This window comes from Topomyia yanbarensis, chromosome 3 (assembly GCF_030247195.1).
Source record: "Topomyia yanbarensis strain Yona2022 chromosome 3, ASM3024719v1, whole genome shotgun sequence".
Classification (NCBI taxonomy): domain Eukaryota; kingdom Metazoa; phylum Arthropoda; class Insecta; order Diptera; family Culicidae; genus Topomyia; species Topomyia yanbarensis.
Genome location: NC_080672.1, coordinates 181,420,083 through 181,564,261, shown reverse-complemented (window position 1 = coordinate 181,564,261; position 144,179 = coordinate 181,420,083). Strand labels below are relative to the sequence as shown.

Below are 144,179 nucleotides of genomic sequence, written 5' to 3'. Positions count from 1 at the left end.
AATCAGATCGCAAAACGAAAATGAACAACCGATTTTTGCTGGAGAACGAATCAGTATTGACAAGAAACAAGCAACGATGCACACACAGGCAATAGTAATTGAGTTCAACAAGATGACGACACGAATGAACTCATGATGAATAAAGTTCATGTTTGACAATTCTCGGTGGTTTGTTTACTTTGTCAGTTGCGTGAGTGAGAGTGCAACTCGGGTAACTCACATGTAAACAAACCACCAAGAATTGTCAAAAAAAGTTCATCCAGCTCATTTTGTGGGGTTATGTCGGTTGGTGTAAAACCTAATACCAAATACAAATTAAATACGCCAAGGTCCCATACAAAAGGCTAATCATTTTTTGGCTCTCCGAAAACTAGATTTAATGAACCCTATGCATGGATTTTGCTTGGTAACTAACAAACACTGAAAAGTAATATGAAACGGCAACACATTTTGATAAATCCGATCAGAGCATGCGGTTCTTAGGTTTATTTTTTTTTTGTTGACATTTGTTTATGTTTCTGTGAGAATTTGTGATTCGATATAGTTTCGTATATGCTGAAAAAATTTGTGTCGTGGCTGGAACCTCAAATCAATCCTGCCAGGCCATCAATTCTCTAAGATCGTTCCGGAAATAGCTGCCCTTGGGTTGATAACATATTTGTATTTGGTAATACGTCCGCACACTCACTGGTGTTCATTCGGTATTCGATGAACCGCATCAATTTTCTGCTGTAGAGGTGATACAAAGCTTTCTTTCTTGCGCGTGTGAGAATCTGTCGAAGAGAGCGAAATGAGTGTTCATTGATACGATAGAAACCATCCTTGCCTGCAATCTCGACCCTTTTTTAGTGACCCGCGCCATTTTAGAAAATTCGATACCACATAAGTAAGCGTCTCTTCCACAGACTATATTCAACCTGGTACCAAATACAAATTTGTATTTGCTGGTACTTTCAACGCATAGACTAATCCATAGACTTTTCTACGGCTCATGCCATGTCTAAAATCAAAAGCTCTAGCAGATGATTGTACATATCACTAATACACATAAGGAATGTTCAATAGTGCATATGATTTTTCCGTTTGTTACATCACCGATAGCAGAAGTGGAACGTGATGACGTCACACTGTGTTGTGATTAATTTTTTGCCTACTGATTGTTAACTATTGGAAGAAACAAGTGTGCTTAAAAGACAATTAGCAAAATGCCGTCGTGTTCGGTACAATCGTATACAATATGTCCGTACGCGATCAGGAAAAATGGATTATAAATAGGACTATATGCAGCACCACATGAGGGAACGCACCGGAAGAAAAGGTTTCAGTTCTGTGACACCCGAGATCCCTCCGGTACATACCACGTGTGTTCGCAGAATTTCAAGCCAGCTGACCTTGAATTTAGGTATCAATCTGTGATACCTAAATTCAAGGATATCCGTATGAGAACATGAATGGAGTTCTTCTGAGTTACGTGCATGAGCAGCCGACCCAGCTCACCAAACACGATGCACGTTATCTAAATTACTTTATTTGTATAAGTTAACAACATATCCCAAAGCTGAGAGTTTTTCTGATAAAATATTGAATAGAAAAAGTATTCAGAAGATACAATTCAATCGATTCAGGAACATGACGTTCATCCAAAATATTGTAGTTTTGGAAGATGAGCATTCCAAATTCTCACATGAAGGCGGTAACTATTGTACGCAAGAATATTGTAAGCATTTGAGATATCATGACTCTGCTATTTTCATTGAACATGTTTATGTCATCGTGAAAATTCTTGTTAACGAACAAAGTAAAATATGCATAATTGGCAAAGAACCTAATACAGAATGCGTAACTAAAAATGTATTCAAATATACTGCCACTGGGAAACAGGTTTGCGCGAGGTTAAAAATCCTAAAAAATGTTTACTAGTTACAATTAAAGATGCTAATGTCACTTCGTTTTACATTGCATTTCCAAAAACGCATTTGCATACGGACTAGATTTGAAGTATGTATATGTTTACTACGATAAACCAAACTCATAACAAGTTTTTAATAAATTAGCAATAATTCGATAGCAATATTTTAAGTAAACATGTCTGTTCGTTTCTGTGTGCTTAAATAAATGTGTTTTCTTGGCAATCTAGTATTACTTGTTTGGAATAATTATATCATATTTACGCTTATACTTCCTCGCTGATCAACATATAGTTTTCCATGTATATATAGAATTCTACAGATCATGATTAGAACAATAGTGAAGTATTATTTTCTCCACAAGCTGCGCATTACAATTGTGATATACTTATTATATTTAGATATTTTCTGTATAAATTATATAAAAAACAAGACAACACTAAAAGTATAGAGGTGTGTTTAAAATAATATAGCCAATAGAATATTTCATATTATGAGATGGTCACAGCAAATACAAACCAAATTCTTATTCTACATCCTTAATGAGACCATGCTTTGGGTGATTTATGGTATAGCACATGTATGATTTTCTGAAGGGACCTTATTATGGTGTATTCACGGTGCATCATGGGGTTCAATGTTTTTTGTGGACCACACTATGGTCCTTTTATGGTCGTACATGGGGCCTTGGACCATGAACATTTGCTCGGGAAGGCCCTTAAAATTGGGAAGATCAAGGTTGGCTGGTCGGTATTTCCACTGACTGTCGCTTATAGTGTCAAGAGTTCGGCGACCTGGCGAGAGACTGCAGTGGACCTGACAGGAGCAAATTATGCAGAAGGTGCAGGGAATAAGACTGCCGGCATGCTCCAAAATGTCTGATCTGTGTAACCTAAGAAAGTAACAACCACGTTACAGGAGGCCCATGATATCCGGCCTTTAAACAGGCGACTGCGATGACTAATATCAATGGAGTCTTCTTCTGCAGCTGCTACGCACCTCCGCGGTGGACGACCAATCGATTCACAGAAATGCTTGATAAGTTGACAGAAGAGCTCATCGACCGGAGACCAGTCGTTTAGCCAGTGATTTCAACGCTTGGGTAGTAGAATGGGGCAGCCGCTTCACCAACTCAAGGGAGAGTTGTCTACTCGATGCCTATGTTGCAAACGATGGTATAACCAGCACCTACCGGCGCGAAGGTCGACATTCAATTATTGACGTTACCTTTTGCAGCCCCGGGCTGATTGGAAGATTAAAATGGAAGGGTGTGCGAGTGGTACACCCACAGCGACCACCAAGCGATCCGGTACACTATCGGAAGCAATAGGCAGTCTGAAGCGCACGCGACCCAATCAAAGGAGCGGATGTTCGACAGGAGAGTCGTCGTCGAAGCGTTGAGGGGTGAGTGCAATCTTTGACTTTGACTTCACCGCAGATGAAGCGACAACGTCAAGAGAAGGTAAACCAAGATACAGTCACCGCCCAGGCTTCTAGTGGAATTCGGCGATTACTGACCTACGTGCATGTTGCCACCGAACCAGGAGGAAAATGCAGAGAACCCATAACGTCGCTGAAAGAGATGCTCGAAGACCAGAGCCGCCCTTAACAAGGAAATCAAGCTCAGTAAGAAATCCTGCCTAGAGGAGCTTTACCATAACGCCATGATGCGTATAGTGTTGCCATCTTGGAGATAAGAGGACTCAGTATGACTTCGAAGAAGAAGGTCGGGTAACCAACAAGGAGTTGATAGTGGTGGCAAAATCCTTGAGAGCCAAGAAGGCCCCGGGATAAGATGGTTTCCCCAACGTGGCTCTGAAAACAGCAATCCTAACGAACCCGGATATGTTTAGGACCGCATTGCAGAAGTGCATCGACGATGGTGGCTTCCTTGACAGCTGGAAGCGACAGAAGCTGGTGCTGTTGCCGAAGCCAGACAAGGCCCCTGGAGATCCTTCAGCATACAGGCCGATATGCCTGTTGGATACAGTCGGCAAGGTACTTGAAAGAGTTCCCAAGTACCTCTGAGGAACTGAAGATTGTTGATTTTGCGGATGACGTGGTGCTCCTAGTGATCGGCAAATCACTAGAGGAAGTAGAAGTACTCGCAGCGGAGGTTTTTTTTCGGTTGTACGACTTTCCCCCGAAAACCATTCCCCAGAAACTAAAACACCGAAGTTTTTTCCCCAGAAAGAACCATTCTCCAGAAAACCATTCCGTCGAAAGTACCAATCACCAGAAAACCATTTCCCAGAAAGTATTTTTGCCCAGAAAACCGTTACCCAGAATGAACAAATACCCAGAAGTTCATACCCCAGAAAAAACCATTTCCCAGAAATTGAGGTATTTTAACTGAAGATGACTTATTTGTTAGTATTAATATTCAGGTTTGGTTTTGTAATATAAGAGCTATTGATAAAATGGTATCTTTTAATGTTGTACCATCTTCCTGGTCGGCAATTAGAACTTCTTTCAATTTTTTGTCTCTCCTGCCTGTTTTTTTCAGCGACGCCGGTTTATCATACCTTGCATATATCGCATATATTCTGCCGACGTGAACTGCTCTTCCTCTTTGAATGCTTTCACAACCGCATAAAGTTTAAGGTCACTGGTACCTCTTAAGAGTGCATTTAATTGGTTTTGATACCCTTCTATTGCGTTTGAGGTTCTGGGTATGTCATTGAGGGTGCTGTATCGCATGGTCCATAATTCAGGGGTAAATCTGGCCTGTGCCTGTGCGCAGTGTTTTCCAACCCTTTGCTTTCCCAAAACGTATTTTTTATGTAATCGAAGTACGGAGACATTTCTTCCGGAGCTGAAGCACGGACAATACCCAAGCCTTCAGGCACATATGGAGGTTTAAAAAAGGTTTGTCTGAAAGAGATCTGCATTTGCACGCTTTTCAAATAAATTCCAGATAATCCCAATTTTTGGATCCGTTTCCACCAATGTTTCGTTTGGTGGAAAAAGCAATCATATCGCAAAGAATTGGGAACAATCCTTGCTATAGCGTTTATCTCAGCGGTTTCAAAACCTGTCAATACAATCGACGGATTAATTATAATATTGTTGTTGGCTGCTATGGTTTTTATCAGTTCTAGAGCTTTTTTGTAGTTAAATCACCGACGAACCGACATGACAGAGGCATTCGAAAAGTGTCCCATACAAAATAACGATTGTTTTGAAATGAAGCGATCACTACTGCGACAGATCGCTCCGCCATGTTTGAATCTGGGCAGTTATCGACGAAGACTACCACGCGCAGCGATGCCAGATTTACAGACATGTCTGTATTTTACAGACTTTTGATGTCTCCTACAGACGTAGCCAGAGATCTACAGACTTTTAAAAGGGTAATAGTGTTTAGTAATATTTCACTGGAATTTCGAATACGTGATTCCTCCACAATAGAATTCTACTTTCAATCTATTTTTAAAGCAAAATTTTAGTGTAACTAGGATTTACACAACCATCTACAGACTTTTACAGACATTTTAGTTATTCTTCTACAGACATTTCAAAAAAACATGTGGCATCGCTGACCACGCGAACCATTATACAGATGCCGCTTGTGTAACAACGTATTTTAATTTAAACAATTAGGACAATATCTGACGCATTTTTTGTTCCATGTGGCACGTCGGTGCTATAACTACGAATCACCCGAGTTCACTAACATGTGTCCTGGTAATAACAGACGTGTCCATCTTTACCGTGACAACCGACCCTCATTAACAGAAGACATAGATTAAGCCCGTACAATATTAAGCCTGTTCTAATGACCCTGCCACTTCTAGTTTTCCGATCTGTTTACTTCACATCCTTGCTCTCACTTGAGTACTATGGCTCTAATTTTCATAACTTTCCCTACCCAGTAATCTCTAGCTAATTGAATGTCGTTAAAATGTAAAAAAGAAAATGTGACTAACATAGTTAAAATAAAAAAGGAAAAAAGATTAATTTAAATAATTAGGACAATATCTGACGCATTTTTTGTTCCATGTGGCACGTCGGTTTGTCGGTGGTTAAATTCTGATTTATCTGGAAGGAGCACGTGTACTAAGGGCAGGAACGTTCGTTCAATGCTCAATGTTCCGATTGACCCGTGGATGGCAATTTATGTAGCAGATGAATCAATAAGGGCATGACCTGTGATCAACACGTATGCTCGGTTTATTTAAACATAGGAGTTGACTCCTTCTTTTAAACATGAGCAACTCTTTGAATATGTATGCCAAATAGCCGTCGGAATGAAACTTGTTATCCACTCGTCTGACCGGTTTTCTCAAACATAAGGGTTGATTCATTCTTTTCAGCACACTATGGAATAGCTGGACCAAAAAGTTGGCTAAAATAGGAAAAACATATTCGAACTATCATATTAAAGATTTTTTATAACATTCTTCGATGTTTGTTGCATCATGTACCATCGAAATTTCAAGGGGGCCCTCTACTCTCAAGGCCTAAAATTGAGGTGTTTTTTAGGAATAATTTGCGAGAGATCTACTGAATGCATCTCGTTTTTTGACATTAAAAATGTCTTACTCCACTATCTGGGGCTAGGTGTCATTCTAAAATCTAAACTATCTCCCATGTAACGAAACTATGTAAGGTTTGCACGCTTATAACTCCGATATTACTAGATGGATTTTAATCATTCATACACCAACCTATTCAGAAACACCTAACTTAAATATTGGTAATAATTTAATATCTCCCCAATTAAAGTAGACTTTTAAAAGTTGGTAAAATTAAAAAGTTCACGAAAAACGGGAAAATTACCATTCGTGAGGCAGATTTCTCAGACACAGCCGTCATTAGAGGGTAGGTCAGTGGCTCAATCACACACGAAAAGTCATAAATAGAAGCAACGCATGTCCGTTTAAATCAGTTGTTGCTCTTATCCCATACGAGCAACATCTTCTCCGGGCGATGCAATAAGCGCTATCGATTTTCGGCAACGTTGGCATTTGCACACACTCGCACCTAAGTGACTAAACCATATACGGTTAGTTTATAAATAGAGGTGACGCGTACCCGTTTGAGTCAGTTTTTATTCTTATGTTATGAACAGGTAAGATCATAGCTGCAGCGTCTGGGCACTACACTAAGCGGTAGACGCTATGCATTTTCGGCAGCGGTGGCCGTGTGCGGATTTTTCGGTTACCAGCACGGTGTCACAGAATGATTTGCAAAGTGGGCGGGTGGGGTGATTTGGATTTAATTCAATACGGTGTGTGCTGCTTAAGAGTGTTGCGTTTGAAAAAAATATATTTATTTTTATGTGTGCGTTGTAACTTGTTAATCCATGTTTACGGCGCTTTGTGGCTGCGTAGGGTAAAGAGCCTATTGGTTTTCATATTTCGGTTATATGTTTTTTATGAGTAAGGCATCTGACAACGTGCTTCTGTAGTTATTGCACTGTTCAGCAGCGTAGTATTTTATATAGGAGAGTACACTCAGGTTTTTTTACGCGGATTTTGAAATTTACGCGGTTTTCATTAACGCGTTTTTTTAAATTTACGCGGTTTTCATTTACACGGCCTGTATCCCCTGCGTGAAAAATCTGAGTGTAATTGCATCGGAAATAATCACATTCCCAGCAGAACTTTTTGTTTTCTAATTTCAAACACTTTTGTTTCGTACTGTACACAACGGAAAATTTTAAAACAGAACTTACCGTCCCAGCAGCAGCTTAAGCGGGTGTTCTTTTTCGATTCAAATTCAAGCCATGTCTTAAGCGTTACTGGACTTAAAATTGTTTTCCCAGTTTATCCAGTTTATCCAGTTTAAAGTATACAACAAATAGAACAGTTGGGTATACTAATTTAAATTTTAAAATAAATCTGTTTTAAATTATGAAACAAACCGCTGTACTGAAGATATAATTATGTCAGTCCTATTACCACATAAAACACCTATATAACTCAAAACGCTGCAGAATTAGTTTAATAATACAATGTTTACACTACAGAGTTATAACACGTTTTAATAATTAGCAACAAGAAAAATGTCACCATGATAGCATAACACCCGTTTTAACTTGTAGTGCGAACGTTGTATAACAATGTAATTTATCAAATAATTTCATTTGTTCAACCACTAATCGATCAAGAAATACTTAACCTTAAGATTGTTTACTTAAGTTCATTAGTACATTATTGAAAATTTAAATGGAAAATGAAATTTCATATTTCATGGAGAATCTGTATATTTCCGTTGGCGGGCGTGGGCTTCCTCATCACAGCTCTCAATATGGAACTTTTCTTTTGAATATATTTTCTGGACAGACCAGCATATTTTTATTAGATGGATCAGCCAAATAATGCCAATCACCTAGTGAGATACTTGATTAATTAACAGATTACCGTTAAAAGACCTTCAATAAATTATGTTTTGATGGGGAGGGTATATAGCAAATTGTAACATGAAAACAGGCGAGTGAACAAGAACGTGAGTCGATATGTGTGATAGATAAAATTCATTTGCACGCTCTTGAAAAAAGCTACATTTTTAATGTCACCGTGGTCGTGTCCTGTACACAACCCTTTAATTTTTTATTTTGAAGATTAAGCCTTTCAATTTAACTTTAAACGACGAAAACAAACATCTCTGCGACCTTGAAACGTCATTTGTGACATTGATGTTTAAATTACATGGGAGTAAAGTTTCGGCTAATGGGGTTTTCGTCTTCAAAAGTGAAATTCTAAAGCTATTACCAAAAAAGGTTTCATTTCTTCTAAAAACTGACCGTATGCAACAGTTTTTATTAAATTGAAACTATGCAATCAATGAAGTAGTATTAAGCTTAAAAACGTTGTTATTGATCTATGCTAAGTACTCTGTTGTTGAAAATATCGAGTTATTAAGGGGTTACATTACTAGAATTTTCAAAAAATCGAAAAAAAATTTAATGGCTGAAAATGTGCTTAAATAGTTTTGAAAATGATATGTCGCCGAAGCGCCTCTTATGTATACCCCGAGCGTACTGAAAACTTTAAACACGATTTTTTTCGAAACCATATTTTAGCTGGTCGGAAATGTAAGTCAAACAACTCTTTTTGGATCGTTTTGAAATTTGCACAGTGTATTCAGAATGTGTATCTGCAGCGACGTGCGTAGGATTTTATATTTTTATCACATAGTTTTTTTAAATTTGCGTCGATTTTAATGACTTTTACAACGCTTTTTCATTAACAAGTGCACCATTTCACAAAATCCTACGTCGCTTGCCATTGTACCAAGAAATCGAAGAAAAAATTTTTGTTTTTAGCTCTAGGCAGCCAAAGCTTTGTGCTCAATCATTAACCGTCAATGGCACGTAAAGCGATAGAGATTAGAGATGTCCTATTAGGTATTTAACCTAATGGAGCTCTTTTTATGTTTCTAGATCTTCAGGTAATATTACATGTGTTTGCAACTCAAATGTATTATAGAGTTCTGGGATATTTCCGCGGCGCGATGCCGCAAATATCGAAAATCGACGATTGTTGAATATTTAACAAACAATAGGGTGGGTGCTCCAATAGGGATCTTTAATTTGGAAAAATTGTGCCAGTTTTTTATATGTATTGGTAGCGGGTGTCCTTACGAGTACACTCATATCATTCTTAAACCTTAATTATTCTTTTATGATTTTTAAATTTAAAAAAAAAAACAAATTGAATTCAACCAGCAAACTGACAGTTGTCCTACTCAATGACGTATCTGCAAATATCTCGTTCGCCTCGTTGTTAACCGGGACAGAACCCCACACAGCATGATCTGGTACTTTGTCAATCCGCTAGCAACCTGCCATCCCAAGCTTCATCTGCAAACTATGGTAGATCTGATAAGGCAACCTATAGGGTCGTGCAAGTCGCATGGGTTTGGATGTGTTATTGTCCTAAAAGGAAACAAACTAAAAAATGTTTTTTTAAATAGTTTCGGGCCAAAAAATTGAAAAAGGACTGAGATATTATCTCACGGTACTAATCTGCATCAGAATATGCCTTAACCCGCACACACCTAAAGATCCCTATAGCCGCGGTGTACTACTAGTTGCAGTAGTAAGCTAAACGCTTGATTAAAATGCCAACCGCCGTTAATTATTTTTTGCTTTGTAGTTCGCACTAAACTCGCAAGGTAACACAAGTTTTATCATAGAAATTTGCTAAAAAAACAACTGAAATAATGAGTTTTCCTTGATTTTTGAGCTCCTTTGCAGCTATAGCACCGACGAACCGACGTGCCACATGGAACAAAAATGCGTCAGATATTGTCCTAATTGTTTAAATTAAAATACGTTGTTACACAAGCGGCATCTGTATAATGGTTCGCGTGGTCAGCGATGCCACATGTTTTTTTGAAATGCCTGTAGAAGAATAACTAAAATGTCTGTAAAAGTCTGTAGATGGTTGTGTAAATCCTAGTTGCACTAAAATTTTACTTTAAAAATAGATTGAAAGTAGAACTCTATTGTGGAGGAATCACTCGTATTCGAAAACAGTTATTCTAGTGAAACTAAACACTATTACCCTTTTGAAAGTCTGTAGATCTCTGGCTACGTCTGTAGGAGCCATCAAAAGTCTGTAAAATACAGACATGTCTGTAAATCTGGCATCGCTGCGCGTGGTAGTCTCCCTGTCAAAAAAAAAAATGCGGACGAGCATGCCCTGTCAAAAAAAATGCGGACGAACATGGTCCGGCGATTTATACAGTTTGACGTTTAACTTAACTCGCCTGTGCTAATTACCCCTAGGAACAAATGCAATTTGCGAATGTGATTTAAATGCAATTTCAACACTTAGACAAATTTTCTGGCGGCTGAAAATGACTTGGTTGTTTTTGCGTTTTTCAAACATGGCGGTTCATGTTTAGCTTAAGCTTAAAATAGTTTTTTTAAACGATTTTTGTGTTCTCGCTTGTATTTTGTTTGTCTAGTGCACTTCATTTAGCCTACAAATGTGGGAAATTGTGGAATAGTGTGTAAATATAGTGGAACAAGATATCTGACCTAAACTCTTAATAAAAGTCAGATTGAGGTAAGTTTTGGTGTGCAATGTCAGTTTCAGATTCTTCCTATAGTTTGGTGGTGATTACCTAGTGTAGTGATAAGTTTATGTGAGTAGCTAATGAATCCGAAAATAAGTAATATTTGTAATTTTCATATTAGGCAATTAAGGGCGAATAAATGGCGCGTTCACTGGGCGATTCGGGGGCGATTTAAGGGCGGGTAGAGCGGCTAAAAAATGACGGCGGCAAATCGCCCAAATGTTGCATTTGAAAAAGCCCCCTAATTGCCAGCAATTTGCTGGCAAATAGACCTTTCTCGTCCGACCTAACCCCCTTTTTTTCTTATTTTTATTCAAAAGACTACACATTTTTAAGAATATTTCCGCTGAAATGAGATTTTATAGAGCTATCGTGATTTTTTAATGATTTTTTTAAATTTGAAAAATGCAAGAATGTTGAGTATTTTTTTCACCTTTGCAAGAATGGTGGGACTCAAAATATGTGTTTGGGCAGCACTGTTGTATATTTTTACTTGGCTTCCTGGCAACGCGGCAAATGAAGTGGTGAGTCGCGGTACAAAGTTCATTGGTTATGTAAACAAACTAAAGTGAACCTCTCGGTGGAGAACGTTGCATGGTAATGTTTAACCTCACTTTTTTGACAGTTCAAAGAGATTGTTAACATGATCTTGGAATTTTTGTTGATTCGATCATAGTATGAGAAACTTGGTTTGGTTCGCTGCCAAATGTTAACACTTTCCCAACAAGGTCGCTCAGCTGTATTTTTTAATTGATGTCGGCATCATACATTGTTCCGTTAAATTTAACATTTTTACTTTTCTTGTACAATTTCTAGCCAAACATTTGAAAAAGGCCTACTGCCAAATGCAAACAAATCGAATTTTGATGTTCTCTATTATACTCCTGGGACAGAATCTGTGGATAGATGTTTTCTTTTTCTTTTTTCTGTTCATTTTATCTCTTGTCTTGCATAGCCACTCTTTCTTCCTCACATATTTTAAATGGACTGGCTACATTTGACAGTCCCCCCTGACTGCATTTGACGGTTCCCTTTGGCTGCATTTGACAGCTCCCCCTGGCTACAATTGACATTAGGTTTTTTCGTATCCACACGTTCTGTCCCAGTTAAAAACTATCTATCTGGCCATGTACATAAACATACGCAACAATGGATTATGAAGAATTTTGATAATGATTTTATAACAAATTATAAAAGAGCCCGGCTGATATAAAAGTCCTAACTAGCAATACGCGTATTATAAAATGATTATAAAGGATTATTGTAACTGATTCCAAAAGGATTATAAGGGCAGTTAAATACGTACTCAATGAATTAAGGGGTGTGGCTGATGTAAACAATATGCGCAATCAAACTAAATAAAACAGTATTCAATTTTTAAATAGAATGATAATGAATTCGACCAAAACTTCTTTTGCCTTTATCTCATTTTCAAATATTTGGGTAGAATTTAGATTATGTTATCGTTGATGCGATCAATTTCGTTTGGTTTGTTTTGTTCACAATGTTAGTCGCAGAGCATTTTGGTGATCTATGGCAATTGATGACCTTTACACCCCATACTAGGTCCGCTCCTGTTGCAGCTGTTTCGTCCTGTCCGGCACCGAGTCAACCGATGGCCCAACCTGCGCCGCACTCGTCTGTCGCTATGTCAATGGCAGGGACTTGGATTAAAGGCTACAATGTCAGCTACGGCTGGTGGTGTTGCTGCAATCGGTTTGCCTTCGGCCACGTTGGACATTCGGCTAACGGGAATATTCAGCGATTCCGATTCGAAGGAAGCAGCGCCAGTAGCAGACTGCTTCGGTTCAGCAATTCGCTCCGGTATCGGACGAAGCTAACACTCCGACAGGACGAAGGTTTCAACGAGGGGCTCAGGCATAAGTAGCAGAGTCCTTGCACTTCCTGCTTGTCGAGTGAACAATTCCGACGAAACCACTGTCGCTCTCGCCAAGTTTGATCACCGTAATAAGTGCGACGTCAGCGGTATAGTGCCAGGATTAGTCGAGAACAGTGCCAGGACTGACTTGCCAAGAGCTACAAGATTAAATAGCAATGCGTTTTTAAAGTGACCATAGTATAACGTAGAGGCTTTAGCCAGATGGTTTATTCAGCAGAATAAGATAGCAAAATCATCCAAAACATAAGACATGGCTGCCGAAGTGAATCCACACACATCATCACCTACAGAGGCAAGCAATATTGGAACGCAGCGAAATTCCTCACAATGAATTGATCTCGTTAGGTGAAATTCCAGGAAGTACAATTTTCATAGCACAATTTAGTCGATCGAAATTGTAGTCCTCAGTCGAGAGAGAGACTGATAGAGTAGCAGCAGCTAGGAATTTTCTTTCGAAAGCTAGCAGCGGTTTCGCGTATCCTGCGCTAAGTAGAGATCGTTAAGACAGATCTCCGAAACATGTCAAGTGCTATCAGATGAGAAAAAACATCGCATCTATGGCCAGTACGACAAGGACGGTCTGCTGACCAACGGTTCCGTCCGGTTCCACCATAACACACGGCACCGGCGACACATATATATTCACAACATACTAATTACTTATCCTTCCGAAAAAATGAATAAATTGACTATGCAATTTATCATTCGCTGCCTAGTTATTTCCCGCCAATTTGAACAAGACAGCAGTTGCAGATAGCTTTATTGCGGTGCAAAAATGATGGCAACTCGGGATATAATATAAATTTACATATAATTTCTCCTCCCTGATATTCTTCCAGAATGTATAATGCTCTTCATTCTTATCACTCCTATCAAATCCTTCTTACTCCTTATCGTCAGTGCCGAGCACTGTTTTGCATTTGCCGACTAAATCAACGGCAATGCGATAATCGTCAATCGACGAAACTTTTGCTTTAATGGAACTTGAACACGAATAATAAATAATTGTTCCATTCGAAAGCGATAACCTTGTTTTCCTCATGTTTGCTGCCAGAGGTGGGTAAGAAAACCAACCGGTACGTACATACACTGGTATTGTTCTCAAAATCTCAACAAGTGTAAACGAGTGATGCACATCGTATTCGGTTTGGATTTCGTTCACACGGTAAACGAAAGAAAAACCTCCACCGACTCTCAGTTTATAAAACCAAACCGAGCCACTCAGCACCGTTTACATGTGTATACGAATTTCAACTTGTGTTGATGTATTCTCAGCAGCGGTTTCGGTTTGGCTTTAGAAGCCTGGTTTTTTCTGTACACGGTGCTTCGATTGAAAGAAGAAGCAGTAAATTCGTCTACAGTGCTGCCGAATAGACAACTGAATTGAGTTCAATTAGTTGTTGAGAGTCAATGGGGTAATATCGAAATGGCTGGTTCAACAATTGTTTAAATTGAAATTAAAGAAGACAATGAAATCAGCGATGTCAATAAAATAACAAAAACAATAAAATCAATTAAATTATGAAATCAATAAAATTAATTAAATCAATTAAACATGACTTGAATCACTTGAAACTTCACATTAACACTCAATGCATTCAAAGTGGCCTGCATTTATATCGCCAATAGTCGTATCAATGAGATCTAATCCACGACTGGTTGCGCTGGTTAGGCGATTCTCGAATAATCTCGAGCACACACTCGCATTTTGTATACATATATCCTTATTATTACTGCTACGGCGCATCATATTGATGCATCTATCCTTGCACAGAGGCAATTGCGTGTATGTGTGTGTTATTTACATATGGTAAGCAACTCAGACGCAAGTGGGGGGAAACTCACGATTAGGTTCTTATTTACTGAGTGCTGGTAATGCGTATTTCTGTTATTTTTGCTGTTACTGTACATCGTTTTGAAACATCTAGAAGGTTTGGTCACGAACCTTCGAGTTTAGAGAAAACTACCACTAAATTATTCAATTACAAAAAAACTTAATTCATTGTGAATAGCAACCAACTAACGAATAGCAAAAATACTTTCATTTTATAGACCGCCATTAAAAACTAAGTTTCTTTAAGGAATAAATATTTCCGGCGATACCAGTCGATGTGTGTATGTAAATCTACTGCAGAACAATTAAATTTTAAAAAATGTTGCGCAATAATTTGAATAAAAAAAATTTGTTCGCATTGTGTCCAATCACGAAGTTGTCTGTCTCATTACAACAAAACATGTAAACGACCATTAATGTGGATATTACCAAAATATAACCATGCTAGTTGTTAAATCATCATGAATAGGCCGCCATTTTGAATTTCTAATTTACGACGCAATTCAAGTTTCGTTTCCTTGGAAATATATGCCTTTTTAAATATGCATGCTTTTAAATGCTAAATCGTCGTGACAATAACACCATATTGGGATGCAAAATGCCGACGAATAACAATTTTTAATCTCTACACAACTTTTCGATATCAAAAATGCCCTTATTTCATGATATTTTTACCATTAAAATGTTATTGAATACCAGTAGTATTGAATATAGCTCGCCATTTCAGATTTTAAATGACGGCAGGCATCAATTTGCGATCTTTTGACATATTTCTTATATTTAAAATGTCCATGTCACGTGATTCTAGATGACAGAATATCTTGAATATACCGTCATCTTAAATTTTGATCTGCTATCATAGGTATAAAAATAGCGGAGGCTATTAAATTTCCTTTTACTTTCGATTCTTGGGCAGTTTCCCATACCAAACATACCCATATTAGAAACTTCATGAAAATGTCGCAATATTGAGTTAAGGAACGCCATTCATGACCACGAACATAATTTATTTGAACAGAAATATGTCTGAAGACATTTTTTCAATTACCGAAAAGATACCTTATATTATAAAGAAATTTGTTTAGAATTCTTAATAAAAATACTAGCAACACTAGCACAACCGATAAACATCAACCCGAATACACAACCGCAACACAACCGAAGTTTGGTTTCGTTATTCTCGTGTTTCCTTCCCATACTCGTGCACCGGTAAAGGAAAATCAAAACCAAACCGCGGTGCTGTGTAAACGAAACTCAGTTTGGTTTTCGTGTCTCGTATAAACACAACCAGCGATAAGACCGCACACAATGTAAAGGAAACATAAACACTTGTGAATATTTGGTTTACCGTACCGGTACTCAACCGGTATTTTTCCACCTCTGGTTTGCAGCTATCATACGCTGGTAGGCATTCTGACCAATGGAAACGTTTTGCCTTTCTCATTTAAAGAAAGGCTATGCAATCACTGTAAAAGTCGACTTTTTAACCGAGGGCCGAGTGTCATACACCATTCGATTCAGTTCGTCGAGATCGGCAAATGTCTGTGTGTGTATGTGTGTGTGTGTGTGTGTATGTGTGTGTGTCATTTAAACTCACACAATTTTCTCAGAGATGGCTGAACCGATTTTCGCAAACTTAGTTCCATCTGAAAGGTATAACGCTCCCATAAGCTGCTATTGAATTTTTAGTTGATCCGACTTCCGGTTCCGGAGATACGTGTTGAAGAGTGCAGTCACACAGCAAATTCCCATATAAACTGGTACCACCATGATGTTCAAATGATGTAAAACATATTAAAATTGATGTAACATTACTCTAGTTTGCGGGCCTGGATCACTAATGATCAATCAAAGCAGCTTTGACCACATTGGCCACATATGACGGTTCACGACGCCCCCGGGGAACCCGCCAACTTCCTAAGCTAATATCACACCCATTCCCCAACGCATTCTCTACCGATTTTTACAAACTTGATTTCAGATGAAAGATACAGTCATACCATTGACTGCTGCTTCATTCGGTTCTGACTCGTGCTTCCGGAGTTACAGGGGTGTTAGTAAGGATACATTGGAATTTCCCATATAAATCGGTACAATCGTAATACCTCAGAGGCTAAAAACTATTGAAATGGTCACCAAATTACTTCTAATCGCAGATCTAGATCACTGATTGCCAATCAAACATTCTTTGAATATATTGTCCACTATCGACGATTCCGGAGTTCCGGAATTCCGGGCATATTCCACAATTAAAGTCACATCGGTTCTTCGGTGATGACTGAACCGATTTTCTCAAACCAAGTCACAAATGGAAGGCAAAATATGCAGTTGTGTATTGCGTCGCCGACCACCCCCCCCCCCCCCCCGCCTTGCCCATACAACTCACTCCTTCATCACTCCCCTCCCCTTGGACCACCTTCACGCCGGCATTTCCTTCATCCACCCCGTATACCGAAATAAGATGAAGGATTTCTGACGCATCCTCCACTCCCCCTCTACTAACCCCACATTCCCTCCACTTTCAAACCCATTCCACCAACATTTCAAAATATAATCACATGAAGATAACATTGAACTCATGCTGATTAAGCTAATTAAATATTATTCTTTTGCCTTTCTCATATAGAAAGGTTATGCAATTACTCCAAAAACCGACTTTCTAACCGAGGCCTGGAGGGCCGAGTCTCTACTAACATTCGACTCAGTTCGCCGAGATCGCAAAATATCTGTGTGTATGTATGTGTGTATGTGTGTGTGTATGTATGTGTGTATGTATGTATGTGTGTGTATGTGCGGATTTGCTAACAAAATGTCCACATCGGTTTCTCGGAGATGGCTGAACCGATTTTTACAAACTAAGATTCAAATGAAAGGAATGATATTCCCATAGGTTGCTATTGAATTTCATTTTCAACCGACATCTTGTTCCGGATCACGAGTTGAAGAGTATGGTTACAAAACAAAATTTGTTGATTTGTTCACATCGGTTTCTCGGAATTTTCTGAACCGATTGTGACAAACTTGATTTTAAATGAAAGGTCCATCAGCTGCTGTTGAATTTTGTGTGGATCCGAGTTCTGGTTCCTGAATTACAGGGTGATACGTACGATCACGCAGCAAATCCCGATTCTAACGAATTCTGCGATGAATGTAAAAAGGTGAATTTTTTTTTCCAAAATGTGAACACAACTGTTGAATTTGTAGATCTAGGTCACTAACAGTCATTCAAAGTCTTTTTGGCCACACTGGCCACCATCGACGGATCCGGAAGCATCCAAATTCAGAATAACGGTTATATTGGTTTCTCGAAAATGGCTAGACCGATTTGATCAGCTTAGTCTCAAATGAAAGGTGTCGCGTCCCCGGAAACTGATATTAAATTCCATCTCCATCCGACTTCCGGCTTCGGAGTTACGGGTTGTGGAGTGCGATCACATAGAAAACTCCGATTCAAACCGATATCGCGATGAATGCAAAAAGGTGCTCTTATATAAACTTACCAAGTGTAAGACATTTCCATAATGTTATATTGTACGAACCAGGTATTAAATCATAGTTTGGAGAACTGAGAAAGGCACAATTGCACTTCTAGGTGGATTAAAACAGGTTTTTCGGTATGGGCATTGAACGATCATTTCAACAACTTATCATCGACCGAATTCGTTACCTATAAAGTTCAGGTAAACTTCACCACCTAAAAATGAGTAATAAATCGGATCATCTTGTTAGGACTTAACCCACGAGCAAACAAACAAATGTGTACAAATCCTTATCCATCATCCAGAAAGCAATCGTTTTATAGCCCAATGCTTGATCTTACGATTCAGCATATGCCACCGGGTTTTGCATCCAGCGCCGATTGGTCAATGTATGAACCAGGGGTGACATTACGCATCTCGAAACGAAAGGTTTATTGTATTCAAGCTTGTGTGAAAAGGTCGATTCGAATTGGTTGCATAATGTGGCACCAGGTTCCCATTGTTCCAATCCTCATCCCTCTTGAGTTGATAGTCTTTCAAAGAGTATCGAAAGTATTCAAGTAATGTAAATTATAAAAGTCCATGTAAACAAGTCTTAGGTAAACAAGCACACTGAACGGTCAGAAAAGTGAGGTTATACATTTTCATGCAATGCTCTACACGCTCATTTAAAACTACTCAAAATTTGAGTTGCTAATACTCAGTTTCAAAAACTGGGGCGATCTGTCAAAATATGAGTTTCGATTTGAGTTGAACTAACTCCACTCTTGAGTAACAACTAAATTTTCAATCTGTTGGGTGAAAAAAAACTTTGTTAAAGTTCATATGGCGGGACGCCAACTACGCAATTTAAAAAAAACCGATCTAGCAGTGCAAGAATCGGGGAGGACACAATCAGAATCTGAAAGGTAAGTTTCGACAAGTTTGTTGATGTTTTGAAATAACATTCCTTCAATTTTTTGGTTGCTCCTGCCCGTAGAAGCGGTTCCGGTTCACAGCGAGAAAAGATCTCGAAATAGATTTTTGGGCATCGCCATAACACCATAAGATTCAGGTTAGTGAAGTTTTAAACAATGATAAGTTTATTTGTTAATGTTATTAGATATACTAAATGGTTATTTTCCGTATTTGGCCTTTGAGTAAAAAGTACTCAAATTTGACATCTTTATCACGAATTCAAAACTTAGTAAAATAGAAGAACTCATCTTTTGACTACGTGCACTTTTTATGAAATTGAGTGGCTGGCTACTCACTTTTGAGTTATTTTTAATGAGCGTGTATGTTTTTGACAGGTATATGAATGAATCATTTCAGCATCAGTGATGCCAGGTCTATTTAAACAATAGCCTGCAGTGAAAATATAAAAGTCTGCAGATTGCTACAAAAATCTTCAATAAATTTGACATAGAAATGAAGTATGTATATATTTTAAATGATCAAAAATGTTGAAGGCTTGTGTATAAATTGGCTGGCATAGGCTTTGTTTTGCTAAATATTTGTAATCTGCAAAACATCTGCAGTGAAAATGCAAAATCTGCAGATTTACTAATATATATGCAGATCTGGCCTCCTTTTTGTATTCCCCACAGAAAATTCATCCAAAATTTGGATGAATTTTCTGTGGGGAATACTAAAAGGAGGCCATTTAATGGTGTAGAAATACGGGGAAACAAGGCAAGATAGGTATTCAGAATATGGGGTTAAGTGAGCAGCTTGCACTATTTTTGATTTTTTCAATAGTTAGAGGTACCAAATCATCGCGGCAATCGGCAATAACGAATTGGGGATAAAAAAGGAAGCATCCTATCATATAAAATTTTTTGACGAGAAAGGTCTATTAGCGCATCCGAGTTGGCAAATAGCTCCCCGTTAGCCAGCAACTTGCCCTTTTTGACTGGGTGGTCAGGCGATTTAAAAAGTTTGACGTTTGACTCAACTCGCCTGTGCTAATTGCCCCTACACGCTCATTCATAAAAACTCAAATTTGAGTGGTCAGCCACTCAACTTCATAAAAAGTGCACGTAGTCAAAAAATGAGTTTGCTTCGTTTACTCAGTTTTGAGTTTGGGATGAAAATGTCAACTTTGAGTAGATTTTACTCAAAAAGCAGATGCAAAAAATAATCTATTCGTATTTTTAATATAGCAACAAAAAATCTCACCGGCACTTCGAATATCATTTACCTGAACCTCCAGGCGCTAACGATGTCTGGAAATATAATCCGAGAATGTTTCTCCTCCTATTTCATGTAAATCAGCGCCTCGTTGTAATGGCACAAAACAGGAAAGGGTAATTGATTTGAATAGAAGCAAAACTCAGATAAACTTACCTTTTAATTTTGTGAATGATCCGAATCAACTCTACAACTGCTATGTCCGCGACTTGGTCTTTTATCCAAGTTTTAATTAACGTCGAAGTTCATTAACTTTTTCTTGTCTATAAGGCCATTACAAATCTTTTTTAAAAATTATGTCCAAGTACAAATTTTTTTTCTGAAGGGGGGGGGGGGGCAAACAAAAAATAAATATTTATTTTAATAAACACAATTTTTTTTTTCTTTTTACATTTTCTTTCGATTGAACAATCGTGGACGTTTCCACAGGGTGATTTCGTATAGCGGGGTTGAGCTATTTGTTTTACTAGAAAAATTCAAGCAAACATTACTGAATCAATCAAAAGTTCACATAGGAAAGGGATGCTAAAGTTTTCGTTTTAAATAATTTTCCGAACAGTGCAATTTCTAAATTCCCAAAAAAAGCTTGAAAGTTCTCTAGAACTTAATGTAAACATTTAAGAGTTCATTAAGGTATTAACTTTTGGTTGCTTGAATAGTTTTCATTCCGTTGTGGTGACACATGGACCGACTGTACACACAAGGCATGAAAATCGGTCAAAGGTGAACCTGCTTGATAACAATGTACAGAAACAGGATTGCAACATTTCACTTATGGACTTTTGGAAAACATTCTGGATATCTGAAAATGTCTGTATGTTTTATAGTATGGTTAAAAAAGCTTCAAAACTGCATTGGCCCTAGGTGGGACTCACTTTTGTGCCTAACCACTACTAACAGTCCTCACTTTTCTTCTTTTGAAAAAGTGAGGTTCTCGTGGAACAAAAGCACGAGACTGCATCGAAGCGTTATATCGTGGGGAGGCTGATTCAGTCTCAAGACAAAATGATACATTAGAGCGGTTTAGCTCCGAACACATATCCGGCTAATCGCAGTGATGAACTTCCGTTAGCCATTTGGCTCCCGTTTCTGTGAACCATTTAGTTCCTGTTTTCGCGAGCCATCTCAATTCCTCGTCGGAAGTTCTCCCGATACCGATGCCTGTTGCGCGAGTCATTTAGCTCCCAGTTTTGTCGCAATCTACTCGCATAGTCAATAAATCCTTCTCAAAGGGTCAACCAGTACTTGGCGAGGACGGTTCGGCGATACCGGATAGAGCGTAGCTTCTGGTTCGCTGCTTCCGGTTCGTTGAAAACTCGACGACCCACCGCTGGTGCTTCACTCGACCTACTCGATCTTGTCCCTGACGGTGAAACTAGTCTGCTCACATGCTTCGGTCCAGCGATTTCCGCTGGTTCGTGGTGCTCAGTACACTGGCGCCTCAAGCAAAGCTGTGGTTGCTCTCACAGCCTTCCCCTTAACATAATCGTCGTGACTTTAAAAGTTCAAGTCGATGATATATTTTCCGACCGCGCTGTCTTTCGGCTGCTAGTCATCACCAACTCTGTTTTATGATGGGCAATCGTCTCCGTGTCGAGTGTCTCCTCTTCTAGCGATTGTCCGATTACTTGGAACACCTCATCATCCGTGAAGCCGAAAATCGTTATATCTCTGGGAAGGTTCAGCTTCAATACTCCATCGTACACTGCGTTCCACAGCGTCGAGTCTAGGAACGTCAGTTGTATCTCTGCTGTCTCCACAGCTCCCACAACCGTTTGGATGGATTTCACTGTAGACCTGCCTATAAGGAAGCCGAATTACATGAGATGCCGTTCTCACGGTCCGCGTACTTCGTTAGCTTGTTCAGGATTACTCCTTCTCTCTAACATTACCAAGGGATATATTGACTACGCTGAAAGATCTCCATGTTGTCCCGGCATCGGAAGCAACATCAGCTTTTGTCGCTTCCAATTATCGGATCGTTTTGAACATATCCGGGCTCTCATGTATCGCTTCACTTTTATGGCTTTCGCCATCTCGATAAGCTGTTTGTTGGTAAATCGATCTTCATCTTTGTGATCATCCTCCTCACTGTACGGCGAAAATAGATTCGTGTTGTGGGGAAAACCTTTCGATGGTGACCTCCATCTTTTCCGGGCACCTTTCAGGTGGTGCAGCTGAGCCTTTTATCTTTGTTATGCCAACTTTGTAGGTCTCTCCTAAGGAAATTCGCGTTGGCTTTGTGGTAAGGCTTTCTTGTACAGCTTGACTGCTTTGTTGAGAGCGATTCTTGCAGCTCACTTCCCTTGAGCTTTCTGACTTCTGTTTTAATTTTAAATATATTTGACACGGCTCAATGCGTTAGCACAACTGAGCCGTGGAGCGCACCTTGGGGGTCATTTGGTCCGTCTTCTCTCGCGTTTTCGTTTACGTTCATGTCATCATCGGTACTGCATTCATCTTGCTCATCGTCGGATGTTCTTATTTGTTGTTTGTGCTTACGGGTCGCTATTGTAAATTCTTCTTCATCGGTATTAGATTCCTTATTGGTGGTGTTGGTTGTTGGTTTGGAAACATTTGCTGTAATCGTTGTTACTTCGATGTTGGTAATGGCAGTTGGTTTAGTGGTACTGGGGCCGATCGTTGTTGAGCTGGTGTTTGTGAATGTCCGGTCTGCAGTCGTTGGTTTACGAACTGGTTGTGGTTTAACATACGATGATTGTATACCGGCTTTGGTCGTATCAGGTGGAATTTCTTTAGCAGTCTCTGCGCAAGGTTTCCCGTGGTGTAGCGGATGATCACAATATTGACAGGTAGGAATCTGTCCTGGGTGCGTGACTAGTGTTCGTTGAGAATATTCAACACCATGAGGTGATTTGCATGTGAAAGTCAAGTAAGAGGGAATAGGTTTTGTCGGACGCATTCTCACCACACGAACTCCGTTGCGGAGTCTTGGGAAGAAGTTCCTCCAACTATCTTCCTTAACACTATTCACCTCTCCGTTTTCTTAACAGGATTTGTGTGATAGCGAAGGAACTAGTACATGGTGCCAGGTCATGTCAACATTTATATACGTTGGGATACTGTATAAATGTCATTACATTCGATGACGTGTTTCATGTTGTTCTGGGAAGCGAATTATTCTGCTTGACTAATATTTTTTAACATATTCAGTACCGCATGACGTAAATGGTGGAATTGCACCGCAAAAGTACCGCAAGCTACGTTGAACTTCAAGTTCACCTTCAACATTTGCTCCCCTTCATGAATTGATAGTCAACAGCAACACAGTTTGCCCGCATCGTGATATACTTTTGCTTGACATTGTCACTCATTGTTTGTTCACGTATCACACACTAGGCAGAAGGAATCAATTTTTGCCAAGCGTCGCGCGGGTAAATTTGATTACTTGCCCTGCTATTGCAGCGGAGCGATTTCTAGCTTCTGAACTGAGCGAGGTGAGAAACCGAAGTGATCTCCGACTTCTTCTCCAAGCTCGGAGGCAACTTATACGTAGATCGATAATCGTCGTATTGCACCCGGCGACAGTTTCTCAGTTTCCCATCCCTTGATATGGTCGCATTACACGCCTTTGTTGGTAGTGCCGTGAACTCGTTCGCATTTAGGTTGAAGAGGATACCCTCAAATTCAAGTTCTTCGACGGACACGTTCCTGTGAAAAATCGCTGTTTTCCATCTTCACTCGTTTATTTATCTCCTACATATTCATATTCATGTGTAGTTCATAGTCCTGTTATCAATTCTGTACCAAATCGCTTGGTGGTCGCTGTGGATATATCCTCGCACACTTTTCAGTCCATCTTTCCGGTTACTCCAAGGCTACAAAAATTGACATCGATAATGGATTCCCGGTTCTTCCTGCGGTAAGTGCCGATGATACCATTATTTGTAAGATCTATATTTAGCTTTGCTAGAGCATTCTTGATCGCTGATGGCCAGACAAAGTTTTTTTGATTCCAGCGTCTATCTCGAAAATTTCGCATGTTTCTGGTTCTTGGAATATTTCAGAATTAATGTCTCTTCGGCTTCTTGGAAAACGGCTTATTCAATTTTCACAAGCGTAGCCTTAAATGGAAGGTTTGGTAGCAGATTCATAAGAATCGCACATATGGCTGCGGAAATACGGTATGAATACTAAGATCCCATATGAAATCTTTAAATGTCAAAAACCTTTCGGTAAAGCTCATGTATATTGAATATTGAATCACATATAAATCTCCAGGAGTCTGATTTGAATTCAGATTGTTTTCTTATCGAAATTATTTTCGAATGCAACGATCGATTATGTCTCTATCGACTGTTGCGTTTAAAATGGAATCGATTCAGAAGTCGGTCTGTATTAGCCTTTCCATGAGATGTTTGTTTGATAATACACAGATGGGTCCTTCCTTCCGCGACCAGCAAACGTTTCACTTGACGTTGGACTGGATCGATGATCTCATTTAAACTTCACATTTACCCGAGAATGGTCAAAATAAAAATTATCATGGGATGGTAATTTTTAAAACTACCATAATAGTTTTCAGTTACGTAAAGCAAAATCTGGAAGCAAACAATGTTCTATAAAACGTGACAATTTTTTGAATTTTGGTTATTTTAAAAAAATTATTTGCCCCCTGATTTTTTTCAGCGATTTTGAAGGGGGGGGGGGGATCTGACAAAATTTTTAAAAAATATTTGTAATGGCCTAAGTGCTTTTTTCACTCGAAATTTCAAAAATTGAATGGTTACTCACTAGTTGAGTTAATTTTACTCAAATAAAAACTCATTTTTTGACATATTGCTCCCATTTTTTAAATTGAGTGTTGTGTACTCAAATTTTGAGTAGTTTTGAATGAGCGTGTAGGAACAAATGCAATTTGCGAATGCGATTTAAAGGCAATTTCAATACTTAGACAAATTTTCTGGCGGCTGAAATGGACTTGGTTGTTTTTTGCGTTTTTCAAACATGCACGCAGAAAAATGTATTGTAGATATAACAATATTCTGGTTCAAACTCAATAATAATTATTATTATCTCAGGGCTAAACATATTCAATAATTGATTTAATTCAGATTATTGTTATTTTTACAATAAATTCTGGTTTTGACGTTTCTAGATTTAAACCACATTGTCGATTGAATCAACAATAAAATTGTTGAAACAATTGACATTGTGTTATTGATCGAATGATGTAAGCACGATTAGTTCAACAATATTCTGATTTTGAAGCAACAAATAATGTGGTAAACAATTCCTATTTAAATGTTTATCTATTTTCAATAAATGTTTTATTATATTTTTTATTGAATTTTTATTTATAATAAATTGTGCTTACAGGTTCATTTGTCAGACAAGTTTCATCATTTCCGATTTGTTCTGAAAGATAGAAAGATAATATGACTCAATATATTTAAATTATTTTAATATTTGCACTTACCCAGAGAGTATCCTTTACTTCAGTATATAATTGTAGCACTACCCCGGAACTGTCCTGTATGTTGCAACTGGGTTGGGAAGTCTGTGAAAGCAGAAATTTATCATTTAGTAAAGAAATAATTATGAAACCGCGGTTTTGCTTTGGTTTTCTTACTTACATGTATGAATAAAAATACCTACGGTGCGCAGAATACACACAAAAATATACAATACACGTTGATTTGCTACTATGCAAGACCAAGATAAAACAAAATTTGGTTGAAGTAAAAATAATATTGTTAGTTCAACAATAAAACAATGTATACTTAACAATAAATGAGTTTTGAATTAATAATAGAGTGAAGATTTAAATCAAAAATGAATATTGTTGGTTTAAGCATTTGAAATTTCGCTGCGTGTGGCTGTTCATGTTTGGCTAAAGTTTAAAATTGTTTTTTTTAAACACTTGGCGTGTTCCCGCTTGTATTTTGTTTGTTTAGTGCACTTAATTTAGCCAACGAATGTGGGAAATTGTGGAATCTTGTGTAAGTATAGTGGAACAAGATCTCTGATGGGGGTGGGCGTAGCGTAGTTGGTAAATCGAATGCCTTGTACGCAGCGCACTTGGGTTCGAGTCCCGACCCCGCACATAGGGTTAGAAATTTTTCATAAGAGAATTTTCTAACCCGAAGAGGCGAATGACCTTAAGGTTAAAACCTCTACAATCGAAATAAAAAAAAGAATCTCTGATCTAAAGTCTAAATGAAAGTCAGATTGTGGTAAGTTTTGGTGTGCAATACGAATTTCACAATCGATTCTTCCTATAGTCTGGTGGTGATTACCTAGTGTACCGATAAATTTATGTGAGTAGATAGTGAATCCGAAAATAATTATTATTTTTTAATTTTCATATCAGGCAATTAAGGGCGATTAAATGGCGCGTTCTCTGGGCGATTTGGGGGCGATTTAAGGGCGGGTAGAGCGGCAAAAAAGTTACGGCGGCAAATCGCCCAAATGTTGCATTTAAAATAGCCCCCTAATTGCCAGCAAATTGCTGGCAAATTGTAGGGCAATTAGCGCATCTGAGTTGGCAAATAGCCCCCCGCTAGCCAGCAACTTGCCTTTTTTGACTGGGCTTCGTCGATAACACAACAGTTCGCAAAAACCAAGGTGTATCGACGTTGTAGCAGCTATGCTAGAACGAAAAAACTTTCTTAACATGTTAAAGATCGTTTTTGCAGTTTTTTGTTATCCTATGTATGTACTATCTAACAAAACTATCCGTTACAAGCAAAAAAGTAACAGAATACATGCATTTTTCATGAGTTCTAAATATTATTTTGATGCATACTACAATTACATACGCAGCTGAGGAAATTGCACACCTTCTGTAATATCAACATACTTATCGAGAAAACTGCCCAGATTCAAACATGGCGGAGCGATCTGTCGCAGTTTTACAGTAGTGATCGCTTCATTTCAAAACAATCGTTATTTTGTATGGGACACTTTTCGAATGCCTCTGTCATGTCGATTCGGTGGCTATAGTCGGCCAAATGTACCTAGAATTGCATGCTCCAAAAGTAATCAATGGGGTTTGCATCTATAGCAACCGGAATTAGCAATTGCGCCACTGTTGCCTCATGCGGAGCAAGCGGTTTTAAATGCAAAAATTAGCTCCAAACCAATTATAATATTTTTTCTATCGAAAGGGAATCGAAAGCTTTCATTTTACATATAATCATCACCCTTTCCATCTTTTTTAATGCGTTTAAATTTAAGCACAATGCGTAAATATTAAAAAAATGCTGTGAATTTTGGTACTTCCTGCGGAACAGTTTTCTGGGTTATGGTTCTTTCTGGGTGAAACTTTTCTGGGCTTTGGTACTTTCTGGGAATCAGTTTTCTGGGAATTAGTGCTTTCTGGAATATGTGTTTCTGGGGAAAAAGCTTCGGTATTTTTTCTTCTGGGGAATGGTTTTCGGGGGAAAGTTATACAATCGTTTTTTTTCTCGTTTCCCTCAAATTTCCAACCTTTAACTGAAATGTCATTTTATATAACACGGTTTTTTGCGCGCCATTTTTGAATTTACGCGGCTTCCATTTACGCTGATTTTTGAATTTACGCGGATTTTTTGAATTTGAGCATCCATCCACAAGTCTAAGCTCTATAAATCACTGAATTTCCTGTTTCAGGCAATTTTATCAAAAGTAATCATGTCCGCCTTGGCGCTTCTCGACGTGGAAACAGTTGGACATCTACTCTTGGAACTCTCGTGTGTATGGCTTTGCGCGACTCAAAAAAGATGGGTGGGTAATGTCTAGGACATAACCGGAGTGTCGTGACTACTCGTTTGATTTGTAATTCAAATCGAATGATACTCAATGAAACATGTGGGAATGTTTCAAGTTATTCTTTTAATAATTATGGTGGTTCTGAAAAGAACCTTTGTTGTTGGCGTCTGCGTTGATAGGGGATGCGCTGGTTTCTAAGCTCGTTGAGACATTCATTCATGAAATGAACAAATTTCATATTTTCTTGCTTTGAAATATCAATGTAAAAATCTCTCGAAACGACCATCGGAATCTTTTTCCTAACGTACAGAAATGAACACGCTTAGCGAAAAACTAGGGTAATGTCCGGGACATAACCACGATGATCATATTCTTAAAATTCTGCTTGTATCTCTTTCAAATGGCTAAATTTTACGCATTAAGTTCGATTCACCGGGCTCAGCGAAATTTTCCTGGGGATCCCGTTCGTTAGTATATCCAGCAAAACAATTTTATTACCGAGTTCTCCGCATTGAATACAGGTCAATAATTTCATATAATGATTTCAACAAGCAGACAATGTACATGTATGACAGGTGGGAGTGTTCTGAAGTGTTTTAGTGGAGGTAACAACATAAAATCATGTATTGGACATTTTACAATGATTCTCCTTAACCCTGCAAAACTACGGGGTTGGCAGCAGAGGGTTAAGTTGTTTGGAAGAAATGACAGTTAATATATGATAACTAAAAATATAAAATTGTTCTATAAATTGCAAAGTTATTGCCGCGTTGACCTGAAAATTTGTCATTTCATTCATATAGAAACAATCATTGAAATTATGTCCCCTGTTATATGACACCCCTGTTATATCATATACATTACCAACCCATCTTTTTCCATTTTTCATTCGTCCTAATAAGGACGGTTTGTAGATAACTATGTTGATACAAGACGAGAATCTTTTGAAACAATTCAAACCTTGCCGACGATTGTTTTTACTGCGTACACACATATGATCATTCCCTATTCCTATTTATAAACTTTTGATGCAGATGAAAGGCCCTCCTTTTGTGCGATAAATGAAAATATTTTCATTATTCGTTTTGGTGTAGCTTTCACTTAGCGGTAGAGTTGCCACATTCACTGATTTTCTTGGAAGGATTTGCAAAAACCTTCGGATTTGTAGATTAGAAAAACATTTTCTTATGATTCACTGGTAAAAGTACAGAATTAACAAGCGCAAACTTAATACTAGTTAACAAAAGAAACTTTCTAATTAAATTCTTTTTCCATTTTGCATTCGTCCTAATAAGGACAGCCCAAGTAACAATTGAAGTTTTATAGCATGCTACAAGTGCAATCTATGTTTTATGAGTGGCTATAAAACTACCGTAAAACCTAAATTGTTACTAGGGAGCCTATGTTGATACAAGACGAGAATATTGAAACAATTCAAACCTTGCCGACGATTTTTTTTACTGCGTAAACACATATGATCTTTCCCCTTTCGCAGCTTACACCGAATGAGCACGCTTTGCATCAAGGCGTTCCTATTTATTGACTTTTCAATGCAGATGGAAGGCCATCCTTTTGTGCGATAAATGAAAATATTTTCATCATTCGTTTTGGTGTAGCTTTCGCTTAGTGGCAGAGTTGCCACATTCACTGATTTTCTTGGAAGGATTTGCAAAATCCTTCGGGTTTGTAGATTAGAAAAACATTTTATTATGATTCACTGGTAAAAGTACAGAATAACCAAGCGCAAACTTAATACTAGTTAATAAAAGAAACTTTCTAATTAAATTCTTTTTCTATTTTGCATTCGTCCTAATAAGGACAGTTTGTAGATAACTATGTTGATACGAGACGAGAATCTTTCGAAGCAATTTAAACGTTGCCGACGATTGTTTTTACTGCGTACATACATATGATCTTTCGCAGCTGACACCGAATGAGCATGCTTTGCATCAAGGCGTTCCTATTTATTGACTTTTCAATGCAGATGGAAGGCCATCCTTTTGTGCGATAAATGAAAATATTTTCATCATTCGTTTTGGTGTAGCTTTCGCTTAGTGGCAGAGTTATTCACTGATTTTCTTGGAAGGATTAATTATACAAATTAATAAAAGGAACTTCCTAATAAAATTCTTTTTCCATTATATGTTCATCCTAAGGACGATTTGCATACAGCTATGACACAAATGCATCTACAATTAACAGCGCTAACGGAAAATAAACACCACTAATCCTTTACAAGTATTTTGTTAGTCCTGAAAAGGACTGTTGGCAAGATTAGAGACGCGTGAATTTATTTATCTTCTTCGGGCAGCTTTCGTGGCTGGTTTGGCGGCCTTCTTTGGCTTGTTCCCTGCAGCCTTCGATGTTTTGATGGCGTTTTTAGTGGCAGTTACTACCGCCTTTTCAGTGACTGCGTTTCTTAGCCTTTGGCTTTTTGGCCTTCTCACCGCCATCACCTCCACCAATGTTTTTCTTCTCTCCGGTGGTAGCCGATTTGATTGGTCGTCCGATGCAGCTTCTCACGACCACGCACGTCTGTTATGCACTGCGTCTTACACACGTCTTGCTTTGAGAAAAGTTGCGACACCCCTATTTATAGGTTTTAACATTAATGTTGATTCTCATTTAAAGTAGTTTTTGAACTATTTAAACAAATTTTATATAGCAAACAACGTATCGGTAGCAAGCGTTGAACGTTTTCCTTCCGATTTATGAAACAAGATTGGCAATCCATTTAGTAGAAGGAAAGTTATTAAGGTTCAAAATATACGTAACGCTTTCGCTAATATGCACTACTATCGCTTTCTCGCTCGTTCTCGTGGCGTGCATGAGCCTTTCCTTTCCGTCCGGCTTCTAATGGCTTAACCAAAACTATTGCGCATTTTGCACCTAACACGACTCCTGCGTTGAAAATATTTGCACAGTGCATTCCCCTCACAACACATACACATATGCGTTCCGTTTTCTCGTACCCTATCTGACAGTTCTTTTTGTTTTGTGTTTGCAATTTGCTGCTGCTAGATTAGGTACATATTTTTCAAAATTTCATAACAAGAGACTAAAATATGTGATATTATGTTTTTACAGAACCGTTTTCAGTCTCGGCAAATACGGATTAAAACAACAATGAATACGGACGATTCACTACCCCCGGATTCGGATCCGGAAATTGAAGAGTGTTTAAATCGAATCAACTATTCTCGGGAGGATCTTTTGGTTGACGATGACTCTCTTGGTGCTGTATTGTCAACTGAAATGATTGAATACAGTTTAAGCTTGTCCGACACCGGGATGGATATCAGCAAAGCAGAAAACGTTGATCATCAACAAAGTGAAAGCAGATTTTCTCAGAACAAATTGCCAGAAGGATTGCTTGGTTGCTGGTTGCTGATTGCGGTACGGGATTTTAAGGGTCATAGTTCCGGCAAGGAAGTTGGTAAATGGGGAGTCTCCGGAAATACTGCCGAGCAATTCACTCATAGTTGTTGGCTGCTGGCGAAAAATTTTTTGAAACGAGAAGTGATTTTTACGTGCGATGAAAGAGGAGTGGCAATGCCTGTTTGGAGCTCCAAGCCGATTCCGGAAGAGGGCGATTTTATCCGTTTTGCGTTGTTTAATGATAAAACCAACCATAGATGTTACACGGTAGATAAAGTCACCCCTACACTTTTACAGAATTGGAGAAACAAAGAAATCCATCTATTACTGCATGTTTATTCACTTTCTGTCAACAACAAGAGCGTTTTCAAGACAGTGCGCGAAGTTTTGTTGGAGCCGGAGGAACGTGACAAGGCTGGGGCTGCTTCGAACCAATCAGTTGCGGTTCTTGCGCAAAAATTGCGAGATATCCATGGTGATAAATGGGAAGCAAAGGACATTGCGTGGATGATGTGGGCTAATGCCATTTATACTTCAGAGTTTCACTGCCAAGAAAGGTTGCTACACGATGCTCCCCCCGCACATTTGGTGAAATTATTTTCGGTTAAAGAACAGCCTCGTTTGAAAGCAATTCGTCGAGGTTTTGCTGTTGCCCATAGTGTAAATGCTGGGTATCATGACGATGTAGAATCACTTCGTGAAGCCTTTGAGGACATGCAACTAACTGCTCAAAACATGATTGTCAAAATGCAATCAGTGAAACGGCACCTAGAGGCCCTTGAGCAACGAGACCGAATCGGCGACACGTTCATTTCAGCAGCGGAAGAAGCAAGTGGAGGAAACAGACTTTGGAGCATTTTTAGCCAGTCGCGTAGAGGAGATGGATGATGTCGATCATCAATGATGATTTTGCTCATAACAAAAAAACAATTTTCCTTTTAAAATGTTTCTTTTTAATTACCAATGTTCTATTTAATAAGAAAACATGTATAATTTTTAAAAAACGATGTTTATATTTAAAAAAATAAACTTTTTACTTTCGCTTCTCTGAATTGTCTTCAAACCCAAGGCCAGTGAGATTTTCTTCTAGGGCAATTGTTGGGTCAAATCTTCCACCTCTTACATAACCGCATTTGCGAAACAGATTGTTCATTGGGTGATTAGAAAACGTATCCAACGCCTTTGCAACCACTAATTGAATGTCCTTCTCGCGAGTCTCTTGGTAGATTTTTTTCAAGTGCCTTTTGGTTAATCCGAATACGATCTCTATTGGATTGAAGAAAGGACAGTATGCAGGTAGAAAAATTACATAAATACCCAATGCGCGCAAATAGGAAATTATTGCAGAATCACAATGAATGCGAGCTCCATCAAGAATCCATACGGAGCAATAACCCGGGTAACATTGTACATTATCTGAATTGAGAGCAAACAGTCTGCAACAAGCGAAAAATTTTGTCCTATTAAACGTCCCTTCGGTACAGAAAACCTCCTGCATGCCTTCCTGGCTTATGAAGCATAGCAATGAAGCTCTTGGTCGTCTTACAAATTCGCCTCTACATATCAACCGTTTCCCCCGCACAGCGTATCCTCTTGTGCGTAGCATAGATCTGGAATCGAAGCTTACCTCATCCAAAAAAACTAAGTTATGGTAATCTCACTTGATTTGATGCAATTCCTCACAAAACCTTACGATATCTTCCGTTCTGATCTGTATAGCTCTTCGTTCCAGCGCTTTCCAGGTTAATCCTTCGTTGTGCAGTATACGACAAATCGAGGACGCCGAAATTGTGATGTTAAATTGGCGAGCAAACAGTTCTTTTGATTCATCTAAGTATAACGTTGGTTTAGCAAGAAATAATTCCACCAACCACTCTCGTTTATCTGCTCCAAATTTTTTTACATCCCGATAATATTCTTTCCTCGAAAAATACCCGTTTCTTTGGTAAGTTTGGATCCAGTTAGTTATTGTTGACTTGTGTTTCCGGTACATGATGGCAAGTTTCGCTTTTGAAAGTCCTAAAAAATAGTAGCCGTACAGCACATAATAAACAGTGTTAACCGATGCGCGCCGCTTAGAGACTTCTGAAAGTATATCAGCCATTCTATGGATATCTTTTTTAAATATTCACTTAAATCTTTATTGAAATTTGCAACGCTCGTCGATAAAAAATGACACGACATACTTATGTTGTTGTCAAAATGCTGCATGAGTATTAGTGAGCGCGGAAAACTAGCTGTCAAAAATTTCACGCGCTAGGGTCTTAAAATTCATAGGATGGGCAATAATATGCCGGCTTTCCCCCACCAACTGCTCTCGTCAAGCAACCCAATACGAAAAAATCATAGGAACAAATAGGGACGTTGCGATATTTTCGATACTAGTACGGAATCGATACTTCTGTTTCCGATGCTCGATTTTTTGGTATCGATACTTCAATCACGATACTTTACTGATATCGATACAATCTTCACGATATCGAAAAGAATCGAATGAACCAGTAGTTGGAAGTATTCGATTCGGAATTATGAACGATTTTGGAATTATTTCCGAGTGGAATGTGATAACCTATTCAGGCTAAACCATTGCGGAATCGGTTGTTACATTTGAGTTGCTACAATAACTGGAGCACCAATCGCATTTGATGAAAACATCGATTCCGAACATTGCCCATTATTTGACAGTCCATGAGACTTTCTGATCAGCCAAATTATTTATTGTTTATCTTTTCTGACATTCGACGTCTGACATAATCGTCGACTGGATCCAACATCAAACGAATCAGATCAATAAAATATATTTGTCGAATGGGTTTTTCTGTTCCCAGGAGCAGAGCAAAACGTTAACTGACAAAACCCACTACTGAATTTCCAAACAACGGTCTGCAGATAACCTAATTCAGGGAATTAAGCTACTGTAAAAGCACAGACTAACAGACATAACACTCGAAAACAATGCTTCGCCCGCTTTAACGGTCATTTTAAATATATTTGTAGTTGGGACTGTGCCCACATTTGAAATTACGGCGCCACTGACCTATGAACAAGCAGATGGGGGATAGACCACTAGTGAAAAATTGTTCCCAAACCTGAGTAGTAACCCATCAGCAAATGAGTGTTTGGGACTGTGCATAAAAGGTGGAGCTAGTGTTCTGGGAAAATTGCCGGATCGATGTTTTTATGGGAATTCACTCATAGTGTTATGTCTGTTAGTCTGTGGTAAAAGTGCGGAATCGAATGGCGATACTTTCAAGTATCGATACTACGACTACGATTATATCGAAAGTATCAGTACTTGCATTCGATAGCAGTATCGATTCTAAGTATCGATGTATTTTATTATCGAAACGTCCCTAGGAACAAACATGTAGTGGACCTACATATAAACTTTTCATTATTTTATTGTTCGGTTGCTCTCTCTAAGAAATAAAACAGATCACGTGTCTACAAAGTTCAAGTAATTTTTGTCCTTAGCCGCATTTTCAACAACATTTACGTGATTGTGCAAATTGTATTTTTCTTTAAGGTTTTCGTATTTTCTCAAAAAATAATTGTTGTTGTAGCTTTCCATAACTTTGGTAACTATCTGGAACCATGATTTTTCAGTAAGAGTTTCTGGATTCTCGACGGCGTCATGTGTTGGCGTCAAAAATACCCACCGACGTAATTTCTGCACACTTGCTAGTACATATATGTCGTCTGTAAAAAAAACTTTTGAATATTCAAATAGTATTTAAAGAACTACCGTTGTACCATTGTCTAGTTTTGGAAAATGTATAATATTAACTCGTTGGCTTTCACATATGTTATTATATATATGGATTCTCGAGCCTTTAAATAGATGTTTGTAGTACATTTCATGTAAGTCTATCTCTTGTGTTGTAATTTTTTTTCGGTCACATTTGTTTTTTACGAAGAGCAATTTTGGGGTCAAATTGTTTTTATGATCCAGTTGAATCATCATCTCTGCACAGAGGATCAGCCTAAACAGAGAGCATAAGTTCAAGATATTAATAAAAGAATTAATCTGCTTTGTTAAGCAATTACCTTATGAAGTTAATGTTAAAATATTCTTCTTGCAGTACCATCACTATGTGACAGACGTTCAACAACATAATGATTTTTCGAATGTCTTCCAATTCGCTGACGACGAAATCTTTCTGCCCACGATTCGATAACACAGGCGCACTGTCGAGTAATATAACTCTGTCTTTAGTTATATGCATCCTAATTTCTGGTAATATACAATGGAAAACTGTAATTCTTGTATCACTTTTTATTTAAGAGAACTTTTTCTAAATTAAATATTACCATCTTCAAATCCGTTCGAATCTTTTTGAGTAAATATACTATTCACAGAGAACACCTCTAAACCATTGGATGATAGGGCCATGTCCTTTCTGCAAGCACCTGCGGCCAATAGGTTCAAAATAGTAGACTTTCCTGCACCTTGCATACCGATAGTACCAATAACAATAAAATCTGAGTTCGCTTCTTGTAAATAGTCTAACGCATGAACATTCAATGTATTGTTGGTTGATATTAGATTGATCGATTTGATCATGTTATCGGCAGTTGTCTGTAGACTTGCATGTGAGTGCTTAGGTTTAAGTTGATCCCTTTGTTGCTGTGGGTCCTGTTTGGAATGACTTGCTTTGGTTGCGATGGTAACAGACGTTTCGGTATTCGAAGAATTGTCATCCTTTTGCTTAACCTTCAGAAGAATCCTCGGTTGAGAGTTGCAATTCTCATTTAATGTCTTAAATTGCATATCGCTTACTTTTGGCGTCGTAGTTCTCTGTAACTAATCATGAAAATATATATATTATTTATAACAGATCCTGTATATCAATCCGAACAAACTTTTTTTTTACTTTTCCTGGATTCCATTGTTTTGTACACTCGTAACCTAAAAGATTTACATGACTCGATGAGCAGCTTAAAAGTGTTATGGGGTTTTTTTTTTTTTTCATTGAATTTGTCTTTCTGACAGGCTAAGACCATAGTTGATCCATCTCGCCATCGTCATGTTTTGGTTTCTCGTGATGAGTTTTTTGGTAGTTTCTGATTATATGTAGATGTTGTTTTCTTTTAGGAATTTTGTTATTTGTTTCAATTCTTCTTCACAGTTTTCACTTAGTATTTTTTCAAGTGGTTGCATATACTCCAGCGCTGGGTATTCGACTCTGCTTTGGTTGTATCGCGGGCAGTCGTATAGTAGGTGTTTGAGGTCTTCAGTTGTCTCACACCATTCACAGTTGTCGTCTTCTTCCCACCCCCACTTTGCTCTTGTGGCTTTTGTTAAGCAATGACCCGTTCGTATTCTATTTAGGATTTTAACATCGTCTGAGCTAAGTGATAGGTTTTTGCACCAGATTCTCTTGTTAGGCCGTTCCAGTATTTGGTAATGCCACTTTCCTTTTTCATCGGAGAGCGTCCTGTATTTCCTTGTCCAATCTTCCCATGTTGTGTTGTTGCTAAGGATGAGGGCATCGCTCATGGTGATCCCGTTGAAAAAGGATTGTGATTCACCGGCTTTGGTGACCGCTTCCTGGTCGGCTTTCTCGTTTCCGTGGATACCCTTATGACTCGGAATCCATTGGATTTTTATGGAGTTCCCCCTCGTTCCGTAGAATTCCTTGTAGATTTCTGCCATTATGTAGTTTTCTTCGAAGGTCTTTTCGTTGAGCAGCATCTCACAAGCGCTCCTAGAGTCAGTGAGGATCACTGCCTTTTTGTATCCTTTGTTTTTGACTAACTCTACCGCTTTGAGGATGCCTAGAAGTTCAGCATTCGTGATGGAGAAGTTGATATTAATCCCTTCGCTGGTGACTGATCCATCGGTTTCGTCGTAGACTGCAAAGGCAGCACCCTTGGTTGTTTTGGATGCATCGGTGAACACTTTGTTGTGTTGCTTGTAAGTTGTCTGCATCGCTTCCTGGAAAAGTGACTGCCAGAGTGTTGCACTTGCTTCATCCTTTTTTGGTTGATCCTTTGTAAGGGTAGTTTTTACAATGTTGTCAAACTCTACTCTCACAAAGTAGCGCATCCGCTTGAGAAACGGCAATTCCCGATCGGAGGGGTGGATTTGATAGAGCAATTCTATGTTTTTGTCAACCGTTTCCGTGATGTGAGACTCATTGCCCATTTCTCTGCTCAAGGTTGCGCTGATGAATGTCATCAGAGGCGTCCTGTACCATGTAGTTCTAATTAGTTCCCTTTTAGTGAGTGCTTCGATTCGTTGCTCCATAGGTAGCTGTCCTGCTTCGGCCAGCATCACGTGAACAGGGGTGCTGCTGAGGAAATTCATTGCCTTGCGTATGTATACATTCTGTACGATTTGCAGTTTTTTGAGATTGGTAGCTGCTGCGTTGCCGTACACCGACGCTCCATACTCCAGTCGACTGCGGACCAGTGCGTTCCCTATTTTGATCAGGGTTTCTGGGTTGGCGCCACTGGACTTCCTGGACAGCATTTTCATCAGCCCTAAATTTTTACCCGCTTTTTCTACCACCGAGTCGATATGCTTTCTATGCGCTAAGAGTCGGTCCAAAACGTATCCAAGATAGGGGTGTGTGTTGACCAGCTCTATTTTTTCTCCCCGTACTTTTATCTTAATGTGATCGGTGTTTTTTCTAGTAAAAGGAATTACGGCTGACTTGTGCGGACTCACTTCCAGATTCAGAGCTGCCAGTTTGTCGAGAATTCGGTGTAGGAATAAGTTGCAGTGTTCCGCAGCCTCTTCGACCGTATCTGCCATCACGATGATTGCAAAGTCATCTGCAAATTGTACCAGTTCTCCGTTTTCCGTGGACAGTTCGTGTAGGGATGCTGTGTAAAGGTTGAACAATAGTGGAGATAGAGGGCATCCCTGTGGGAGTCCCTCAGAGACCTCCACCTCGATTGTGCTAGACTCCGTTTTTAGTAGCATTTTGCGGCTCCTCAGGTATTCGAATAGCCATGAGACTAGTTTTTCGGGTATGCCTGCTTCTGCCAAGGTCTTAAGTAGGGTTGTAGTGTTTACCGAGTCGTACGCTTTGCTCACGTCCAGAAAGATCACGAAAACCTCTTTTTTCGCGTTCTTTGCTTCGTGGATCGAGTTGACTACGTAGTTAATGCATGTAGATGCCGATACGTGCTTTCTAAACCCGAAGGAGAGTGCAGGTAGTAGCTGTTTGATGGTCGCTATTTCTGTTAATCGGTTTTTGACTACTGAGTTAATGATCTTGATTTCGATGTTCATTAGGGCTATCGGTCGCATGTTATGTAGCTGGTTCGTTTCTCTAGCTTTCTTGGGGATCGGCCTAACCTCCGTGACTCGCCATGACTCTGGTATCTCTTCCGATACGAACACTCTGCTCAGCATTTCGCAAATTTTGGCTTGCATCTCTGGGTTTAGTTGTTTGAGCACTATATACGACAGACCATTGGGACCCGGTGCGGAATGGATTTTTCTTTGGCTCAGAACGTGAAGGATCTCCTCGTTTTTGAGGGCCATCTCGTACCCCTCGAGCGCCTTGTCGGTAGTCACCAGCGGTAGCTGTATTGAGTGGAATTTGTTGCTGAAATAAAGATCCATAAACTGTGTGCCCTCTGCTTCCGTGAGGTCGATCAACTTTTTGTGTTTTCCAGTGAGCGCTGTGTCTACTCCTTTGACTAGATTCCAAAGCTGCCTGGCCGGTGTAGACTCGTCGATTTTTTCGGTCAGTTCCCTTACGTAGCCGCGTTTTGTCTTCCTCACCTCCTTTTTGAATAGGGCTCTCTCTTTTTGGAGTAGGATGAAGTTTGTTCTAGATCTGTTTCTGTTGTATGCTCGGAGTGCTTCTCTTTTAGAGGCATAGAGTTTGTCAATTTCTTCCGTCCACCAAGGCTTGAGAAAATTGATCTTTTTATTCTTAAGAGTGTAGGAGGAGTTTTTTACCGCATCTTTGATTACTGATACCATTTCTTCTGGACAGTAGATGAATTGTGGTCTGATGCTGTTCAATTTTTCTACCAGCTTGCGTTTGTTGATCTTGGTGAAAGTCCTTCCGTTTTTTGGGATTTCATTGGTGATTTCGAGTCGAATAGTCATATGTATACTGCCGAACTCTTCCTCTTGCACCGACCAATTGGACTTTCTCGCCAAACCCGTTGTTGTAAGCGTAAGATCAATTGCTGAATTCTTTCCGCCCGGGGCGTTGATCATTGTTGGGGTGCCGTCATTAAGCAGAATCAAGTCGGATTGGTCGATCAAGCTGCGTAGCAGTTTCCCACGGTTGCATGCGTGGTATTCCGGGCTCCACGAAGGATGGTGGGCATTAAAATCGGCTCCTATGACCACCTCTCCTTTCAGACCTTTCACGAACGCGAAGAACTTTTCTAGATCCTCCTTACATACGTTTACCTGTCGTCTGATCGGCTGTAGGTAAGCCGATATGAGGTAAATCGGTTCGAAGCCCTTCGTTATTTTGATCCCGACCACTTCCATAGCCTCGAATTTCGGAAGGGAAAGCAGCTCATATCCTATTTCCTCGCGTATCAGAATACCTACGCCGCCATATCCTTCCGGACGTCTACTGGAGATTAGTGTGTGTGCTCTAAAGTTGAAGGGTTCTTTGACTTTTAGCCAGATCTCTTGTAGGAGTGCAACTTGTACCTTGTTCGAGGTCATGCATGTGTAAAGCTCTTCTCTTTTTTCGGTTTGTCGGATGCTTTGTATGTTGTGTTGAATAATGTTTAAGGTTTTAGGATCCATTGACTAGTTTGGGTGAATTATTCTGGAGTTCAATGTCGTATTTTCCCTCTATTATTTTTTGTAAGTCCATGCTGACCTCGATTAGTAGTTGATCCGTCTCAATCTCTGTTCTTGCTTGTTGAATTTTTTGGCTCAATTTCCTCTGGATGTCACTTATTGGCTTTATCCAGTAGTTGCCCTGGCAGAGAAGCATTAAGTCCTGTCGTAGCTGTGCGAGGAGTTTTTCAATTTCCGTGACTCTGTGGGGATTGCCTCTTGCTACTACACTATAGCTTTCCCTGGTCCCGACCTGGGGTGAGAGGGCGTTGCGATCACACGAGGTGTTTTTAGGTTTAGTATGGTTTGCGTCCCGGAACCCGGTTCGTTTCGGCACAGTACCAGTGTATAACGGCTGGGTTGGTGGAAGATAAGCCATTTCCGGAAAATCGGATTCCAGTACCGCAAAACGGTTTTGGGTATTGGAGTACCTCTTTTCTGCTTCGGCATATGGGACCTTGCTGATCTGCATCTCCTTCACGATTTTCTTCCTCCTCTCTCTTTCCTGACACGAATTGCTGTTTGAGGCGTGATCTTGTTTGCAGTTTACACAGAAGGGGGGGGCTACGCATTTGACATTCGGGTCGTGCTCTTTTCCGCATACTCCGCATTTCGCTTTTCCGGCGCACTTTGAATTTTTGTGTCCAAACTTCCAACAAAGCGAACATTGTTTCACAGGGAATATGTACAATTCTGTTCGGAAGTTGACACCGTAGATGTTTACCGACCTTGGAACCTCCCTTCCCTGAACGGTTACTTTTACGTTGCGAGTTGGAATTAGTTGTCCTTGTTCGTTCTTCCTCTGCATCCTCTCCACTTTTGTCACTGGATACTCTGTGGTGGTTTCGCTTGACAGCTCTTCCTCGGTAATGTCCAACGGTACACCCGGGACGAAGCAGATGGTCTGGTTCTGACCCTGTGGGATGAACAGCTTCAGGTTTTTACAAGCAAGATTGATTGTTAGTTGGGTGGGGTTTATTTTTCTATCTAGTTCCAACTTGTAGCGAAATTTGCCAATTTTGGTGATCTCCCTGCAACACTTGAAACCTGATTCTACCAAGAACTTTCCTACCGCGGCGGGGTGGTTTGGTATGGTTTCATCATACTTCAGCGGCTCCAGATAGAGAACATCTACAAGTGGCGCAGGTTTTGATTTCGCTTGCGCAACAGATGAGGTTTGCGATTTTTGGTTTGGCCTGGTGTTTTCTCGAATTGTGGGCTTTGCCACGGATGTTTTCCTGCTTTGCGAGCGTGTTGCCATTTCTGCCTCTTTTTTAGGTTTTGGCTTTAGAAGTTAAGCTAAGTGTCATATGCACAAAATTTCACTTTTTCTAGTTTTTGTCACTATTAAATCACTTCTTACGTGGTACCGGCCGCCATCTTGGTCGGGGCGAATTCGTCATGAAAAACACGAGTTCCAACACGAGAATGCTGACGTTTTACTTCGATTCGGTAAACCAGATTCGCTTTTCTGCGACGCGTAGAACAAAACTGAGTTCAAAACAAAATTGCATTTTTTTGCCTTTTGTTATGGAACGCAACAGCCACTTCGCTTTGGTTCAAAAACGTGGTGATGTTTTGATTGTATATCATCTGTCCGTTATGGGGTTTACGATTGATTGACACCGGTGTAGCGGAGTACACTGAGGGTGCAGATAAGCTCAGAAACGGAATTCCGTTTTCTTGCATCCCTTTTCCGGCTGCCCTTTTTTCTATTTTTATCTCTCTCTAAAACGGAATGAAAACTATTCCGTTTCGTGATCAGGGTTGTGTTAAACTCGAAGAAAATCTTCCGTTCCACAAATATTTGACATTTCGTTCCACAGCTTCCACATAGAGCTGTCAACATTGTTTTGACTGTTGTTACTCTGAATATAAACATTTCTCGACAAACATATGATTAAGGCCTAAAAGCCAACTGTCAAAATCCACTTTGAATGGAAATTCCGAACAAACCGTTACTAGCCGAACACAGTTCAATCAGTTCCTTGTCTAAGGCTTGTTCTTCTTCGCTGTACAAATAGTACCAATTACGTGAAATGCCACATCGTGTCGCGGGGATTGCTGTCTAAAAACTCTAGTCGTTTCAGAATTAAGCTAATGTATACTTTACTAAAACACATATTTATTAATCCCTGCCAGTACTCATCGTTCCAGAACCGCCGGCAACCTCTAGGGGAACATTTTGAAATTAAATGCGCTGTAATGGAGCTACATTGAAACCAGCATGTCTTTTATTTCCACAATTTTCCGTATCATAGCAAATACGCCGTCAGTTCTGTATTAGCTGTTAGCTTTAAGAAAACGTTTGACAACATTGACTAAGCCGAAATCATTCTCAACAATAGGTACCATAGGACATTGCAAGGTGACGTCATATGAGTAAAAATGCTCGAAAAAATGACAGTTCAGCGAGCTTGTTTACATGGTGTTAGAATTCGAACCGAGTTTCTTGTACTGGGTTAAACCAAAAATTTTCTAAGTCCATATAAACAAGCTCTCTGAGCTGTCAGAAAAGTGAGGTGAGGTTATACATTTTCATGCAATGCTCAATACTGGCTTAGACACCGACATGATTTGGCATGGCATGACACAAGTCGTGAAATGTCCGCAACGATTTGACCAGTAATGATCACATATATGTGCTCCAGTCAATAGCATTTATCTTGATACGTGTGAACTATTTACCGCCAGTTTCAAAACTGTATCCACGAATGGACAAATTGTTCGGGGCATTTTCAAATACTTGCTAGTATTCTCGCGCCCTTGAATTTCACAGCACAGTGAGCCATTTTCTTCCTTCTGCAAAATATATTGAACTGGCAGCAATGGGAAATTCCTTACTATAGCTGCAGTAGTAAAGGTATATCAGGCACCATTCGTACCGAAAGTGAGACACAGATTACCTACTAAATGTAAAATTCCTTAGTTTGTAAGTGCGAAGTAAACATCTGAAATGATCATATTAGTGAGAAAAAAGCACACATTTTTCGGTTTCACAATCATACCTTTCATTTCCCCTCCAATACATCCATCTGGATCCGATATTTGATGCCTTTACCGAAAGAAACAAACCTGCTGACCGACGAATGTGAATTGAAAAAGTGAAACTAAAAAAAAATATGCAACATAAGAACAATCCATCTTCTCCAACAAAACGTTTTCAAACAATTTTACAAGTTGTAAAATTTAGATGTTTGAAAAAATATCTGACAGTTGACGCGACGTCAACAAGAAAATAACAAGTGTTGCTGGTTTCAGGCATTTTCTAATGAAATGTCATATTTGACAGTACCAGTTACCGGAGTCACTGAGGGGTAGTCATATTTGCGATACAGTTTTGGAATGCCAGTGTCTAGTCGTGTCGTTGGTTCAATACAGTTTATGAAAGAGAAAACTTTTCTCTTTCGGTTACTATAAACATCTGTGATTGGCGCGTAACGGTTTGTCCGGAATTTCCATTCAAAGTGGATTTTGACAGTTGGCTTTAAGGCCGTAATCATATGTTTGTCGAGATTTGATATTATATTATTGCTATTAGATAAATTTCAAATAGTTACAAACAAAAAGTTAATGTTAAATCTTTTTTGTACCACTGTAATTAAAATGACGACGAAAATAAGTTGTTTTGAAAACGAGTGCGTAGTGTTCCAGTTATGACCTAGTTCTTGTGGTGGTCAAGTTTCATTGCATTATAGACTGCTTTTATGTGTATCAAAATTTATTCATTGGCTACCATTGTGAATAACTTGCAACGGACAAGTTCATCTGAAACCTTTTTATTAGATATTAAAACTCTAATCATTGGCTTATTGTGTCGCAGTTTTCCCAATTGTAGATAGTAAAATTAAAGTCGTTCCTAGCAAACAATCGTGCATTCTGTTGGTTAATTTGATCTGCATAGTACCAGTGAGTAGTTGAGGGATATAACAATATAAACATTCGCGATATTCTAATCTGCATCTGTTTCTCATGCTGAAATATCGATATATCGTTTTGCATCACCTGCTAGTAAATATTTCATTTTGCCTCATGTGCTTTAGTAAAATCATTGTTTTGCCTCACCTACTAAAGAAGAAAATTGATGTTGTTTATTTCTGTTTACAGTTTGTGACCAACGTGTATTTGTTCCTGCTGTCCAACAATTCGCTCGTTCAAAGGCAACAAACGGAGGATAGCGAATCGCTACCGGAACCAACGCAAATTCTGCTGATCGATCGTGTCAATTGTGCTTTACAACGAATACTCCGGGCTGATCGTGGTCCGGCACAAGATGCTATACCGGATCTACGCTTGCACGGGAAATTGTAACATACCGAAACCGAATGAGGGGGAAGATGCATCAAACGGTGCGGGTAAGTTCGATGGTGAATAAATATGAAAAATCATTACTGACTTCCGTTCATTGCAGTATCGTCCCCACTGGGCTACCGACCAACGTGTAATTGTTCCTGCTGTCTGAAAAGTCGACCGGACTCGCTCGATCAAGTACCAAACGGGATACTGAGTCGCTATCGGAAGCGACACCAATTCCGCTGAAATCTATCGTTTGTGTGTTACCACGAACCGCTATACTCCGCGCTGATCGTGCTCCGGAACGAAATGCTACACCGGTTCTACGCTTGCATGGGAATTTTAATCGTACCGAAACGGTAAGAGTCAATGTCCATCTGCTTCCAGTGTGCGGCAATGAGATTTCAGTTCGCCGGATACACCACGGCCGCAGCTGCTTGTAGCAGGTGAATTTGCTCAACACCATATTACGTTTAAAAGCGACCCAGACCGCCCGAAATGTCACCTGATTTGCTCTCTGAACGCGTTGCTCATCCAGAGTTGCTTATTTTGGCTATTCGCAACTAACCTACACTGGATACAGGTCGTTCCTGCATCCGCCACCCGTGGACGCGCTCGATGGCTCTCAGCTGAGTTTGTGTATGTATGTGAGTATCAAATAATGTCACTTTTCTCAGAGATGGTTGGACCGATTTAAACAATGTTATACTCAAATGGAAGGTGCAACATAGCCATAGGCTGCTATTGAATTTTATTTGGATCTGGTTCTGGAGTTATGAGTTGGAAAGTGCGATCGCACATGAAATTATCTAAACCTTTGTGCTTTTTGCATATAAAGAAATACTATGCAATCACTCCACAAATCAACTTTTCAACTGAGACTCGGGGCCGAATGTCATAATCCATTCGATTCAGTTCGTCGAGATCGGTCAATGTCTGTGTGTGCATGTGTGCACATCTAGGGGGAAGTGGCCCAATTCGGACCGCTGGCCAATTCGGACCCAGCTGTTTCTCAGCTATGGTAATATTATGAAAAGCGTATATATCATTGTCATGGCTGTCATGTAGCTCTGTTTTATATCACAAAATTTTGCGGTTCTCAGTTTTCGTATGCGTGCGCTGGGGGCGAATGTTGTTTTGGAGCGCTTTTTTGAAAAATGTGTAAGCCAAAAAACACAATTTTCGTTAGCAACAACAATATATCAAGTCAAATGCATTATCGTGATTATGGATCTACTGGATAATATCTTTTATTTAATATCTTGTTTTGGGCGAGACTATCAACTGTTTTCGTTTAATTGGTGTGTGAATAATAGAATATGGGATGAGCTTGTCAAATTCCACAAAAAATCCGCATTGCCGTCGACGGGGGTACGAATCGATGGGTTGACTTTCTTAAGAAAAAAAATATTGGCACAGAAGAACAGTTCGGTGACGGGGGATTTCGATTCCTGCACCGATTAATCCATGACTTAAGGAAAGCGGTTGAATTGCAAGGTAAGAACATCACAAATTAAAAAAAAAATTCACTCGTTACTGATGTCTATTTAAAGATAATCAAAACACCCAAATGCTACAGATTTTACAAAATCTCTCAAAGCGATTTAGAGCACCAGTTACGATAGCGAAATAAGTCGAATTCTGGTGTTGTGTGAAAGTTCTGGCTGGTTGTACCAAATCATGGCCAACATTAATACTTTGTTCCTGGCCCGTGACATTCTACCGAATGCATTTGTATTCTTGCGATCCAGTAACTCTCAGTTGGCTGCTACCGGCGGGAACCCACTTAATTCAAATTTCCCCTCGGTTGGTACACGAACGTATCTGGTGTTCGCTTGTTCCTATTGGACAACGGGCCGTATGTAGCACTAGTGGATTGCACTGGAACCTCGACAACCGGGCTTTTTGGTAAGCACTTCGAACACTTACTCTAGCCAGGAAGTTCAAATTCAATCAGAGAGTGCCGTACTTTGGTTAATGGGAACGACCCCGAAGGATATGTGATAAGAGTATTGCCTGCAACAGAAAATACGCGTTCTTGTCAACGGGCTTTTAGGTGCCTAATAAAATTCCCTCATCTCTCTGTATGTTGCTTTATTAGATATAATACAAATATATTGATATAGAATGACAATATTTTATTTTCTTAAAGTAAAAGTGTCAATTTCTAGCTTTTTAGTAATACTGTTCAGAGAAATCGACCTCCGACAATTAATTGGCGATCGTCTTCACATCTAGACATGTAAAATGATTTAATTTTCGCGGGAAACCGGCACAGCATTATTGGTTCGTTTATTTGCTCCGTCATTTTTCGTTCCGGACACTCCGGAATATCATCGCCAAACTCATAAAAAGTTCCATCATTCTTGGTGACGTTGTTCTCCTTTAGCCAGTCAATAGCATCGACATAGTTCGGTGGCATAAAATTCGGGTTAAGATGACCCCACGGAGATTTCAATACTCGATCGACAACATCTACTATCAAATCTTCCAGCCGATCAAGTAGCTCTTTGAAAGTAATAAAGGGACATTCACCCTCAATATAGCTGTATTCTGCTAAATCACGGCGAGCAAGACTCTGTTCTGCACGGTAACTTTGAGAAATGCAATAGTCGCCCAATGCCGGCAAACAGGTTTCCATATATTTTTGTGAGCTTTACGTCAGGAATGCTTCCGCCCTAAAATGTATTTATTGTTTGAGCAAATACTTCTAATGCGAACATTTTTTATTTACCTAAAATAGTCCAGTTTGAACAGAGTCGACCCTCCTTCAACTTGTGTTTGCACCAGCGTCGGCGGCGTTACCTCCGTGTAACCACGTATTATTTTCGCCTCTAATCATAATGTGTCTGTTATCGAGCTAGACAGGATAAGCATCCTCGTTCAAAATAGAATCTGCCCCACCGGCCGGAGCTAATCCAATTAGCTACCAATAATCAACGTGCAGCTCATGTCCACCGGGAGCGGACTTACCTTCTGGAACCTCTAACACAAGGTATCGCTGAGAACGCTTTTCAAGAATTTTCTTGAGCTGAGATTTGGCTACTAGTTCGTAGGGTGATTCCGATTTTGCATCCTTAGCGTTTACATAAATTCTTGGGAAAGGTTCCTTGCCGGCGTGCTTCATGGCTTGTAGGATTGTTTTGAAGGGTTTTTCCGCTGTTCCATCACCGAACTCGTCATCGCCACGCTTTTCCAAGGTGTAGAGATCGTCTGGAGGTGGTGAGAAAAATTGGATCAATATTCAATTATTATTATCCATCACCGTTGGTTGAATTTCAGTGGCCGTTTACTTTCTGGCAAGTGTAATGGATAAGAGTACTTACTGGCAACGTTTGTTGAGTGCCGAACAGGGGATTGATTTCCGTTTCATCCTTGTTACTACGAGTAGGTTATGCTTCTTTTACCATCTCAGCATAGATATCAGTTTCGGCTGCCAACGTCGGATGGTAATCTAACGAGAAGAGATTATATTAAATTCAAAAAAAATTTTATCTTAAAGAAAGAAACCACCCAACTTACCACTAAGAATTGAAACTTTTCATAGTTAGCGTCATACTGTTGAACTTCGCTGTCCAAGCATTCCTGACATTCTTCCGGGTGTTGCATGTGCATCTACGCCCCCCGGAACGAACGGTCGGGGTGAAACGGATAGTAGATTCTTCGTATACCACTAACCGTATCGTGGGGGATAAAACATTCCTTCTTCATAGCCTCCAACAGTTCTTAGTGCATCTGGTGTAGGATAAATCGATTCCAATTTTGAATTAGACTGATCAGATTGATGTTAGCAATGTTGCTTCGGTCCGAAGAAAATATTAACCCCAGGGCAGCTGCTTCCGGAAAGAGAATTCCTTACAACAGCAGTGCGTAATGGGTCGCAGTGACAGCTGCTATCTAAACCAAGACTATTGAAAACTATAGGTAGGATTATTCAAGATTACCTAAAACTAGTCGAGATTATTTTGGGAATAAAAAAGTTCACTAATTTATTTTAGTCCAACGTTTAGAGTGATTTCCCCCTAGGGGTGTGGATGTTTTTTTATAACCGTTGGCTGAATTTTCGTGAAAAAGTATGTGTCGCCACGCGATGGGAGTACAATGTACGATTATTTCAAGTCAATTTGAATAGCTTTCAATAATTATTTTCTTTGATATTTCACAGGTGCCATTAGGAGCCTTGAGGACAACCATAACAACTGGGTGACTAAACAGAACAGCGGGACATTATGATTTAGAGCAACACACCACCGTTCTATGAATCGTTGGGGTTTGCACCATGCGATGTAGAATAATATAGTCAATGAGACAAAATAACTAATCGAATGATTCACTGCGTATAGTTTTTCTCATGTTCCCAATCTTCTATTGGCAGACAGCCTCTTTAAATAATCGGTGCCACGTCGTAACATTATTTAGTGGATTCTTGGTGGAAATGTGGTGCTTCCTGCCGATGTTGGTGACTCGAAGGCAAACCGAATAAAAAGGCTCCAGATTGAAACAGTTAAACATATAGGGTAGATGATTTAATTTTTCTCAAACTATTAGGGTGCTACACTATGTTCCGATGAATATACTGGAAGAGGTAGAGATTTTGTAGGGATACCAATTTTTTATCCCATAATTTGAACAGCAGACGATGTGTTCGGTTAGGTACAATAAATAGATAGGCTACGATGATATAAAGAGATGTAACCCTCTCAGTGGGAGGCACGATTCTCGAGAGTCTAAGATAGAATATTTATGCAATTTCACCCGATCGAAGTGAATTATAACTCTTACAGAAACATGGACAAATATATTGCGAATGAATAAATTATGTTTCTAAAGTAAATTGCTTTATGTATCGAAAGAAAATATCCAGTTAATTTATAAAAGTTTGCCCTCTTGCTTTGGAACAATTCAGCAGTTTAAAACTCTCTTAAAATTAGACGTGCACACTCTGGGAGCCAAAAGCGATATACGAAGAATAAACTGAATCGTAATGACATTCTATAGAGAAAAGAAAGGAATTTGGCTTTCTTTCATTCATAATCTTTAGTAAAAACAGCGTGTGGTGATATTTCATTCGTTTGTCTATTCCTTATATAGTTTTAGTCGAATAGTTATCAGCCAGCTCTAAATCGCATTATGGCACGTTGAAATCTCGTATCGAGGGTATCCATTTCCACGTGTAGCCTTCAAAACTGCATGATCGTTGGTCCAAATAGCAGCTGTGTATCAAAGATGCTAACACGTTTCACTCGTTGTAATTTCGTAATTTGTATTGCCATACAAAAGAGCCTTCAACTGAAAGAGTACAGAAAAGAAACAAATATCAAACTGAATTTATTGAAAAACCCCGGGGCGGTGGATTGCTCTCGAGTTGCACTTTCTAGCAGAAGAGCAGGCCACTGGACGTGTTTCATTCCCACTTCTGCTAGAAAGTGAAACACCAAGGCAATCCACCGCCTCGGTGTTTTTCAATGAAAAACGACATGAATGAGTTTACAAATGAAAAAGTATTATATCTTCAGTACAATGAAATCACTATCAGTGGGAACCTTGTTTAAGCTTCCGGGGTGAAGTCTTCTCACTACATGATCTTCTTATTGGCTCCTTAAAACACTACACAAGATCTTCCTACACTAGTTTCTAATCTGATTTGGATTAATCGAATTACACATCATAATTACACATCATAATACCAATACACAAAGGTGATTTATTGTTCGCAATAGAATAGAATTTATCATCAGGCATTATTTCAACCGTACATCGCTCATCAACAATTTGTCATTTTTGTTGACATGGTGTTAAAAAATATCCAGTCTCGCTAGCTTACTATTCGGAAAAACAACAACAAAACTCCACAAGCACTTCCGGAACTTTTTTATGCTCCGATTGTAGTGAAAAACTTTTGCTAATATATATTTTTAATTGCAGAAAGATTTAAAATGTGATTGAAATTTTCGTTTGCTGCTTTTAATACTATATGTAAACAAAGTTTTTTATCTCTTTCTGACTGGTAACGCAACGTATGATGACACACGAAAGAAAAATTGATAGGAGAAAAAGAGATGATCGATTTGTTTTGCTCTGGTTTAGACATATGCACAAGGTTGAACATAAGTTCCACTGCGATCCACAACGTCAAAACGGAACGGAATCGGAACGGAATTTCAGCTTATCTGGGCCCTGAAACTGCACCGTTTTTGCACTTTCTAGCAGAAGTCCAGAAAACTGGGTATGTTCCATAGAGCACTCTAGTTAGAGTGTGGCCAAGAGGCCACGACGTATCCAAACGAACATGGAATTTGACGTATACACAATAGAAATAAGTCAAATTTCATGTTCGTTTGGATACGTCTTGGCCACACTCTAACTAGAGTGCTCTAAGGGCATGTTCAGGAGCGTTTTATTTTGTATAGGAGTTTCAAAGTGGAACTAGAACTGAAACATTCACATCCCCAGCAGAGCGTTTTGTTTTATAAATTCGAATAATTTTGTTTTAAAATTTAAAACTGTTATACGACGCCGTTCCATTTGTTGTTGATTTTAAAATACGTTTAGAACTGTGTTTTAAATACATGCAAAGTTTTCAGCACAGACACTTAGACCCGATAGACTGGGGAAAAATAAATTTGAATGCAGTAACGCTGAAAGCACGGCGTGACATGAATTTTAAACTGAATAGAACATCCGCTAAAACTGCTGCTGGGGACAGCAAGTTCTAGTTTTAAAATTTTCAGTTTTATATAATAGAACTGTCAAAATTTTGAATCTAAAACTGAAATACTCCTGAACATGCTCTAATGTTCCATTGACACTTCTGCTAGAAAGTGCAAAACCAAAGAGAATAGGGAAAGAGACGAATAGTGTGAAGCCAAAAATTCCTTATTGAGCAGACCCATTCGCGATCTAAAGCTGGATGTAGACCGCAAGATGGCATGAAAGTGCAATGATGATGTTTTTATTTTCAACTGTCAAAACACATTAAAAATTAAATTATGAAATTCATAAATTCAATCAAAACTATAATCAAATGTGATTTCATCTAATGAAAAGAAAAATTGATGAAGAAAATATGTTTCCTGCGTTTGAAAAATATCTTGAAGGTAAATTTCTTGATACACCACTAAGAATTCGATCTTTCGGTTTCAGTTTATGCTAAAATGAAATTTAGAGATTGAAATCTCAATAAAAACACGATAGTGGGCGAAAATCACCGGATTAAAGAGTGCAGGTATTGAAAGTCGAGGTTATCCATTGATAAATCCAATTTCTAAGTAAACATTTCCCGTATCTAAAACAACCGACATAACCTCAACAATACAAAAATAATTCCGGATCTCAATAATTCGCAATAAAATATCGAGTTCGACTGAATGTTTTGGTGCCAAACTAAAGAACGAGTTTTTTCTTATCACCCGTAATTAATTTTTTTGTGGAACTATGTATTGTTTATCTTAAAACAATTAAAATAGTACAACCGTCCTACATCATCAATGCAAGAAAATATTTTTATCATCATTTGACTGGTACCAATAATGAAATCTAGTTGGCGCGTCGACCGGATAAGTTTCACGTTTGAGAGCCAATCGTGCAATGTAAATAAAAGCAGACCCTGTTCACTTCGACGATGTCCGATCTTCAGCTCAGCAACGCCATCGAACGAGCTCACATAGAACTAACCATCTACTCATTTCACACACACCACCACACAGTAACAAGAAGCGCGCGCGTACGCGACGGCAGCCATTTTTATCTGTTGGTTGCATCAAAGCAAATGGTTGTGCATTTTCACCGTTTTTTTTTTTCGTTTCGATGTTTTAAATGTGAAAAGGCAAGCAGTGTTAGCTATTGTAGCGAGGAAATCTTTTCATAACATTTACCAAGCGTAAACGTGTATTAAAGTGTATATATTGTAGATAAAATATTAGTGAATAAGGTATACAAAATAAACATTAACTTTGTGTCGAATATGAGTCGACGGTGTGTGGTTTCCGGATGCTGCAGTGCCACGAATGGTGCTTCGAGTAAATCATTCTTCAGGGCATCCGGAAAACAACGGTAAAGTTTAGATGTTCAAATTTGTACATTTAATAAAGCATCTCTTGCAGGAACTTTTCTGCATGTCTAGCAATAGCTATGTTTGCGCTGATCATTTTACTGACAAGGATTTTGTGAATAGTAATAACCATTCGCAAGGGTAAGAAAAACCATTATTATAAGGCAATATAATACAAATTTATCAACAGTTTAGTGCCATTTGCTGTACCATCTCTACGCGCATTTTCGACAAATGATGACACTACAAGACCAGAGTCTACACAGTGGGGCATTTTCGACGGATGCAGTAATTAAGTTTCAAAACCTGTCGAAATTATTTGATATTAATGTTTGATGTTTTTGTAAGGTCGTAATAGCTCGGTCGAACCACAGCACGTAAGCTTGAACGAAAGCGATTTAACTGGAGAGGTAGTCATCGAGGAACAAACAGAAGCAGTACCGTTAGTGAACAAAAAACGGAAACTAAACGTTCCAATTGATGCTATACGTCACGACCATGATTACTTGTATGATAGCGAACGATACATAGCAATGGCCCTAAAGTTCACCGAACTGGAGGAAGAAAACACTAGATTGAAGCGGGAAATGCGCAAGACAAAACAAAATTTGTCGAAGAAAAAATCCGTGATCCGCTTACTACGAGAGAAACTCCAAAAACTGAAAGAAAGCGCAATCCCATTGAATCCCCTAAATGATTCATTGTTGCTTGAGCTTCAGAGAAATAAAAATCGAAAATGCAAAGGAGCCCGTTATTCTGACGACACAAAAAATATGTCTCTGGTACTGCACTACTGTTCTCCAAAAGCTTATAGGCAAATGAGAAAGTTTTTCAGTCTTCCATCAATTAGTACATTAAAAAGATGGCTGGCAAAGATTGAAATTAAGGATGGATTCTCTACGAACATAATGAAACTCCTAAAGATTAAAGCTTCAGCCTTGGAAGAAAGTGAAAGACTTGTAACGATATTTTTGGACGAAATGTCCATAACAGAAAACGTAACCTATATTGCGAATGCCAGACCAGATTATTTTGTTGGATTCCCCACACAGCTTCCAGGACAGTTAGAGACCAACATCGAAAGTCGGGCCAAATCATCTTTGACACTAATGATTAAAACAATAAAATCAGGATTCAAGCAGGCTATTGGATATTTTTTGTTTTGCAATTTAGATGCTAAACAAGTCAAACTGATCGTTGATGAAGCAATAAAAGAAGTTAAAGGGACTGGTTTCATTCCAAAGGCTATTGTTTGCGATCAAAACTCGACTAATCGCTCCTTGTACAGTAATGAGTATAACATCACAGAGGAAAAACCATTCTTCGAAGTAGATAATGAGAAGATCTACTGTCTATACGATGCTCCACATCTGCACAAATCTGTAAGGAATAATTTGTTGCGACATAACGCGGTGTTTGAAGGGAAGTTTTGTTCATTCGACCACATAGTGGAATTGTATTGGCAGGACGCTCAAACTCTTCCGCGAACTGTTCCTGGTCTCAAATACAAACATATAAAACTAGCCCAATTCGCCGAGATGAACGTGGGGTTAGCGGCTCAAACATTAAGCCATTCTGTTGCATCAGGTTTGCGAGCATACGTGGAAACTAAAAAGCTTCACCAGGATTGCCTTAATACTGCTGCATTTGTCGAAAAGTTTGATAGCTTATTTGATATTGCTAATTCTTCAACATTCAACGAAACAAAGGTCCATATAAAAAGTATATATACATGAACAATTTAATATTATTTGTTACACATTGCAGGAACTCAAACGACCTGTTCAACACAATAGCAAGCATATATATTATTTGAATGGTATGAAGGATTCTTTACGAAATATGTACTTCATCGACAAAAAATGCAAATCAATAAAATGTGTAAGTATTTATCATTGCTGTCTTTCAGAGTAGGTTCGACTTGATAAGTACAGCGAACCTATTCATTAACCAAAAAGCAAATTGAATCGTGATTTCAGAAAACGTATCATACAAAAATAAACAAACTGATATTATCACTCCCCCGCATTCTAAGCCTCATACTAACAAACTTGCCTTTCATTATTCGGTAATGCTGTTGAGCAATATACGTTTGAAATAACGAACGAGTAACTGACACATCAACAGTGCATACAGTTTTGTTAGTTTTGGTACTGCTCACGTTATTTTAAATTAACCGCTTTTTGTAACTATATTATAGAAGTATACGCTAATCCTTTTACTAAAATGCTCAATATCGGTAATGTTTCTATAAGGGAAACAAGAATGTTCAGTTCCTTAATCCTGAACAATATATCTATCTAGCCTACCGTAGATCAAAGCTGAATACTTGTCACAATGCGAGCGCAAATGAGATACTTGCTAAAACCGACTAATTTGAAAATGTCGAAAGTACAAGTGCTTTGAATAACGTAACTTTTGTCTCTAACAGACTACTTAAAATTGACGAGTCTACAAATGTTAGTTCTCATCGGGATACGGCCTGTGCTGAGCAGTTCAGTCATAGAATTGATTTACAAATGATAGAATTAGGCACTAGAATCGGTGAAACTAACACGAAAGTGCAGCAAGCATACCAAAACTAAAATGACATAACTGAAAAGGATACTAATAGTATCGTGACGTTATTTTTTCTTTTAAGTACCGCGAATGTTCGTTCCATTTAATAAAAAGTCACCTTTAGTGAGGTATTTTGGCTTAATAATTAATAGTCGGTATGGTTTTTAAATAACATTCAAATCGAAACTTCGAGAATGTCATTGCCTTCTAAGTTTGTAGCAAATGCGAGATTCGCTGTATTCAAAAATTATGCATGTAAATTCACTTCAAAGTCAACGAGTAAACATAAAACTCTTTTAAAAGTTAAACCACAGCCATACAAAACCGAACAAATATAAAAAAGGTGATGGGTACTTACAATCTACTGATAAATCCATTCGTTACCTCTCTTTTTTAGTTCCAAGTGTATTTGTTTTAATTTATTAGTCACAGTAACTAACTTTGTGGCTTTCCACTTGGATTCGATTTTGTTTTTTTCTCTAACGATCGAGAAGAAAACAAAACCAATATAAAATATCAAAATGTCTTATCCAGTTGTGTTGGTATTGACCCATGTTGACATTCGATTTGGAGGAAAACAAATAATTTACTCGGCGAATTAACAAACAAACACCCAACTTCTAGATATAAGGGGAAGGCGGTAGTGTAAACATGCCAGATATTAGTGTGTGTATTTTAAATGTTAGATATCCCAATGTCACTTTATAGCAAACGACGATCTAAACCCTGTAGGAAAAACTCGTTCTTCGTTAGACCAACAAGACCGTGCGTTAGACCAATAAGACCTGGGTTGTTAGTCTAACAAATGTTCAACCTCTTTTAGTGAACGCAAATGCATAATATTTATAGCATACACCCAGTTAAACACATCCCGGAACCGGTTCGGAATCTTGAATCAATTCAGTATGGATTCTAGCACAAATGCAACAACCGATTCCGACCCAAATGGTTTAGAAATCGGTTGTTGCATTTGAGCTGGAATCCATACTGACTCCATGCAGGATTCCGAATGGTTTGATCAAGCTAGACGAAACGACAGTATGGTCACTATATTCATAGTTTGGCGGAAACTAGTGCCGATTTCGTTTTGGATTCGAACAAAGACTATTAAATGCTAAATTATCGTAGAATGTTTGACTACCAAACAAAACATATCATTGTAGTACTTACTTTTTAATTTGCGTTTCTATGTTATTTACTACAAATAAATTTGTTTCAGGAAAGTGAATTTAAACCATTGGTGAAGCAATCGCGAAAACCTTATTGCATAGAAGGATAGCTTCTTTATATCGCCGGAACTACTATACTGTGGAAAGAACTGCAAGAATCCTTCGGTTACTCATTTCTCCGGACAAGGAATTTGTCTCAAGACTGCTTGGAACACTTCTTCTCCTTAGTACGATGGAAACACGTAAACAACAACCATCCAGATGCATTGCAGTTCATGTCAGCTTACAAATCGATTGTAATCAACCAATTGATTTTACCAAAAAATATTGGAAACGTCGAAGCTGACTTGAGCAAATTCATCGTGAATAGCGAAGAAATCCAACAAATAGGCTTCGTACAAAAACAACACATACGAGGAAAATATGAACCGGAGAAGGATGTCGAACCAATGAATATATATGATCCCAACCAGCTTTCTAGCATTCATTGGACTACAGGATGGGCATGTAGTACGGTTAAACACCAGGAATGCCTGATTCGCATGACTGCAAACCCAGAAGAAATTTCGGACGAAGTAACCATTCTGTCTGACCTTAAACGGTACAATTCATCAAGCCGGATCATGACGCCTGGGGAAAAAAATATTTAAATTTTTCCAGGGTGTATGTAGAGTATTTGACAATCACTTCGAATCCCTTCTAAAACTTGGTCCTGTGGGAGTTAAAGCTGAGCTGGTGGACATCATAGAAGATCGATTTGGATTCCCCACAATAGAGCGAGCAGAGTCAAATAATATATACGATGAAGACGATTTCATACTTGATGAAAGCGAAAAAAGAGTAATGGAAGTAATGTGTGTTAGTTGTGCGTTAAAAATTATTAATAAATATTTAAACATGTTGATAGGATGTAGGTTAGCTAACATGAATTGTTCGTTTAAAATAAAAAATGATAACAAAAAAACAAAGAATAAAGCTAAGAAGCTCAACATAGCTAGAACATCACAATTGATGAGTAGATACTAACAACTGAGAACTCTAAATAAAATGATACACTTTCAATCTTTTTCCATGAATTTGTTTTCAATATATGTATACATATATAATCATAGAAAATTGTGTGTTTTATTCAAATTCAAATATTCGAACAAATCGTTGACACTACATTCCGATCCGGAACTTGACCTACTTTAACAGATGTCGTAGATGATTCTTAATGTTCTCAACAATAGACCTTTCTCGTCAAAAAATTTTGTATGCAGAACAGCTTCCGTTTTCATCGCTGGATCAATTCTGAATACTGTCACGTTAATTTGGTGTCTCTAACTATTGAAAAAATCAAAAATTCTTCGAGCTGCCCATTTTACTCCGTATTCCCCTGTCCTATTTTACCTCGATTCTCCATACTTTTTCACCATTTGGATGAACTTCGAGTGGGGAATATGAAATAAAGTTACGGCGGGTAGCCTATAACATAGTTCCAGTAGCCTACCGCTAGCCGGCATCTGTTTTAATCTGGCTATTCGCCGTTTCGTTTACTGGGTATGAACTCCAAGAGTTCATTCCAATTTGTCAAAAACATTGTTTTGACGTAGATGAACCCCAAAACAGTGTTGCAGAATATACCGATTTATCGATATTTAAACCGATTTTTAATTTCAATACCAATAAGGCTGGATGTTGTTGGCTCGAATCAAAACTTGTCGAAAGTAAACAAAGTTCATTTCATATCGTCAACCTGGCGCCCAGGTGGTGAAATCAAGGGAGTGCTGGAGCGTTGCCAGAAAAATTTTATTTCCAGATCAAATTGTACTAAACTTCCCAGTTTAACTCAGCCGGAATGCTGGCTGGTTCTAATTCGTATTCCGGCTCCGGTGACACAACCGATTCAAGTTAGTATGTTTAAGGGGTACCATTTCGATGCGGCTTAGCCGCATAACCGAGGCCTAGAGGGCGAGGTGGCCACCGACCCGCCGTCGGAAGCAAGCGAACCTGTGATCCTTTCGTTTGCCCGGCTTACTCAAACATAGGGGCTATCCCTAGTTTAAGTCCGACTGAGCGGTAGCGAAGTCGGACAGCACGCGCAAAAGCGATGTGGCGTAGCCACATTGGGTGGTGGACACAAAATAAAATTGGCAACGCTAGCAAAATGTAAACACAAATGAACACTCCGGATGAACCTATCGTCAATTGACATTTCGACGAGTTTTGATTCGAGCCAAAAAATCACGATTTTCATATAATAAGATATAATAAGATCAATATTATTACGTATGGGCCTTTTTAGAAAATGTCTTCACCTTTCCACATCAAATCATCCGGAAATTGATTTAGCAATCTGCCAGGTTACCAAATACAAATATGTTAATACGGAATGCTCTGACGATTTTTTGAGGACACATTTTATAACCCAGGTACACCCATAAAGGTACACTGTCAGAGTGACAGCATACTTTGATGAAATTGTACTAAAACTGGCTGCACTGATAGATTTGTTTTTGATTGTTTAGCGGCCCTTACACGTTCAATATTTTTGTCAATACTAGAGAGTATTGACAAAAGCATTGTACGTGTAATGGAAGTATTGACGTATTGACGATGTGCATTTCAAATGGGATTGACGTATTGAAGCAATATCGTCAATACTGTGTATTGACAAAAATATTGAACGTGTAAGGGCCGCTTTTGACACTTCTAAATATTTTAGCAGAGATGCCAGATTTGCAGACAAGTCTGCAAATTCGCAGACTTTTAATTTAAGCTGCAAATTTTTTCGATGACGCAGATATTTGCAGATTTTCTAGTTTGATTGCAGATATTAGCAGATTTTTTAGTTTTGTTGCAGACATTTGCAGATTTTTGAATATAAAGGCTTTTGGTTACACTAGCTTTCCTGACATTTTTTGTTCTTTCCAGACTTAAAATTATTATTGCAGACATTTGAAAAAAGTACCTGGCATCTCTGTATTTTAGTTTTCTGCAGAAAAAATCTCAGAAAACTAACGACTGATTTTTGTCGACGTCGGGCACCAGTTACAGTTACAGTTTGAAATTATATCTCACCTCGGATGAACGCGCCCGTTATGTGTTACCCCGCAACAGCTGACTTAACTGATTGTTCATATCCTCGAATTTATCCTGCTCGCTGTCGTTCATGTTTTTATTACTTTCCCCTAGTTCTACACAATCATTAGCCATTGGATCGGTTCGTGATTTTAGGGAATAGTAAACGTTATGAAAAAATCCATTGTATAATATAATTATAGTGTATAGTTCATGAATCCGAAGTGGTTCAAAAGGATGTCGCTGTACAGATTCAGAGCGGCCGCTTCCAGCTCAGCAAAAGTGAAAGCCACGACGGTTAAATTCGTAGTGTGTCCGCTGATAGCGCTCGGGGACAGAAAAATCTCATAGGTCAGAGTCGCTTCCGACTTCGTTACCGTCAACATTAAACACAACAGCAAAATACTTGGAAAGGACTTTCTCGTTCGGTAAGTTTTTACCATAAGCTTCCCCCTGCAACATTCTTTTTCATGTCTAGATGTCCTTGTTGATTTACAGAACAAACATAATGGAAGCGTATTCTACACGCACATATTCACTCGGGCCAACCGTGTGACTCATTTGGAAAAAGGACTCATCGTCGGTTTCATGGCAGCGAAGTGAGCAGATAAAAAAGGCATCGTTTTTTCCACATGATCGTTCTGAGCAAAATTCAGCGATTTGCAAGGCATAAACCACCGATGAGACAGTACCCGTTCGGATTCAGGACGTTTTCCCATACATTGTACCCGGTCGAAGCGATGGCAAGCGATGCAGATAACATCATTGTTCCATGGGATTTAAATTTTCTTTTTCAATAAAAATAGGTTAGCGATCTGAGTATGACCAAGGACAAGGAATCAGAACCGGCGACTGACAGTCCAGAGAAAGAGAATGCGGAAAACCTTCTAGTCCATAGCTCCTGAAGAAAAACGAGCTGAAGCGAATATGGAGAAACAGCTTCCTCCACGGAAAATGCAGAGGCATGCAAGTAAGTCGAAATATTTAGTGTCAGCTTTAAAATTACCCGATTAATCTTTTAGCGCGGCGGATGCAAGTTTGCTAATTGAAATTATTCGCAAAGATCTAGTAGAATTAAAACTGGAGGTGCTGCGAAACGATCCTTTTTCGACGCTATACTCGGTTAAAACTATCGACGCTTTGCACCTGATGCCGGAACTGCCCACCCCGAGAGCAGATGAGCGCTGGGGAATGTTTTCAGCCACCTGGAAGAGGAAGTTCAGCGCGGAAGAAATGTTACCAGACTTCGCCGATCTGGTATCTGGACTTCTTTGATGATCTCATAGAGATTGGGTGTGCAGATGGGCGGTTAGAGTTCTGGGAGGGAACGACTGGTAACTTTAAGGTAAATTGTATGGAGTTACTTGTTTTTTATTACAACTATTGACGGACGTTTCATTGCAGGGTATATATGAAGCCGAAAACATGGGGTAACTAACATAAAGCTAGCCGGTGACAAAGTGTTAGTCGCACGGTTGAGTGGACGAATCGATTCTCTGAGACTAGAAACGTACACGCAAAGTTGTCAGATCGATTTTGGTTTACGTCTGCATATGGGCGAAGTAAGTCCTATGTTTCAAGTAATTTTTTAAGCTCACGTAGGGTTCAGAACAGACAGATTTTATTTGTTATTTTAAAATACTGTATATTCTAAGTGATTTAATTTTCAGTCTGCAATAAGTATGTCATCAAGTGCCTTAATTCTTATTCTTTTTTAGCCCACGTACGCACCGATTCGGCAGGAAGCATTAGTTTATTTCGGCAAACCGTCCACAGCATTGCCAGCTCAACATAACGCATCCGAGGAGGAGCTTCGATGTATTCTGGAGTTTCACCAGCAGGGTTACCGGTGACATATTTGGAAGTGGCGGGCGGTACAGTCATGACTGGCAGCCAGGGTCACACTGTTAAAGTGTTCCGACTCGATAGGCACCTATTGCAGTTCACCCTAAACGGCCATTGCGGTCCTATCACATGTATTTTCATAGACCAGTGGTAGGCCGAGATGGGCGCATCTGGTCGCCAGGATGGTGTGTGTGGGGCTTGAACTAGAACAGCTCCTACATGGTTACGAGAGTGTTCAGCAGGCCGTTGGTAAGGGAGTGGATAATTTTTATAGTGTCGATTGTTGATAACAGGGCCATTTAATGGCTCCGCAATTAAATATAGAAAGTTACTAAATACATTTTGATAATAAACAAGACTTCTATTTACATTGCTTTCAATCAGATAATTTATATTAGAACTTGCTTTTCCTCTATTTTCCCATTACCGCTTCCAGTGACCGCGTAGATGCTTTCGGTCACGGTAGAATCCTTAATTTTTCCTTTTCGCCTGCTACCATTCCTTGACCTTTCATGCAGCTTCTTGTGTCCCATCAAATGACTACGTTCAACGAATCTTTTTCCACACTATTCACAGCCATGGGGTCGTTCGCCAACATGCCTGCGATTATGCTGGGTCAAATGTGCTCTTCGAAGAAACTCCTGCCCGCAGAGGTCACATTTGTACGGGCGTTCGTTTGTATGGATTTGCGTGAGAATATTTTTTAAACCCGCCACCAGACTTCACATCTGAATTCTCGATCTTTGCTGTGGATAAGTTTGTGCTGCGTAAGTTCTTTAGATTAGAAACTTTAGAAACTTTCTACCACAGATGTCGCAACTAAATATTTGATCCGCAAGATTCATATCGATGTGAACACGCTGGTGACGTTTCAAACTTCTGCTTTCTACGTAGCCTTTGCCACAGATATCACACTTATACGGACGCTCGCCAGTATGCATGCGCATGTGGCGAGTGAGTTCAGCACTAGTTATGAATTCTTTGCCACAAATATCGCACTTGTGCGATCTCTCACCTGCATGGATAAGTCTGTGTCGCGTGAGACTACTGTTTTCGGTAAACTTCCTACTGCAGATATCGCAAATGTAAGCCTGATCTTTATGGGTAAGCCGGTGCTGATCCAATTGCTCAGAAGTGAAAAATTCTCTGCCACATATCCGACAACGGTGCCGTCGTTCGCCGGTGTGTATCCGTTTGTGCCGGCTTAGATTTATACCCTTGGTGTATGCTTTACCGCAAATATCACAAGAGTACGGTCACGTGCCGGCATGTACGCGCTTGTGAACTGCCAGCTGTCTCTTCTTGGGGAATGATTGGTCACACATTCCGCACTCATAGGCTTTATCGATGGTTCTTTGCAGTATGGTGGCATGTGTGAAATTGTGACCTGGACTTGTTGACTGTGTTGTCTGTCTAGAATGAAAATAGGGAAAATTGCATTCGATATTAATATTTTTTTAAAGCATTCTTATATATTAAAATCTCCGAAAAACGGGTTATGATCCTCAAAAAATCTAACTTATTTTCGAAGCATATGAATTCAATGAAGCGGAATAAGCATATCATAACAACTTACCGTTCACCTATCCCCACCTTACCGTCCTATTACATGTATTTTCATAGACCTGTGGCAGGCCAAGATGGGCGCATCTAGTTGCCATTGCTAGGATGGTGTGCTATGTGTGTGGGACACATTTAGGTTCACTAGTCGTATGGGACGACAATACTGGAGATGTAGCTCGGGAAGTCAGGCTTGACTGATCCAATTCACAACTAAGTCCGAAGATTATACTACCTGCCAGTGGTTCGGTAATTTGTGACTACGGAAATCAAATGTGAATCGTTCGTAATATCCATTACATGATCAAATGCGCTGATGGGTTACGCTTTGGATTCGGCTGTATCCCATCGTCATTGAAGCTAGATCATAGAATCATGTTAATTTGACAGACTGCAAGTGTTATTAGTAGCGCAAACAGCTAGCAGCCCAGCTAGTATTGTTCTTTCTGCTTGCAACCAACCTGGTTATATTGATGTCAATGCTAAATTCGCTGTTACAGCTGTATGATCGCTATACTGTCCCATTTGTTATGGGATTCGCTATTAACATGGGACACTTATGCTTAGAGCACCAGATTCTAAAAGCGACAAATTTTGGCCAATCACTGAAGACAAAATCACGCGTAACAATTAATAATAAATTAAATTATTGCTGAGTAATTTTTGTTGTACATGAATAAAACATATCTATTTTCTCGTTACCTATGGCTAAATAACCATTAGAAAGGTTATGAGTTTATGCTGTCGCATTTTATAATCATTTATACTACTTTCAAGCGATCGATTTTCAAGATACGACTCGCACTTTAACCACCCCTTCACCGCGCCATCAAAATAGAAATAAGTCATACTCCTAATGAACTAATATTTATTAAAACATTTACTAAATAAAAATATAGACCTGATAGTTCGTTTGCAAAAAAACACCGAAGCACAGTGAATTGGTGTTAAAACTCTATCTTTGATCTTAGTGCTGCAGGATTTTGCCAACATTTATACTATTTTCATTCGAAAAAAGTATCACGTGTACACTATGTATATGGACTTCTAAATTTGGTAATTGTTACGAATCACACTCGGCCTGGCCTTGGGTACAAGATAATAATTACTTGATCTCCCACGAGCATGGTCCTGCCGGAGTGTTTGCCTTACCCGATACCGGGGCAGCCTGTCTTCTTGTGAATCGGAACCGCTGAACATTCCGATGAGGGTATGTCCAACGGTATTACCGACGGAGCCGATTGCTACACTACCAGCAGTAGCTGCGATTTGAGCAATTAATCCAGCTGTCTGGTGGGGAGCTACCATTGGTGCAGCGACAGCCGAGTGTGACGCAGGCAGGACCATCGGCTAACTCCTATGAAGCGATGTATATAATTTCAAGGACATTTGCAACGCAATTACGAGAGATCATCAAAATGTTTCGTGGCTAACGTTGTAATTCAGCAAAAAAAAAACAAAAGTTAAATTGATCGCAACAAATAAAATCGCTTTCTTCAACGAATCGTGGACAAGAAAAATCTAAATGCCAAATTTAACGGAACATTGCCTAATGACGTCAAATAAAAATGAAAGCCTAGCGAGCTTGTTAATACAAGATATTCGCATTTAAAAGCGAACCAAATCAAGTTTCTCATTCTGTGGTCGAATACAAAAAATTCCAAGTCTATGTAAACAAGCTCTCCGAACTGTCAAAAAAGTGAGGTTAAACATTTTCATTCAATGTTCATACAGCGAGAGGTTCATTTTAGTTTGTTTACATTGCTAATGAATTTTGTACTGCGATTCACCACTTCATTTACCGCGTTGCCAAGAACTTAAGTGAAAATATTCAAAGCAGTGCTGCCCAAACGCACATTTTAAGTCCCACCATTCTTGCTGAGGTGAAAAAAATATTCAACATTCTTGCATATTTCAAATTTTAAAAAATCATTAAAAAATCATGATAGCTCCTAAAAATCTCATTTTTACGGAAATGTTCTTATAAATGTGTAATCTTTCGATTAAAAATAAGAAAAACAGGTGTTAGGTCGGACGAGAAAGGTCTATTGCAGGGTTAGTATTGCCATCTTACAGACACTATGAATGTTTTTGATAGTCTCAAATATACGATCGCTTTGTAAATCGTAAGTCTCACCCTCTTCACCACCGGGCAATTCTTTATATTTATGATATAATCTAAAGGTTTTGTATTTGAGACTAACCTATTACTGCATATCAAAAATATTACTCATTGTTAGAAAATATGCTACTCCGGCCAGAAAGCATTCTCAGTGCAACTATAATCGTAGCACCTGTTGTGAAATTGTTTTGTAAGTCAAACATTGGCGACTATGTTGGTTCAAACAATGCGAAAATTCCACAAGACTTTATTTCACTAGAGTACCGTTGCTGCAAACATATTCGTTATTACTATTCCAACAACTTGGATTGAAAGCGGTAGGTTATGTATTATATTTCATCGCGTTTTATATTCCCGACTACCTAAAAATCCTTTCTTAGTTTAGGTAACAAATTTTGGTTTTGTACTCTGCTGTTTACCCACGATTACTGCCACAATGCTACATTTTTATTACCCGAAAACTATTCATAATAGTTTTAAACTATTCATAATGAGTTTGAATTTGTTTCCCCTAGTGGTAGCAAGAGGCGAATGGGGCTATATTTCTGAATATAGCTGAAATTGAAAATAAGTAAGCTGAAACGTAAACAGTAGGAAGTGTTTTAATATAATCACCGAAAAACATCAATCTAAAAACGATAGCATTTACCAATGGTGACCGAAAACGGAAAACATTCATTATATTTATTTCAATGCGATTCGTTTAAATCGAAATCTCATCACCGGTTTTATCCACGTCACGATTCTGTCATATGTGTGCAGGCACCCGTTGACAAGTGTATATATGCAAAGATGGCAAAGTATATATGTGTGTGCGGGTTGCTGGTTGAATGAAAACTCAGAAGATGGTGCTAGGATCACTAAAATGATGTTGCCGGCCATTTGTTCGCGGAATTTGACAGAGGGATATCTTGTACTTTGTCATCTTTGATATTATGCAAAGAGTTGAGGGATAAATGTTAAAGCGACCGAATTATTAACAGAAGAGAAAGTAAACAAAGAGTTACAAATTGTAGATATGTCGTTTTGAATAAAAGGTCTAGAGATGTGTCGAGCCTACAGACACTTTATGAGCGGCCCTTACACGTTCAATATTTTTGCCAATACCAGTATTGACGATATTGTTACAATATTTCAGTCCCGTTTGAAATCCACATCGTCAATACCAAAGAGAATAGGAAAAGAGACGAATAGTGTGAAGACAAAAATACCTTATTGAGCAGACCAATCGTGCAATGTAAATAAACATTACTCATGCCTGAGTTGGAGAAGATAAGTATTGTAAATCTATCAAAAAAAAATTTGAATTTTCGTCAGAATTTAGTGCAATCGTGATTGTAAGGTGCATTCTAGAGTCTATGTATGAGTAAAAACAATTTTTAGAATTATTTCATCTCTTTGTTTCGAAATGCACATCGTTTGATATACAAATTCAACGATCGACAAAAGGTTTGTTTTCAAAATATAATAGGAGTCATTTAAAGTGCTGCCTTTGGAAACGGTTGCCAAATTCTAGTGTTGAAATCATCGTAAAGGGAGTGTTGCCGTTTTGACTGATTTTCACTCTGCGTCTCTTTCACTATTCTCGAGTACTTTTTCAAATGGACGTAACATTGAGAGCCTCTCTTTGTTTACTTTCTCTTTCGTTTATTACGACGTCATTACAACACATTGTACTAATTTTCCAGTACATATCGAAAGCCGACGGTTTTTACTACAATATTATGCAAAGAGTACACTCAAAATAATCCACATGTTAATGTTATGTGAAAAATCAGATAAGTTCCAAAAAATGCTTTTTCTTTTCAGTTTACCTGACAAAGATATTAATCATCGGACTATCAATGAATATGAAATGAAGCGCATGTCACTTTCATTGCAATTGTCCCATCTCACTTACGTGAAAATCACGTACTCATTTGAATTCATTTTGACAGCCATACTTCGTGTTCATTCTGTGATGTATGAAAGGCAAGATGGCGTTTGTTGAAAATAAATTTCAAACGCTGCTGATAGATTTGAGTATTACACAACATATATTAGGACTATTAGGCGTTAAGTTGCTTGACTTGAATGGCGTGCTGCTGCAGTGTATAAACTGAGAGCTTTTTGTGAATATTTGGCAATTAAAAATCAATCCATTATCAAGCCAAGGTGTGAATTTAGAAGATAGTGATATAAGTGTGATGCCGGATCACTGAAATTACCGTAAAACCGCACTAAGCGGTCTAAATATATGAATAAAATCTATAATACCTAGTGGTGTATGTATGTACAAATAGTCTGTATGGCAGTGGTAGTGAAGAAAAAAAATTCAAAACGTGCTAATACCACATGCTTGGTGTGTGTGGTTTGCGGAGCGTTGAAGCGGAGTGAGGAGAGAACCCAGGCTGCTGAGATCAAAATTCAAACGGGTGATTTCAATCTGATTTATTATTATATCGTTTTGTTCTTTTCAGCATACTGTGTTTGAGTATCGTATTTCTCACTTTCCCGTGTGGGTATTGAGAGACATGACTGTAATTGATCATATGTGTGAATACCGTTGCATTGACCTTTTAAATAGGGTTAGCCATTTACGCAGGTGAACGTAAGGGTACTCCGGTGGACTATGCGTGTAAGTAGGTTTATAGTGGTCTTTTCTTGAACTGCGAAGGAGGCCCATCTCTCGGTTCATTAGGTATGATGCGAATCATGTGGGATTGTTGTTGGAGGGGTTTTACGGCCTGTTTGACGAGTGCTCCTGAGGAAATTGCTGTGGTCTTTTCATACAAAGTTGCATTATGTCTCAACATAGTGTGTTGGTGCGACGATTATTTTTCCGATAGCGATTTACAGATGTGACCATGGATATTTTAGTGGCTGTTTTACGTGATTTCAGGGGTAAATTTTCATTAGGTCTAGGTTGGCGTTGAGAGATTCTCTTTGTTTGCATTCTTCTCTGTTCATGGATTGGCCGTTTCAACATTTACCTCTTTACTACTTGCAAAAACCGTAGTCTTTCGATATGTTAAGGGAAATTTGTGGAAAGTATTTGAGTAGCGTAGTAGCAGAGACTAATTGAGACGGTGGACTCACGAGTTTTCCGTGGCTCAAGAGGTACTAACTCAGGTAGTACTAGACGGTCCCTCGAAATGTCAAACAGAAAACGCGTTGATCATCGAGGATGCTTTGCTTTTCTTTGCTACGTGTTTTTATTTTTCCTGCTGGGTTATCTGTTGTTTACGAAGCAGTGAAAAAAATAATTGTACAGCTGCTTTTAATGGAACTAACAGAGCTTTTTATGAATCTAACGGTTTTCAATTACGAGTCGCTCACCCCACAAACGATTTTTAGTAAACTTTCCTAGAACCATCCCTAAGTAAAGGTTGATGAGCTCTGAGCAATTTTTGTTTTCCAAAATATTTTAAAGCAATATGCAAAACACGCAAAGGTTTCATAGTTTTCAAACAACAGTGGCTTGACATTACACCCGGGAGAGAAAACAATACAGTGGCTGAAACATTACAAGAAATAAGATCCAAAAACGAAGTTTATGGTGCATCTTTCGTGCACCGAAATGCCTCGGACGCTATGGTACACATAGTTTCAGCAATTTAAATGCATACAAACTGCGATTTGTCATGAAATCCCCGAACGATTACAAGTTGGTCTGTGGTTGAAAGGGCAGAAAGTGTCGTTGCGTAGATGAAAAACGGAGACATTTTTGCATGTAAACAAGAAATGCATGCAGCGACGATCCTAGCAACGGTCAATAAATAATACCTGCTACCAACTTTACAAGCCCGATACAAAGGGGATCACTTTGGTTTGTTAAGGTTGGCAAAACTGAAGGGACCGTGATACTTCTACTACTTCTTAAGATCTAGTACACAGTGTACCACGGAATTTCGATTGTTTCTTCGTCAGTTGGTAGTCTCTATTAGTCTCTGGTAATAGGGATCTTTAATTTGGAAAAATTGTGCCAATTTTTCATTTGTATTGGTAGCGGGTGTCCTTACGAGTACACTTATATCATTCTTAAACCTTAATTATTCTTTTATGATTTTTAAATTTAAAAAAACCAAATTAAACTCAACCAGCAAACTGACAGTTGTCCTACTAAATGATGTATCTGCAAATATCTCGTTCGCCCCATTGTTAACCGGGACAGCACCCCACACAGCATGATCTGGTACTTTGTCAATCCGCTAGCATCCTGCCATCCCAAGTTTCATCTGCAAACTATGGTAGATCTGATAAGGCAACCTATAGGGTCGTGCAAGTCGCATGGGTTTGGATGTGTTATTGTCCTAAAAGGAAACAAACTAAAAAATGTTTTTTTCAATAGTTTCGGGCCAAAAAATTGAAAAAGGACTGAGATATTAACTCACGGTACTAATCTGCATCAGAATATGCCTTAACCCGCACACCCCTAAAGATCCCTATTGTGATCGGCGGAGGACAGTTCGGCTTGGTAAGCCGAAGTCGTGTGCGTAAATATCTCTACGTGTGCCGTTTGTCTTGCAGCTGTTTGGTCGAATCGGATGGCGTAGCACTACATAATTTAACTGCCTCTGAAGTTTATGCAGTAGTTTGGCATTTTGATCATGTGCCGCGAGGAGTTTATAATAAATTATATATCATATCACTACATGCTTTACATGTACTGCAGTCGTCACATTCATTATATGCATTATGATTATTACAATCAATATATTATATCCGATGCAGAATATTACTAATAATCCCGTTTAATTTATAGTGGTAACAAACATACAATAGAGCAGAATGAATATGCACATTATGCTATTTATAATATTTTATTATATACCTAATATAACTGTAGATATTTTACGTTCCTTATATTTATTACATTTATTTGATTAACTGTACCGAAAAATTTTAATGTAAACATTTTACATTTTTGTGCCTCATGAATTTGCATATTATATTCAGTATATTTGTTTATTAATTTAGTTCAATGCCTTATTCTCATTATTGCCGTTATATACAACACTTTTTTAAATTGTCTTAAAAGTATCCAAATTTATCAAATACTTATTAAAATTATTTTTAATACTTATATTATTTTCGTTACATTTATTATATTTATTATATTACATATGCTTTTATATACAAATAGTACTGGGTAGGGAGGGATGTACGATAACCTAACAGTTCAGAAAACAATTCGGAACTACTGTAAGGATCACCTGAAGAAAAATCTCTAAATTAAATTTAGATATTTTTGTTTTATTTCGGATCATTTATCTAGATATACCTAAAACGTGTGTCATCAATATTTATATAATATGAGAATCATTTCAAAAAATATGCTGCAACCATAGTACTTTAAATTAAATATACGCAGAAATGTCCACATATAATTGCTACATTATTTTAACGCATTATAAAGGTGTATCCGTGTACATTCAATACAATGGAGATTGAATATCATATTTATTATGTTTATAGGCCAATTTCATAGATGTTTCATAAATTTATTGTAGGCATTATATTTATTACTCATTTTCAGTTTTATACGTTTGCTTATTGTATGTGTTATATCCATTAAACTCATACTGTATGTTACTGCACTTTATTTTCGTACCACAATCAGTATATTTTCAGGTATACATATTATAAACACTACGCCGATAATGGATGTTAACATTTTATGAAAGAGAAAAGTTTTCTCTGTCGTCTACTGCTATGACTTATAATATGTGATTAATGGTTTGTCCGGAATTTCCCTTCAAAGTGAATTTTGACAGTATGCTTATTGGCCCTTTTCAAAAAACACGCGTGATCTTTCGTTGGTCGGATTCGTTTGATGTTGTATTGAACTGACGATGGTTGTCGGTCGTCCCGTCCACCCGATTAACGTATAGTTGCTATATTCATAGTTTGGCGGACACAAAAGCCGAAAAACTGGCAGTTCTTGCTTTAGAAAGAAAACACAATAAGCCAATTATTGATCAATATATTGAGACATCTTGAAAATATTGGTTCCATTGAGCTCTTGTCACCCGGTCGCATGAATTCTTAAGGGGACCCTATACGAGACAAGGATATTGTCAATAAAAATATTGACAAAACTGCTTCAATAAGCGGACCCTACACGTGACAGAATATTTTCAATAAAAATATTGACAAGACTGCTTCAATACGTCAATCCCATTTAAATTCTACAGAATCAATATTTTCAAAATGTCATTACACGATCAATATATTGATCAATAATTGGTTTATTGTCCATATTTCTGCTCGTGTAGGGTCCACTATACGTCAATCCCCGAGGGGCCAGCACTAGCAGGTTTGAGTGCGTCGTATTGAAAATAGCTGCGTATTTTAAATGTAATTAAAGTAATTAATGAAAGTAATTAAAACTACTTCTGTTGTATTTATTATAATACTTAATGTAACTAATGTCTTTGTAAAAGTACTTAAAGTAATTAAAGGACATAAAAGCGAAATTTAAAATATTTAAAGTAGGAAAGAAAACTTTCCGGTAATAGGGATCTTTAATTTGGAAAAATTGTTTCAGTTTTTCATATGTATTGATAGCGGGTGTCCTTACGAGTACACTCACATTGTTTTTAAACCTCGATTAGTCTTTTCTGAATTTTAATTTAAAAAAAAACAAATAAAATTCTGCTAACAAACTGACAGTTGTCCTACTAAATGACGATCTGCGAACATGTTCGTTTGCCTTATTGTTAACCGGGACAGCACACCACACAGCATGGTCTGGTACTTTTGCAATCCGCTAGCAGCTTGCAATCCCAAGTTTAATTTGCAAACTATAGTAGATCTTATGGGGCAACCTAAAAAGTCGTACTAGTCTCATGGGTTTGAATATGTTATTGTCCTTTGTTTCCTAATTAAAAAATGCTTTTTTCAATAGTTTCGGTCCTAGAAATAAGAAAAGGATTGAGATATTAACTCACAGTAATAACCTGAATCAGGAAATGCCGTAACCCGCATACCGCTAAAGATCCCTATTAAATTACAGTCAATTTGTCCTGTACTTTTTAAATATTGGCGGTACTTAATGTACTTTATGGTACTTAACGGTATTTAAAGTAACTAATTAAGCACGAATTTTAGCACTGCGTCGTATTGAAGATTTAGTGCTTGCCCCTCGTCAATCCCATTTGATTTCTACATGATTAATATTTTCGAGATGCCCCTACACGGGACAAGAATATTGTCAATAAAAATATTGTCAAGACTGCTTCAATACGTCAATCCCATTTGATTTCTACATGATCAATATTTCCAAGATACCCTTACACGATGAATATATTGATCAATAATCGATTTATTGACAATATTTCTACACGTGTAGGGTCTGCTTTACACCATCAATATAATGATCAATGATCGATTTATTGACAATATTTCTGCTCGCGTAGGGTCCGCTTAATGCAGTACAGTTTGTTGGTTGGAAACAATCACATTTGATTTTACCCTATTTGTTTACTATTTTCAAACACGGGCTCTGCACGAGACAGCAATTTTGTAGCGGACCCTACACGAGCAGAAATATTGACAATAAACCAATAATTGATCAATATATTGATCGTGTGAGGGCATTTTGAAAATATTGAATCTGTAGAATTTTAATGGGATTGACATATTGAAGCAGTCTTGACAATATTTTATTGACAATATTCTTGTCTCGTGTAGGGTCCGCTTGTCAATAAATATTTTGACAAGACTGCTTCAATTCATCAATCTCATTTAAATTCTACAGAATCAATATTTTCAAGATGACCTTACACCATCAATATATTGTTCAATATAGATTTATTGTCAATATTTCATGAGCAGAGATATTGACAATAAAACAATTATTGATCAATATATTGATGGTGTGAGGGGATCTTGAAAATATTGATGCCATAGAATTTAAATGAAATTGATGTATTGAAGTAGTCCGTAAATATTTTTATTGGCAATATTCTTGTCTCGTGTAGGGTCCGCTTTACATATTCCATATATTGATCAATATTTCGTTCATTATCAATATTTCTACCACTGGAAGCTCTTGCAATACAAATTTTCGGTACGACGATACCTATTTCTATTTTGTTATTATTATTGTAATCTGAGTTTATTTTCTTTTCAGGTACTCAGAATTACAAAAAATGGTGTTATCGTGCAGGTGGACTATACATATGTTACAATTCCTATCAAAATATGTATGAAATTTTAATATTTACTTATTGTTGTAATAAAGTTTGGTATAATATATTCATGACTTTTTCTCTTTATTTACGTGTATTTCAAAAATTATTTTCCAATATTTTACAATTAATAAACTTATTGAAACACAATGCAGTTTTTTATAACAGACCACAGACAGACAACAGGACACACGCTACATTGCGTGTCCTCAAATAATCACCATGAGCTTGGTTCGAAAATCCATAGTGGTTATTTGGGGACACAATGTGGGGTGTGTCCTATTACCTCATCTGTGATCTGCATAATACAATATTCAACAATCTTTCATATCACACAAAAGGTGGAATTCAATGCTAAATCACATGATTTTTACATATGTTTTAATGCAATTCAAAAGCACACCACGTAACTACTATTAAAAAACTTTATAAAAGATACGGGAGAAATCACGTAAGTATTACGTGAAAATCCGGTGGAACGATAATTCATTTTTTTTTAAATAAAAGTTTCCAACGCATCATATAGGTTCTATTGAGTTACTTAATAAAAAATACGTGAAAAGTCACTTAAGTATTACGTGAAATACGGGTGAGTGTTCATGAGTTCATTCTGTGTTATCTATGGTCCACCTAAGTGTTAAGTGAAAAGTGCGATGGAAAAAAATCACATATGTTTTCACATAGCATTAACGTGTGGATTATTTTGAGTGTAGAGTAGTAAATGTTGAAATGGCCGAGTAATGAACAGAAGAGAAAGACCTCAAAGAGAATCTCATTGTTACTTACGTCCATTTGAAAAAGTACTCGAGTATTCTCTTTGGTCAATACAATTTTTTTCCATTACGCGTACAATACTTTTGTCAATATTCTCTAGTATTGACAAAAATATTGAACGTGTAAGGGCCGCTTCGTCCGACAAACAACTTTCGTTAGTCCGATGCGTTTGATGTCGGATCGAATTAACGATATTGTCGGACGTCGCACCCCTCGGAGTAACATCAGATTAAGTAAACAAGAAATTATCAGCTGATCAGAAACGTCTCATTGAGGTCTTGTCGCCCGGTCTCACGAACACTACTGCAGCTTCCTGGTTGAAAACAATCCCATTTGATTTTGCCGTCTTTGTTTATTATTTTCCACCAGCTAGTGATGTAGTGTTTGTGTCATGTTACGTGTACGTACATGAGCCGTAGAAAAGTCTATGGATTGCCTAATTTTGGTTCGATTCCGTCGCATGCTAATCTTCGGTGAAAAGTACAATAATTTATAAAATAAATGATAAACTAAGTCCACTATGCCTCTAGTTGTCATTACCGGATTTCCTGCTAGTGGAAAATCCTTTCGTGCTGCGCAGATTCAAAAATTCTTCGAAAAACGTGGTATAACTGTTCATTTAGTGTCGGAATGGAATTGCATTCAACTTGCCGGTTATAGCAAAAATGAACACTTCCGTGACTCGCAAAAGGAGAAACTTGTTCGTTGCAACGTAAAATCAGAAGCTATTAGACTACTGACCAAAGATGATTTGGTGATTGTAGACGGAACAAATTACATAAAGGGGTTTCGATACGAGATCTATTGCGCTAGTAAAGCCTCTCGAACAACTCAGTGTACAATATATTGTGCTATCACCCAAGGCCAGGCCTGGGACTTTAACCAGACAGAAAACAAAGGAGGGGAAAGTTATCAGCGGGATGTTTTTGATGCTCTCTGTCTCAGATACGAGGAGCCTCAGGCGAACAATCGCTGGGACAGTCCACTCTTTACTATTTTCCCGGAAGAGGAATTGGATGAAGACAGTATTTTTAACGCATTGTTCAAACAAAAGGCATTAATTCCGAACTTGTCAACACAGAATGTAGGTATTTCTAAACATGTTTTCTGAAGCAAATCAATAATAGTCTGCTACTAGACCTTTTCACTTGAATTTTCAAAAACTAACTATACTGCCCATAATCGCAAGTCAGTCCCATGTTCTATGGGATTCCTTATCTACATGGGACTGACTTGCGATTATGGGCAGTATAATTGTAATCGTAATTTATTAATAAATCGCACGGTAACCTGTTGGTTTTGCCATTACTCAGGTCAAGCATAGATTTTATGATTCTCGCTCTTGAAATTTATTGGCTTTCGGTTTAAAAAAATACATTTCTTTTTAGAAAAGGTCTGTAGGATTAATTTGATTGTTTCTCAGTTCTTTCAATATGAATGATATCTTATATATTTCTCTGCATAGCCTCCCCTCAGTTCAACAAATTTTTTGTTCGAAATGGACAAGATAACGCAGGATATTATTGACGGAGTGCTGTCGGCACAGAAACTAGGGTTGATTGGTTCGGTAAAAGTAAACAACGCATCGCCAGTAGACGTTCCATCAGATATGAATGCTTCACAACTGAACCGTCTCCGAAGACAATTCCTCAGCTATATGAAACTACATACTACAAGCAACACGACGCTCGAAAATATTCCTTCAATGTTTGTACAATTCGTAAATTCAAATTGTCGACAATACTAATAAAAGAGTATAACAAAGGCAGATATTTTGACAGTACGCTGCTAATTTCTGTGCACGCTACTCGCTTTCTGGTTTCTTGCAAACCAAGTATATGCTTTTATACTCACTTTGGTGCATGGAACTAGGATTTTGCGCATATTTGGTAGGTAGGTCGGTCCTATTTTTCTGAAATAATCAGCTGGAATCAAAGTGATTTCAATTAATATCGCATCCTTACCAGAATATTGAATCCACATGATCGTACAATAATGATTAAATCCTCATAGGTTGGTTCAATACTATTCTCGTGTGGTACGTCACTGAAATGGTATAGGAGTGGCCCTAAATTAATCCAAATTCCACCAGGCTTGAGAATGCCATAGATAAGTTCCACAAACTCAATTATATTGTTCGCACAGTCGATGAAAAAACATGTCGCGATGCAATCCCAGTAATTCATATCCCTGTAAACCTGTAGAATAAACTACATATAAAATCGTTTTAATTGATTTTTCCCAAAAACATGCCTGTAAGAAATCACCAGCGACCATGTTCATGGTGCCTTTTGGTGGAAATTTCGTTGGGCTCACGTCTGGAAATGTGATAGGCTCGATTTGATTGTTTCTACAGAGATTATTTACATACTGATGCACCCAAGGATAAAACGTGCACTGATTCTCGATCACGCATCTGAAAGTAGGTATGGGTTAAATAATGAAGACCGCCTTAGGGATGATCCATAAATGACGTAGCATTTTTTGAGTGATTTTTAACACCCCCTCCCCCATCGTAGCATTTCGTCACAAACCTCTAAACACCCCCCTGGTAATTACGTAGCTTGACGGTAACTCTGCCCCCCCCCCCCCCATTTCCCCGTACATTTTTTAAAAATTCTATTCTATTCCCCTTTGAAAAAGCTACGTAGCATGACATGACCCCCTACCCCCCTGTCGTCACACATCATCACAAAATACAAAACTCCCCCCTCCCCCATATAATGCTACGTCATTTATGGATGATCCCTTAGCAAGGTAGATGATACCTGTTCAGAACGAAATTGGAAGCAATCAGCATAAATAGAGAGAACTCGTTTCCCTCGCAGTAGTACCCACGGTAGGCGATTTCATAAATAAGTCTGCCGAGCCCAGCACCAGGCACCAAAATTTTTATATCCTCAGCGTTACTATTGATATTAGGTAGCACATTTAGTAACAAGCATGTTTAAAAATTTCCATACCCATACCATTTTTGAGGGTTGAAAAAACTAGTTATTTCATCAATTATCGGTGTGTAGCACTGATCCCTTTCAGATTGTCCTTCGATACTCCAATCACGAAATATCTGTTTGAGCGTCACTTGTACCTATTTAATGAGATAAAGAGAATATTAGTTTCATTACATTACTCTGCATTTAAGCAGCAGGTCTTCTTAGATTTCTTCCCTAACAAAATGTATTGCTCTCACTAAAGCACACGGAATATCGAAATTTTTCAAATCAAAATGTTCTGAAAATTAAGTAAATAAATAAATTTTGAATACTTAAAATTTGAAACGATGGTAATAATTTTTTATTTTAATTTGGAAACAAGGAATATCGAAAAATATTTATCCTTCAAAATTCAGAAATTACAGAATGCAGAGTCAAAGATGAGTTTGAAAATTTCAAGAATAATGTTTTGAAAACTTGTGCATCCAATGCACTTTATATATTTCAATAACCAAAATCTGTAAAGTTTAAATTTTTTAGTTAGTTTAGGTGAAAAAATGGGGAGTTTGCGTTGCTTATCTATCCTTCCGGCCACCATATCGTATAGTAGATACACTTAATATGTGTATCTACAAATGCGATATGAACCTAGTGCAGAAAGTGCACTAATTACCTGACAATATTCTTTCATTTGATTGTCTACTCAGGAAATCATTTTCCGTACCCAAATATCACATGTGACGCCAGTGATAAATGGAGAAAACCACGAGGATGGTGGAAGAGCAGTGGGTTCAAGGCCAAGTGCTTCCTGGTTGGCACCAAAACGGTAAGCAAAGGGAAAGTAAGGGTTATGTTCGGGGTCTGGAAGAAGAGCATTTAGCATTTATTTTAATTTTTTTGTCTTTTCATTTGTTTCTCTTGCTACAAAATATGCAACTCGATGCAAGAGAACGTGATGGCCAAGGAAACGGGAAGCCAATAGCCCAAACAGATCAGGAACAGGAAGGAGGACTACGAACAAGGAAACAAATAACAGATGAGAAATCGTTTACTTATTTATTATAACTACGATACTAATCACAATTATTTTGCTTTTCTTGGTTCGTTTCAGCAAACCAAAATCTCTCTACTATCTCTTCATTTTCTGCCTCCGACTATCCTCTATGTAATGTATCTGAAACTTTTGGGACTGGTTACCAGCCGGCGCCTGCTTGTGGAAGAAACTGCTGTGCTATACGGACTAGCACATACCAGTTAGGTTTTGTAGGTCCTCATCTTGGCAGAGTCTAGATGGGTGGATGAACGTCTGCCAGGGTGTGGGCTGAGAAATGACAATGACAATTTAGTTAGTCTAGTATTTTCGATTCAGGCTAACGTATTGAGACGTATTTGTGTATTTTTTCACGAAATGACATGTATTTTGTGTATTGATGAGTATTGGTTATTTCTTTCAAAATTCTTACGTATTAGCGCATTAAAAACGTATTTGTGTATTGTTCACGAAATGCAATGTATTATGCGTATTGGTGAATTATTTCATAATTCTTACGGATTAGTGTACTAAAACGTACAGTTGTATGCACGCATTGTATTTTTGTTGAATAATCAATTGAAACCGAATGTTACTGAATTTTGACGTTTAAATGTTATTGTAGAATTCAAGTAGAATAATTTCATAAACGCAAATAATAAAATTAGTACAAATGGAATTACTACACTGAGGAAACTAAACATACGATATTCATAATATCTTTCGTATGAACGATTATTATGCGACCTAAAATTTATTTCATACGTCACGTATGATTTCCATAAGTTTGCTTACGGAATGTATACGCATTAGATATGAATTTCATACGATGCGATAATGAAAGTCTTGTGTGAAAAAAAAATCATACGCTTGCTGTATGAATCAAGCTTTTGACATCTTTCAAATCAGAACAAAATGGCGTTTGAACAGAAGCTGCTCGCTGATCTTCCAGTGCCGGTAGAAGCTTTATCTGTATTTAGAGGTAATTAAATGTGAAATAATATTTAAAAATTCAGCTCATATATTTGTATACAGAGTGTGGTTTAGATACTGTTGCTCTAATTACTTGGTCACGAGAGAAAATTTGCCAGGCGTTGTCTCGTGCCGATATTAATTGGAAATTCGACGTCATATGGACATAGATATCAGAGTGGCGTGAGCGAAACGTAAATTAAACAAATTATTATGTTTAATTCATCTAATTGTTGAGTTGAATGTTTTCCACAGAATCTTTCAAATGTAATAGTGCTTACTGGAGCGCATTCGATTGTGGACGAGGACGTCGATGCGAACACCAACGAGATCGACGCTAAAGAAGCGACTAACAATTCTACTGACAGCAATACTCAAGCAAATTCCAGTCTTGGCGTGGAAACTGGGAAAGTTGCTGAAAACGTATCTGACAACTCTGACACAAGCGAAATCGAACAAGTGATTCATTCCGAAGGTGAATGCTGTGGTGATAACAAGACCAGAACTGCAATCCAAAATAACGAACCGGATGCATCTGAGTCTGAAGAGGAGTTAACCGAAGAAGGCCATATTACCGATAGCCACAGTGAAGGACAGGTCAGGGAAGCAACGATCAACGACTTGGAAGAAGCAAGAGTGTTATCGCCGGAAGATTTGAAGAGTCATCTTAAACAGTCAGTTTTTGGGAAGAAGCTACTCCAGAAAGCAGATGATTTGGAGTTGTCAGCAGAAGGGCAAAAGTTTGTCACGGACGTTGTAGCGAAATACCACCTGTCGAGAAAGCGGAAGACAACAACGGAGCAATTGTCAGAGTATGCGTCAGCAATTATTAAGTTATTTAAAAAAGAACAAAAGGTATTCAATGTGCCAATATCACTTAGCTCATACTAACATTTTATTCATTTTGATAGGATACGTATTATATTCCGAAAAAAGGAAATCCGGGCGGCAAGCTATACAGTCGAATTAACTATATAAGGCAGAGCGATCGGAAAAAACAAAGTGGAAGAGAGTCGCCAATCAACATCCTCTGACATTTCGGAGATAATCAGTCCAGAAATTGTCAAAGCAGTTTCCTGGTTGCAGCTGAATCGACTTCCATGGGCTAGTGTTCTGTCCAACTGGGAAATCAGTTTCCCTGACAGAAAAGATTTCCTGAAAGACCAAAGGAAATTGTCAAAGCTGTTGAAGAAATATCCACATCTCGGAGACGAATTTGGGTATCAGCTGGTAAGTTTTAAGAGTTTCATGATCCCAAGAGAAACTTAATGTTTATATTTCAGCTTGACATCGATTACCAGTTGCTAGGATTTGGCGATCCTTCCGAAAGACAGACAAAGTGGGAACAGTTGCTGGAGCCGCTCGCCACGTACATTACATAACACGGAAAAGACGTGTCGGTTACAGAATTATTGCCTGTAATCAGAGATGGTTTGCTCATCAGTGTTCGTTGAGAGAAAAGAGCTATCACACGCTACACACGTATTTTCATTGAGAGTGCGAGTGCGCGCCGGTAGGTCTCTTACACACAATGCCATCGCACGATCTCGGGCATCTCACACAGCTCGCTTCAGAACTGTGCACAGGCAAAATAAAATGATAAAATCAGTTCTCACACAACTGAAATAGACAAAGAAATGTGTACGCAGCTCGCACAGCTCTGCGTAGTTTACAGTTGTATGCGCAGAGCTATGCACAGTGTTATGAGTGAGCAGAATTGAAATAAAGCACGTTTAAAGAGGCAACATTATTTGATATATTATATGACACGTAGAGATCTATATTGGTAATTGGCATCCACATCAAAGATTTTCTTCTTTAACAAAATAGTCAACTTCGTATTCATTGTTTGAATATCATGTTCAATGTTGATATTTTTGAAATTCAACTTCTGAGAACAAAAAAGCAACACATTTTTTTTAATGGCCCGCCTCTTACCCCCACACCAAAAAGCTCACAAACGGAGCCCCCTGGTAGTGGACACATCAGTTCTCAGCGTACAAAAAAAAAGGTCAGCACAACAAAACAAAGTTACGAATCGCGGAAACGCTGAGAACAAAAAAAAACAATACGAGACCGACAAAACACAAAATTTGACAAGAAGCTACGGCGAGTACCTAGCGGAAAAGAATCCTTTTAAGGGTCCCATCGTAGCTTTGCAGGAAGCTCATAATAATTTAAATTTATTTATTACTTATTGCTAGAAAAAATGCATTTATCAATTGTTTTTATTTAAAAAAATGTTAACCAATTATAGCTAAAGGAATAAGCTCGATTGGTGGTGAACGAAGTTTATATTAAAAATTCTCCTATTTTATTTTTTAAAATTAGTTTCAATTTTGCTTGGAAACGAGTGCGACATGTTATTTGCTTTAAATCAGTAGGAAGCTAGTTGAATAACTTAGGTCCGATGAAAGAAATGCGTCTTTGACCAAGGTTCGTGGATACTCTGGAGTATAATAAATGATTGGCTTGTCTGGTGCTGTGAGTTCGAATTCCTGTCGTAAATTCTAGATTATTATGAGCAATAGTATTATGCAAAGCATTGTGGATGTACATTATTGTTTGGTAGTTAGTCAACCCAAGCAAAAGTAAAATGTTATGGGCATTATTATTGTATAACAAAATAGTAGGGTACATAAATGGTTTTTTATAAATAATTTTAAGACATCTGTTTTGAAGCGTTTGTAGCTTTTTCAGATTCGAAATACTGGCACGGCCCCACACAGATACAAGGTAGTTCAGCAATGAGTGGATGTGCGCATAATAAAATTTTAGAAGTACATGCTGGGGAACAAAAGAGCATACTTTACGCATAGCCCCACATAACGATGCAACTTTTCTCTCTATAGATGTTATATGCTCAATCCAGGAGAGTGTGGGGTCTAAGTGAAGTCCTAAATATTTGAAGCAGTTAGTTTCCTGAATTACAGACTGTCCCATTCTTGGGTCTGGATGCACGCCTATAGCTCTTCTAGATGAACGAAACAGCATATATTTAGTTTTTGATAGGTTCAAGGAAAGAAGGTTTTCGTTGAAATAGGTCGTTAGTGTTTTTAAATCCGATTCAATGTCGCGTACAATATCCAGGCAGTTGTTGTTCGGGTAGAACAACGCGGTGTCATCCGCGAAAAGACGAGGAGTCCCTTTTAACCCGAGTCTACCTAGGTCATTGATATACAATAAAAATAACAGTGGCCCAATATTACTGCCTTGGGGCACTCCTATTTCTATTGGTCTATAAGAGCTACACGAGTCTCCAATAGATACGAATTGGTTCCTATGCGACAGATAGCTACGAATAATATGATTTGATAATCCTCTGATACCATAGCATTCTAACTTCTTAAGCAGGATTGAGTGATCCAGAGTATCGAATGCTTTTTTTTAGGTCCAGAAAAAGGGCACCAACAATTCTTTTGCTATCAATTTGACTAATGATGGAGTCAATTAGTTCGGTCATTGCAATTAAAGTGCTGCAGCCCTGTCTGAACCCATACTGGTAGTTGTAAATTATGTTGTGTTTGTTCAAAAACTCGAGTAGTCGAGTGATGAGCAATTTCTCAAGAATTTTATTGAAAACGCACAATGTTGAAATTGGTCTATAGTTGGAAGGTTGGTTTGGATCACCAGCTTTGAAAATTGGAATTACTCGGGCTATTTTTAAACAGTCTGGGTACCTGCCGGTTTGAATTATTAAATTAAAAGCTTTGGTTAGGATATTTGCAAAAGTGGTACAGTTACTCTTAAGAACACTAGCGGGGATCTTATCAGGACCACAACTGTTATTTTTTTCGAGGTCTTTAATCAAAAGGATCACTTCGTTTATGGTTGCAGGACGCAAGAAGATTGTTTCTTGGACGTGTTGTATATTTGTAATAGGATTTGAGTTGGGACTCGTGGGAATATTGTCAGACAAATTTTTGCCAATACTAGAGAAATATTCGTTGAAAACATTACATACTTCTTTAGTCTCAGTGACTCTGATATCATTGGAAATTAGGCTGATGGGAACATCCGACTTTGAACGACCAAAAATGGTATTAATATTTTTCCAAAGTTTTGAATGAGTTGTGTTGGATAGAAGGTTTTCAAAGTAGGCCTTTTTGCACCGCTTTTTCATTACATTAACTTTTTTAGTTATGTGTTGCAGAAGAGCTTTGAGGTTTTCATCATTGGGGTTATTTTTTACTCGTTTCAGATAATTACTTTTGTTTTTAATCAGTGTCCACAAATCGAAATTGATCCAGGGGCAAAAAACGCCTTTGCATTTAAAAGTTTTGGAGACCGTTCTAGTGTTTTCCGCAAGTAAAGAATTGTAGGTTGTGATGATATTTGTAAGACATACATCTACATCATCAATCAACTCGATGTTTTCTATGAAATTTTGGAAGTCGTTATTGAGTTTTTCATGATTGATTATTGATTTAGTAAAATTAACGGGTTCTCTTTTTACTGCAAGTTTATATGAAGATATAATTTGAACGTGATCACTAACTATGGTGTAAACCGTGTCGTTTCGTAAGCGAGCAGCATCCTCCAGTCTACAAACAACGTGATCAAGAATATTTGAACTATCTGGGCGGGTCGGAAATGTGTTCGTACATATGAAATCATACGATTCCAGGAGAGTTTTATAACGTGAGACGACATTGTTATTCGATAGGTTAACCGGTATATTGAGATCTCCTACAATGAAACAGGGGCGCGAATTTGAAGCGGAAGCAAGAACACTTTCAAGCTTGGTAAGGAATTGACCAATATCGTAAGATGGAGTGCGATAAAAACAATGCACATCGAAATAATGTTGCATTATGCAGAGTTCGATGTGAGCATGATGAAAGCCGTTAACAACAGTGTTCAGCACTACTCTATGAGAAATATTCTTCCTGACGTAGATAGCTACTCCACCGTTCGATTGTTCTCTACAGGAAAAAAATCCCATTATAGCCCCTAATTTTAAAGATATCTTCATTGCCCGACTTGATCCACGTTTCCCCGATAACAAGCACATCAATTAATTTATTGCAACGATCCAATGTTTGCAAGATTTGATCAAATTTACAAAGCTCATTCATACCCCTTATATTCCATTGCAAAATATTTAGCGATTTACTATTATTCATTGAAACACTCGCATTATAACTGTCTATATCATCGTGAAAGAAATTTTCTATATAAGCCATTGAAATGAAATGTAAATTATATGTAAAAGAGCAAAATGTTATAAAAGCAAGAAGCACTATTCCCTCGGGATATTGTTTGTTCGTTTTCTTTTGGGTGATGGAGAAATATTCGCAGGTAGCGAGTCTGCAGCGTCAGAAGAACCATTTGAGTATAGGCTAGTTATGCGGTTTAGATCATTCCGGTTATTTTGCTAAATCTTAATGAAAAATTAATCAGCACTTTCCCCTAACAATGATAACTGCTTTGCGTTTACATCACACAAATTACAACATGCAACTTTAACAAGTTTTCCACTTCCGTTATCAATCTGCTTTCTCGAAACAGAAGTTCTCGACCACACTTTCTGGCAGGAGCGGATCTAGAAAAAAATTTCGAGGGGGGGGGGGGGTCCGAAATTTTGATTTTTGAATGAACATTGTACAATACGTTATGTGTAACAACCTCATTTAATGAAAACCAGTTTTGGTGGTCAAATTTGGTTTGCAATGATTTTAAGTTTGAAACTAATATAAAATCGAAACTCATATTCAAAATTTCTCACCAAGTTGAAAATTTTCGGAGGGGGTCCGGGCCCCCACACCCCCCCCCCCCCCCTCTGGATTCGCCACTGTTTTCTGCTAACATGCTCTTCGCCATTTTCACATCAGACAAAACGCACGCATTTACCTGATTGCTGCTGTTTACTCGATGAGATCAGTTTGCATTGAAAACAGAAGAGTTCAGCTGACTGTGCGCAGAAAACTGTGCACAGAGAAGTTTCCATGAGCACGCAGAGCATGCTGCTGTGCTTTCGCATATTTACGAAAGATAAGCTATAGAGAACATCTCACAGTACAGCAGCACTCATAGAAGATTTTCTACCGCTCACACAATATTGCCCTCGCGCAGTATTATCCGGTTTGTAAATGAGTGGGCTTCGCAGTGGTAGAAGTGAGAAACAGAGCTGCGCGCACAATTTATGGAAGATGTGCGAGAGTGCGCATATATGATGTGCGCCATGCCATCTCTGCCTGTAATAACCAACGCTGAACACTCGCTGGGTTAGTATGGAAATTCATAAGACATTTTATTATTTTAGTTTATTTCCCCATTCATATTTCAGATTCGCGGTTGCTTGCAATCCTCAGAGGATTAAACACAGTATTGATCCCTGTGAAAGCTGCTAATGGGTTCAAGCCAACCATAGCTACAGTAGAGTGACACATTTTATATGTTTAAGACGAAAGAAGAAGCATTAAAGGAATTGGATAAGCTAAACAGTGATGAGCAAGACGGAATTGCCCCCTTAAAGTTGATAGCGTTAGCAGAGAATAACGTATTTGCATTCAGGGAGTGCATTGTTGCCTTTGGAAGAAATCATTATGTGCTACCGAGCGTCGTGAGACGATTGGACGTGTTTGTTAAAATCTCCTTAGTACTCGGGTTGCCAACATCGAAAATTTCTAAACTGATTTGGGAATTTGTACTGAAATTTGTATATGGAACTGAAAAAACCAGCTCGTACGCATCGGTGAGAAAATTGATCAAATTTATTGAACCATGAACGTAGCATGCTGCACAGCAGACTGCCTAGCGCAATTCTCATCGGTGGATACATTTTTAGTACACCTTGATGAACACAAACCACCATCATACTTTCAATACCGCTGTCCGTTTCCTGGATGTCCTCAGCTTTTCGTCAAGACATACCCGTTCAAGCGTCATTTCAAACAACATCGTTTTCCGTCAAGCAAAGGTCAAAGATTGCTGCTTTCAGAAGATTCACCCTGTACCAGTAGGTCAATCGATTCAAATGAATCTTGTCTTTTACCTGAAAAAATTCAAAGAGTAGATGATAATAATATTAATGTTTTCCAAAATGTTAGAGTAAATTGCCAAGAAATCAAAGAATCAGCTGTATCATTCACTCTTAACTTACACAAAAAGACAAATTTTTCTAGACAAGATGTTCACGAAATACAAGAAGCAACTCAAGAAATGTGCACAAAGTTTGCTGACTATATTCAATCATTGAACGTTAAATCGGATAATCCTGATACAGTCTTTTATTTGGAAACTTGCTTAAATTCTATGAAATCATCGTTTCAATTCATAAACAGCGATTATAAGTTTTTTAAATTATTGAACGATCGAGGTATATTTGAATTACCGACAGTAATCGAACTAAACGATGATGAATGCAAAAACGTTGATGACCCTGAGAAAGAAAGTCGCAAGCCTTACCTAGTATTAAACCCAATCAAATTTCAAATCAAAAAGTTTTTCGAAACACCAGATTTATTAGACAGAACCATTGAATGAATAAAATCATTAGAGCAGTCACCTCCAATAACTCATTACGTAAATAGTAGAGTATGGAAAGCAATAAAGGAAAAATATTCTAGTAAGCAAGACAATAGTTATCTTATCCCACTCTGGATATACGCTGACGAATTTGAAATAAACGATGCACAAGGGCCTCACAACAAAGTTGATTCGGTGTGTGGAATATATTACACATTTCCCATACTACCACAAGAACATGCATCTAAGTTGTGTAACATTTTTGTTGCTGGGATTATACGGAAGATAGCCATTCAAAGCTCAGGAGTTGATAAATTAATAGAAAAGATAATAATCCCGTTCAGTAGTCTTGAAGAAGAAGGAATAGTAATGCAATTGAAAGGAGTTGAAGTTAATATTAGATTCATCCTTTGTTTGTTTCAAGGGGATAATTTGGGGGTTCACTCGCTGCTTTCTTTGTCAAGCAGTTTCAACGCAACATACTACTGTAGATTTTGCCGTAAACCTAAGTGTGAATTGCAAAAGGATTGCATAGAATACACTAATAGCTTGCGAACAATCAATAACTACAACGAAGATGTTGAAATTAGTAAACATTCTGAAACAGGAATAACTGGACGATCAAAATTCAATGATTTGCCTTCGTTTCATGTAATCAAGAATACGAGCGTAGATGCAATGCATGATTTATTTAATGGAGGTGTCTGTAAATATGGATTGACTTGTGCCTTGAATTATTTTATTTATAAAAAAAAATATTTTACAATAGTTGACTTAAACATGCGGAAACATTTTGTAGGTCAATCGTCTGTTGATCCTGGATTGCGACGTATACCAGACTTCAGCGAGTCTTACAACAAAAAGACCAAGTCTAAGACTGTTACAATGAGGACAACATCTGACGAAATGCGTGCACTTTGTCATAACTTTCCATTCATTGTAGGACAATTCATCCCTACTGATGATGCAGTTTGGGAATTTTGTAAAATTTTAATCACAATGGTTGATAAGATACTTTCCAAAGCATTTACTAGCAATGACATAAACGAGCTAAGAGAAATTATAAAATCGCACCATCGTTTGTACATGAAGCTATTCGATGAGCATTTGAAACCAAAACATCACTTTCTGGTTCACTATCCAAAAGTCATAGAGGACAGTGGTCCTGTTGTTAATATGATGTGTTTCAGAAATGAATCGAAACATCAGGGTTTCAAAGAGTATTCCCACATAATTACTTCTCGGGTAAACATTGGCTACACATTATGTGTTAAAGCGTGTTTACAGTTTTCGTATGATTTAGATAACAAATCATTCTTGAAATGCGAATTGAATGGTACTTTCAAATCATATACATTTATAACTAGGCCATATATACAAAACCTTGATACAACACATCCGTTCGAAGTAAATGAACTTATCAATTTTTCTGCATCTTGTACTTACAAAGGCACGCTATTCAAGACAGGTCAATTTATAACTAAACTGATAGAATCAGACAATCAATTATTAGAAATTGAAGAATTCATAGAGCGCAATGGAGAATTTTTTGTGATTGCTAGAAAATGGATAACCGGCGCTTACGACCAGCATTTTTTGGCGACTCAACGAACGAATTCAATGATCATTGTTAGTATTGATACAATTAACGGCCCACCATTCTTTGTTCATCATATCAACAAAAATTATTATTTTAGACCTAAGCAAAATTTCAATGCGCCTCTATAGATTTAATTAGCTTTTAAGTTTAGAAATAAATATGTATATTATATCCCACTGTTTCACTTTATTTAAAAGAATATAAAAAACAACACTCATCAAATGAGAGTTGTTTTATATAATAATTGTAATAAATATTATAAATAATATAAAACAAGTCATAGAGGACATAGCTATTCATATTGAATTTCATAACAGATCCGAATAAATATTATATTGCACTGCTTCGTTATTCATACGATTGTAATATGATATTCATGCTGAAAATCATTTTTCATACGATGCGTTTATGAAATTCATAAGGATATATTGCAAAAATCATATATCCAAAGTAGATGCCGTCATTATGCAGTCGTATGAAATCCGTATTAAATTCGCTTGGTTAAATTTCATAAGCATTTATTATGATTTTCGAAAGATTTATTTCTTCAGTGTAGTGATTTTTCAAGATTAACGAACAATTAAGCATTATGCCAAATTTTATTATTTAGAGAATTAGAATTTCTAATTAGGCTTACCCAATGATAATTTTTGAGCAACGCGGTATTATATTTAATCACTGCAGTATTATCTAAATTTATTTCAAAAATTGAGATGCATCTCAGTAAAATTGAGATGCTCCTAAGTAAAATCAGCCAAAATTAGGTAATACTTTCATGGAAATATTTAAGAGATGGCACTGCTTCAGTGGTGGCTATGGGGAATTTAAATGTATGGGAAAGATATTAAAACTTGGGATTTTGGAGAAACTATAATATTGTGGCTGTAAAATGAATACACATTTGATGCAGAAAAAATATGGGAACAGTTTGTAGAAGTTTATTTAGATACTTACTTGAAAATTTTCATATAAAAACTAAAAAAACTGTTCGCGCCCTTACATTTTATTCATTGGTTTCCACCAAGAAAAGTTGAAACTCTTTCTCTCACAACTCTCTGTTTCACTCGTTTTGACAGCAGATTCCCTGCTCATCGCAATCGGAATGTTTTCTTTTAGAATGTAAGCGCGAATGTAACAACCGATTCGAAAACCGATTAATTCAGGATGGGTTGTTGCCTTCGGTTGGAATTCCATCATAAATCAGCCCATATTCCAAATCTCATTCCGAATGTAATTTACTGGGATGAGGATATTTTATGGTACGGACATCTATGCGTCGTCATAAAGAAGCTCTAGTTTCATGAATATTGCCGCAAGATGTTTAAAATATGGAAAATCGCACCCTATCATATAACGTAAGCAGAAACGACATAAACTACTCAATTGAGTAGTTTATGTCGTTTCTGCTTACGTTATATGATAGGGTGCGATTTTCCATATTTTAAACATCTTGCGGCAATATTCATGAAACTTGAGCTTCTTTATGACGACGCATAGATGTCCGTACCATAAAATATCCTCATCCCAGTAGATTACATTCGGAATGAGATTTGGAATATGGGCTGATTTATGATGGGATTCCAACCGAAGGCAACAACCCATCCTGAATGAATCGGTTGTTACATTCGCGCTTACATTCTAAAAGAAAACATTCCGATTGCGATGAGCAGGGAATCTGCTGTCAAAACGAGTGAAACAGAGAGTTGTGAGAGAAAGAGTTTCAACTTTTCTTGGTGGAAACCAATGAGTAGAATGTATGGGCGCGAACAGTTTTTTTAGTTTTTATATGAAAATTTTCAAGTAAGTATCTAAATAAACTTCTACAAACTGTTCCCATATTTTTTCTGCATCAAATGTGTATTCATTTTACAGCCACAATATTATAGTTTCTCCAAAATCCCAAGTTTTAATATCTTTCCCATACATTTAAATTCCCCATAGCCACCACTGAAGCATTGCCATCTCTTAAATATTTCCATGAAAGTATTACCTAATTCCTACTGGTTGTACTAGACTCGGATGCGTCACTAGAGCCTGAATTCTGGCAGAATCCACCCGGAATTCCAACTGGATTTAGAGTTATGGCTGAACTCATTCCTGCAAGTTGATCGGAAGCGACTCGTAATTCGGATTCTTGTGTTTTGTATTATTTTTTATTATTTTAATTATAGAGGTTTCAACCTTAGGGTCATTCGCCTCTTTTCTGGTTAGAGTAATTTCTTGTGGAAAAATCTCTAACCCTATTTGCGGGGTTGGGAATCGAACCCAGGTGAGCTGCGTACAATCTTGTGTTTTGCATTCTCAATTCATCGAGCGTTGGTTTCGATTCTATTCCCCCATCGAGTGTTGATTTATAATGCAACCTGTATATCTAAACAAAATGATCCATCGCAATGTAAACTTCGAACTTGCAAGATTTTAGAGCTTCACTATTTAGGGTAAACATTAAACATTGTTTATGTCGATAAAATGAGCGAATTCTTGATCAAAAATGTCCTACTGGTGCTGGTAGGAAGTTTCGGATTTATTTATGTTCACGTCCCCTGGGAGTATTTTCAAATGTACGGGATGTTTATTTCCATTAAAGATAATGGGATTGTTCCTCTGAATCAAACTAACAAGAATTCTGATTGATTTCTGTCTACTTGTCATTCTAATGATTCACCGATTCTGAATCTGTTTGCTGGGAGTCCCAATTCCGAGAAAAGTAAACAATCTAGCGTGAAAAAAACATACGCTATGTCATAATAAGAAATATACTGAATTAGTTTCATTTGGCATGAAATTAATGTAATATTTGTATGGCTTGTATCAACAGTGTATTACTTGACGAATTGGATTGTTATCGACGCATTGAAAAATATTTCCGGTAATAACGTATTTTTGTGCATTAGCGTATTTTCGACGTATTATCGACGTATTGAAAAATTCTTCCAGAAGTAACGTATTTTAGTGCATTAGTGTATTTTCGGCGTATTAAATGTATTAAGGTGTATTGAAGCATTTCTCGTGTATTTTTTCAATTGGGTATTTTCAATTCACTTTGAATGGGGAGTGAATTGCCCCTCGGCCACGTCTTCTTTCGGAAGGGAAGTAAAGCCGTTGGTCCCCGATCAATGAGTTAATTGATCGATATCTAGTCCAGATAGTGGAGTCACCTCTCTGGCGTCTGTAATAGACCTTTCTCGTCAAAAAATTTTATATGATAGGACGCTTCCTTTTTTATCCCCAATTCGTTACTGCCTATTGCCGCGATGATTTGGTACCTCTAACTATTGAAAAAATCAAAAATAGTGCAAGCTGCTCATTTAACCCCATATTCTGAATACCTATCTTGCCTTGTTTCTCCATATTTTTACACCATTTGGATGAATTTCCTGTGGGGAATACTAAAAGGATGCCAGATCTGCATATATATTAGTAAATCTGCAGATTTTGCATTTTCACTGCAGATCTTTTGCAGATTACAAATATTTAGCAGCACAAAGCCTATGCCAGCCAATTTATACACCAGCCTTCAACATTTTTGATCATTTAAATTATATACATACTACATTTCTACGTCGCATTTATTGAAGATTTTTGTAGCAATCTGCAGACTTTTATATTTTTACTGCAGGCTATTGTTTAAATAGACCTGGCATCACTGATACTGAAATGATTCATTCATATTCAGCTTTTTGTTGGTGGCTGCGTCCCCAAATGCGCACCCCACTTTGACAAGTCGTCCGTCCAATGTCAATTTTGACAAACCGTCCTTCAGATTCAATTTTTTGATCGTGGTAGGCGTTCACTTCTGCTCCCAACTAAAATTGAACGTCAAATATAAATAGTTTTTCAGTTGAAAAACTAAACTGATTTCGGTACGGATCCGCACAGTCAACTGTAGTCCCATTCAACAGCGGCACTTAACTCGAAATGTGGATACAGAACATCTGCTATTCAAAACTATTCGCTACTCGCAATCGGCATACAAAAATCGGTCGACCAATACGGCAATTAATCAGTCTTATCATGTAATTGGGCGATTAGCAAACTGAGTAAAACCAATCAGCGATACTCAATCTGAATAGTGGAGAAAATTTAAAAAAAAACAAGAAATCATCCCACATGAAATGACTAATAATAGCACACGAAACTTGCTTTTAAACTACCCGGAAAAGCATCTTCTAACGATACAGTACCTAAATCTAGACCTAAACAATGTTTGTTCACACCTGATTTTGAATACAAATTTGTAGCAAAATTTAGCACCAAGAATTGACAATTGTCAGCTACAGCTGCATCTGCGTTTACCGAAGAAATCGGTTGCAATTCACCTGACTTATTAGTTTCGACTAGATTGAGTATCGCTGATTGGTTTTACTCAGTTTGCTAATCGCCCAATTACATGATAAGACTGATTAATTGCCGTATTGGTCGACCGATTTTTGTATGCCGATTGCGAGTAGCGAATAGTTTTGAATAGCAGATGTTCTGTATCCACATTTCGAGTTAAGTGCCGCTGTTGAATGGGACTACAGTTGACTGTGCGGATCCGTACCGAAATCAGTTTAGTTTTTCAACTGAAAAACTATTTATATTTGACGTTCAATTTTAGTTGGGAGCAGAAGTGAACGCCTACCACGATCAAAAAATTGAATCTGAAGGACGGTTTGTCAAATTTGACAAGACTGATGATTTGTCAAAATTGACATTGGACGGACGACTTGTCAAAGTGGGGTGCGCATTTGGGGACGCAGCCACCAACAAAAAGCTGAATACCTGTCAAAAATATAGAGCATTGTATGAAAATGTATAACCTCACTTTTCTGACAGTTTCGGTGTGCTTGTTTACCTAAGACTTGTTTACACGGACTTTTAAAATTTACATTACTTGAATACTTTCGATGCTCTTTGAAAGAATATGAACTCAAGAGGGATGAGGATTGGAACAATGGTAACCTGGTTCATACATTGACCAATCGGCGCTGGATGTAAAACCCGGTGGCATATGCTGAATCGCAAGATCAAGCATTGGGCTATAAAACGATTGCTTTCTGGATGATGAATCCTTATCACATTTGTACACATTTGTTTGTTTGCTCGTGGGTTAATTCCAGCCCGGTGACAACTTGACAGATAGTGCTTGTTTCATATATGTACCACTAATTTGATGGTGGCGCTAGTATGCCTTCTCCGTACGAGTACCACGAACAACGAAACGAAATAGTTACAAGAGAAAAGCGTGTTTCGTTACGTGTGTTATGAACGCCGTCAATGTAGCAAGAACAACATTTAGAAAATGCGTATTCCAAAATGTGGATAAAGAAAACAATTATTAGAGAATAAATTTATCCCTAACTGGAAACTGTCAGCAAGGTACATAAATCTTATTATAAATTTAACTGGAAGTCGTTGGTTTTTTTATTGTTGTGTTAAGTGTGTAATCGGTAAATCATTTTTGTTTTTTGTCCGAGAAATGTGAATGAAAATCATTTTGACCAATGAAAGTAAATCACCAAGCGTAACAATTCGTGAACATATGACATCTTGTTTCAAATTGATTAAGAACGTCAAGAATTCTAGAATTTTGTTTGGGAATATAAACGAAATATGTGATAATATCATATCTACACAGTTAGCAAATTTTGTTTTGGATAGAATTTGTGCGCTTCTACCAGAATTCTGGCAGCAAACCGGTAGTGCCCGGTTTTAGCAAGAATGCTGCCAGGAATATACAATTATGTTCGATTCTTGCCAGAGTTTTGTTCGACTTTTTCAATAATTCTGTCCAAAAGATTTTGCGATGGTTTTGGTACGGATTCCTTCAGAATTCATTTCGCATATTACTCAGCTCCAGCCCGACAGAAAACTAATTAAACGGTGTCTAGCGGAGGATTTAATGTTGGTTCGATCCCGAAGATTTTCGGAAATTTCAATATAAGTGGATTTTGAAAGCCATCTTCTTGTATTTCTAAAAATCGATTTATTTTTCTTGGATTTTTTAGATCCAAAATGGAATCTATGTTTCTGTTAAGGTATGGACAGTTTCTAATTTGTGCAGCGAAATAAATTTGGTGATAGAAATGCTTAAATTGTTCATTTTTACAGATATAGAAAATAATAGATGGAATGCGCCTTTTTTAAATTTTGTTCCATTCGAGCCGCCATGACATCACCAAATCACCACAAAATTTGCTTATAAGTTCAATATATGGGAGCTGTCAAGTTGTCCCCGGGCTGGCCTTCATGCAGAATAACGAAAAAATATTTGCGGATTCTTTTTGGTACGGCTTTCGCTAGCTGGCAGTGTTGCCACATCCTCCAATTTTCTGAAACATTGCAGAATTTTGGATTATGTTTCCGTAAGACTATTTTTAATAAATCACAGGATCAACCTGGAAATGTATTTTAAGTAGCTGCACATTTTTGTACTGTTTCGGAAGGATAAATTTAAACAAATAACAGATTGTTGCAAATTTCAGATTGTCAATATACGCGCAAGCAACAAATAACGAATTTAAACTGCGCAATTGGATTATCGCTATCAATGATTGGAAAAATTCCAATTTGTTATTTATAGTTTGTTATTGTTATAGCCCTTAAAAGGGCTTTTAATTTAACAATAATAACATTCAGTCAGCTTCAACTGAGGTTTGCCAACTCTTCCAGCCGCGCGCTAGTTACACGGATCACCCCCAGCGGTAGCAGTGATCAAATGCAGCACTCATCGCAGCGCATTGTCAACATGCATGATTGCTACTGCTGTTCTTTACGGCCCGATGTTTGAGGGGAGAATGAAGTCGCTCGAGGAATGATATTCTTTAAATAGTCGATGATGACGTCATTCATAGAAGAGTAGTGTGCTGGGTGCTCAAATCTGTCGTACGAGACGCTATAGGCATGATGTTACTTGTCTGGCAAAAGAGCAACAACTGATTCAAATAGGCACGCGGCACATATATTTATAACTTTCGTGTTCGTTTGAATTACCAACCTGCTCTCTATGGACGGCTCTGCCGGGGATAGATTGACTGATGTATGGGAGTTTTCACGTTTTCGAGATCTGTTCATCTTTGCTTGTCAATAGTGTGATATTGAAATACAAAAATGGTCACGTCATTTCATGATTAGAATCATCAGTGCCTGGCGGCAATCATGGTATCTATTACCTACCATAGAAGAATGTGCTGATATGAAACGCAGCAGCTGCTACGCTTACAACGTCAGAACACAAACTAACGAATTTTTCTTGTGTGCTCTCTTTTTATACCCGTCACAGTTCTTTCGATGAAAAAGAGGCAGTCCCAGCAACGCTTGCTTTTTGAGCGAATTGTACCAACCAATCATGGATCAGATAATTACTACTTTCATAAAATCCACTATTTCCGCTATTTTTAGTAATTGTACATACTACCGAATTGGATACAAAATTGTTGTACATATTTCCAATCAGATAGCGTAATAATATTATTTTTTCATTCAGTACAAATGCAGATATTCACGTTTAAAAAATCGGGTAAAATTCTGGCAGAAAATTTTGAAACGGGGCCCCTATATTGAAACGTTAGAAGTATTCTACTTCAAAATAAGGACATTCGAAGTAAAATAAGGACGTTTTCCAAAAACCTCGAAAATAAGGACATGTCCTTTAAAATAAGGACGGTTGGTAACCCTAATTTATTATTCGTGTTCAAGTTCCATTACAGCAAAAGTTTCGTCGATTATCGCATTGTCGTTGATTTAGCCGGCAAATGCAAAATAGCGCTAGGCACTGACGATAAGGAGTTAGAAGGATTTGATTGGAGTGACAATAATGCAGAGCATTATACATTCTGATAGAATATCAGGGAGGAGAAATTATATGTAAATTTATATTATATCCCGAGTTGCCATCATTTTGGCACCGCAATAAAGCTATCTGCTGTCTTGTTCAAATTGGCACGAAATAACTAGGCAGCGAATGATAAATTTCATAGTCAATTTATTTACTTTTTCGGAAGGATAAGTAATTAGTATGTTGTGAATATATGTGTCGCCGGTGCCGTGTGTTATGGTGGTACCGGACGGAACCGGTGGTCAGCAGACCGTCCTTGTCGTACTGGTCATAGATGCGACGTTTTTTCTCATCTGATAGCACTTGACATGCTTCGGAGATCTGTCTTAACGCTCTCTACTTAGCGCAGGATACGCGAAACTACTGCTAGCTTTCGAAAGAAAATTCCTAGCTGCTGCTACCCTATCAGTCTCTTTCTCGGCTGAAGACTACAATTTCGGTCGATTAAATTATGCTATGAAAATTGTACTTCCTGGAATTTCATCTAACGAGGTCAATTCATTGTGAGGAATTTCGCTGCGTTCCAATATTGCTTGCCTCTGTAGGTGATGATGTGTGTGGATTCACTTCGGCAGCCAGGTCTTATGTTTTGGATAATTTTGCTATCTTATTCTGCTGAATAAATCATCTGCCTAAAGCCTCTACGTTATACTACGGTCACTTTAAAAACGCTCTGCTATTTAATCTTGTAGATCTCGGCAAGTCAGTCCTGGTACTCTTATCGACTATTCCTGGCACTATACCGCTGACGTCGCACTTATGACGGTGATCAAACTTGGCGAGAGTGGCAGTGGTTTCGTCGGAATTGTTCACTCGACAAGCTGTAAGTGCAAGGACTCTGCTACTTATGCCTGAGCCCCTCATTGAAACCTTCGTCCTGCCGGAGTGTTAGCTTCGTCCGATACCGGAGCGTATTGCTGAACCGAAGCAGTCTGCAACTGGCGCAGCTTCCTTCGAATCGGAATCGCTGAATATTCCCGTTAGCCGAATGTCCAACGTGGCCGAAGGCAAGCCGATTGCAGCAACACCACCAGCCGTAGCTGACCTTTTAGCCTTTAATCCAAGTCCCTGCCATTGGCATAGCGACAGACGAGTGCGGCGCAGGCTGGACCATCGGTTGACTCGGTGCCGTACGGGGCGAAACAGCTGCAACAGGAGCGGACCTAGTATGGGGTGTAAAGGTCATCAATTGCCATAGATCACCAAAATGCTCTGCGACTAACATTGTGAACAAAACAATCCAAATGAAATTGATCGCAACAACGATAAAATAATCTAAATTCTACCCAAACATTTGAAACATTTGGAAAGGGTCTAACTGCCAAACGTAAACCTTGAGAAAAAGGCAAAAGAAGTTTTGGTCGAATTCATTATAATTCTATTTAAAAATTTAATACTGTTTTATTTAGTTTGATTGCGCATATTGTTTACATCAGACACTCCCCTTAATTCATTGAGTACGTATTTAACTGCCCTTATAATCCTTTTGGAATCAGTTACAATAATCCTTTATAATCATTTTATAATACGCGTATTGCTAGTTAGGACTTTTATATCAGCCGGGCCCCTTTATAATTTGTTATAAAATCATTATCAAAATTCTTCATAATCCATTGTTGCGTTAAGTTTATGCACATGGCCAGATAGATAGTTTTTAACTGGGACGTGACGTGTGGATACGAAAAAACCTAATGTCGATTGCAGCCAGAAGGAGCTGTCAAATGCAGCCAAAGGGAACCGTCAAATGCAGTCAGGGGGAACTGTCAAATGTAGCCAGTCCATTTAAAATATGTGAGGAAGAAAGAGTGGCTATGCAAGACAAGAGATCAAATGAACAGAAAAAAAGAAAACATATATCCACAGGTTTTGTCCCAGGATTTTAATAGAGAACATGAAAATTCGATTTGTTTGCATTTGGCAGTGGGCCTTTTTCAAATGTTTGGCTAGAAATTCCTTACTTTTACAATGAATCATGTACAAGAAAAGTAAAAATGTTAAATTTAACGGAACAATGTATGATGCCGACATCAAATAAAAAATTACAGCTGAGCGACCTTGTTTGGAAAGTGTTAACATTTGGCAGCGAACCAAACCAAGTTTCTCATACTATGATCGAATGAACAAAAATTCCAAGACCATGTAAACAATCTCTCTGAACTGCCAAAAAGGTGAGGTTAAACATTATCATGCAATGTTCTCCACCGAGAGGTTCACTTTAGTTTGTTTACATAACCAATGAACTTTGTACCGCGACTCACCACTTCATTTGCCGCGTTGCCAGGAACTCAAGCAAAAATATTCAAAACAGTGTTGCCCAAACACTCATTTTGAGTCCCACCATTCTTGCAAAGGTGAAAACAATACTCAACATTCTTGCATTTTTCAAATTTAAAAAAATCATTAAAAAATCACGATAGCTCCAAATAGTCTCATTTTAACGGCAATATTCTTAAAAATGTGTAGTCTTTTGAATAAAAATAAGAAAAAAGGAGGTTTGGTCGGACGAGAAAGGTCTATGAAGAAGTAAAATTCAACTTCTATACTTACTAACAAATATCCTCTAACAGTTTTTGCAACCGGCCGAGACGGTTGTGCCTCCAGGTGAAAGGTTTTGTTCTCGAGAGAGTGACGGAGTGCGAGACGCTGTATGCGTTTTTGTGGGAGAGAGAGATCAGTTTGTTAAGTGTGAGTCGACAGTTGATACGTCGGAGGCGTGGTCAACGGCATCCTCGACAAGTGGTGTTTTGACAACAAACCGCGGGTAGACGAATTTGCCTACCGCGGTGGCAGAAATCGACAGTGATCGTGCCTGTACACACAGAAAAAATATATTGTATTTATGTCGTTGGGCAATTCTAATCGACGAGAGGGGAAGCGTCACAGGTAGCCAAATAGACCCATTTGGTCTATTTGTCTACCGCAGAAGTGGTACGACGAATAACGAAAACAAGTGGCACCGAAAAGTGCCGCATCGACAGTGGGATTTTCGCAGCAAGCCACAGGTAGCCACATTTGTCCACCGCGGTGGCGGAAACGGAGAGAGCGCGCTTGTGGTGGTGATACCGACGAGCAGCTTAACCGGAGAGAGTTTTGAAGTGTTTCAGGTAGGCCTATTTCTCTACTGAAGAAGCAACGCGACGAAGAAGGACAGCAAGTGTCACATTGTCAAACAACGGGCACCGAGTTTACAACGTAACACATGAGGTGTGTTCTACCGATGTCTTCGTCATCTAAGAGATAGCAGATAACAGGAATATTTTTCATTTCTTTTTGTGATAGTTTTTCTTGCTAGGTAAAATGGATGACGAGATGGGAGAACGAGTAACAGACCCTCCCCCTAAACCTTCTGCTGAAAATGTAAACCCGATTAGAAATAAAATTTACCCAGAGTCGTCAACGGGACCATGGATTGTATTTATTAGGCGTAAAGTAAAGGCGCTAAATATCATTCAAATTTCGAAAGATTTGACTTCGCGATTCTCGGTTGTAAAAGAGATCGTCAAAGTTAATAAAGTCAAAATACGCATTGTCGTTGGTAGTCTCAAACAAGCCAATGCAATTGCTTCTTGCGAGCTTTTTAGGCGTGAATATAGAGCGTATATTCCTTCAAAGGAAATTGAAATTGATGGGGTCATCACAGAATCGAGTTTGACTGTTGATGACTTAATTAAGCATGGGGTTGGTCGTTTCAAAGACACCATACTTAAAGACGTAAAGATACTTGAATGCAAGCAATTGCATTCAGTATCACACGAAGGAGATAAAAAAGTTTATCGACTGTCTGACTCATTTCGAGTGACTTTCGCTGGGTTTGCGCTGCCCAACTATGTCATGATCGATATGATTCGTCTCCCTGTTCGCCTTTTTATCCCTCGTGTAATGAATTGCCTTAATTGTAAACAGCTTGGCCACACAGCCACTTACTATTCCAATAAGGCACGGTGTGGCAAATGTGGGGGTTCTCATCAAGAGGATACATGCAATGAAAATTCAGAAAAATGTTTAATGTGCGGAGAAAACTCGCATGAGCTCCCTGCATGCCCCATTTATAAATTACGCGAGGATAAAATTAAACGATCCTTGAAGGAGAGGTCTAAGCGCTCCTATGCAGAAATGTTGAAAAATGCTACCCCTAAACCCATCTTCTTAGAAAACACTTACACATCTCTATTTTCGGAACAGTCTGACTCTGACGGAGCGTGCGAAGGTACATCATTTGTTTTACCCGGAAATTCCAGAAAAAGAAAACAGTCTTCTTTTCCCAAGCTGCCAAGAAAGGGCCTTAAAATTTCTCCACCAATAGACTGCGCCCAAAACCGAAAAATTCCGATTCAAAACCGAAATCAATTCCGCCCGGTTTTGGGAACGTACAATCCAAACAGAACACAATTACTGGAAATAATAAAATTCCGACTTCCTCTGAGCCTCAGCCGGGGGTAGGATTATTGAAATTTTCCGAAATTGTTGATTGGATTTTTAAAGCATTCAATATTTCTGAACCACTAAAGAGTATACTTTCAGCTTTCCTCCCAACAATTAGAACATTTTTAGAGCAGCTGATTGCTCAATGGCCCATCCTTGCAGCAATTATATCTTTCAATGGTTAATTCAACTCTTAAGGTGAAAGACTCCATCACTGCTTTACAGTGGAATTGCAGAAGAATCATACCAAAAATTGATTCCTTAAAAATTTTACTGCATAATTTAAAATGCGATGCTTTTGCTCTATGTGAAACATGGCTTACCTCAAACATTAATTTCAACTTAAATGATTTCAACATTATTCGCCTAGACCGAGACACCCCTATGGAGGAGTGCTTCCAGGAATTAAAAAGTGCTATTCTTTCTATAGAATTACCATCCCCATGATTGCTGGCATTGAGGCTGTAGCAGTCCAAACGAACATTAAAGGCAAAGACATGTCTATCACTTCTATATATACATACCTCCCAAAGTTCAAATTGGACAACGTCAAATTTTTGAGGTAGTGGAATCCATGGCTGCTCCGCGTCTGATACTGGGAGACATCAACTCGCACGGAGTATTGTGGGGTTCCCTCTACAATGATAATCGATCCTCTTTGATATACAATGTTTGTGACGAATTTAATATGACAGTTTTAAATACTGGCGAAACAACACGCATCCCCAAACCTCCTGCACGTCCAAGTGCATTAGATCTATCTCTGTGCTCGACATCACTTCGGTTAGATTGCACGTGGAAAGTTGTACCTGATCCTCACGGTAGCGATCATTTGCCAATCGTTGTTTCAATTAACAGTGAATTAGGCCTTACGAATTCATCAATGTTCCTTATGACTTAACACGAAATATTGATTGGAAAACATACGAAACATTAATTTCCACTTCTCTTGCTTCGACAGAAGAGCTACCCCCTAGCGAAGAATATGAATTCCTAGCGGGTTTAATTATTGAAGCAGCAGAACAAGCCCAAACGAAATGCAATCCTGGAATGACAATAAATAGACGGCCCCCTAATCCTTGGTGGGACAAAGAGTGCTCTGATGCATATGAAGCTAAACAAGTTGCCTACAAAGAAATTATGAAACAGAAAGGGGGTATACGTGAGAACTTTGAAAATTATTTCATTTTGCAAAACAAATTTGACAGTATACGTCGTGCCAAAAAGTCTAGTTATTGGAGACGCTTCGTTGATGGCTTGTCAAGAGAAACATCAATGAGTACTCTTTGGAACACAGCCAGAAGAATGAGGAATCGAAACGTGACTAATGAAAGCGAAGATTTTTCGAATCGTTGGATATTTAATTTTGCCAAGAAAATTTGTCCAGATTCTGCTCCTGCGCAGAAAATCATTCGCGATGCTCCCACAAGTAACGATTTCATAGATTCGCCTTTGACAATGATGGAATTTTCAATTGCACTCCTCTCATGCACCAATGATGCTCCGGGACTAGACAGAATTAAATTCAACTTGGTGAAGAATCTGCCAATTACAACAACCATTGCAAGATAGCTTGGATAATTTATCAATTTGGGCTTTAAAGCTGGGCATCGATTTCTCTACGGAGAAAACAGAGTTGGTCGTTTTCTCAAGGAAGCGTGATCCAGCTCAGCTTCAGCTTCAGTTGGTTGGTAGAACGATAGCCCAAGTCCTGACTTTTAAATACTTTGGAATTTGGTTTGATTCTAAAGGCACATGGGGAGGCTACATTAGGTATCTAATAACGAAATGCCAACAAAGGATAAATTTTCTGCGAACAATAACGGGATCATGGTGGGGTTCTCATCCAAATGACATGATAAGATTGTATCAAACAACAATACTTTCAGTAATGGAATAAGGGTGCATCTGTTTCCGTTCAGCTGCGAACACTCACATTATTAAACTGGAACGGATACAGTATCGTTGTTTACGAATTGCCTTAGGTTGCATGCAGTCGACCCATACGATGAGTCTTGAAGTACTAGCGGGAGTTCTTCCTTTAAAAGACCGATTCTGGGATCTCTCCTCTCGTTTACTTATTCGATGTGATGTTATGAACCCACTGGTAATTGAAAATTTTGAAAGACTTGTTGAGCTTCAACCCCAAACTAGATTCATGACAGTGTATTTTAATCACATGTCACAAGAAATAACGCCTGCTAGGTATGTTCCCGCATACGTCAATATACTAGATACTCCTGAATCCACTTTATTCTTCGACACGTCCATGCAAGCAGAGATTCGTGGAATTCCGGATCATCTGCGCTCGCGGGAGATCCCTAAAATATTCACAAGTAAATATCAACACATAGACTGCCTTAAAATGTTTTACACTAATGGGTCACGAATCAGTGGGCCACAGGTTTCGGTATTTTCAACAACAATTTTTCTATTTATCTCAAACTTGCAGAATCCGCCTCTGTTTATATAGCGGAACTAGCAGCAGTTCACTATAGTATGCAAATAATTAATACTTTACCCCCGAACCATTACTTTATCCTCACTGATAGTCTCAGCACAATTGCAGCTCTACGCTCAAAGAGGATTGATAATCACGATCCATTCTATTTGGGGAAGATACGAGAATCTCTGAGTAACCTAACAAGAAAATGTTATAAATTTACCCTAGTGTGGCTCCCCGCCCATTGCTCTATTGCGGGCAATGAGAAAGCTGATAATTTAGCCAAGATTGGTGCACTAGATGGTGAAATATATGAAAGACCCATCGCTTACAATGAATTTTATAACGTTTCTCGACAGAGAACACATGCTAGTTGGCAAACATCTTGGGACAATGGAGATACGGGACGATGGCTACACTCAATTATCCCTAAAGTATCAACGAAGGCATGGTTCAAAGGATTGGATGTAAGTCGGGACTTCATCCGTGTGATGTCTAGGCTCATGTCCAATCATTATACTTTAGATGCGCATCTCCGTCGTATTGGGCTCGCTGAGGATAATCATTGTGCTTGTGGAGAGGGTTACCATGACATTGAGCATGTTGTTTGGTCCTGCACTGAATATCGTGAAGCCAGATCACAATTAGTAGATTCTTTACAAGTCCGAGGAAGACCAATCCATGTTCCTGTTAGAGACATCCTGGCGTATCGCGATCCTCTATACATGGAACTTATCTATCATTTTCTAAAAACAGCGTCTGTCAAAATTTAATTAAATTCATCTCCTCATACTCTCATCCAAGGCTAATCATTCACCAATTAAAGTGTCCTAGAATATTCAGTTTTTAAATTTAGACAATAACAGAAAAAAGTAAATAAATACACCCGAAAATACTAGATCATTATGAAATAAACAATGTAAGGAAAAAAGCAAACAATAAAGTGATTTCAGTGTTAGTTTTAGACAAATTACTAGTATAGTTAAAATTAATCTTAAGGATTTTTGTAACGTGCTATGTAAAAAAAGAAACTGACGTAAAAAGCTTTTGCAAATGCCGTGTCAAATAAACGTATGGAAAAAAAAACAAATATCCTCCTCCTGTGATACTAGTGGAGTGCGCAGTAGTATATACGGCCTCTAGCAAAACCAAGTACCGGACTAACATTCCTTCCCTTTCCTTCCGCGATCTGAGCCTGGCAGGTGCCGGTAAACACTTTATAATTGCCAGGAGTTGCACATTGAAAGACGTATTATCGCTACGCCCAACCATAATTATCTAGTGATTCCCTGTGCAAATTCAGCTAGTACAGATCGATAACGGAATAACAGCCAGTGGTGGTCGCTCAAGCTCATTGAATTTAAATTTTTCATTTGTTTCGTTTTGGTTTTAAATTAGCTTTTGTAGTAAGACTACTTGGAAGAGTATCTAACGATTGTTGACATAGTAATTGACTAGTTTAGATATTTTAACTGAAGGGTTTCAACATTTTGGTGCATTTAAAATGAGTTTTATCCCAAGTAAAAAGAATCCCTAATTGTGTTCAAACGTTGTTTAAACAAATAAAGTTATAGTGTTATATGCTATGGGCAGATTTTTTGCCCACGCTTAGTATTTAAATCAGATTTAACGGTACGTTAAACCTGGTTTAAAAGCTAAGCGAGGGTGAAGGCATCTGGCCTAACATTAACGCCTCGCTTAACGCATAAGTTAGGTATAAACGTGCTGGTGAACCTGATTTAAAAGTTAAGCGAGGGTGAAAGAATCGGCCCTTGGTCGTATAACCAATGCAGAGTATCCGAATTTGCATAAAACCATTGAGAATGCGCCAAAAGCGCCGCAGGCCAACTCGAACTTAAACTATAGACTATACTACTATAGAACTATAGACAAGCCCGTTTTTTTGTGAATGAACGAGTGAATCGTACGTTTCGAACGGTGTTATAGTCGCTTATAAATATAAAAATACATACTAACTTAGCAAAAAAAAAATAAAAAACCTTTGACAAATCAAACTAGAGCAACCATTGACAAAACGCTGGTAAGATTTCAATGTAGTTAAACTTTTAATCACCTTATGGGTGTCCTGAGTACGAACTTTGGTTGCCGATGATGGTTGTGGTTGGCACACGTTGTCCAAGTCGTTGTAGAAAAGACAGTCCGCATCTTGTATTATATATTTGATCACTTTGTTGTTCGCATCAATGCAATAGCGTAGTTTTTGCAGCAATTCCCGGTATTTTGCCAACATTTCCTGATGTTCAGTAGGCAGCGTGTTGAGATACGCTTCCCTGCGGTTAACGTTATTCAGAGCGTTTGCTCTTTGCATGCCAAATAAAAATGGTTTCAATTTTGAAGATTCAACAAAATTAGGATAGTTATTATCAACATTACCGATAACATTTGAATGCCGCGATAATATTGTAGAAAATTTTCCTTTCCTCCTCTTTAACATCAATACAATCAACATCGTGATTATTTTTGTTCACCGCCTCTACATCCATATTCACTTTTGAACAGTTTGAGATTTTTTAAATATTAGAGTTTTCGATAGAAGAAACAGGTGTAGTTCTTTGCACTGAAATTGCACTTTTCTTGCAGAAGTATTGTCAAAACACCGACATCATGTTCCATTGATTTGCACTGCAATAAAAAAGTGCAATTCCAGTGCAATTTCGAAAATTTTGTCGGTGGAGCCAGTGCACAGTGGTCCGAATTCACAATTTAGGAAGACAAAAATGTTTGGCTAAACCTTATGTTTTAGAGCTATGATGCCTTCAGGACAAATAATCAGTATTGATTAGGCCATCTCCACACTCAAAAAAAAGTAAACGTTATGCCTATTGATTTTACACATAGATTTTTGCAATTAACGGAGGCATATAGTAACTATTTGCTGGCATATAAACCTAATGTGTGTATTTACAAGAAATAGTAATCTTACATTCACATTTCATAGCTATTAGCCACATAAAACCCCATTCTATAATATGCACATATAACTTATGTGTGTGCATACATAGTTTATACAGTAGAAACATAGAAGGTAAGTGTGCGCGTGATATAAATAACATTTCTTCTTCATATGAATTTTAAGCGGTTTGAAGCAAATAGAAATAACGTTTGGATTTTTTTCAGTGGCAGATGTAGATGGTATTAGGGTGGCTCTTATTGTTAGGGTGCTTCAAAAATTATTTACTGATTGTGAGGAGATAGAATATTGCAGTCTTCAGCAACATTGTACAGGAACTTACATCAAGCAACTTTGCCGAAAACGTCATAGTTGTATCTCCAAAGGTTTTTATTTTATAGCTATTTTAATTGAGCAACTTAGGGTGTTCCTAACATAAACAGTTTTTTTGCTCTGATTTTTATTTTTTATTTTTCATAAACGGTGTCTTCAGACAACTTGTAAAGCTTATCGAGACAATTTTTATCATAATAAAGGAATTCAGATATCACCTTTAGAACCAAAGTTATGAGTAATATTCAATAAAAAATAAGTCCTTTTAAAATACTTTTATCTAAAATTGGGGCAAATAAAAATAATTTCTTCTTCTTGCATTTCAAAGAGAATACTTTCAGGCATGTTTTGAAAAAAATTGCGAAGGTGATATTTCTGAAAAAAATTTAAATGGAGTTTGAAAATTGTGCTTTAACTACCGAAAATTCCTCATATAGAGTCAAAATTTCTCGAATGGGCCACTCAAATTGTCACATTTTCGATGGAAGATCCAATTTTTTGGTAGTATGTGGCATTGCAAAATCAAATCAAGATGGGCACCTAAAAAAATTTTATTTTAACATAATATCATAGGTTAACAGACATAACACTTTGAGGAAATTCATTTAAAAAATATCGATCCGCGAATTTTACTAGAACACTAGCTCCACCTTTCATACAAGCTCCCAACCATTAATTTTCAAAAGGGTTATCCCTCAGGCTCAGGCACAATTTTTCACTAGTGGTCTATCCCCCGTATACTTGCGCATATCGTCGCTGTTGTCCTATCTTACAAGACAAGAGCCATTTATCACATTTCGAGAAAAATTATTTTTAATGTTTGAGATTGAATATCTTGAAACTTATAAATGGTAAAAACAATTGAAAGAAGACAATAGACCTTTCTCGTCCGACCTAACCCCCTTTTTTCTTATTTTTATTCAAAACACTACACATTTTTAAGAATATTGCCGTTGAAATGAGACTATTTGGAGCTATCGTGATTTTTTAATGATTTTTTTAAATTTGAAAAATGCAAGAATGTTGAGTATTTTTTCCACCTTTGCAAGAATGGTGGGACTCAAAATGTGTGTTTGGGCAACACTGTTTTGAATAATTTTGCTTGAGTTCCTGGCAACGCGGCAAATGAAGTGGTGAGTCGCGGTACAAAGTTCATTGGTTATGTAAACAAACTAAAGTGAACCTCTCGGTGGAGAACATTGCATGATAATGTTTAACCTCACTTTTTTGACAGTTCAGAGAGATTGTTTACATGGTCTTGGAATTTTTGTTGATTCGATCATAGTATGAGAAACTTGGTTTGGTTCGCTGCCAAATGTTAACACTTTCCAAACAAGGTCGCTCAGCTGTAATTTTTTATTTGATGTCGGCATCATACATTGTTCCGTTAAATTTAACATTTTTACTTTTCTTGTACATGATTCATTGTACAAGTAAGGAATTTCTAGCCAAACATTTGAAAAAGGCCCCCTGCCAAATGCAAACAAATCGAATTTTCATGTTCTCTATTAAAATCCTGGGACAAAACCTGTGGATATATGTTTTTTTTCTTTTTTCTGATCATTTGATCTCTTGTCTTGCATAGCCACTCTTTGTTCCTCACATATTTTAAATGGACTGGCTACATTTGACAGTTCCCCCTGACTGCATTTGACGGTTCCCTTTGGCTGCATTTGACAGCTCTTCCTGGCTGCAATTGACATTAGGTTTTTTCGTATCCACACGTCACGTCCCAGTTAAAAACTATCTATCTGGCCATGTGCATAAACTTAACGCAACAATGGATTATGAAGAATTTTGTTAATGATTTTATAACAAATTATAAAAGGGCCCGGCTGATATAAAAGTCCTAACTAGCAATACGCTTATTATAAAATGATTATAAAGGATTATTGTAACTGATTCCAAAAGGATTATAAAGGCAGTGAAATACGTACTCAATGAATTAAGGGGAGTGTCTGATGTAAACAATATGCGCAATCAAACTAAATAAAACAGTATTAAATTTTTAAATTGAATTATAATGAATTCGATCAAAACTTCTTTTGCCTTTTTCTCAAGGTTTACGTTTGGCAGTTAGACCCTTTTCAAATGTTTCAAATGTTTGGGTAGAATTTAGATTATTTTATCGTTGTTGCGATCAATTTCATTTGGTTTGGTTTGTTCACAATATTAGTCGCAGAGCGTTTTGGTGACCTATGGCAATTGATGACCTTTACACCCCATACTAGGTCCGCTCCTGTTGCAGCTGTTTCGCCCCGTCCGACACCGAGTCAACCGATGTCCAGCCTGCGCCGCACTCGTCTGTCGCTATGCCAATGGCAGGGACTTGGATTAAAGGCTAAAAGGTCAGCTACGGCTGGTGGTGTTGCTGCAATCGGTTTGCCTTCGGCCACGTTGGACATTCGGCTAACGGGAATATTCAGCGATTCCGATTCGAAGGAAGCTGCGCCAGTTGCAGACTGCTTCGGTTCAGCAATACGCTCCGGTATCGGACGAAGCTAACACTCCGGCAGGACGAAGGTTTCAATGAGGGGCTCAGGCATAGGTAGCAGAGTCCTTGCACTTACTGCTTGTCGAGTGAAAAATTCCGACGAAACCACAGCCACTCTCGCCAAGTTTGATCACCGTTATAAGTGCGACGTCAGCGGTATAGTGCCAGGAATAATCGAGAAGAGTGCCAGGACTAACTTGCCAAGAGCTACAAGATTAAATAGCAGAGCGTTTTTAAAGTGGCCGTAGTATAACGTAGAGGCTTTAGGCAGATGATTTATTCAGCAGAATAAGATAGCAAAATTATCCAAAACAAGAGCTGGCTGCCGAAGTGAATCCACACACATCATCACCTACAGAGGCAAGCAATATTGGAACGCAGCGAAATTCCTCACAATGAATTGACCTCGTTAGATGAAATTCCAGGATGTACAATTTTCATAGCATAATTTAATCGACCGAAATTGTAGTCCTCAGTAGAGAGAGACTGATAGGGTAGCAGCAGCTAGGAATTTTCTTTCGAAAGCTAGCAGTGGTTTCGCGTATCCTGCGCTAAATAGAGAGCGTTAAGACAGATCTCCGAAGCATGTCAAGTGCTATCAGATGAGAAAAAACGTCGCATCTATGACCAGTACGACAAGGACGGTCTGCTGACCAACGGTTCCGTCCGGTACCACCATAACACACGGCACCGGCGACACATATATTCACAACATACTAATTACTTATCCTTCCGAAAAAGTAAATAAATTGACTATGAAATTTATCATTCGCTGCCTAGTTATTTCGTGCCAATTTGAACAAGACAGCAGATAGCTTTATTGCGGTGCCAAAATGATGGCAACTCGGGATATAATATAAAATTTACATATAATTTCTCCTCCCTGATATTCTATCAGAATGTTTAATGCTCTGCATTATTATCACTCCAATCAAATCCTTCTTACTCCTTATCGTCAGTGCCGAGCGCTATTTTGCATTTGCCGGCTAAATCAACGACAATGCGATAATCGACCATACTTTTGCTGTAATGGAACTTGAACACGAATAATAAATAATTGTTTCATTCGAAAGCGATAACCTTGTTGTCCTCATGTTTGCAGCTATCATACGCTGGTAGGCATTCTGACCAATGGAAGCGTTCTTCGATATGGGCATTGAACGATCAAAATCATTTCAACAACTTATCATCGACCGAATTCGTTACCTATAAAGTTCAGGTAAACTTCACCACCTAAAAATGAATAATCAATCGGATCATCTTGTTAGGAATTAACCCACGAGCAAACAAACAAATGTGTACAAATGTGATAAGGATCCATCATCCAGAAAGCAATCGTTTTATAGCCCAATGCTTGATCTTGCGATTCAGCATATGCCACCGGGTTTTACATCCAGCGCCGATTGGTCAATGTATGAACCAGGTTACCATTGTTCCAATCCTCATCCCTCTTGAGTTCATATTCTTTCAAAGAGCATCGAAAGTATTCAAGTAATGTAAATTTTAAAAGTCCGTGTCAAGTCTTAGGTAAACAAGCACACCGAAACTGTCAGAAAAGTGAGGTTATACATTTTCATACAATGCTCTATATTTTTGACAGGTATATGAATGAATCATTTCAGCATCAGTGATGCCAGGTCTATTTAAACAATAGCCTGCAGTAAAAATATAAAAGTCTGCAGATTGCTACAAAAATGTTCAATAAATGCGACGTAGAAATGTAGTATGTATATAATTTAAATGATCAAAAATGTTGAAGGCTGGTGTATAAATTGGCTGGCATAGGCTTTTTTCTGCTAAATATTTGTAATCTGCAAAAGATCTGAGTAAAAATGCAAAATCTGCAGATTTACTAATATATATGCAGATCTGGCATCCTTTTAATATTCCCCACAGGAAATTCATCCAAATGGTGTAAAAATACGGGGAAACAAGGCAAGATAGGTATTCAGAATATGGGGTTAAATGAGCAGCTTGCACTATTTTTGATTTTTTCAATAGTTAGAGGTACCAAATCATCGTGGCAATAGGCAGTAACGAATTGGGGATAAAAAAGGAAGCATCCTATCATATAAAATTTTTTGACGAGAAAGGTCTATTGATGCATCTATCTACTCTGTATTAACATCTCAAATATTACGAATACCGGTTGACTATGTTGCGAGTTTTTACTATAAATGTAAACAAAAGTCGCACTCACACGTGTCATTGGTGTGTATTGATGACAAAATTTATATGGCGTGTCATAATCGTGCATGAAAAATTTTCCATAGAAAAAATCATTAATTTATTAACTTTTATTCATATCTGTTACGGAAACTTTCGGACTTCCTTTCAGCGAAACTCGTGGATTTGGTGGAGTTTGCTCAAAGCTGTAATTTCAATTTTAATTCATGTTTTACAATAGTGTTTAAGTTTTAATTTGTTTTTTACTCACATTTGTTAGTCCTTTTGATGTTTTAACCGTAACAATGTTTGATTTTAGCAACGTACATTTTATTTATAGGTTTAGAATGAAAAGAAATACTGAACTGAAAAGCGCGTGTCTGTTGAAGTTAGATTACAGGTTTTTTCTGACAGCTGTTGTTTCTCCCTTATTCGTTGTGTTGCCAGATGCATCATTTCCGCGCAACATATCGAGATTTCGTGGCTAGTTCACAGATGACGGTACCTTGGCCTGCTGATACATGGAACATTCCCCGACCCGTATCGCTGGCTGCTTGTCCTCAGCTATACTACCATCCATTACGTCCAGCAGAGCGAGCTTCAATACTGGTCGTACAAGTGTACCCGTAGTTGTCTGCAGAAGCGCTTTCCGAATCCTGCCATCCTTAGCTGGAAAAACCTGCAAAACCCGTCCTCTTACCCACTTATTTCTGGTATTATCATCAGCCATCACTACCAAGTCACCCACCCGTATTGCTCTTGTTTCCGAAAACCATTTCGTTCGTCGGGAGATAGTCGGAAGGTACTCCCTGATCCACCGTTTCCAAAACTGATCCAACATGTGCTGAACGATGTTCCAACTGCTTCGTAGTGCTACCTTCTCGTCTATAGGTGCTTTTACTGGCTGGCATATCCCCTTCGAGCTAAGCAGAAGGAAGTGATTCGGCGTTAGTGACTCCTGCTCAAACGTATCCAGGGGAATGTAGGTCAGAGGTCTCGAGTTGACCATTGCTTCCGCTTCAGTCACCAAAGTTACGAACGATTCTTCATCCAGCTTCCTAGCGGATGATAAACAGCTCATTGCCTCCTTAACCGAGCGCACCATTCGCTCCCAACATCCACCCATGTGTGGGGAGGCTGGTGGGTTCAGGTGCCATTGCGTGGTCGTATCCGTGAAGGTGCTCGCCAAACATCCATTGATTCGGTCAACCTCGCGTTCAAGCTCCCGTTTTGCCCCAACAAAGTTCGTGCCTTGATCGCTGAATATTTCCTGTGGTGCCCCACGACGAGCCACAAATCTTCGTATCGCTTTTTTACAGGAATCGGTCGTTAAGCTCGCTACCACTTCCAGGTGGACTGCACGAATTGTCAAACATGTGAACAGCGCCACCCACCTTTTGACATCATTTCTCCCAATCTTAATCAGGCAAGGGCCAAAATAATCGACACCAGTATAGGTGAAGGGTTTGACAAACGGTGTCACCCTGGACTCCGGAAGTGCTGACATCCGTGGAGCTTTTGGGGTAGCTTTGAAAACTCGACAGTACTGGCAACGTTTCACTGTTTGACGTACTTCGACCCGCAGACGTGAAATGGCGAACTTCTGGCGAACTTCATTGACGACGATTTCTCCATTCCTATGACCCTGCTGTCTGTGGTACCAATCCAGGATCAAGTTGGTGATGTAGTGTCCTCTTGGCAGAACCACAGGGAACCTGGCATCGTAGGAAAGAAATTCTGCTTCCTTCAGGCGACTTTCCATTCGCAAAACTCCGAATTCGTCTAACTCAGGCGACGATTTAAAGATACTACTCGATTTGTCGAGTGGTTTCTGCTTATCCCTCGGCAATTCAAGGTTTCGGCGTAGAGTAATTACTTCATCTTGAAATCCCTCGTACTGGGCGATTTTCCAGGCTGTTCTTTCTGCCAAACGAAACTCGTCTCGAGCTGCATCCCGTTGTATTGAAGCATCTCTATTTACTCCTTTCTTACATAGTGAGATAAAGCGATGAACGTATTTCAGCGCTCCTAGTAGGCGTTCCCACTTCGAGAACCGGCGGAAGTCAACCAAACTTTGAAGGACTAGGTATCTGTGGACATAAACCGGTCTTAGCTCCTCAGATGTATCTGGTGGCGGTAGCGGTTCTTGTGACTGATGATTGTTTTCTTCGTAGAGTACTGATGGCCCTTGAAACCACCTGCTATCTTGTTCAAGCAACGGCCTTTTGCTCCACTTGGTGGCTTCATCTGCGACATTGAGCCGTGTGCTGATCCACCTCCATTCGGTTTCGTTCGTTTCATTTAACACTTCATTGACCCGAAAGGCCACGTACTGGCTGTACCGGCGTTGGTCTGACTGAATCCAGGAGAGAACGGTACTGGAATCGCTCCAAAAGACTCGGCGAGTTATGGGTATACTATGCTGCTTGATCACAGTTGCCGCCAAACGTACCCCTATGACTGCTGCTTGAAGTTCCAGTCGTGGTGTCGTTAACGGCTGTAGAGGAGCAACCTTCGCTTTTGCGGCTACCAACGAGCATCGAATGTCTCCTCGATCAATTATCCGGAAGTAGGCGACTGCTGCATATGCCTGTTCGCTAGCATCGACGAAGACGTGGAGCTCCAGGGTCAGGTAACTGAACGGATCATAACCAGGAAAATAACACCTTGAAACCGCTACCTTTTCTAGCGTTCGAAGTACGTCTACCCATTGCTGCCACCGGTTGATAAGGTTATTCGGAATTTGGTCATCCCAGCCGATTTTTGCGCGCCACACGTCTTGGATTAAGATTTTCCCATGAATTGTTATAGCTGCGATCAGCCCAAGCGGATCGAAAACGCTCATGACGACTCGAAGTAACTGTCTTTTGGTGGGAATCGCACTACCTTCGATCAACGGACACAGGTCGGGCCGGAATGCGATCGCGAAGCTGAAGTCGTCCCGCATGGGGAGCCATACCATACCTAGAACTCTTTCGATATCGCTATCTTTCCCAAACTTGAAGCTGCGCACTGTATCGGTATTGGGTTCCCCGACCCGTCTCAGGACTTCGTTCGAGTTCGATGACCAGTTTCGTAGTTCGAAACCGGCTTTTTTGTGGATTTTCTGCACATCCAGCGCTTGCACGATAGTTTCTTCCACGGTATCAAAACTATCCAAGAAATCATCCACATAATGATTCTCCAGTATAGCCTTTGTCGCTTTCGGATAGACCGCTGCGTGCTCTTCAGCATTAAGGTTCTTTACAAAGTGTGCTGAACAAGGCGAACATGCTGAACCGAAAGTGGCGACATCCATCACCAACGTCTTCATCGGTTGATTGGGATTGTCTCGCCACAAAAACAACTGTGACTGGCGATCCTGTGAACGTATGTAGAGCTGATGAAACATCTCTCTTATGTCACCAGTTATCGCAACCTCTCGTTGGCGAAACTGGAACAGAACGGCTGTCAGCGACGTTAAGAGGTCAGGTCCCTTTAGCAGCATAGAGTTCAGTGACACACCTTTAATCTTCGCTGCTGCATCCCATATAACTCGTACTTTCTCAGGCTTTCTATGATTCAGTGCTATACCAAGGGGTAGGTACCACATACGCCGAGGATCGAATTGAGAAAGTTCTTCGTCATTAGCTTCATGAGCGTATCCTTTGACTTTGTACTCATGAATCTGCCGCCGAACATTTTTGTATAGCTCTGGATTTTTCATCAGCTTTTTTTCCAGACTTATTAGTCGTTTTTCTGCCGTTAATTTGCTGTCTGGAAACTCCACGTTGTCATGCCTCCATAGAAGCCCAGTTTCAAATTTCCCGGACGACGTTCGTTTTGTAGTTTCCTGCAAGATTCTTCTGGCACGTTTGTCTTCCTCCCCTTCGACGGTTGGAGATATTGTGACTCCAATGCTTTCTATGGAAAAGAACTGTTTGACGAGATCATGAAGCTCTTCATCCTGCGTACGAGCTAAGATGTGCATGCTCCGATGCTGTAATTGCGACGTGTACACTTCTGACTCCGTTCCATAAAGTGCCCATCCCAGCCTGCTTTTCGTGGCAACAGGCTTTCCTTCTGGACCTTCTCGCACTTTCAAAGAAGTTAACAGATTAACGTTGCTCAAACCGATAAGTATACGTGGAACCGCACGGTAGAAACTTTTAATTGGCAAACCTTGTAAATAAGGGAACTGTTCCGCAAGTTTCTCAAACTGCACTGTCTGAACCGGTAAATCGAGATTTTCTACTGTGTACACATTCTTGACCGCATACTGTTTTTCCATACCGCGACCCGAAATATTAAGATTGATTACTCGTGTATCTGGGATCCGCTTCGTTACACCTCCAGTCCATTGCAAACACAATGTATTTGGATGTCCTTTTATATCCAGTTGATCAGCAATTTCTTGGTCCAGCATTGTGATTGACGAACCTTCGTCCAGAAATGCGAAGGTATCTACCGAATTGAATTTCCCGTAGAGTGTCACTGGTACTACACGAAATATCGGTTGACCTTGTGGATGACGATGTACGGCAACTGTGCTGTTAGTGGTTTTTGACTCAGAAGGGTGAAGTAGACGATGGTGATTCTCCGAACATCCTTGGACACCACATGTATTCGCTTTACATGGCCAGCGCCCATGCGCAGATAAGCACCTACGACAGAGACGATGTTGCTCAACGGCTTTCCAACGATCTTGGAGAGAAAAGTTCTTGAACGTAAAACACTCTCGAACAATGTGTCCAGTTTTCGAACATACCGTGCACTGTTTTTGTTCACTATTTTTCTTCAAATTAACATCCTTGTCTTTGAAATTCTCCTGCTGGGGTCTCTGATCCGAAGACGAATGGGCGTTTATGTATCCTCGTTCCCTAGCCTTCGCGCGCTCTTCTTTCCATGACAGCTTCTTGTCGCTAACGGCTATCGCGGTAACACTGCTGGCAGCAGACACGAGCGTTGACATATAATCACTAAACACTCCAAGATCTGATTCTGAATGTTGGCGAATAAATAATGCCCAATCCAGTTTGATGTTAGGAGGGAGTTTGTCCACAAGCTCCTGCATAAGAGTTGGATTCGACAAGTGTGTGTCTAATCCAACGGAACGCAAATATTCGCAAAAGTTCTGAACCACTAATCCAAAGGCGACCAGGGATTCCAATTTATCTGCTCTAGGTGATGGCGTTGCGCGAACCTTGTTTAAAAGCGTGCGAACAATCAGCTCTGGTCTCCCAAACAAAGTCTGCAACGTGTTGACAACTTTTGGTACGGACGATGGATGCAACAAGAAACAGCTTACAGCTTCTCTTGCAATTCCTTTCAGACAGCGCTGTAACCTCATAAGATTTTCGGAATCCGAGTAGCCACACATACGTGTTGAATTGGTGTAGCTACTGAAGAACAATGGCCAATCACTAGGGTCCCCGTCAAAAACTGGAAGTTCCTTAGGAACAACATGTCGGGCGGCTAACTGTTGTTGATTAACATTGACAGCAGATGGATGTTGTTCGAAAGTGGGGGCTTCTGGATACCGAGCGATGTTCGATGCACCAGGGAAAGCTTCATGGTCACGATTTGGTACACTATTTGCCGCTCTCGGCATACTGGAGTTGTAGGCCACTGGGTGATTCAAACGAGAGAGTGGAACTATAGGGGGACTAGGGCTGTAACAATTGCCTAGTTGCTCCCTGCAGACCGCAGCCTGACACAGGGGCTTGTAATTCGGATCAGCACCATGAGCATATTCAGATACGGGTGGGGCGAATGGCGAGAGTAGTGAATATTCAGAGCGACCTCCCATAGGAGTGCTTATATCATATAATTTATTATTCGGTCGTGATTTCACAGGGGTGAACAGATCTTGTGGAGGACGGGTAAGCATTTGATCGTTACTCACCGAAGCATATAGTGTCCTAGGTGGAAGTTCGATTGCCAGATCACCGGCTACAGTGGCAGGATATTGTCGATGGTTTACGTCATCTCCAGTACACATTGTCTGAGCATTCCCCATGCTGCGTCGTTGCAGTTGATCATTCAGTTGAGACCCTTGTCTCGCTGAAGCTACAGGTGGCGAAATCGTTAAATCTGCTGCCGACCACAGCGTAGCAGAGCTTGCACGATTGTTCACAGCCGTTGCAGTAGGTACAGAAGGTGGTACGTTCATAAATCGTGCTCCTGTGGTTGTTGGAGTTGTTGCAAAACTAGCTGAGGTTGCTCCTGGTAGAAGATGCTGCCGTTGACATGATGACGTTGCCATATGTAGGACTGTCGGCTGTAACGCAGTCTGATGCACGGTTAGTTGGGGTGGTAGCGGATTGGAGAACGGCGGTGGTGGGAGCGCCACAGTATCCGATTGCGGATTCTCTGCTTGAACCATGGCGGTCACTGCCGGTGCTATTAGCTGTGAGCTACAAGTAACTGTCTTTGAATTCAATACAGTTTGTTGAAATGATGGTACATCGGGTGCAACAGGTGCGAAAGTAAGTTGCGGGGAAATTGTAACTGAAGTTGGAACGTTTGTTTCAATGGACGATACCGTTGTTTGCGGTTTGAACGATTCTGGGTGCGAAACAGCTGCTGCAACGAGTGGCTCTGATTGCTCTGGAGGAATCAACGTAGAAGCCGCCAACGGCATCGCATCCACATCCGGTAGTACCAACGAATCTTTATTCGCGTTTCCCTTGCTTGCCACTACTGGCATAGGGTATGTCCCCGGATCAGACCCACGCTGATTTTGAACCCACCGACCAACTCTTTTGTTGACACTATATGCACTACGACAGCTTCCGCCGCATGCATTATCGTTTGGCACTTCCAGACTAGCCCGTAGCATCTCGTACTTTTTGTCGACGAACTCTTGCTCCACACTAAGTTGCTCTAACTTTGCCCTTTCCTTCTCTGCCACCTGCTGTTTGCGCAACGCCTTTTCTTCTTCCATCTTTTCCAGCTCTAGCTGAATTCGGGCTTGACGTAAACTGCCTTTATCTGATCTTCCGGATTTACCGCTAGTTGAAGTCGCAAAATCTTCCTCCATGCAAAACTCACATCTGAAGCTGTACTCTGCGATGCTTTCGTTCGCCCCCGCGCAGGTAGGGTGAAACCATTGTTTACAGTGATCGCACTGTACCATCCAGGCCTCTGCTTCGTCCGGCCGCTTGCACTTGCGGCAACTGAACTGAAGAGTGAGGTTATCTCCGGTTGTGGGCCGAGAACTTGCCATTAGCTCGGCGAAACTGCTATTTCCTGGTATTTCCCGACGGGAATCCGTGGTTACAGCTTCTCAAAGCCGGATGATAACAAATCTTTGAGTTTGTTACGGAAACTTTCGGACTTCCTTTCAGCGAAACTCGTGGATTTGGTGGAGTTTGCTCAAAGCTGTAATTTCAATTTTAATTCATGTTTTACAATAGTGTTTAAGTTTTAATTTGTTTTTTACTCACATTTGTTAGTCCTTTTGATGTTTTAACCGTAACAATGTTTGATTTTAGCAACGTACATTTTATTTATAGGTTTAGAATGAAAAGAAATACTGAACTGAAAAGCGCGTGTCTGTTGAAGTTAGATTACAGGTTTTTTCTGACAGCTGTTGTTTCTCCCTTATTCGTTGTGTTGCCAGATGCATCATTTCCGCGCAACATATCGAGATTTCGTGGCTAGTTCACAGATGACGGTACCTTGGCCTGCTGATACATGGAACAATATCTTTGACCATATTTGGTCTATAAATAATCGGTGAGGTACATTATTTTTAAAATTTTACTACGGGCGACCTAATAAAGATTGTTCGTGATTTTTTCCAATCCGAAAAAAATAAATTTTGCAGATTTTTTAAAGAATTGTCTATAAAAAAATGGAATAAATCTTTGTCGTTCGAAAAAAATGTCACATATACTACTTTTTGTACCTAACAACATGCCGTCGATAAAAAAAATGGTCCGCCATTTACATTATTCTAAATTAAATGTGGGGACGAGCATAGCGTATGTGGAAATCGATTACCTTGTACGCAGCTTAAAAAAAATTACAAAAAAAAACATTTTTTTCGCGGAACCCATCTGGATTTGAATTTGTAATGCCACATACTACCAAAAAATGGATCTTCCATCGAAATTGCGATATCACCCAATTTGAATGACCCATTCGAGAAATTTTGACTCTATATGAGGCATTTTTCAGTAGTAAAATCACAATTTTCAAACTCCATTTAAATTTTTATCAGAAATATCACCTTTGCAATTTTTTTTCTAAAAATGCCTGAAAGCATTCTCCTTGAAATGCAAGAAGAACAAATTATTTTTGTTTGCCCCAAGTTTAGATATAAATATTTTAAAAGAACCTATTTTTTATTGAATATTACTCATAATTTTGGTTCTAAAGGTGATATCTAAATTCTTCTATTATGAAATTTGTCTCAATAAGCTTTACAAGTTGTCTGAAGACACCGTTTATGAAAAATAAAAAATGAAAAAACTGGTTTTGTTAGAAACACCCAAAGTTGCTCAATTAAAATAGCTATAAAATAAAAACCTTTGGAGATACAACTATGACGTCTTCAGCAAAGTTGCTTGGTGTAAGTTCCTGTACAATGTTGCTGAAGACTGCAATATTCTATCTCTTCACAATCAGAAAATAATGTTTGAATCACCCTAACAATAAGAGCCACCCTAATACCATCTACAGCTGGAGATGGCCTAATCAATACTGATTATTTGTCCTGATGAAGACATCATAGCTCTAAAACATAAGGTTTAGGCACAAACATTTTTGTCTTCCTAAATTGTGAATTCGGACCACTGTGCAGTGCACTCACCAATACTAACAACGCAAATGTCAAAACAACATTGAAAGATGGCCGCACGAAAAAGTTTAATCAAAAATCGTATGTTACAATTCTCGACAAACATATGATTACGGCCTAAAAGCTAACTGTCGAAATCCACTTTGAATGGAAATTCCAGATAAACCGTTACTAATCGAACACAGATCACAACAGTTTATGAAAGAGAAAACATTTCTCTTTCGTTTATTATCAACATCTGTGATTTACGTGTAACGGTTTGTCCAGAATTTCAATTCAAAGTGGATTTTGACATTTGGCAGTTCTGTAGCACTGATGTACGCAATATTCTTGATGATGTTTGCAATACCGTCAAACCCCTCAACATTGGGGAGGGTACTAGGGCTGCCTGGCGTGTTAATTCTAAAAATAATGCGTAGGTATTCGGGGTGATCTTGACGTACTCAAACACTTTTTTGAAAACATTAACTCCTTCCTGTGTGTTCACTAGTGCCGCTTAAAGGGATAGTTCCGAACTAATCGGTCACCATCGCAACGTTGCGATAATTACATAATCTACGGAAATCCTTTTTATCGGATTCCTTTCAAGCGCCCCAGTTAACCGTGCAGTAAGAGACACAACTCTACATGTTGTTCAGTACGGAATTTGATTAATTTCCTGTATAAGCTGGTATCACAATGATTCAAATTGTTCAAAACTTTTTGGACATCATCATATTTGGGTTTGAACATTGGTTGAACGCGATTTGAGTGCGCCGCATCAAAATATCTACACATTTTGATATGATGATGATTTATTACTATAATCACTGTATCTATTGATTATTTATTCCCGTACTGTTCGTATCTATCGCACAAAATTCGCTTAGAGCAAAACAAATTTCATTATTAAAATGCTTCATTTTGTAAATAAACAAACATTAGCTGTTAAATGACAGCTCGACAATCTACATGCACACATTCATGCCTGCACTCGATTTGCGCTGGAGTGTTCCATTCACTGTACCAAAACCGAAGAGTAAATCCGAATGATATTCTTTATGCCCCGGCCCTTTAACCTTTGACAGTTGTGTTTTGGATGACTGCAATTCGATTTTTGTTGCGAACGAAATTTTCTTCATGTATGCAAGCATCAAATGATAGTCATACAGAAAATAGAAGCAAATATTTTGAAATTAAAAATAGTTATTGAACAAGATTGAAATGCGATCACTAATTTTTCAATAACTAAAATATCGAGTTTTTACAGATATTCTTATATTTACTCTATAGATCAAAGAGGGAATTAGAACTACTTTCATTATTTCTTAGCGTGCGAGTCATCAAAAAGTTGAATGAAAGATGCCCGTAGAACAAATCGACCTTTTTTTGGTTTTTTAATGGACTATCAGTTCAAATAAAGGAATGTGTTGACATATACATAATAGAGAAATAGTTTATTTTATTTTATTTACGAAACCAAAACATGTTTAAAAAATCTGACATGTTATACATTGAAAAATTATTACGTCGACCTATACAATCGGTTAAATCTTCATCTGTGTTAGATATAGACACAAATATCTAAATTTAGAGTATTATCTAGGACAGTATTATCCCTGCCGATATACAAAGTCTGTTCTAAATTTTTCAGTTAAGTAAACAAGGAGCTGTCGAGGTGGGAACCGGAAAGTAACGGCTTTGTAACACCGCGTGTTTTGCCTTGGGCCCTATTCTCACAGTCACGTCGCCTAGTGACTAGAACAAAATTTCCTTCTAGTCACTAGGTGACGTGACTGTGAGAATAGGGCCCCTTATCAAGCAAAATCAGCCCTCTGCTAGGCATCCATTTTGTCCTAGCCAACATCTGCCTTTGTTAAAATCAAAACGACCCAATGCTATTGCACGGGCGACATGGGCCTAGAGGCGGCTAGGCCCACATATGTTGACTACTGTCAAAGTCTGTATATCTCAATAGCGGATGACTAGAGCACTCTAGTTAGAGTGTGGCCAAGAGGCCATGATGTATCCAAACGAACATGAAATTTGACGTATTTATATTGTGTATACGTCAAATTCCATGTTCGTTTGGATACGTCATGGCCTCTTGGCCACACTCTAACTAGAGTGCTCTACGGATGACAGGAGTGACACCCCCCTGAGCAAAATACTCTGTTACATACCAATGTTCTATATACAGGTATGATGAAGGAGGGCACTTTGGTATTCGTAAGGCTGCCCAGTAATCCAAGAGGCGGCTAGGCGGGTTAAACTAGTTGCTGGCGATCGGTAGGCTATTGAAACTTTGTTCTAGGCTTCCCGCCGTAACTTGTCGTTCACTGTAAAAGTAGTGTGGGTGCGTTTACGTAGCGATGTGAATGCATGCATTTGGGATGCAAGCATGTAACGCACATTAGAAATGAAAACTGATTTTTTTCTCCAGTGTTTTTCTTGTAGTTCTCGTTTTGTTTTTTCTCGTCCACTACCTGTCAAATTCGCAAAATGTCATCCATATTCGCCAGAATCACCACTCAACAGTGTAAATTTGCTCAAAAAGTTATTATAAAAAGTTTCTGCTGGTTCGATTAAAAATGGAAACTAGTCCAGACGGTAAAGCACAAAAGGTTAATTACTATTTCATCAATTATAAAACCTTTGTGAACGTCATCAAGTACAAGCTCGATCATATGCGGAAGCGTATGGAAACCGAGGAACGTGATGCCACTAGTGCAAGTTTCAAGTGTCCTTCCTGCGATAAGACTTTTACCGATCTGGAGGCAGACCAGTTGTTCGATTTTGCATCCGGCGAATTTCGCTGTACATATTGTGGCAGTACTGTGGAGGAAGACAGTTCAGCACTACCGAAAAAAGATTCACGCTTACTGTTTGTTTCGGGATGTACAAATCAAACACGCGCGTCGGTTATGCTATTAATCTTATGGGATTTTCGATTGATTGACACCGGTGTAGTGGATTTCTCTGATATACTGCTACACCCAATCCATGGCAACTGGCATCGCATTCTATGATCAGCGGCTCGGTTCGGTCATAGTATTGCAAAGCGGAGTGCTCAGAAATAGCTTGTTTTACGTCGTTGAATTCGTTCTCTTCCTCAGGTGTCCATCGGCACGGAGCATCATCCGGAATAAGCTTTCGCAATACTACCAGCTTACTACTTAAATTTGGAATATATCTCGCAAGGTAGTTGATCATACTTACAAATCGGTGAACTTCTTTAGGCGATGTTGGTACAGGATATTTTTGTATTGCTTCTACTTTCCTTCCATCAGGTTTCAGCCCTTCGTAGGTAAGGACATGACCAAAGAAGTTGACAGACGTTTGACATAAGTTAAGCGTTTCAATATTAAGTTTCACTCCGTTATTCCGAAGGCGCACAAGTAGTTTCACTAGTCGTTGATTATGGACTTTCAGGGCCTCCTCAATAGTATCCCCTGCTCCGACTATTAAAATGTCGTCTGCCAAACACTCAATGCTCTCCAGTCCTTCAAGTGTTTCTTGTAGTTTTGCTTGGAATATTTCCGGCTGAAGAAATACCAAAAGGCATTCTGAGCCACCGGTAGCGCCCAAATGGAGTCCAAAAGGTAGTGAGCTTACTACTGGCCTCGTCCAATTCAACTTGCCAGAACCTCTTCTTTGCATCGACCGTTGAAAATATCACTGCTCTGCCAAGTTCAGGCAATATTTCATCCAGTGTTGTAAACTGGAGATTCGGACGCTTAAGGGCCATATTCAAAGGAATGGGATCTTGACACAAACGAAGAGAATCCAACCCAGGGGAGTTTTTCTTTACCAAAACCAAATTACCCAGTCGGTGTGTTGTGTCTCCTTTTGAATGATGCCATCCTGAACAAGCTGATCAATCTTATTTTGAAGATTATCCCTGAAAGCAATTGGGATGCGACGGGGTGTTTGAATCACTGGCTTCACTGCTTCATCGATTTCCAACTTGACAGCACCTTCCATTTTTCCGTTGCCTGGTAAGTCCGTATGATACATTTGGCTTCTTCTCGGTATTGATCCAACACTTGCAATGTAGCTATGTCTCGGTGAACGGAGTTGCAAAATTTCACCAGACCCAAAGTGGTACAGACAGTAATCGACAGCAACGGCGGGTGATTCATGTTCACTACCTGGAACACCATCCTATATCGCTTACCTTTATGATGGCAAGGAACTTCAATTTTACCCAAGACCTCGATCGGGGTACCGTTAAAGGCTCGCAAACGACATCTTGAAGCACTTAATGCCGGTTTAGCCTGTCCAGACAACTTTTTCAACCAGTCCATTCCAATAATACTGGCCAAGGCACCGGTATCTAATTCACAACTAACATTTTTCTACACGCTTCCAAACTTTAGCGACAGATCAGCCAAGACAGCGCCACCAGTGCCAGACTTATCCACAATTTTTCCAATAAGTGTTTCTTCCTCTTCTTGAATCCAAATCTCTTGTTCTTCATCTTCAGCCGATGCATGGTTATTTCTTGCCTCCGATGTTGCAACTGCTTTTACGTTTCTGCCTCCTTTCATTCTTCCAGTCGATCCATCCGATTTGCAAACTCTTTGGAAATGATTTTTTCCGCCACACTTATCACAACGTTTTCCAAAGGCTGGACATGCTCCACGTTTGAAAGGATGACGTCCACCGCAAAACTTGCAAATTTGAGCAGTGGCTTTATTGACTTCCATAAGCGGTTCCAAAGACAGTTGTTTTGAATGACGTGCGGTAATTTCTTTCATTCTACAAAGGTCGATGGCTTTTGACAGATTGATGTCGGGCATTGTAAGCATTTTTGTTTTCAAATTAGACCACTTGTTCGATGTAACTATCTTGAACACCATCATATCCTGCTCCAACGCTCCGAATCGACACGGTTTTCCCAACACTTTCAAACGGCTCACATATTCATCGATGGATTCTGTTTGTATCTGGATCGCTGAGAAAAAATCCAGGCGATCAACAATGATGTTTCGAACGGGTACTACCTTCGCTCTGATAGCTTCCAACACAGTCTCGGGAGATACTTTCTGTGACTCGTTGAGTTCAAAATTGAAGTACCGCTTCAGAGCATCTGTTCCAACAACCGACAATAAGAAACTGACTTTCTTCTTATTTTCACTTTCGGGCCAGTCATTCATGCCAACAGCAACTGCGTAATTTTTCCAATTGGATTCGAAGAAAGAATAATTTTCCTCCATATTTCCTTCCAAACAGAGTGGTGGAGGGAGCGGAACGGATTGTGAGGTTATGTGTGATGGTGTCGCTTGATTCGGAATGGTGATCTGGAAATTTCCCATTCTCTCTGCCCAGTATGCAAAAATTTGATTCTGTTGCTTAAGCAACTGCGCAACTTCCTCCGCCATTTTGATGAGGCCTCTCGCACTTCACTTTCGACCGTGATATTCAACACGACCACAGACTAACAGACATAACACTCAAAAACAAAGCTTCGCCCGCTTTAACGGTCATTTTAAATATATTTGTAGTTGGGACTGTGGAAGCATTTGAAATTATGGCGCCACTGACATGAACAAGCATATGGGGGATAGACCACTAGTGAAAAATTGTTCCCAAACCTGAGGGGTAACCCACCAGTAAATGAGTGATTGGGACTGTGAATAAAAGTTGAAGCTAGTGTTCTGGGAAAATTGTCGGATCGATGTTTTTTGAGGGAATTCCCTCATAGTGTTATGTCTGTTAGTCTGTGATTATACCGTCCGTGAACCACGACGGAACTACGAAAACTCGAACGACCGATCAATCACACAATCCAAAACATACAAAAACAGTATATTTGCAAAAGATTCCACTTCTGACACCATGTTTCGGGATGTTCAAATCAAACGCGCGTTCGGTTATGCTATTAATCTTGTACTCTTTTTTATTTATTTGAGGGGTCCACCAATCACATCACTGATTACAACTGATGTAAAGGTTTATGGAAGTGCAGTTACAATATGATTACAACACTGTGTAAGTAGGGGTTTGCCCACTACTCGGGTTCTTGTTTGCCCGGCGAACCCTTCTTTTCAGGGCGGCCTAGGTGCTCCTACCAGAATTTCGGATCTTCGTAACACAACAAGAAAAGTAAACAAATAAACTTAATTTACCAACTTTTATTCCTCCAATTCTCCTTTGCTGCACTGTGCGCTGCTCGGCAAACTGCTGCTGTTGGCAGGAAGGCGACGGTTTCGTCCGACCGGCCGGGACAACAACGGCCGTGTTCTCCTTTGTCGTTGGCTGCTCCGGCAGCGGTCCATAACAATTAGCCAGGGAGGTGAGATTTGCTCCTTTGCTAAGAGGGTATGGATATAGTATTGTTTTTGTTTAGTATTTTCTTCACTTTTTTGTGTTTTAGTATTGCCAAACAATGCAACGAATGATGCCATCAAGGGGCTAGGTCTCAACAACGAGCCAAGTAGTGATAGTAGTGACGATGAGAAGGATATTGACAATACAGAGATTCCCACTGTTGAAATTATGGATACCGATTCGGATGACGATATGCCGATGACAGTGGCGTAGCCAGAAATTTGGTTTGGAGGGGGTTTTGACGAAAATCTTAGATTTTTCAAAAATGTTGGCGGGTCTTTTGATGACATATAATCTGTAGGCCGCGATCGACTGGGTACTACCGTGTTCTGCAGTAATAGCGAAATGGGATGGTGTCAGCGGGCATGGGCGCAATAACCCTACCGTAGGCAGAACTAAATACCTGTCGCAGGTGTCAGTTATGTTGGGTGGCGGACTACGAGACAGGTTAGATCAAGTTCAACGAGTGGCCCAAAAACACCACTTTACTAACGATCAAGGAGAAAAGGATGCGCTGAAAACTCGCAATTTCGAAACCGTAGCATTGGAGGAGCTTTCTAGACGGGGCACAAGGTGTGGAAATGCGGGAATCGAGCGACGGCACAAGAGGCAGGCGATCAGCGAAAGGATGTGTGTAGTGTGGATCAAAGGCCATTTCTTCGATTAGAGCCGCGAAAGATGCATTTTATGCGCAGCTGGAGCATGTCTATGATAGCTGCCTATGGCGGAATGTTAAGTTCGTCGTCGGTGACATAAACATGCTGATTGGCCGGGGGCATTGTGTAAACCCGTTATCGCACAGAATACACCTTATAAATATTGTGCAGAAATTTTCACTATTGATAAGTATATTATGACGAAACCTAAATAGCGAAGCAGTAGACGAAAAGAGTATTGCAAGAATCGGCTTGGAGACACGCTCAGTCGACGATAAAATTCCGGATCTACCTAAGATTCATGAAAAAATAGGATGGTTGAACCACTGGCAATGATCAACGGTCATGTGAGCTACTCAAACACAGAGCAGATGAATTGGCTGGAGCACTCCAATGTGTGCTTTTGAAGATCTGGAAGGAGATTTTACCGAAGTATAGGACGTAGAGAGTAGTATGTCCCATCTATAAAAATGGTGTTAAGCGGGATTTTTGCAACTAATTACCGATTAATCACTTTACTCAGCTGCCCTTGTATGCAAAGGTAACGTAAATGCCATCGAGTATATTTTTCAGAAAATCAGTTTTCAAAGCATGCATGGTACGAGTAAAAGCATGCTTTCGCCACTTTGCTTTTCGTATTTCAACAGGTTATTTTTAATTTTTATTTGAAGTCGTTTGAACTGAAAGATGCGAATTTTTGTAGTGAACTTGAAAATACGAAAAAGTTAAATTTGGCGTTGAAGTCACTCCCAAATTCTTTTTTGCCGCATATAACCGTTAGTAAGGAAATTCGTAGTGCAATATGCATTCATATCTTCAACCAAGCTATTTGCAATAACATTCTTGAAAACTTTGCTGAAGACACTAAGTCTTGAACTAAATTTGATTGGAATTAGTAATGCATCCAACTGGAAAAACTAATCAACAAAATTATGCTGCTCATTACTAAACCACCAAAAGCTGATAGTTTCCAAATTAGGGAATCTTGGCGCCATTCAATTCGATACCCAAATGTACACCATAAATAGCGAAAAACGTGAAAAAATATTTATTACCAATCTTAGCTAGTGGCACTTTATATAAGTGATAACCCCAAAAAATCAAATGCGCATATAAACCGATTCTGACCTGTTAGAGACAAGCGTAAAACGCCATTTTTCATTAGTTTCTATGTATGCGTTTTCATTGAGATATTTTGGTGGATATTTACATGATTTATCAACTATAGGATCCTTACTAAAATATTAGTTACAAGATCCCATCCTCCCAATTTACAAAAAGTCCCCATAACGTTTAAAACATTAGGTTCTCAATGTAATGAACTGATAATAAACTTCCAAAATTATTTGAATATTTAATAAACTAGTCAGCATCAAGCTTTTTTTTTTCTTGAATTCAAATATTTTGGTTTGGAGGGGGTTTTAACCCCCAAAACCCGCCCTTGGCTACGTCACTGGCCAATGATAACGGTGGCGGGTAGACCACAGCCACTGGATTAGATCAATGACACGCTGATAGCGGAAATGACTCCACAGGAGAAAGAAACCTACATTCAGGTGTATCAAGATCATTTCAGTCATATGTATGATTAGATGGAACGACGAAAAGTAAGTGGCATTAAAAAGTTGAATTTTAAATGCGGCCGTACACACTTTATTCTGAGAAACTCCTGGAAATGGTACGCATGTTACGTAAGATATGAACGTATATCCGTGAACTATTTATTGTTATTGTTATTGGGCTGAAAATTATTTTCAAGTCTTTCGTAACTGATCCTGATTCCTGCAGGAGATAAGAAAAAAACGCTACAATTCCAAGCTACCGAAGAGATAGTTGTTGATTGCCAAGAGAGATTAAAGCTGCATGTGCATTTAGTTTGATAAATAAACAAAAAATTATAGTTTCTCAGTATTTAACATAAACGTAAATAAACACAAAGAATGCAAGCACTTCTAACTACTCGTATTCGTATTTTATTCATACCCGTTCGAATATTTTTATCGCTGCACGGCAGCCAAACTATCACGTTGGTAAGCACTTGGTAGAAAGACGCCTGTTCGACTCCCTCATCCTACTTACTTACTTATCGTCCCGGCATTTGGTGATGACCGCAAGCAGCTCCTAACCCTTGCAATTTAGACCTTCAAATTCCGATTCGACGGCCACCGTGCAGGTCATGGTCGCTTCATTGCTTAGCAGAAAGCGGCCGATACCCAGCTCGAATCCGGAACGTTCCACAGCGGAAGCAAAGCGGTCCGGTTGGCCCGATGTTGGCACATTACTCGATCGAATTCGGCTTTGTAAATCTTAACCTGGTACCCAGATCTTAACCTGCTCCCACATGTGCTTGATGGTACGACCCATCTTGGTGTGACCTGTGTGTTCGGCGGGGAAATACATGCTGTTAATGACGGTTATCGGTCAATGTGGCTCGCAATATCAACCTCAAATTGTGTTTAACGAGACCAGCATAATGCCTCCCTGCTTCCTTCGCCAATGCCTCCGCATTCCTTAACCTTCAAATGTACAATGTCTCCTTCATTCCTTCACCTTCAAGTGTTTTACGCACAATCGAATGCCCTTAGTTAAGAAGAAGTATAAATTCACGCGCCGACCAAAGCATTCATTTCAACGAACATAATCGTTGAGGAATCGGTATTTAAATAACTTATCATCTACCGAATGCCACTGACGGCCAGTGTAATTATATGATTGATTGTTTATGATTCTAGGGAAACCCAACCATTCCGGGTGACCTAAATCGTTACCTATAAAGTTCAGGTAAGCTTCACCCGAGGCTTCATCACCCACTGAATCAATGGGAAGACTTATCCCGCAATCGATGATCATGTTCGGTTCTGAAGTTACCGACATATGTGGATATTTATCCTTATCCATAGGCCAGTAATTGTTTAATCACCCACCAATGTTTGATAGTGTGATTCAGCATATGTCAGTGACATCGTGTTTTCCATCTAGCGGCGATTGGTCGACATTTCAAAGCTTCGATGTCAACATTCAAATTACCGGAGAACCCTTCGTTGATATCACGAGAGTGGTACAACATTGAGTTTTACTCGTCATGCCGCGAGCGAAGGACCTCATATCTGTTATTATTTGTTATTGTTATTTATCAGTGTGCAATCGGGCTGTCTCTACAACCTATTTCTGCAACCTATGTGCATTAACTGTACACCTACCGTCTATCCGTTGCACTTGACAGTGTGTGCAGTGCTTTATGGTCACACCTACGACCGTGCACCCGGCTTCCCATGAGCGTTTTGACGGCTCAGAGGTGTCCTTCCATGTTGCTCAGGGATACATTGGTCCTATACACATCCATGCATACAGGCATACATATGGGCTTACATTCATACATACATACAAACTATTTGGTGCAAGTTTAGAGCGTTCAACGTCGTGTCATCTAGTCTGTCATCCTATGGAAAATCATCCTACCATCGCCTTGAGGTCAACGTCATATTGGCAAATTTCGCATTGAATCCGCTTCTATCTCTTCCTAATCTCCTTTTTGTCTCCTAGGTCCGAAGCGGATCAATCGACTATTAATTGAAACGGTAAACATACTAGCAGTATTATTAGTCCTTACTCGCGAATACTTTTCCTACAACTGTGCTGTTTCTTCTCTATCTTATAACATAACTCGATTATCCCTGTTCTAGTCAATATACATATTCATTACATTATGGACCAGGCAAACCCTTAATTTTTCTATTATTATTATCCTGAGTAGCTATACCAGTGAAGGTATTTTAGGATTTCGTTAAAAAGAATCTCTGCCAATAAAGGCGCAAGCAATATTTATCCACATAAAGTTTGCTCGAACCGAATGTTTCCCCCACCCAAGCGAATTGATCAACTTGCAAGTAGGAGCACATATCTACCAACCAGCCAAGAAGACTTTCGAATCAATGAGAATGGACCATGCCAGTCGAAGGCCACAGGCCCAGCGCCATCTCGTTCAGTGTCATTGTCATTTCTCAGTCCACCCCCTGGCAGACGTTCATCCGCCCATCTAGACTCTGTCAAGATGAGAACCTACAAAGCCTAACTGTTCGTATGTGCTAGTCCGTATAGATTTTGGTTTGCTGAAACGAAACAAGAAAAGCAAAATAATTGTGATTAGTATCGTAGTTATAATAAATAAGTAAACGATTTCTCCTCTGTTGTCCGTTCCCTTGTTCGTAGTCCTCCCTCCTGTTCCTGATCTGTTTGGGCTACTGGCTTTCCGTTTCCTTGGTCGTCACGCTCGATCCGCACACATCATAGCAGGAGAAACAAATGAAAAGACAAAACAAAACAAAATGAAAATAAATGGACGTCTGCTATCTGTGCCTAAATTGATGTTGCTTCTCAGTTTTGCACGACCCAGGGGGGACTTGGCCTTGATCCCAATGCTCTGTCACCGATGTTACGTGATATTCGTTATGGAATATTCTTTGTTTGGGGGCCATTCATAAACAATGTTGTACGTTTTTTTTAATCCCTGATCCGCTGATACGTCTAAAATTCATTTTTAGTTTTTATCTCGTTACGTGACGCTCTTCCCCTATTGTCAATATCCAACATCATTTATGAATGTCCCAAGGACCTCATATCTGTTCAAACAAAATTTTATTTTTTTTTGTAGAAAGTTGTAAATTTTTCAAAGCAATAACTTACTCTAACTAAACAAACAGCTGTCCAATAAAGTGTGTTCGTCTCGAGAACCACCGAGGAAGTAGTACGAATTGGTTCCATCAAACTGGTTCCATCCGTCATGAGTGTTGTTGATGGCATGTGAATGAGCCACATTCAGCAGCACGAAGAGACACTGCCCATGTGCTTTATCAACCATATATTTCAACTCCTCTGATGTGCCATAGTGGCTACTGTCAACGAAGAAACTTGTCATCTGATGGCCAAAACTGACATAATAGGTATGCTCCATGATGACTATCACCTGAATGGTGTTGTACTTGAGATCTTTGATCCTAGATACAATATTATCAGCCAAGTTTATATATGTTCCAACACCAAGTTCTTCAGTGGCAATGGCTACGCGGTATTCTTATATACGGAGCACTAAAAAGCACTATAAAAGCAAACAATGACGCTTATGATTATCATCCCAATTTACAGCAGTCCATCATTCGTGTACAACATGTTTTTAGTATTAGGGCTGAATCAAATGATAATCATTTGATGCACTTCATGCGATTGCGAGGGAAATTCGCAGTAATAACTGTTCGCGAAAAAACGGTCCCGGATTAAAAAGTAAAGTCGAAAAGTAAGAAACAGACCTAACCTCTATGAGAACGCGAAGATGTCTTCCCATCGGAGTGTTTATAGATTATCCCCAATTCCGGTTTCAACAAACCTGTGCCAAACAACAGATCTACTCGTCGTGCTTCAATTTCTACTTGTGAGTCTTGATGAAACGTGAAAATTATGCTAGCAATCACGAGTTACTTTAGAACAGTAAGCAGGTTTGCATCACCTTACTCACAGTTATCGTCAATTTCATGTTTTTACCGGTTAATCAGAGTTGTGCAGCGCAAAACCTTCCCGAACAGCTGAAGCGCACACGTTTACTTGCACCGAGCTGATTTCGCTACTTAAGGTTGCACAGAGAATGCGCAAAATTCGCAAACGAAAAAAGCATTTTTTTTCCACACCGTATGTCAGATCTTCATAAAAATCAATCAGCGTATGTAGAATGTTGTTACAGTACTGCTGATTGATTTTTATGAAGATCTGACATACGGTGTGGAAAAAACTGCTTTTTTCGTTTGCGAATTTTGCGCATTCTCTGTGCAACCTTAATCTACGCAAGTTTTCGAAATGCTAGTTGGAAACGATGCTCTGCTGGGATATGTATCAGCTGGCACTGAGTCAATGTCGCTGTGGTGGTTGATGAAGGTAAGTATTTTTGTTGGTAGCAACTCAATTTAGAACGGGATTACAAATTAAATTAATTCTATCAATGATGGAACAATCGCAAGACTGCTCCATTGTTTCGGTAGATGTTTTCTCTTCACGACCAAGCTCCTTAAAAGGTGGTGATTATAGTGTTCTTTATTGTACAATAGAAAAACTATAGGGGAAAATATAACTTTTCTGTACTGCCTGGAAAGCCAAAGAAATAAATGGTGCCCATTACCTACTTTACTCATTTCTCCGGCCTCGCCACTGGATTTCTAAACATCGCTGGATCTTGTTTTGGAACAGTGTGAATAAGGAATATTTCATAGCACCGCCTAATGTTAAGGCTACTATTGCTATTTGTGCTTGATGCAAAAATATTGGTACCAAAGTACTGTTAGTGTGACCGCGATTTCACTACAACAGTACACTACTATCTTCCGCTTAAGGCACTGGATGCCCCCGGTCTCGCTCGATACACTGGAGCACATTAGAGAATAGGACAGATTGCAGGATGTGTCACACGAGGAAGCGATTTGCAATCCGATGATCGAGGCGGCTAGAATGCATTTCCATTCGATGCATCTTCGGAAATAACAGAGTTCAATCAGTTTGACGCTTATATCAGTTTTATTATGCTAAAAATTCCTTCCGAAATTATTGTGCCACAGCACATCTTGTGTATATTAAATTTTCATCATTTTTAATGATAAGACATATAACTTCCTGGACTTAAGTCAAACTTATGCCAGGCTACCATATTTCGGAGGTAGTGACACACATTCGATTTTGGATCTTATGTCGCGCTGGAATGCACTCGTATTTTCAGATATTACGACCGATGAGAACTGCGTAATAATGACCCAGGTCAAAAGCCCCCAAAATCAGCATGTGTCATAAAATCCGTAAATAACTCACAATGGGTTATTTACTTCTGTACTAATAGTTTTCATCCTTCCAGATATCACCAGCACTAAACGAACGTAACCGTGGTTCTGTCAGTGATGTATCGATGCTGCCGAAAAGGGACACCGGAAAAGTAGCAATCCCAATCGAGGAACACGACGAGGCACAACTCCTAACACAGCAAAGTTAAAGATTATGTCGATTCGGTGGTACCAGCCCGGAAAAGATTATTTTCCATAAACGCTTGATCGTATAACTAGTTGTCAACCTGCTTAAAATAGTAAACGTAATAGTTTGCTACAAGCCATAAAACAGCCGAAGTACCTCCTGTCAGTAGACTGAACATCGATCAGCAATATCCCGGAACTCCAAGGTCAATTACGGATGTTAAGTTGGTTCTCCTTTTCGCTAAAAAAAACTAGCGTAAAACCAGAGAAAATACTCACTGGATAAGTTTTTTCTGTACGCAAAACATTGGGATCACTATTAGGCAATCCATTAGACGTTTGTTTGACAATTCAGCGGTGGGTTCTGTCAACAAGTATATTCCTGCGCACAGAAAAACTCGTCCGACAAACAACTTTGTTAGTCCGATTCGTTTGATGTTGGATCGAATCAACGATATTGTCGGACGTCGCACCCCTCGGAGTAACGTCAGAATAAGTAAAGAAGAAATAATCAGCTGATCAGAAACGTCTCATGGATTCTATGTCTCATGGATTGCCTAATTGAGTTCTTTGCGATCGGTCTCACGAACACTAATGAAGTTTCCTGGTTGAAAACAATCCCATTTACTCTTGCCGTCTTTGTTTATTATTTTCCACCAGCTTGTGATGTAGTATTTGTGTCATGTGGCATGTACGTACATGAGCCGCAGAAAAGTTTATAGCTTATCAACAGAAACAACTATGAAGTAGTACACGCTACGTTACATAGCGGAGCCTGTGCTCGACGGAATAACATTTGGAGTGCTCTTTGTTTACTTGGCTGATCATCTGTTCACAGGTTTTCTAAAGAACAGCTGATCAGCCAAGTGAACAAAGAGCGCTCCAAATGTTATTCCAGTCAAGCTGGGGCTCGGAAAGTACCGGTATGTAACCAATGAGGTATATCGTCCATTGTATGAAATGCCTTAACCTCACAAATTTGACAAGTGCTGGTCCTTTTGTTTACAGCTTGGACTTAACAAATTTGAATTCAATTAAAATAAGCTTAGTGCCAATAATCAATTCCCAAGAAATTTTACCACAAAACTACTTACCGATTCAGAGAACACTAGAAGTAATTGATAAACAATTAATTAGTTCACTTATTAGATCTTTCATATACATTTCCACACAATAGGGAATAGCACAATTTAATTGTAAGGTGTTCTAGAGTACATCTATACTTCCAAAAACATGATTCCCAATATATTTCAAATGTTTCCCAATATATTATTTTGAGAATACGAATAATCTCTTCAAAATACAGAGTTATGCTGAGAGAGCCGCCAGTGATAGTCGTGTGTGTCTTCGCTCCCGGCTTGTTTTTCAATGTTTTGTTTGCGCCAGTACTACTGTTATTGAGTGTTAATAGTTATATTTTATAATTATAAGTGTTCCACAACATTTTACCATATAGCAAGTGTATACTGAGTGATTCATAATGAGATTTTTCTTCAAAAAACTACCGTGGTGCTAAAAGTTGTAATGCCGATTTCTATCGGCGTCGCGTAGCTCGATAACGCACGTAGGCATCTTTATGCGAAAACGAGCAATCGCATGTATGTGTGTACGTGAAAATAAGTGAAACATGTGTATGTGACTGTCTCACATTGAATGTAGGAAGAAATAGAAAATCTTCCAAAGATATGCATCACGGGTGATGCTAATAATCAGTAGCGCAGCTGTTTGAAGCCGATAAGGCAGCACGGATATTTATTAGGGCCATCGCTGGTGGCAGCTAAAAAATAATGGATTATCTCCACACAGGCATCGTAGAATGGTTGATGTATAATGTGGATTCTTGTTACGCTGTTATGTGGTGGTGTTCACATGAATTATCGCGAAGAGAGGACTAAATGGCCCGTTTCTCTTGGTATTGGTTCGTGTTTTTTCTCGTTTCGTCCAGATAGCTCATCCGTTTGCGTATGTATTGGTTACGGTTTTCATTAATTACATCACGAGCAGAATGGGAAGAGAGGCGGGTGGTAGGTTATGGTACGTGTATGAGACGCGCACATAGGCAGTAAGTGTTGTAGCAGGCGGGTGTGAAGTGGGAATGCGTCGGCGAGGGTGTTGGCCATGGCTTTTGATGAGATTTCACACGTGTGAGATTCACACACAGAGATCTCTAATTTATGAGTCCCCATATCGTCGCTGTTGTGCTGTCTTGTGACAGACGCCATTTTGGGGTAGGCTGAGTTAGATATGCCACATTGCTCGTCTAACGAATCTATACAAGATGGCATTTCCAGAATTTTGATGGTTTGCTTGGTTACTGAAATATAGCGAGAAAAATTATTAGGAATTGTAAGTTTTTTGCTTCAAATTATTATATCTTGGGATTGGCTCAAGTAATGGTGAAGTTTTGGTTGCTTTTATGTGTAAAAATGTCGTGGGAACACGGTGGCATGATGATTTCGAAAGAATAATGCATGTATTGGGAGAAAAACGCAGTTTTATATTTAAACTGGAAATATTGCCTATTTGGTAGAACTGTAACCAAGAATAACTATTTTTTCTAGATTCCCTGACTTATTTCCTCCATAATGCATCTGACCGATTGTTTATAGACCGGGTTAGGCCAAGGATATGAATAAAAGTTTATAATTGTTTTTTTTTCTATGGAAAGTTTTTCATTCACGATTGTGACACGTCATATTGGTTTTTTCATCAATACAATCAATACCTATGACACGTGTGAGTGCGACTTTTGTTTGCATTTTTAGTGAAAACTCGCAACATAGTCAACCGATCTTCGTAATATTTGGGAGATTGTTGCAGAGTGGGTAGAGGCATCGGTTGTCTTCTCTGAATTGTTTCTACCATTTGTAAGTTTCATGATATTCAATCTCAAACTTTAAAAATCGTTTTTTCTCGAGATGTGCAGGGTGGCGCTTGTCATGGGATGGCGCAGCAGCGACGATATGTCATAAGTCGTTTGTTTTCCTCCGGATTAAATGCTAAGGATGGGTCAATGCTAGCAAGGCTGGATACACAATGGGCACCACTGATATTGTACTCAATCGTCAGATTGGCAAATCTTCACGTATATCCGACCGGAGAGTTAAATACGATTCACACGATACATCAGGCTTTCGTCACCGGTACGGTACGTCAAGATTAGTTACATTCAGTGAAATGAAGGCACAAGAGGAAAGTATTTTACATATTCTGACGGAACTGTGACGTTCCGTAGACGTCAACGGAAGCTGATGTATCGTCTGAATCATCCTTTATACGTGATTCGTTTTCCTTTGTATGGAGAGTGCTTCCTTCAGATGTAGTTTTCCAACTGGATTTGATGCAGTCCTAGGGTTACTTTTGGTTTCAAGCATAATTTCATTTCTTTCAAAGTCTACAGGAGGCTTTTACAATTATGTTGTAAAGATAGAACTTTATTTCCACTATTGAGTGTTTACTTTCAGGATGGTCAATGCAAATGCTGTAAAGGTTTTCTATAGGCGGTTGTATTTCATTCAGATAACACAATTTTGCAATTTTTGTTCTATATAGGAGGGTAATTGAATCTGTTTCTGATAATATTCCTGGTTTGCAGGAAGATTAGAAAATTATACAATCGCATAGGGTTGCGCATGTGTTCGAGTTTTCGTGCAAGCAGTACAGTATGTGAATTAGAAACATTTTGTTAATTGCATTGCACCTTCCTTGTGATTAATTTCAACTATCTTTATAATGGCATTGTATTGTAGTATATTCATTACATTCTCCTTGTATAGGACGTTAGTTTTCACACATCTTCGATGGTCGATATGAACGTGTGTTTCTTGATATTACCTTCTTTCTATGCTGTATGTTATAGGCACTATATTTTTGAATTTATCAGTATTATTTATACTACAAACATTACATTCAGTATGATTAGTGTTTTTCATGATTATTGTTACTACCAGGTTTTAAGGGAGCAGCCTCATTTAGGTTTCAACCTTGACTGTATGTCATGCATCGCCAGCTTCTAGGCATAAAATTGTATTCTAATAGTTCTTCAGTATCATGCTGTTGTTAACGAGCGTATACGATAAGCGGCAATTAGTTTGATTTCAGCTGATAAGTATGTCAATATAACGTGCGCGTGGCTACCTAGGATATTAATTTCTTTGCAGATCTTGATTTCTGTATTGATACGAATCTTAATAGTTAACATATAATGAAACTCTATACTCATACTCATCATATTCATTACAATTGTTATATTCACCTATGTAATGTATGTAATTGTGTATATGGGTGTATATATGTATACATGTATTACAATGCGTATATGTATGTAGGTGTTTGTATATGTATGTGTGTATGAAAGAACGTATATATATATGTATATATATATATATATATATATATATATATATATATATATATATATATATATATATATATATATATATATATATATATATATATATATATATATATATATATATATATATATATATATATATATATATATATATATATATATATATATATATATATATGCATATATATATATATATATATATATATATATATATATATATATATATATATATATATATATATATATATATATATATATATATATATATATATATATATATATATATATATATATATATATATATATATATATATATATATATATATATGTGTGTATCTATGTATGTATGTATGTGTATGTGTATATGTGTGTATATGAACATATAAATGTTCAAAAAATGGTTGCATTATACACGGGATTGTTTTGTAGTGCACACATATAATCTATTAATGTGAATAACTGATATTTCTGGATAGAAGTCAGATCTCCCTCCAATTACAGCCCCTTGGAGATCTCCAATGGAACAATTTACACAAGTCCAACAGGCAGTGACACCAGACTAAGAGAAACGAAAGCGGTGAAGAAAACACGGAGTCTGTCGGTACTTTTTTATTATTTCCCCTTTTCTTTCTTTAACAAGCAGGAATTCAAGAAATGTGGATGAGAGTCAAAGGAGACATAAATGGGAGATAGGAATGAAGGTAGAAAAACGCAAAAATGGTAAGTTTTCTAGTACACATGTGTTATGTTATATATACAAATTGAACCAATATACTAAATACGCGTCGATTTCCTGCTTAAATGGAATCGAATGTTTTACTGTAATGTTACAATCCAATTGATACAAACATTACAGTAAGGCGGGGCTAGTTGATGGAACGATGACTTTGGAACATGTCTGGCACTGTACACGAAATGGGTCATCGGAAAGTCAATTGAGCTAACACCTTCGTAAATCCGTGAACCAAGTTATTTGCATGACTGTTTAAATACATGCAAACATCTTTTTTCTGTAAATCACTACCAGCTAGTGGGAGATAGGATGGTTAACACATACACAACACACACACACACACGAATAATTTCTTCAAAATACAATCAACAGGACCACCACCTGTCACATTTAATGCATGACGGCACTGTGCAGTGACCAATATAGGTGTGGCAGAACACACGGTTTGCTGGTGCTGGCAACCAAAAATATGTAAACAATCCAGAAGCACAACGGGTCAACGTCATAGCGTTCACACGATTCAATGGGAGCGGAACGAACGGTATGACGAAAGCAAGTCGATTTATTCTGTGATCACTCACACCACTCATGTAAAGCGGACCCTACACGAGGAGAAATATTGACAATAAATCATATATTGATCAATATATTGATGGTGTAAGGTCATCTTGAAAAAATATTGATTCTGTAGAATTTAAATGGGATTGATGGATTGAAGCAGTCTTGTCAATATATTTATTGACAATATTTCTGTCTCGTGTAGGGTCCGCTTAAGGGCGCGTTTACATAAACCATGCATAAAATGCATGCATTGGGTTTTCATAGAAAAATACCTTTTTGAACTGGAATTTCAATGGAATCAATGGTTTGATATATTTTAATATGAATGACATAAAACTTTTAGCATTACAAAGAGGTAATAGTACAAAATATTCAATTTTAATTTACGACGATGTTTGCTTGCATCTACCGCAAATACAGGCATGTAACGCATAACGATACGAACAAATTGCACAACCCTGTTCTTCAAAGGTTTGGTTATTATTGCACTTCTGACGAATAATCTAGGGTGACCATATCAGATGAGTAAAAAACCAGGACAGTCGAAAGGGTACTGCATCCCCCCATCGCCTCTCAATCGACATTGCCTTTTCCGCATGTTTTCGGCAGTTAAAAAGTTCTGGGGTCTGGCAGGCAGAGCTTCGGCAGTAAAAAAAATATATCGCGCTAATAAGCTTCAGGAAAGCTATGAACTAATTTGAAACCTAGCAAGACTTGTATTTCCTTGTAGACACCAAAAGTAGTGATGCCTACACTCAAAAAGATGGGTGGGTAATGTCTGCGACATAACCGGAGAGATGTAGAATACATAAGGAACACGTTCTTCAAATATGTTGATATTCATTGGAATTTTCGGACAAAAGGTGATTTGGGCGAGGAATATTTCAAATTATTCTTTACAAAAATGATGGTGGTCCTGAAAAGGACCGTTTTTGTTGGCGTTGTTGGCCTTGGTGGGGGAGATGCGCTGGCTTCGATTCTCGTTGGATGCTTCTGACTTCTTACTATTTCCGGGCTTAGCTGTTGTCCAGGAGGCGATTCTGACATGATTGGTGTAGGTGTAGGTCGTCAACCGGTTATAATTTTTCAAGCGTTGTTTACATTTGAAATTAAACCACTGGATCAATTAAAGAAAGTATTGGTCTGTGATATGAAAAGTACGAAATATATCTACGGGTTTCTGCATTGACGTTTTTGACAAATACAAGATCAATGCATGTGCCTGCAAGTGTAGTTGCTTGTGATGGATCAGCGATCAAACGAAGCTTGAGACATTCATTCATGAAATGAACAAATTTCAAATTCTCTTGTTTTGAAACATCTATGTTGAAGTCGCCTGAAACGACCATTGGAACATTTTTTCGAGCGTATGGAAATAAATTACGTGTAACGAAAAATTGCTTTTCTTTATAAGTTGTATCTGGTGAAATGTATATAGCAACCAGCAACGTTTTAGTACCTTTTAGCAAAATTTCCGTTGCACAAATGTCACCGTTATTATCAGCCAAAGATAAATTCCCATCATACTCCTCACTAACTTGTTCGATTTCATGAACAACAGCCATAGGAGATGCAGAAGTTCTCTGATAAATTGCAACACCACCAGCTCTAGAATGGGGGCGCTTGGATTCAGCAATACAACTAAAACCCTTTATATCCACAGTAGAACAATTGTTCAACCACGTCTCACTGAGGGCTAAAATATCAACTTTGGTTAGTAAATTATCAGTTGAAATATCTAACGAATGAGCTTGTAAACTTTGTACATTGTGACTTACTAAGCTACAACTATGATTTACCGTTTCAATGAAATCCAGCAATACACCACTAATCGTCGGCAGCTGATGATTTGAAAGACGTACAAGCTCTGTTCTCAGTTCAGCAATACGGGGTGAATTACTACCCTTGCAATGATTAAATTTGAAATTATTTTTCGAGTTAGTCAAATAAAGCCCATCCATTGATGTGACTCGTGACAGCCCAACATAAACCAATTGTTGTTCTAGACCTTTGTCGTAGTCAAATACAACTTCAGAGAAAGTACCTCCCTGCGATTTGTGTACTGTAAGCGCACACGCACTAACGACCGGAAATTGAACTCGTTTGCAAGTGATCTTACCAAGCTTAATGCTGGCCGATCGCTTTATAATAGGAACCCAACCAAATTGCAACTGAGCTGGTTTAGAGTACACTAAAGGACGAGATTTTATTTTCAAAGTGGCACCGATAATATCACTTTCAAATTTCATCCATAGTCGGATAATTCGTTCACCCGAATCATCATCGCAGTGCTCAATGAATTTGAGTTCCCCTATAGCACCATTAACCATCCCAACTTCAACGTCAATGTTGGTGGTGATCATATAGGGCATTCCGGTCGTTAATCGCAATAAATAAGGTAGACCACCTGTTTCCACAACGCTCATTTTATGAACTTTACTACGAGCGCTTGCTAACTGTTCAGCGTTCGTGTAGCCTGTGAAAATATCGTCTACAATAAAATCGTAACCCTCCCGATCGCGTAATGTTTCAGTATTGTACGTTTCTACATCAATGTTGCGATGGAAGAGACGTATAGCATTCGGTACATTTTGCCTACACCACTCGGCTGTTCGGAATCGACTCTCAATCCGCTCAGTTTCTGAGTCTGTAAGTGCCTCGCCATTGCCAATTTTAGTGAGAATAGTGGAAAATTGAATATCGGATTGCCGCATAACTTGCTTTAATGGAAAGAAATTCAGGGACTGCCACAGCACAGGACCATGAATAGAGTTTCTACATGATTTGTAAACTGGTCGAGCATTGACAGGTGGTAATTGACGAAGATCGCCACAAAATATGAGATGAATTCCGCCAAACGGATCGTCATAGTTTCCGGTGATATCTTGCAACCGAGAGTGAATGATATTTAGCACATCTGCACCTATCATACTAACTTCATCAATAATGATCGCTTTAACGCCATTAAAAGCATTACGATACAGTTGAAGAGTTTCAAACCCAAGTTTTGAATTATTTCTGCGAGCCATTGTAATGCGAAAAGCGGAATGCACTGTGGTGCCACCAATAGCTACAGCGGCTTTGCCCGTAGATGCACAAGCAACATATGAATTTTTCAGTGAATTATGTGCCTGACTGAAACGATTATATGTCTCCATCAGTATGCGAAGTGTAAACGTTTTACCACATCCTGCAGGACCAGTGAAAAATATCTGCAAAGGTGTGTTCGTTCCGTCGAAGCTGTGCAAGATATCAATTAAATGTAAAATCAAACTTCGTTGTTCTACATTTGTAGTCCTGACTAGAGCACAATAGTCTTGCTTACTCATAACATTGGTACGTTTCTTAACGACCGCTGCTAGAGCACCACTAGGCAATTGTTGAATATCGTCATCGTTGGGCTCCATGATAATAGCCCGTACGAATTCATTGTGTTTCTCGTTGGCTGCATTTTGAAGATCGTCACTTTCACTTTCTTCAGTTATACGAAGATATTCCTCGACGACTTGTTCGAGATTAATATCACAATCATATTGTTTCAATTTGTTCAATATGAAAGTTTCGTTTTGGTTATACAAGTCAATGAATTTGTTACGATCAAGAATATCGCAAGTTTCATTCCGGAATGGTAGAAATAGAAGTACCATTTCACGCTTGTAATCGTTTAATTCTGTCATTTTATATTTTCTCCACCGGATTACTCGAGGTATACTTCGTTGTTTATATGTGTTACTACTACTTTTATCCTTCGTGTAACACGCTACAAAATCTGCCAAACAAATATTTTCGAGACCCTCGCGCTTCTCATATTTCTGTATTATGTTCAGCGTCCACACATCGGTCGAATCATCATCGATGCCTTCCTCGTCCATTTGTTTTGTGTGTTTTCTAGATTTTATACGTTCATGTGGCCACATTGTTGGTATAAATTCAACTTGTCTGCTGGCTTCTGACATTGGCTGCCGTAGTAAATACCAAGCAGCTTCCTGGGCACACATTTCTACTGAATTCAGCATTTTAATACTGACCTTCTTCAGTAGGGCAGCGTAATCTTGATCAGGGTATTCTTCTTGTAACTTGACTAATTCAAGATGCAAGCTACTAATGCCTCTATTTGTTTTGTTTACATATTCAACTACATACGCAGCACATGAATATTCGTCCATAATAAATTGAAGATCCATGTTCGACTGTAGTTCGTTGGCAACCCATGGATGGTATGGATTAGTCCATAATTCTTCCATGCATCGTTTCAAAAGAACTGTGGGTCGTTGCAAAGAAGCACGAATAACATCCAAATAGTTATCGTACGAACAATTGCAGTCAGAAAGATAGTCATCCAGTGTTGCATACACCTTAATATTCAATATTTCGCGCATTTGCCTTGCTTTTGATCTTAGCTGATTACGGCGCGAATTATTCGATGCCATCGGCAACAAAATTCTAGTTCGATCCATGGGCCAATAAGGGATATTGAACCGACATTGTTTTTCATTCCGCTTGTAACACGTAAATGTATGTTTATGAATCTGATTGCCATTGGCACTAACAGAACAAAGAAAATCTATAAGTTCCACTGTAGCAGGCATATTTTCTGAATTTGTTTCTTGAGGATCATTATTTAACCACAGCAATATGTGAGCATGTGGACTACCACGGTGCTGAAACTCTATTCGTTTGAAATAATCAACCACATAATACTCACCAAACGGACTATATCGTCGAGAAGAGAGTATGTTCATTAAAGTATCAACCAACCTGTTAAAATAAATGCAACAGGTTACAGGATCCTCATTAACAAGCATAGTTCGCTGAAGAGCACTTAATTGATCTATGGGATCTGTTAAGTCGATATTATGCTCACCGGAAAGTTTATGCAAAATTCTCAACAAATTAGGCCATCGAGTTTCATTAGCACTCAATGTCATGAACGCTGTTGGTCGGCCAAGTTGACGAATCATGGCAAACACATCACGTTTGCGTTGTTGCCAATATTGGACTGAATTGGGGATAGACTTGAGAAATGACAAGTTACGCTCAATGCAAGTCTCCAAGAAAGTTCGATCCTTCAACATCGCACGGGTAATATTTGCAGTTCCCATACATTTAAATGTATTTTGCAAACCATCAGAAACACGAAGGCGAAGTATTTTTACGGCCATATAAAGTAAATGTTGTGGTTTTGCACCTCGTCTATCGCGACGTCTAAGTTCACTTGTAGCCATCATAAAGGCGGTTACATGAACATCAGCTTTAAAGGAACGTGGATGTCCAAAATAAATATCAGGAAAAGAAAGTTCCTCCCCAAATTCATCAAAAATTAATGACAAAGGTACTCTGTTCTGGCCGGGTGCAATCTCCAAACACTTGTCCTCATTCCAAAGAAGCG

At 38.8% G+C, this 144,179-nt stretch overlaps 5 protein-coding genes, 4 long non-coding RNA genes and 2 pseudogenes across 12 annotated transcripts; 5 read left to right on the top strand and 6 right to left on the bottom strand.

Moving 5' to 3' along the window:
• Nucleotides 1-30,989: 30,989 nt before the first annotated feature.
• On the top strand, nt 30,990-32,462 carry LOC131690611 (uncharacterized). The gene is made up of 2 exons (XM_058976514.1): nt 30,990-31,064; nt 31,126-32,462. The coding sequence occupies exon 2, from the start codon at nt 31,165-31,167 to the stop codon at nt 32,302-32,304; it is 1,140 nt and encodes a 379-aa protein (XP_058832497.1). The 5' UTR covers nt 30,990-31,064; nt 31,126-31,164; the 3' UTR covers nt 32,305-32,462.
• A 2,337-nt stretch (nt 32,463-34,799) lies between these two features.
• LOC131690002 (nonsense-mediated mRNA decay factor SMG9) lies at nt 34,800-41,819 on the bottom strand. 4 transcript variants are annotated; one of them, XM_058975437.1, is made up of 6 exons: nt 41,801-41,819; nt 36,280-36,375; nt 35,728-36,220; nt 35,464-35,671; nt 35,170-35,399; nt 34,800-35,115 (listed from the first exon to the last, which is right to left on the bottom strand). In XM_058975437.1, the coding sequence occupies exons 2-6, from the start codon at nt 36,304-36,306 to the stop codon at nt 34,853-34,855; spliced, it is 1,221 nt and encodes a 406-aa protein (XP_058831420.1). In that variant the 5' UTR covers nt 36,307-36,375; nt 41,801-41,819; the 3' UTR covers nt 34,800-34,852. The 4 variants fall into 4 exon arrangements, with proteins under 4 accessions (XP_058831420.1, XP_058831421.1, XP_058831422.1 ...); XM_058975438.1 differs by having other exon boundaries at nt 35,464-35,650; XM_058975439.1 differs by lacking the exon at nt 41,801-41,819 and having other exon boundaries at nt 36,280-36,507.
• An 859-nt stretch (nt 41,820-42,678) lies between these two features.
• Nucleotides 42,679-43,335, bottom strand: LOC131693904 (uncharacterized). The gene is made up of 3 exons (XR_009306355.1): nt 43,198-43,335; nt 43,096-43,140; nt 42,679-43,038 (listed from the first exon to the last, which is right to left on the bottom strand). It is a non-coding gene; the product is annotated as an uncharacterized LOC131693904 (long non-coding RNA).
• A 1,516-nt stretch (nt 43,336-44,851) lies between these two features.
• LOC131687464 (uncharacterized) lies at nt 44,852-49,316 on the top strand (annotated as a pseudogene).
• LOC131687463 (asparagine--tRNA ligase, cytoplasmic-like) lies at nt 46,671-48,097 on the bottom strand (annotated as a pseudogene).
• Nucleotides 49,317-49,539: 223 nt separating the features above from the next.
• Nucleotides 49,540-50,785, bottom strand: LOC131689112 (uncharacterized). Its single transcript, XR_009305347.1, has 2 exons — nt 50,026-50,785; nt 49,540-49,771 (listed from the first exon to the last, which is right to left on the bottom strand). It is a non-coding gene; the product is annotated as an uncharacterized LOC131689112 (long non-coding RNA).
• A 9,349-nt stretch (nt 50,786-60,134) lies between these two features.
• On the top strand, nt 60,135-61,513 carry LOC131692576 (uncharacterized). The gene is made up of 4 exons (XR_009306020.1): nt 60,135-60,293; nt 60,346-60,668; nt 60,728-60,885; nt 61,042-61,513. It is a non-coding gene; the product is annotated as an uncharacterized LOC131692576 (long non-coding RNA).
• Nucleotides 61,514-74,124: 12,611 nt separating this feature from the next.
• LOC131689184 (protein KTI12 homolog) lies at nt 74,125-75,562 on the top strand. The gene is made up of 2 exons (XM_058974097.1): nt 74,125-74,882; nt 75,264-75,562. The coding sequence occupies exons 1-2, from the start codon at nt 74,319-74,321 to the stop codon at nt 75,543-75,545; spliced, it is 846 nt and encodes a 281-aa protein (XP_058830080.1). The 5' UTR covers nt 74,125-74,318; the 3' UTR covers nt 75,546-75,562.
• On the bottom strand, nt 75,202-105,108 carry LOC131689183 (carnosine N-methyltransferase). The gene is made up of 7 exons (XM_058974095.1): nt 104,882-105,108; nt 104,562-104,808; nt 76,768-76,886; nt 76,567-76,707; nt 76,052-76,214; nt 75,763-75,996; nt 75,202-75,710 (listed from the first exon to the last, which is right to left on the bottom strand). Exons 1-7 carry the CDS (start codon nt 104,989-104,991, stop codon nt 75,603-75,605), a joined length of 1,122 nt encoding a protein of 373 aa, XP_058830078.1. The 5' UTR covers nt 104,992-105,108; the 3' UTR covers nt 75,202-75,602.
• A 16,561-nt stretch (nt 105,109-121,669) lies between these two features.
• On the top strand, nt 121,670-131,821 carry LOC131689275 (uncharacterized). Its single transcript, XR_009305368.1, has 3 exons — nt 121,670-125,149; nt 125,355-125,479; nt 125,535-131,821. It is a non-coding gene; the product is annotated as an uncharacterized LOC131689275 (long non-coding RNA).
• A 2,411-nt stretch (nt 131,822-134,232) lies between these two features.
• Nucleotides 134,233-142,662, bottom strand: LOC131687462 (uncharacterized). Its single transcript, XM_058971552.1, has 2 exons — nt 140,590-142,662; nt 134,233-134,250 (listed from the first exon to the last, which is right to left on the bottom strand). Exons 1-2 carry the CDS (start codon nt 142,660-142,662, stop codon nt 134,233-134,235), a joined length of 2,091 nt encoding a protein of 696 aa, XP_058827535.1.
• Between the last annotated feature and the right edge of the window lie 1,517 nt (nt 142,663-144,179).

Excerpts from the sequence above, each read along its gene's own strand:
- LOC131690611 (XM_058976514.1), top strand. The coding sequence starts at position 31,165 with ATGAATACGGACGATTCACTACCCCCGGATTCGGATCCGGAAATTGAA.
- LOC131687462 (XM_058971552.1), bottom strand. The coding sequence starts at position 142,662 with ATGGACGAGGAAGGCATCGATGATGATTCGACCGATGTGTGGACGCTG.
- LOC131689183 (XM_058974095.1), bottom strand. The coding sequence starts at position 104,991 with ATGGATGTAGAGGCGGTGAACAAAAATAATCACGATGTTGATTGTATT. Across the intron at positions 104,809-104,881 it reads GCGGCATTCAAATGTTATCG|AGCAAACGCTCTGAATAACG; the intron begins GTAATGTTGATA and ends TGGCATGCAAAG. Across the intron at positions 75,711-75,762 it reads CATGTGGATTCAATATTCTG|AAAAATAGGACCGACCTACC; the intron begins GTAAGGATGCGA and ends TGATTATTTCAG.
- LOC131690002 (XM_058975439.1), bottom strand. The coding sequence starts at position 36,420 with ATGGTCTTAGCCTGTCAGAAAGACAAATTCAATGAAAAAAAAAAAAAA. Across the intron at positions 36,221-36,279 it reads CCAGGAAAAGTAAAAAAAAA|TTACAGAGAACTACGACGCC; the intron begins GTTTGTTCGGAT and ends TTTCATGATTAG. Across the intron at positions 35,672-35,727 it reads TTCGAACGGATTTGAAGATG|TTTTCCATTGTATATTACCA; the intron begins GTAATATTTAAT and ends CAAGAATTACAG.
- LOC131689184 (XM_058974097.1), top strand. The coding sequence starts at position 74,319 with ATGCCTCTAGTTGTCATTACCGGATTTCCTGCTAGTGGAAAATCCTTT. Across the intron at positions 74,883-75,263 it reads CGAACTTGTCAACACAGAAT|CCTCCCCTCAGTTCAACAAA; the intron begins GTAGGTATTTCT and ends TTCTCTGCATAG.